The sequence below is a fragment of the Camelus bactrianus genome, chromosome 23 (assembly GCF_048773025.1).
Source record: "Camelus bactrianus isolate YW-2024 breed Bactrian camel chromosome 23, ASM4877302v1, whole genome shotgun sequence".
Lineage (NCBI taxonomy): Eukaryota > Metazoa > Chordata > Mammalia > Artiodactyla > Camelidae > Camelus > Camelus bactrianus.
The window spans coordinates 36,788,570-36,932,748 of NC_133561.1; positions in this window are offsets into that span (position 1 = coordinate 36,788,570).

Genomic DNA, 144,179 nt, shown 5'->3' on the forward strand with positions numbered 1-144,179 from the left:
GTTGCAGGAGAAACTTTTACTCTGGTATTTCAGTCTGTTTCCTAGTGCCGGTTTGAAGTTCCTGCAGTTTTCACTGTAAAATCGAATTGGAGCTAGTACCTCCCCATATATATGTATGGAGTGGAGTTTGCAACTGAAAAGAAACTTTGTGTTCCCAACAAGCTAGGTTAAGGACGGCTTGCACACACAGTTATCTCTCAGAGCTGTGCATGTGGAGAGACGTTCGTTCATCTAGCACCAAGGGAACGGGTTGCAGGAGAAAATTTTACTCTGGATTCTCAGTCTGTTTCCTAGTGCCGTTTTGAAGTACCTGCAGTTTTCAATGTAAAATCGAGTTGGAGCTAGTACCTCCCCATATATATGTATGGAGTGGGGTTTGCAACTGAAAAGAAACTTTGTGTTCCCAACAAGATAGGTGAAGGACGACTTTCACACACAATTATCTCTCAGAACTGAGCATGTGGAGAGACGTTCGTTCATCTAGCACAAAGGGAATGGGTTGCAGGAGAAATTTTTACTCTGGTATTTCAGTCTGTTTCCTAGTGCCGGTTTGAAGTTCCTGCAGTTTTCACTGTAAAACCGAGTTGGAGCTAGTACCTCCCCATATATATGTATGGAGTGGAGTTTGCACCTGAAAAGAATCTTTGTGTTCCCAACAAGCTAGGTGAAGGATGGCTTTCACACACACTTATCTATCAGAACTGAGCATGTGGAGAGACGTTCGTTCATCTAGCACCAAGGGAACGGTTTGCAGGACAATCTTTTGCTCTGGTGTCTCAGTCTGTTTCCTAGTGCCGGTTTGAAGTTCCTGCAGTTTTCACTGTAAAATCGATTTGGAGCTTGAACCTCCCCATATATATGTATGGAGTGGAGTTTGCAACTGAAAAGAAAGTTTGTGTTCCCAAAAAGCTAGGTGAAGGACGGCTTTCACACACACTTATCTCTCAGAACTGAGCATGTGGAGAGACGTTCGTTCATCTAGCACCAAGGGAACGGGTTGCAGGAGAATCTTTTACTCTGGTTTCTCAGTCTGTTTCCTAGTGCCGGTTTGAAGTTCCTGCAGTTTTCACTGTAAAACAGAGTTGGATCTAGTACCTCCCCATATATATGTATGGAGTGGAGTTTGCAACTGAAAAGAATGTATGTGTTCCCAACAAGCTAGGTGAAGGACGGCTTTCACACACAATTATCTCTCAGAACTGAGTATGTGGAGAGACGATCGTTCATCTAGCACCAAGGGAACGGGTTGTAGGTGAAACTTTTACTCTGGTTTCTCAGTCTGTTTCCTAGTGCCGGTTTGAAGTTCCTGCACTTTTCACTGTAAAACCGAGTTGGAGCTAGTACCTCCCCATATATATGTATGTAGTGGAGTTTGCAACTGAAAAGAATCTTTGTGTTCACAACAAGCTAGGTGAAGAATGGCTTTCACACACACTTAACTCTTAGAACTGAGCATGTGGAGAGACGTTCGTTCATCTAGAACCAAGGAAACGGGTTGCAGGAGAAACATTTACTCTGGTTTCTCAGTCTGTTTCCTAGTGCCGGTTTGAAGTTCTTGCAGTTTTCACAGTAAAACCGAGTTGGAGCTAGTAACTCCCCATATATATGTATGGAATGGAGTTTGCAACTGCAAAAAACTTTGTGTTCCCTACAAGCTAGGTGAAGGACGGCTTTCACACACAATTATCTCTCAGAACTGAGCAAGTGGAGAGACGTTCGTTCACCTAGCACCAAGGGAACGGGTTGCAGGAGAATCTTTTACTCTGGTTTCTCAGTCTGTTTCCTAGTGCCGGTTTGAAGTTCCTGCAGTTTTCACTGAAAAACCGAGTTGGAGCTAGTACCTCCCCATGTATATGTATGGAGTGGAGTTTGCAAGTGAAAAGAAACTTTGTGTTCCCAACAAGCTAGGTGAAGGACGGCTTTCACACACACTTATCTCTCAGAACTGAGCATGTGGAGGGACGTTCGTTCATCTATCACCAAGGGAACGGGTTGCAGAAGATACTTTTACTCTGGTTTCTCAGTCTCTTTCCTAGTGCCGGTTTGAAGTTCCTGCAGTTTTCACTGTAAAACCGAGTTGGGGCTAGTACGTCCCCATATATATGTATGGAGTGGAGTTTGCAACTGAAAAAATCTTTGTGTTCCCAACAAGCTAGGTGAAGGACGGCTTTCACACACACTTATCTCTCAGAACTGAGCATGTGGAGAGACTTTCGTTCATCTAGCACAAAGGGAACGGGTTGCAGGAGAAACTTTTACTCTGGTATTTCAGTCTGTTTCCTAGTGCCGGTTTGAAGTTCCTGCAGTTTTCACTGTAAAACCGTTTTAGAGCTAGTACCTCCCCATATATATGTATGGAGTGGTGTTTGCAACTGAAAAGAAACTTTGTGTTCCCAACAAGCTAGGTGAAGAACGGCTTTCACACACACTTATCTCTCAGAACTGAGCAAGTGTAGAGACGTTCGTTCATCTAGCACCAAGGAAACGGATTGCAGGAGAATCCTTTACTGTGGTTTCTCAGTCTGTTTCCTAGTGCCGGTTTGAAGTTCCTGCAGTTTTCACTGTAAAACCGAGTTGGAGCTAGTACCTCCCCATATATATGTATGGAATGGAGTTTGCAACTGAAAAAAACTTTGTGTTCCCAACAAGCTAGTGGAAGGATGGCTTTCACACACACTTAACTGTCAGAACTGAGCATATGGAGAGACGTTCGTTCATCTAGCAACAAGGGAACGGGTTGCAGGAGAAACTTTTAATCTGGATTCTCTGTCTGTTTAATAGTGCCGGTTTGAAGTTACTGCAGTTTTCACTGTAAAACCGAGTTGGAGCTAGTACCTCCCCATATATATGTATGGAGTGGAGTTTGCAACAGAAAAGAAACTTTATGTTCCCAACAAGCTAGGTGAAGGACGGCTTTCACACACACTTATCTCTCAGAACTGAGCATGTGGGGTGACGTTCGTTCATCTAGCAACAAGGGAACGGGTTGCAGGAGAAACTTTTACTCTGGATTCTCTGTCTGTTTAATAGTGCCGGTTTGAAGTTACTGCAGTTTTCACTGTAAAACCGAGTTGGAGCTAGTACCTCCCCATTTATATGTATGGAGTGGAGTTTGCAACTGAAAAGAAACTTTGTGTTCCCAACAAGCTAGGTGAAGGACGGCTTTCACACACACTTATCTCTCAGAACTGAGCATGTGGGGTGACGTTTGTTCATCCAGCACCAAGGGAACTGGTTGCAGGAGAAACTTTTACTCTGTTTTCTCAGTCTGTTTCCTAGTGCCGGTTTGAAGTTCCTGCAGTTTTCACTGTAAAACCGAGTTGGAGCTAGTACCTCCCCATATATATGTATGTAGTGGAGTTTGCAACTGAAAAGAATCTTTGTGTTCACAACAAGCTAGGTGAAGGACGGCTTTCACACACACTTATCTCTTAGAACTGAGCATGTGGAGAGACGTTCGTTCATCTAGAACCAAGGGAACGGGTTGCAGGAGAAACATTTACTCTGGTTTCTCAGTCTGTTTCCTAGTGCCGGTTTGAAGTTCCTGCAGTTTTCACAGTAAAACCGAGTTGGAGCTAGTACCTCCCCATATATATGTATGGAATGGATTTTGCAACTGCAAAAAACTTTGTGTTCCCAACAAGCTAGGTGAAGGACGGCTTTCACACACAATTATCTCTCATAACTGAGCAAGTGGAGAGACGTTCGTTCACATAGCACCAAGGGAACGGGTTGCAGGAGAATCTTTTACTCTGGTTTCTCAGTCTGTTTCCTAGTGCCGGTTTGAAGTTCCTGCAGTTTTCACTGTAAAACCGATTTGGAGCTAGTACCTCCCCATATATATGTATGGAGTGGAGTTTGCAACTGAAAAAAACTTTGCGTTCCCAACAAGCTAGGTGAAGGACGGCTTTCACACACACTTATCTCTCAGAACTGAGCATGTGGAGAGACGTTCGTTCATCTAGCCCAAAATGAACGGGTTGCAGGAGAAACTTTTACTCTGGTATTTCAGTCTGTTTCCTAGTGCCGGTTTGAAGTTCCTGCAGTTTTCACTGTAAAATCGAATTGGAGCTAGTACCTCCCCATATATATGTATGGAGTGGAGTTTGCAACTGAAAAGAAACTTTGTGTTCCCAACAAGCTAGGTTAAGGACGGCTTGCACACACAGTTATCTCTCAGAGCTGTGCATGTGGAGAGACGTTCGTTCATCTAGCACCAAGGGAACGGGTTGCAGGAGAAAATTTTACTCTGGATTCTCAGTCTGTTTCCTAGTGCCGTTTTGAAGTACCTGCAGTTTTCAATGTAAAATCGAGTTGGAGCTAGTACCTCCCCATATATATGTATGGAGTGGGGTTTGCAACTGAAAAGAAACTTTGTGTTCCCAACAAGATAGGTGAAGGACGACTTTCACACACAATTATCTCTCAGAACTGAGCATGTGGAGAGACGTTCGTTCATCTAGCACAAAGGGAATGGGTTGCAGGAGAAATTTTTACTCTGGTATTTCAGTCTGTTTCCTAGTGCCGGTTTGAAGTTCCTGCAGTTTTCACTGTAAAACCGAGTTGGAGCTAGTACCTCCCCATATATATGTATGGAGTGGAGTTTGCACCTGAAAAGAATCTTTGTGTTCCCAACAAGCTAGGTGAAGGATGGCTTTCACACACACTTATCTATCAGAACTGAGCATGTGGAGAGACGTTCGTTCATCTAGCACCAAGGGAACGGTTTGCAGGACAATCTTTTGCTCTGGTGTCTCAGTCTGTTTCCTAGTGCCGGTTTGAAGTTCCTGCAGTTTTCACTGTAAAATCGATTTGGAGCTTGAACCTCCCCATATATATGTATGGAGTGGAGTTTGCAACTGAAAAGAAAGTTTGTGTTCCCAAAAAGCTAGGTGAAGGACGGCTTTCACACACACTTATCTCTCAGAACTGAGCATGTGGAGAGACGTTCGTTCATCTAGCACCAAGGGAACGGGTTGCAGGAGAATCTTTTACTCTGGTTTCTCAGTCTGTTTCCTAGTGCCGGTTTGAAGTTCCTGCAGTTTTCACTGTAAAACAGAGTTGGATCTAGTACCTCCCCATATATATGTATGGAGTGGAGTTTGCAACTGAAAAGAATGTATGTGTTCCCAACAAGCTAGGTGAAGGACGGCTTTCACACACAATTATCTCTCAGAACTGAGTATGTGGAGAGACGATCGTTCATCTAGCACCAAGGGAACGGGTTGTAGGTGAAACTTTTACTCTGGTTTCTCAGTCTGTTTCCTAGTGCCGGTTTGAAGTTCCTGCACTTTTCACTGTAAAACCGAGTTGGAGCTAGTACCTCCCCATATATATGTATGTAGTGGAGTTTGCAACTGAAAAGAATCTTTGTGTTCACAACAAGCTAGGTGAAGAATGGCTTTCACACACACTTAACTCTTAGAACTGAGCATGTGGAGAGACGTTCGTTCATCTAGAACCAAGGAAACGGGTTGCAGGAGAAACATTTACTCTGGTTTCTCAGTCTGTTTCCTAGTGCCGGTTTGAAGTTCCTGCAGTTTTCACAGTAAAACCGAGTTGGAGCTAGTACCTCCCCATATATATGTATGGAATGGATTTTGCAACTGCAAAAAACTTTGTGTTCCCAACAAGCTAGGTGAAGGACGGCTTTCACACACAATTATCTCTCATAACTGAGCAAGTGGAGAGACGTTCGTTCACATAGCACCAAGGGAACGGGTTGCAGGAGAATCTTTTACTCTGGTTTCTCAGTCTGTTTCCTAGTGCCGGTTTGAAGTTCCTGCAGTTTTCACTGTAAAACCGATTTGGAGCTAGTACCTCCCCATATATATGTATGGAGTGGAGTTTGCAACTGAAAAAAACTTTGCGTTCCCAACAAGCTAGGTGAAGGACGGCTTTCACACACACTTATCTCTCAGAACTGAGCATGTGGAGAGACGTTCGTTCATCTAGCCCAAAATGAACGGGTTGCAGGAGAAACTTTTACTCTGGTATTTCAGTCTGTTTCCTAGTGCCGGTTTGAAGTTCCTGCAGTTTTCACTGTAAAATCGAATTGGAGCTAGTACCTCCCCATATATATGTATGGAGTGGAGTTTGCAACTGAAAAGAAACTTTGTGTTCCCAACAAGCTAGGTTAAGGACGGCTTGCACACACAGTTATCTCTCAGAGCTGTGCATGTGGAGAGACGTTCGTTCATCTAGCACCAAGGGAACGGGTTGCAGGAGAAAATTTTACTCTGGATTCTCAGTCTGTTTCCTAGTGCCGTTTTGAAGTACCTGCAGTTTTCAATGTAAAATCGAGTTGGAGCTAGTACCTCCCCATATATATGTATGGAGTGGGGTTTGCAACTGAAAAGAAACTTTGTGTTCCCAACAAGATAGGTGAAGGACGACTTTCACACACAATTATCTCTCAGAACTGAGCATGTGGAGAGACGTTCGTTCATCTAGCACAAAGGGAATGGGTTGCAGGAGAAATTTTTACTCTGGTATTTCAGTCTGTTTCCTAGTGCCGGTTTGAAGTTCCTGCAGTTTTCACTGTAAAACCGAGTTGGAGCTAGTACCTCCCCATATATATGTATGGAGTGGAGTTTGCACCTGAAAAGAATCTTTGTGTTCCCAACAAGCTAGGTGAAGGATGGCTTTCACACACACTTATCTATCAGAACTGAGCATGTGGAGAGACGTTCGTTCATCTAGCACCAAGGGAACGGTTTGCAGGACAATCTTTTGCTCTGGTGTCTCAGTCTGTTTCCTAGTGCCGGTTTGAAGTTCCTGCAGTTTTCACTGTAAAATCGATTTGGAGCTTGAACCTCCCCATATATATGTATGGAGTGGAGTTTGCAACTGAAAAGAAAGTTTGTGTTCCCAAAAAGCTAGGTGAAGGACGGCTTTCACACACACTTATCTCTCAGAACTGAGCATGTGGAGAGACGTTCGTTCATCTAGCACCAAGGGAACGGGTTGCAGGAGAATCTTTTACTCTGGTTTCTCAGTCTGTTTCCTAGTGCCGGTTTGAAGTTCCTGCAGTTTTCACTGTAAAACAGAGTTGGATCTAGTACCTCCCCATATATATGTATGGAGTGGAGTTTGCAACTGAAAAGAATGTATGTGTTCCCAACAAGCTAGGTGAAGGACGGCTTTCACACACAATTATCTCTCAGAACTGAGTATGTGGAGAGACGATCGTTCATCTAGCACCAAGGGAACGGGTTGTAGGTGAAACTTTTACTCTGGTTTCTCAGTCTGTTTCCTAGTGCCGGTTTGAAGTTCCTGCACTTTTCACTGTAAAACCGAGTTGGAGCTAGTACCTCCCCATATATATGTATGTAGTGGAGTTTGCAACTGAAAAGAATCTTTGTGTTCACAACAAGCTAGGTGAAGAATGGCTTTCACACACACTTAACTCTTAGAACTGAGCATGTGGAGAGACGTTCGTTCATCTAGAACCAAGGAAACGGGTTGCAGGAGAAACATTTACTCTGGTTTCTCAGTCTGTTTCCTAGTGCCGGTTTGAAGTTCTTGCAGTTTTCACAGTAAAACCGAGTTGGAGCTAGTAACTCCCCATATATATGTATGGAATGGAGTTTGCAACTGCAAAAAACTTTGTGTTCCCTACAAGCTAGGTGAAGGACGGCTTTCACACACAATTATCTCTCAGAACTGAGCAAGTGGAGAGACGTTCGTTCACCTAGCACCAAGGGAACGGGTTGCAGGAGAATCTTTTACTCTGGTTTCTCAGTCTGTTTCCTAGTGCCGGTTTGAAGTTCCTGCAGTTTTCACTGAAAAACCGAGTTGGAGCTAGTACCTCCCCATGTATATGTATGGAGTGGAGTTTGCAAGTGAAAAGAAACTTTGTGTTCCCAACAAGCTAGGTGAAGGACGGCTTTCACACACACTTATCTCTCAGAACTGAGCATGTGGAGGGACGTTCGTTCATCTATCACCAAGGGAACGGGTTGCAGAAGATACTTTTACTCTGGTTTCTCAGTCTCTTTCCTAGTGCCGGTTTGAAGTTCCTGCAGTTTTCACTGTAAAACCGAGTTGGGGCTAGTACGTCCCCATATATATGTATGGAGTGGAGTTTGCAACTGAAAAAATCTTTGTGTTCCCAACAAGCTAGGTGAAGGACGGCTTTCACACACACTTATCTCTCAGAACTGAGCATGTGGAGAGACTTTCGTTCATCTAGCACAAAGGGAACGGGTTGCAGGAGAAACTTTTACTCTGGTATTTCAGTCTGTTTCCTAGTGCCGGTTTGAAGTTCCTGCAGTTTTCACTGTAAAACCGTTTTAGAGCTAGTACCTCCCCATATATATGTATGGAGTGGTGTTTGCAACTGAAAAGAAACTTTGTGTTCCCAACAAGCTAGGTGAAGAACGGCTTTCACACACACTTATCTCTCAGAACTGAGCAAGTGTAGAGACGTTCGTTCATCTAGCACCAAGGAAACGGATTGCAGGAGAATCCTTTACTGTGGTTTCTCAGTCTGTTTCCTAGTGCCGGTTTGAAGTTCCTGCAGTTTTCACTGTAAAACCGAGTTGGAGCTAGTACCTCCCCATATATATGTATGGAATGGAGTTTGCAACTGAAAAAAACTTTGTGTTCCCAACAAGCTAGTGGAAGGATGGCTTTCACACACACTTAACTGTCAGAACTGAGCATATGGAGAGACGTTCGTTCATCTAGCAACAAGGGAACGGGTTGCAGGAGAAACTTTTAATCTGGATTCTCTGTCTGTTTAATAGTGCCGGTTTGAAGTTACTGCAGTTTTCACTGTAAAACCGAGTTGGAGCTAGTACCTCCCCATATATATGTATGGAGTGGAGTTTGCAACAGAAAAGAAACTTTATGTTCCCAACAAGCTAGGTGAAGGACGGCTTTCACACACACTTATCTCTCAGAACTGAGCATGTGGGGTGACGTTCGTTCATCTAGCAACAAGGGAACGGGTTGCAGGAGAAACTTTTACTCTGGATTCTCTGTCTGTTTAATAGTGCCGGTTTGAAGTTACTGCAGTTTTCACTGTAAAACCGAGTTGGAGCTAGTACCTCCCCATTTATATGTATGGAGTGGAGTTTGCAACTGAAAAGAAACTTTGTGTTCCCAACAAGCTAGGTGAAGGACGGCTTTCACACACACTTATCTCTCAGAACTGAGCATGTGGGGTGACGTTTGTTCATCCAGCACCAAGGGAACTGGTTGCAGGAGAAACTTTTACTCTGTTTTCTCAGTCTGTTTCCTAGTGCCGGTTTGAAGTTCCTGCAGTTTTCACTGTAAAACCGAGTTGGAGCTAGTACCTCCCCATATATATGTATGTAGTGGAGTTTGCAACTGAAAAGAATCTTTGTGTTCACAACAAGCTAGGTGAAGGACGGCTTTCACACACACTTATCTCTTAGAACTGAGCATGTGGAGAGACGTTCGTTCATCTAGAACCAAGGGAACGGGTTGCAGGAGAAACATTTACTCTGGTTTCTCAGTCTGTTTCCTAGTGCCGGTTTGAAGTTCCTGCAGTTTTCACAGTAAAACCGAGTTGGAGCTAGTACCTCCCCATATATATGTATGGAATGGATTTTGCAACTGCAAAAAACTTTGTGTTCCCAACAAGCTAGGTGAAGGACGGCTTTCACACACAATTATCTCTCATAACTGAGCAAGTGGAGAGACGTTCGTTCACATAGCACCAAGGGAACGGGTTGCAGGAGAATCTTTTACTCTGGTTTCTCAGTCTGTTTCCTAGTGCCGGTTTGAAGTTCCTGCAGTTTTCACTGTAAAACCGATTTGGAGCTAGTACCTCCCCATATATATGTATGGAGTGGAGTTTGCAACTGAAAAAAACTTTGCGTTCCCAACAAGCTAGGTGAAGGACGGCTTTCACACACACTTATCTCTCAGAACTGAGCATGTGGAGAGACGTTCGTTCATCTAGCCCAAAATGAACGGGTTGCAGGAGAAACTTTTACTCTGGTATTTCAGTCTGTTTCCTAGTGCCGGTTTGAAGTTCCTGCAGTTTTCACTGTAAAATCGAATTGGAGCTAGTACCTCCCCATATATATGTATGGAGTGGAGTTTGCAACTGAAAAGAAACTTTGTGTTCCCAACAAGCTAGGTTAAGGACGGCTTGCACACACAGTTATCTCTCAGAGCTGTGCATGTGGAGAGACGTTCGTTCATCTAGCACCAAGGGAACGGGTTGCAGGAGAAAATTTTACTCTGGATTCTCAGTCTGTTTCCTAGTGCCGTTTTGAAGTACCTGCAGTTTTCAATGTAAAATCGAGTTGGAGCTAGTACCTCCCCATATATATGTATGGAGTGGGGTTTGCAACTGAAAAGAAACTTTGTGTTCCCAACAAGATAGGTGAAGGACGACTTTCACACACAATTATCTCTCAGAACTGAGCATGTGGAGAGACGTTCGTTCATCTAGCACAAAGGGAATGGGTTGCAGGAGAAATTTTTACTCTGGTATTTCAGTCTGTTTCCTAGTGCCGGTTTGAAGTTCCTGCAGTTTTCACTGTAAAACCGAGTTGGAGCTAGTACCTCCCCATATATATGTATGGAGTGGAGTTTGCACCTGAAAAGAATCTTTGTGTTCCCAACAAGCTAGGTGAAGGATGGCTTTCACACACACTTATCTATCAGAACTGAGCATGTGGAGAGACGTTCGTTCATCTAGCACCAAGGGAACGGTTTGCAGGACAATCTTTTGCTCTGGTGTCTCAGTCTGTTTCCTAGTGCCGGTTTGAAGTTCCTGCAGTTTTCACTGTAAAATCGATTTGGAGCTTGAACCTCCCCATATATATGTATGGAGTGGAGTTTGCAACTGAAAAGAAAGTTTGTGTTCCCAAAAAGCTAGGTGAAGGACGGCTTTCACACACACTTATCTCTCAGAACTGAGCATGTGGAGAGACGTTCGTTCATCTAGCACCAAGGGAACGGGTTGCAGGAGAATCTTTTACTCTGGTTTCTCAGTCTGTTTCCTAGTGCCGGTTTGAAGTTCCTGCAGTTTTCACTGTAAAACAGAGTTGGATCTAGTACCTCCCCATATATATGTATGGAGTGGAGTTTGCAACTGAAAAGAATGTATGTGTTCCCAACAAGCTAGGTGAAGGACGGCTTTCACACACAATTATCTCTCAGAACTGAGTATGTGGAGAGACGATCGTTCATCTAGCACCAAGGGAACGGGTTGTAGGTGAAACTTTTACTCTGGTTTCTCAGTCTGTTTCCTAGTGCCGGTTTGAAGTTCCTGCACTTTTCACTGTAAAACCGAGTTGGAGCTAGTACCTCCCCATATATATGTATGTAGTGGAGTTTGCAACTGAAAAGAATCTTTGTGTTCACAACAAGCTAGGTGAAGAATGGCTTTCACACACACTTAACTCTTAGAACTGAGCATGTGGAGAGACGTTCGTTCATCTAGAACCAAGGAAACGGGTTGCAGGAGAAACATTTACTCTGGTTTCTCAGTCTGTTTCCTAGTGCCGGTTTGAAGTTCTTGCAGTTTTCACAGTAAAACCGAGTTGGAGCTAGTAACTCCCCATATATATGTATGGAATGGAGTTTGCAACTGCAAAAAACTTTGTGTTCCCTACAAGCTAGGTGAAGGACGGCTTTCACACACAATTATCTCTCAGAACTGAGCAAGTGGAGAGACGTTCGTTCACCTAGCACCAAGGGAACGGGTTGCAGGAGAATCTTTTACTCTGGTTTCTCAGTCTGTTTCCTAGTGCCGGTTTGAAGTTCCTGCAGTTTTCACTGAAAAACCGAGTTGGAGCTAGTACCTCCCCATGTATATGTATGGAGTGGAGTTTGCAAGTGAAAAGAAACTTTGTGTTCCCAACAAGCTAGGTGAAGGACGGCTTTCACACACACTTATCTCTCAGAACTGAGCATGTGGAGGGACGTTCGTTCATCTATCACCAAGGGAACGGGTTGCAGAAGATACTTTTACTCTGGTTTCTCAGTCTCTTTCCTAGTGCCGGTTTGAAGTTCCTGCAGTTTTCACTGTAAAACCGAGTTGGGGCTAGTACGTCCCCATATATATGTATGGAGTGGAGTTTGCAACTGAAAAAATCTTTGTGTTCCCAACAAGCTAGGTGAAGGACGGCTTTCACACACACTTATCTCTCAGAACTGAGCATGTGGAGAGACTTTCGTTCATCTAGCACAAAGGGAACGGGTTGCAGGAGAAACTTTTACTCTGGTATTTCAGTCTGTTTCCTAGTGCCGGTTTGAAGTTCCTGCAGTTTTCACTGTAAAACCGTTTTAGAGCTAGTACCTCCCCATATATATGTATGGAGTGGTGTTTGCAACTGAAAAGAAACTTTGTGTTCCCAACAAGCTAGGTGAAGAACGGCTTTCACACACACTTATCTCTCAGAACTGAGCAAGTGTAGAGACGTTCGTTCATCTAGCACCAAGGAAACGGATTGCAGGAGAATCCTTTACTGTGGTTTCTCAGTCTGTTTCCTAGTGCCGGTTTGAAGTTCCTGCAGTTTTCACTGTAAAACCGAGTTGGAGCTAGTACCTCCCCATATATATGTATGGAATGGAGTTTGCAACTGAAAAAAACTTTGTGTTCCCAACAAGCTAGTGGAAGGATGGCTTTCACACACACTTAACTGTCAGAACTGAGCATATGGAGAGACGTTCGTTCATCTAGCAACAAGGGAACGGGTTGCAGGAGAAACTTTTAATCTGGATTCTCTGTCTGTTTAATAGTGCCGGTTTGAAGTTACTGCAGTTTTCACTGTAAAACCGAGTTGGAGCTAGTACCTCCCCATATATATGTATGGAGTGGAGTTTGCAACAGAAAAGAAACTTTATGTTCCCAACAAGCTAGGTGAAGGACGGCTTTCACACACACTTATCTCTCAGAACTGAGCATGTGGGGTGACGTTCGTTCATCTAGCAACAAGGGAACGGGTTGCAGGAGAAACTTTTACTCTGGATTCTCTGTCTGTTTAATAGTGCCGGTTTGAAGTTACTGCAGTTTTCACTGTAAAACCGAGTTGGAGCTAGTACCTCCCCATTTATATGTATGGAGTGGAGTTTGCAACTGAAAAGAAACTTTGTGTTCCCAACAAGCTAGGTGAAGGACGGCTTTCACACACACTTATCTCTCAGAACTGAGCATGTGGGGTGACGTTTGTTCATCCAGCACCAAGGGAACTGGTTGCAGGAGAAACTTTTACTCTGGTTTCGCAGTCTGTTTCCTAGTGCCGGTTTGAAGTTCCTGCAGTTTTCACTGTAAAACCGAGTTGGAGCTAGTACCTCCCCATATATATGTATGGAGTGGAGTTTGCAAGTGAAAAGAAACTTTGTGTTCCCAACAAGCTAGGTGAAGGACGGCTTTCACACACACATATCTCTCAGAACCTAGCATGTGGAGAGACGTTCGTGCATCTAGCACCAAAGGAACGGGTTGCAGGAGAAACTTTTACTCTGGTTTCTCAGTCTGTTTCCTAGTGCCGGTTTGAAGTTCCTGCTGTTTTCAGTGTAAAACCGAGTTGGAGCAGGTACCTCCCCATATATATGTATGGAGTGGAGTTTGCAACTGAAAAGAAACTTTGTGTTCCCAACAAGCTAGGTTAAGGACGGCTTTCACACACAGTTATCTCTCAGAGCTGTGCATGTGGAGAGACGTTCGTTCATCTAGCACCAAGGGAACGGGTTGCAGGAGAAAATTTTGCTCTGGATTCTCAGTCTGTTTCCTAGTGCCGTTTTGAAGTACCTGCAGTTTTCAATGTAAAATCGAGTTGGAGCTAGTACCTCCCCATATATATGTATGGAGCGGGGTTTGCAACTGAAAAGAAACTTTGTGTTCCCAACAAGATAGGTGAAGGACGGCTTTCACACACAATTATCTCTCAGAACTGAGCATGTGGAGAGACGTTCGTTCATCTAGCACAAAGGGAATGGGTTGCAGGAGAAATTTTTACTCTGGTATTTCAGTCTGTTTCCTAGTGCCGGTTTGAAGTTCCTGCAGTTTTCACTCTAAAACCGATTTGGAGCTAGTTCCTCCCCATATATATGTATGGAGTGGAGTTTGCAACTGAAAAGAACTTTGTGTTCCCAACAAGCTAGGTGAAGGACGGCTTTCACACACACTTATCTCTCAGAACTGAGCAAGTGTAGAGACGTTCGTTCATCTAGCAACAAGGGAAAGGATTGCAGGAGAATCTTTTACTGTGGTTTCTCAGTCTGTTTCCTAGTGCCGGTTTGAAGTTCCTGCAGTTTTCACTGTAAAACCGATTTGGAGCTTGTACCTCCCCATATATATGTATGGATTGGAGTTTGCAACTGAAATAAACTTTGTGTTCCCAACAAGCTAGGTGAAGGATGGCTTTCACACACACTTAACTGTCAGAACTGAGCATGTGGGGTGACGTTCGTTCATCTAGCAACAAGGGAACGGGTTGCAGGAGAAACTTTTACTCTGGATTTTCTGTCTGTTTAATAGTGCCGGTTTGAAGTTACTGCAGTTTTCACTGTAAAACCGAGTTGGAGCTAGTACCTCCCCATATATATGTATGGAGTGGGGTTTGCAACTGAAAAGAAACTTTGTGTTCCCAACAAGATAGGTGAAGGACGGCTTTCACACACACTTATCTCTCAGAACTGAGCATGTGGAGAGACGTTCGTTCATCTAGCAGCAAAGGAACGGGTTGCAGGAGAAACTTTTACTCAGGTTTCTCCGTCTGTTTCCTAGTGCCGGTTTGAACTTCCTACTGTTTTCAGTGTAAAACCGAGTTGGAGATAGTACCTCCCCATATATATGTATGGAGTGGAGTTTGCAAGTGAAAAGAAACTTTTTGTTCCCAACAAGCTAGGTGAAGGACGGCTTTCACACACACTTATCTCTCAGAACTGAGCATGTGGAGAGACGTTTGTTCATCTAGCACAAGGGAACGGGCTGCAGGTGTAACTTTTATTCTGGATTCTCAGTCTGTTTCCTAGTGCAGGTTTGAAGTTCCTGCAGTTTTCACTGTAAAACCGAGTTGGAGCTAGTACCTCCCCTTATATATGTATGGAGTGGAGTTTGCAAGTGAAAAGAAACTTTGTGTTCCCAACAATCTAGGTGAAGGACGGCTTTCACACACACTTATCTCTCAGAACTGAGCATGTGGAGAGAAGTTCATTCAGCTAGCACCAAGGGAAGGGGTTGTAGGAGAAACTTTTACTCTGGTTTCTCAGTCTGTTTCCTAGTGCCGGTTTGAAGTTCCTGCAGTTTTCACTGTAAAACCGAGTTGGAGCTAGTACCTCCCCATATATATGTATGGAGTGGAGTTTGCAACTGAAAAAAACTTTGTGTTCCCAACAAGCTAGGTGAAGGACGGCTTTCACACACACTTATCCCTCAGAACTGAGCAAGTGGAGAGACGTTCGTTCATCTAGCACCAAGAGAACGGGTTGCAGGAGGAACTTTTACTCTGGATTCTCAGTCTGTTTCCTAGTGCCGGTTTGAAGTTCCTGCAGTTTTCACTGTAAAACCGAGTTGGAGCTAGTACCTCCCCTTATATATGTATGGAGTGGAGTTTGCAAGTGAAAAGAAACTTTGTGTTCCCAACAAGCTAGGTGAAGGACGGCTTTCACACACACTTATCTCTCAGAACTGAGCATGTGGAGAGAAGTTCGTTCAGCTAGCACCAAGGGAACGGGATGCAGAGGATACTTTTACTCTGGTTTCTCAGTCTGTTTCCTAGTGCCGGTTTGAATTTCCTGCAGTTTTCACTGTAAAACCGATTTGGAGCTAGTACGTCCCCATATATATGTATGGAGTGGGGTTTGCAACTGAAAAAAACTTTGTGTTCCCAACAATCTAGGTGAAGGACGGCTTTCACACACACTTATCTCTCAGAACTGAGCATGTGGAGAGAAGTTCGTTCAGCTAGCACCAAGGGAAGGGGTTGTAGGAGAAACTTTTACTCTGGTTTCTCAGTCTGTTTCCTAGTGCCGGTTTGAAGTTCCTGCAGTTTTCACAGTAAAACCGAGTTGGAGCTAGTACCTCCCCATATATATGTATGGATTGGAGTTTGCAATTGAAAAAAACTTTGTGTTCCCAACAAGCTAGGTGAAGGACGGCTTTCACACACACTTATCCCTCAGAACTGAGCAAGTGGAGAGACGTTCGTTCATCTAGCACCAAGAGAACGAGTTGCAGAAGGAACTTTTACTCTGGTTTCTCAGTCTGTTTCCTAGTGCCGGTTTGAAGTTCCTGCAGTTTTCACTGTAAAACCGAGTTGGAGCTAGTACCTCCCCTTATATATGTATGGAGTGGAGTTTGCAAGTGAAAAGAAACTTTGTGTTCCCAACAAGCTAGGTGAAGGACGGCTTTCACACACACTTATCTCTCAGAACTGAGCATGTGGAGAGAAGTTCGTTCAGCTAGCACCAAGGGAACGGGTTGCAGAGGATACTTTTACTCTGGTTTCTCAGTCTGTTTCCTAGTGCCGGTTTGAATTTCCTGCAGTTTTCACTGTAAAACCGAGTTGGAGCTAGTACGTCCCCATATATATGTATGGAGTGGGGTTTGCAACTGAAAAAAACTTTGTGTTCCCAAAAAGCTAGGTGAAGGACGGCTTTCACACACACTTATCTCTCAGAACTGAGCATGTAGAGAGACGTTCGTTCATCTAGCACAAAGGGAACGGGTTGCAGGAGAAAATTTAACTCTGGTATTTCAGTCTGTTTCCTAGTGCCGGTTTGAAGTTCCTGCAGTTTTCACTGTAAAACCGAGTTGGAGCTAGTACCTCCCCATATATATGTATGGAGTGGAGTTTGCAACTGAAAAGAAACTTTGTGTTCCCAACAAGCTAGGTTAAGGACGGCTTTCACACACAGTTATCTCTCAGAGCTGTGCATGTGGAGAGACGTTCGTTCATCTAGCACAAAGGGAACGGGTTGCAGGAGAAAATTTTACTCTGGATTCTCAGTCTGTTTCCTAGTGCCTTTTTGAAGTACCTGCAGTTTTCAATGTAAAATCGAGTTGGAGCTAGTACCTCCCCATATATATGTATGGAGTGGGGTTTGCAACTGAAAAGAAACTTTGTGTTCCCAACAAGATAGGTGAAGGACGGCTTTCACACACAATTATCTCTCAGAACTGAGCATGTGGAGAGACGTTCGTTCATCTAGCACAAAGGGAACGGGTTGCAGGAGATACTTTTACTCTGGTATTTCAGTCTGTTTCCTAGTGCCGGTTTGAAGTTCCTGCAGTTTTCACTGTAAAACCGAGTTGGAGCTAGTACTTCCCCATATATATGTATGGAGTGGGGTTTGCAACTGAAAAGAAACTTTGTGTTCCCAACAAGCTAGGTTAAGGGCGGCTTTCACACACAGTTATCTCTCAGAGCTGTGCATGTGGAGAGACGTTCGTTCATCTAGCACCAAGGGAACGGGTTGCAGGAGAAAATTTTACTCTGGATTCTCAGTCTGTTTCCTAGTGCCGTTTTGAAGTACCTGCAGTTTTCAATGTAAAATCGAGTTGGAGCTGGTACCTCCCCATATATATGTATGGAGTGGGGTTTGCAACTGAAAAGAAACTTTGTGTTCCCAACAAGATAGGTGAAGGACGGCTTTCACACACAATTATCTCTCAGAACTGAGCATGTGGAGAGACGTTCGTTCATCTAGCACCAAAGGAACGGGTTGCAGGAGAAACTTTTACTCAGGTTTCTCAGTCTGTTTCCTAGTGCCGGTTTGAACTTCCTGCTGTTTTCAGTGTAAAACCGAGTTGGAGCTAGTACCTCCCCATATATATGTATGGAGTGGAGTTTGCAAGTGAAAAGAAACTTTTTGTTCCCAACAAGCTAGGTGAAGGACGGCTTTCACACACACTTATCTCTCAGAACTGAGCATGTGGAGAGACGTTTGTTCATCTAGCACAAGGGAACGGGCTGCAGGTGTAACTTTTATTCTGGATTCTCAGTCTGTTTCCTAGTGCATGTTTGAAGTTCCTGCAGTTTTCACTGTAAAACCGAGTTGGAGCTAGTACCTCCCCTTATATATGTATGGAGTGGAGTTTGCAAGTGAAAAGAAACTTTGTGTTCCCAACAATCTAGTTGAAGGACGGCTTTCACACACACTTATCTCTCAGAACTGAGCATGTGGAGAGAAGTTCATTCAGCTAGCACCAAGGGAAGGGGTTGTAGGAGAAACTTTTACTCTGGTTTTTCAGTCTGTTTCCTAGTGCCGGTTTGAAGTTCCTGCAGTTTTCACAGTAAAACCGAGTTGGAGCTAGTACCTCCCCATATATATGTATGGAATGGAGTTTGCAATTGAAAAAAACTTTGTGTTCCCAACAAGCTAGGTGAAGGACGGCTTTCACACACACATATCCCTCAGAACTGAGCAAGTGGAGAGACGTTCGTTCATCTAGCACCAAGAGAACGGGTTGCAGGAGGAACTTTTACTCTAGATTCTCAGTCTGTTTCCTAGTGCCGGTTTGAAGTTCCTGCAGTTTTCACTGTAAAACCGAGTTGGAGCTAGTACCTCCCCTTATATATGTATGGAGTGGAGTTTGCAAGTGAAAAGAAACTTTGTGTTCCCAACAATCTAGGTGAAGGACGGCTTTCACACACACTTATCTCTCAGAACTGAGCATGTGGAGAGAAGTTCGTTCAGCTAGCACCAAGGGAACGGGTTGCAGAGGATACTTTTACTCTGGTTTCTCAGTCTGTTTCCTAGTGCCGGTTTGAATTTCCTGCAGTTTTCACTGTAAAACCGATTTGGAGCTAGTACGTCCCCATATATATGTATGGAGTGGGGTTTGCAACTGAAAAAAACTTTGTGTTCCCAACAAGCTAGGTTAAGGACGGCTTTCACACACACTTATCTCTCAGAACTGAGCATGTGGAGAGACGTTCGTTCATCTAGCACCAAGGGAACGGGTTGCAGGTGAAACTTTTACTCTGGTATTTCAGTCTGTTTCCTAGTGCCGGTTTGAAGTTCCTGCAGTTTTCACTGTAAAACCGAGTTGGAGCTAGTACCTCCCCATATATATGTATGGAGTGGAGTTTGCAACTGAAAAGAAACTTTGTGTTCCCAACAAGCTAGGTTAAGGACGGCTTTCACACACAGTTATCTCTCAGAGCTGTGCATGTGGAGAGACGTTCGTTTATCTAGCACCAAGGGAACGGGTTGTAGGAGAAAATTTTACTCTGGATTCTCAGTCTGTTTCCTAGTGCCGTTTTGAAGTACCTGCAGTTTTCAATGTAAAATCGAGTTGGAGCTAGTACCTCCCCATATATATGTATGGAGTGGGGTTTGCAACTGAAAAGAATCTTTGTGTTCCCAACATGATAGGTGAAGGACGGCTTTCACACACAATTATCTCTCAGAACTGAGCATGTGGAGAGACGTTCGTTCATCTAGCACAAAGGGAACGGGTTGCAGGAGAAATTTTTACTCTGGTATTTCAGTCTGTTTCCTAGTGCCGGTTTGAAGTTCCTGCAGTTTTCACTGTTAAACCGAGTTGGAGCTAGTATCTCCCCATATATATGTATGGAGTGGAGTTTGCACCTGAAAAGAATCTTTGTGTTCCCAACAAGCTAGGTGAAGGATGGCTTTCAAACACACTTATCCCTCAGAAGTGAGCATGTGGAGAGACGTTCGTTCATCTAGCACCAAGGGAACGGGTTGCAGGGGAAACTTTTACTCTGGTTTCTCAGTCTGTTTCCTAGTGCCGGTTTGAAGTTCCTGCAGTTTTCACTGTAAAACCGATTTGGAGCTAGTTCCTCCCCATATATATGTATGGAGTGGAGTTTGCAACTGAAAAGAACTTTGTGTTCCCAACAAGCTAGGTGAAGGACGGCTTTCACACACACTTATCTCTCAGAACTGAGCAAGTGGAGAGACGTTCGTTCATCTAGTACGAAGGTAACGGGTTGCAGGAGAATCTTTTACTCTGGTTTCTCAGTCTGTTTCCTAGTGCCGGTTTGAAGTTCCTGCAGTTTTCACTGTAAAACCGAGTTGGAGCTAGTACCTACCCATATATATGTATGTAGTGGAGTTTGCAACTGAAAAGAAACTTTGTGTTCCCAACAAGCTAGGGGAAGGACGGCATCCACACACACATATCTCTCAGAACTGAGTAAGTGGAGAGACGTTCTTTCATCTAGCACCAAGAGAACGGGTTTCAGGAGGAACTTTTACTCTGGTTTCTCAGTCTGTTTCTTAGTGCCGGTTTGAAGTTCCTGCAGTTTTCACAGTAAAACCGATTTGGAGCTAGTACCTCCCCATATATATGTATGGAGTGGAGTTTGCAACTGAAAAGAAACTTTGTGTTCCCAACAAGCTAGGTGAAGGACGGCTTTCACACACACTTATCTCTTCGAACTGAGCATGTGGAGAGACGTTCGTTCATCTAGCACCAAGAGAACGGGTTGCAGGAGGAACTTTTACTGTGGTTTCTCAGTCTGTTTCCTTGAGCCGGTTTGAAGTTCCTGCAGTTTTCAATGTAAAACCGAGTTGGAGCTTGTACCTACCCATATATGTATGGAGTGGAGTTTGCAAGTGAAAAGAAACTTTGTGTTCCTAACAAGTTAGATGAAGTACGGCTTTCACACACAGTTATCTCTCAGAAATGAGCATGTGGAGAGACGTTCGTTCATCTAGCACCAAGGGAACATTTTGCAGGAGAAACCTTTACTCTGGATTCTCAGTCTGTTTCCTATTGCCGTTTTGAAGTACCTGCAATTTTCACTGTAAAACCGAGTTGGAGCTAGTACCTCCCCATATATATGTATGGAATGGAGTTTGCAACTGAAAAGAAACTTTGTGTTCCCAACATGCTAGGTGAAGGACGGCTTTCAAACACACTTATCTCTCTGAACTGTGCACGTGGAGAGACGTTCGTTCATCTAGCACCAAGGGAACGGTTTGCAGGGGAAACTTTTGCTCTGGTTTCTCAGTATGTTTCCTAGTGCCGGTTTGAAGTTCCTGCAGTTTTCACTGTAAAACCGAGTTGGAGCTAGTACCTCCCCATATATATGTATGGAGTGTAGTTTGCAACTGAAAGGAAACTTTGTGTTCTCAACAAGCTAGGTGAAGGACGGCTTTCACACACACTTATCTCTCAGAACTGAGCATGTGGAGAGACTTTCGTTCATCTATCACCAAGGTAACGGGTTGCAGGAGAAACTTTTACTCTTGATTCTCAGTCTGTTTCCTAGTGCCGGTTTGAAGTTCCTGCAGTTTTCACTGTAAAACCGAGTTGGAGCTAGTACCACCCCATATATATGTATGGATTGGAGTCAGCAACTGAAAAGAAACTTTGTGTTCCCAACAAGCTAGTTGAAGGACGGCTCTCACACACACTTATCTCTCAGAACTGAGTATGTGGAGAGACGTTCGTTCATCTAGCACCAAGGGAACGGGTTGTAGGAGAAAATTTTACTCTGTTTTCTCAGTCTGTTTCCTAGTGCCGGTTTGAATTTCCTGCAGTTTTCACTGTAAAACCGAGTTGGAGCTAGTACCTCCCCATATATATGTACGGAGTGGAGTTTGCAACTGAATAGAAACTTTGTGTTCCCAACAAGTTAGGTTAAGGACGGCTACCACACACACATATCTCTCAGAACTAAGCAAGTGGAGAGACGTTCGTTCATCTAGCACAAAGGGAACGGTTTGCAGGAGAAACTTTTATTCTGGTTTCTCAGTCTGTTTCCTAGTGCCGTTTTGAAGATCCTGCAGTTTTCACTGTAAAACCGAGTTGGAGCTAGTACCTCCCCATATATATGTATGGAGTGGAGTTTGCAACTGAAAAAAACTTTGTGTTCCCAACAAGCTAGGTGAAGGACGGCTTTCACACACACTTATCTCTCAGAACTGAGCATGTGGAGAGACGTTCGTTCATCTAGCACAAAGGGAACGGGTTGCAAGAGAAACTTTTACTCTGGATTCTCAGTCTGTTTCCTTGTGACTGTTTGAAGTTCCTGCAGCTTTCACTTTAAAACTAATTTGGAGCTAGTACCTCCCCATATATATGTATGGAGTGTAGATAGCAACTGAAAAGAAACTTTGTGTTCCCAACAAGCTAGGTGAAGGACGGCATCCACACACACATATCTCTCAGAACTGAGCAAGTGGAGAGACGTTCGTTCATCTAGCACCAAGGGAACGGGTTGCAGGAGGAACTTTTACTCTGGATTCTCAGTCTGTTTAATAGTGCCGGTTTGAAGTTACTGCAGTTTTCACTGTAAAACCGAGTTGGAGCTAGTACCACCCCATATATATGTATGGAGTGGAGTTTGCAACTGAAAACAAACTTTGTGTTCCCAACAAGCTAGGTGAAGGACGGCTTTCACACACACATATCTCTCAGAACCTAGCATGTGGAGAGACGTTCGTGCATCTAGCACCAAAGGAACGGGTTGCAGGAGAAACTTTTACTCTGGTTTCTCAGTCTGTTTCCTAGTGCCGGTTTGAAGTTCCTGTTGTTTTCAGTGTAAAACCGAGTTGGAGCTAGTACCTCCCCATATATATGTATGGAGTGGAGTTTGCAAGTGAAAAGAAACTTTTTGTTCCCAACAAGCTAGGTGAAGGACGGCTTTCACACACACTTATCTCTCAGAACTGAGCATGTGGAGAGACGTTCGTTCATCTAGCACAAAGGGAACGGGTTGCAGGAGAAACTTTTACTCTGGTATTTCAGTCTGTTTCCTAGTGCCGGTTTGAATTTCCTGCAGTTTTCACTGTAAAACCGAGTTGGAGCTAGTACCTCCCCATATATATGTATGGAGTGGAGTTTGCAACTGAAAAGAAACTTTGTGTTCCCAACAAGATAGGTGAAGGACGGCTTTCACACACAATTATCTCTCAGAACTGAGCATGTGGAGAGACGTTCGTTCATCTAGCACAAAGGGAACGGGTTGCAGGAGAAATTTTTACTCTAGTATTTCAGTCTGTTTCCTAGTGCCGGTTTGAAGTTCCTGCAGTTTTCACTGTTAAACCGAGTTGGAGCTAGTATCTCCCCATATATATGTATGGAGTGGAGTTTGCACCTGAAAAGAATCTTTGTGTTCCCAACAAGCTAGGTGAAGGATGGCTTTCAAACACACTTATCCCTCAGAAGTGAGCATGTGGAGAGACGTTCGTTCATCTAGCACCAAGGGAACGGGTTGCAGGGGAAATTTTTACTCTGGTTTCTCAGTCTGTTTCCTAGTGCCGGTTTGAAGTTCCTGCAGTTTTCACTGTAAAACCGATTTGGAGCTAGTTCCTACCCATATATATGTATGGAGTGGAGTTTGCAACTGAAAAGAACTTTGTGTTCCCAACAAGCTAGGTGAAGGACGGCTTTCACACACACTTATCTCTCAGAACTGAGCAAGTGGAGAGACGTTCGTTCATCTAGCACGAAGGGAACGGGTTGCAGGAGAATCTTTTACTCTGGTTTCTCAGTCTGTTTCCTAGTGCCGGTTTGAAGTTCCTGCAGTTTTCACTGTAAAACCGAGTTGGAGCTAGTACCTCCCCATATATATGTATGGAGTGGAGTTTGCAAGTGAAAAGAAACTTTTTGTTCCCAACAAGCTAGGTGAAGGACGGCTTTCACACACACTTATCTCTCAGAACTGAGCATGTGGAGAGACGTTCGTTCATCTAGCACAAAGGGAACGGGTTGCAGGAGAAACTTTTACTCTGGTATTTCAGTCTGTTTCCTAGTGCCGGTTTGAATTTCCTGCAGTTTTCACTGTAAAACCGAGTTGGAGCTAGTACCTCCCCATATATATGTATGGAGTGGAGTTTGCAACTGAAAAGAAACTTTGTGTTCCCAACAAGCTAGGTTAAGGACGGCTTTCAGACACAGTTATCTCTCAGAGCTGTGCATGTGGAGAGACGTTCGTTCATCTAGCACCAAGGGAACGGGTTGCAGGAGAAAATTTTACTCTGGATTCTCAGTCTGTTTCCTAGTGCCGTTTTGAAGTACCTGCAGTTTTCAATGTAAAATCGAGTTGGAGCTAGTACCTCCCCATATATATGTATGGAGTGGGGTTTGCAACTGAAAAGAAACTTTGTGTTCCCAACAAGATAGGTGAAGGACGGCTTTCACACACAATTATCTCTCAGAACTGAGCATGTGGAGAGACGTTCGTTCATCTAGCACAAAGGGAACGGGTTGCAGGAGAAATTTTTACTCTAGTATTTCAGTCTGTTTCCTAGTGCCGGTTTGAAGTTCCTGCAGTTTTCACTGTTAAACCGAGTTGGAGCTAGTATCTCCCCATATATATGTATGGAGTGGAGTTTGCACCTGAAAAGAATCTTTGTGTTCCCAACAAGCTAGGTGAAGGATGGCTTTCAAACACACTTATCCCTCAGAAGTGAGCATGTGGAGAGACGTTCGTTCATCTAGCACCAAGGGAACGGGTTGCAGGGGAAATTTTTACTCTGGTTTCTCAGTCTGTTTCCTAGTGCCGGTTTGAAGTTCCTGCAGTTTTCACTGTAAAACCGATTTGGAGCTAGTTCCTCCCCATATATATGTATGGAGTGGAGTTTGCAACTGAAAAGAACTTTGTGTTCCCAACAAGCTAGGTGAAGGACGGCTTTCACACACACTTATCTCTCAGAACTGAGCAAGTGGAGAGACGTTCGTTCATCTAGCACGAAGGGAACGGGTTGCAGGAGAATCTTTTACTCTGGTTTCTCAGTCTGTTTCCTAGTGCCGGTTTGAAGTTCCTGCAGTTTTCACTGTAAAACCGAGTTGGAGCTAGTACCTCCCATATATATGTATGGAGTGGAGTTTGCAACTGAAAAGAAACTTTTTGTTCCCAACAAGCTAGGTGAAGGACGGCTTTCACACACACTTAACTGTCAGAACTGAGCATGTGGAGAGACGTTCGTTCATCTAGCACCAAGGGAACGGATTGCAGGAGAAACTTTTACTCTGGTTTCTCAGTCTGTTTCCTAGAGCCGTTTTGAAGTTCCTGCAGTTTTCAATGTAAAACCGAGTTGGAGCTAGTACCTACCCATATATATGTATGTAGTGGAGTTTGCAACTGAAAAGAAACTTTTTGTTCCCAACAAGCTAGGGGAAGGACGGCATCCACACACACATATCTCTCAGAACTGAGTAAGTGGAGAGACGTTCGTTCATCTAGCACCAAGAGAACGGGTTGCAGGAGGAACTTTTACTCTGGTTTCTCAGTCTGTTTCTTAGTGCCGGTTTGAAGTTCCTGCAGTTTTCACAGTAAAACCGAGTTGGAGCTAGTACCTCCCCATATATATGTATGGAGTGGAGTTTGCAACTGAAAAGAAACTTTGTGTTCCCAACAAGCTAGATGAAGGACGGCTTTCACACACACTTATCTCTTCGAACTGAGCATGTGGAGAGACGTTCGTTCATCTAGCACCAAGAGAACGGGTTGCAGGAGGAACTTTTACTGTGGTTTCTCAGTCTGTTTCCTTGAGCCGGTTTGAAGTTCCTGCAGTTTTCAATGTAAAACCGAGTTGGAGCTTGTACCTACCCATATATATGTATGGAGTGGAGTTTGCAAGTGAAAAGAAACTTTGTGTTCCTAACAAGTTAGATGAAGGACGGCTTTCACACACAGTTATCTCTCAGAAATGAGCATGTGGAGAGACGTTCGTTCATCTAGCACCAAGGGAACATGTTGCAGGAGAAACTTTTACTCTGGATTCTCAGTCTGTTTCCTAGTGCCGTTTTGAAGTACCTGCAATTTTCACTGTAAAACCGTGTTGGAGCTAGTACCTCCCGATATATATGTATGGAATGGAGTTTGCAACTGAAAAGAAACTTTGTGTTCCCAACATGCTAGGTGAAGGACGGCTTTCAAACACACTTATCTCTCTGAACTGAGCACGTGGAGAGACGTTCGTTCATCTAGCACCAAGGGAACGGTTTGCAGGAGAATCTTTTGCTCTGGTTTCTCAGTATGTTTCCTAGTGCCGGTTTGAAGTTCCTGCAGTTTTCACTGTAAAACCGAGTTGGAGCTAGTACCTCCCCATATATATGTATGGAGTGTAGTTTGCAAGTGAAAAGAAACTTTGTGTTCTCAACAAGCTAGGTGAAGGATGGCTTTCACACACACTTATCTCTCAGAACTGAGCATGTGGAGAGACGTTCGTTCATCTATCACCAAGGTAACGGTTTGCAGGAGAAACTTTTACTCTTGTTTCTCAGTCTGTTTCCTAGTGCCGGTTTGAAGTTCCTGCAGTTTTCACTGTAAAACCGAGTTGGAGCTAGTACCACCCCATATATATGTATGGATTGGAGTCAGCAACTGAAAAGATTCTTTGTGTTCCCAACAAGCTAGTTGAAGGACGGCCCTCACACACACTTATCTCTCAGAACTGAGTATGTGGAGAGACGTTCGTTCATCTAGCACCAAGGGAACGAGTTGTAGGAGAAACTTTTACTCTGGTTTCTCAGTCTGTTTCCTAGAGCCGGTTTGAATTTCCTGCAGTTTTACTGTAAAACCGAGTTGGAGCTAGTACCTCCCCATATGTATGTACGGAGTGGAGTTTGCAACTGAAAAGAAACTTTGTGTTCCCAACAAGTTAGGTTAAGGACGGCTACCACACACACATATCTCTCAGAACTAAGCAAGTGGAGAGACGTTCGTTCATCTAGCACAAAGGGAACGGTTTGCAGGAGAAACTTTTACTCTGGTTTCTCAGTCTGTTTCCTAGTGCCGTTTTGAAGATCCTGCAGTTTTCACTGTAAAACCGAGTTGGAGCTAGTACCTCCCCATATATATGTATGGAGTGGAGTTTGCAACTGAAAAAAACTTTGTGTTCCCAACAAGCTAGGTGAAGGACGGCTTTCACACACACTTATCTCTCAGAACTGAGCATGTGGAGAGACGTTCGTTCATCTAGCACAAAGGGAACGGGTTGCAGGAGAAACTTTTACTCTGGATTCTCAGTCTGTTTCCTGGTGCCTGTTTGAAGTTCCTGCAGCTTTCACTTTAAAACTAATTTGGAGCTAGTACCTCCCCATATATATGTATGGAGTGTAGATAGCAACTGAAAAGAAACATTGTGTTCCAAACAAGCTAGGTGAAGGACGGCATCCACACACACATATCTCTCAGAACTGAGCAAGTGGAGAGACGTTCGTTCATCTAGCACCAAGGGAACAGGTTGCAGGAGGAACTTTTACTCTGGATTCTCAGTCTGTTTAATAGTGCCGGTTTGAAGTTCCTGCAGTTTTCACTGTAAAACCGAGTTGGAGCTAGTACCTCCCCATATATATGTATGGAGTGGAGTTTGCAACTGAAAAGAAACTTTGTGTTCCCAACAAGCTAGGTGAAGGACGGGATTCACACACACATATCTCTCAGAACCTAGCATGTGGAGAGACGTTCGTGCATCTAGCACCAAAGGAACGGGTTGCAGGAAAAACTTTTACTCTGGTTTCTCAGTCTGTTTCCTAGTGCCGGTTTGAAGTTCCTGTTGTTTTCAGTGTAAAACCGAGTTGGAGCTAGTACCTCCCCATATATATGTATGGAGTGGAGTTTGCAAGTGAAAAGAAACTTTTTGTTCCCAACAAGCTAGGTGAAGGACGGCTTTCACACTCACTTATCTCTCAGAACTGAGCATGTGGAGAGACGTTTGTTCATCTAGCACAAGGGAACGGGCTGCAAGTGTAACTTTTATTCTGGATTCTCAGTCTGTTTCCTAGTGCAAGTTTGAAGTACCCGCAGTTTTCACTGTAAAACCGAGTTGGAGCTAGTACCTCCCCATATATATGTATGGAATGGAGTTTGCAATTGAAAAAAACTTTGTGTTCCCAAAAAGCTAGGTGAAGGACGGCTTTCACACACACTTATCCCTCAGAACTGAGCAAGTGGAGAGACGTTCGTTCATCTAGCACCAAGAGAACGAGTTGCAGGAGGAACTTTTACTCTGGTTTCTCAGTCTGTTTCCTAGTGCCGGTTTGAAGTTCCTGCAGTTTTCACTGTAAAACCGAGTTGGAGCTAGTACCTACCCTTAAAGTTGTATGGAGTGGAGTTTGCAAGTGAAAAGAAACTTTGTGTTCCCAACAAGCTAGGTGAAGGACGGCTTTCACACACACTTATCTCTCAGAACTAAGCATGTGGAGAGAAGTTCGTTCAGCTAGCACCAAGGGAACGGGTTGCAGACGATACTTTTACTCTGGTTTCTCAGTCTGTTTCCTAGTGCCGTTTTGAAGTACCTGCAGTTTTCAATGTAAAATCGAGTTGGAGCTAGTACCTCCCCATATATATGTATGGAGTGGGGTTTGCAACTGAAAAGAAACTTTGTGTTCCCAACAAGATAGGTGAAGGACGGCTTTCACACACAATTATCTCTCAGAACTAAGCATGTGGAGAGACGTTCGTTCATCTAGCACCAAAGGAACGGGTTGCAGGAGAAACTTTTACTCTGGTTTCTCAGTCTGTTTCCTAGTGCCGGTTTGAAGTTCCTGCTGTTTTCAGTGTAAAACCGAGTTGGAGCTAGTACCTCCCCATATATATGTATGGAGTGGAGTTTGCAAGTGAAAAGAAACTTTTTGTTCCCAACAAGCTAGGTGAAGGACGGCTTTCACACACACTTATCTCTCAGAACTGAGCATGTGGAGAGACGTTTGTTCATCTAGCACAAGGGAACGGGCTGCAGGTGTAACTTTTATTCTGGATTCTCAGTCTGTTTCCTAGTGCAGGTTTGAAGTTCCTGCAGTTTTTACTGTAAAACCGAGTTGGAGCTAGTACCTCCCCTTATATATGTATGGAGTGGAGTTTGCAAGTGAAAAGAAACTTTGTGTTCCCAACAATCTAGGTGAAGGACGGCTTTCACACACACTTATCTCTCAGAACTGAGCATGTGGAGAGAAGTTCGTTCAGCTAGCACCAAGGGAAGTGGTTGTAGGAGAAACTTTTACTCTGGTTTCTCAGTCTGTTTCCTAGTGCCGGTTTGAAGTTCCTGCAGTTTTCACAGTAAAACCGAGTTGGAGCTAGTACCTCCCCATATATATGTATGGAATGGAGTTTGCAATTGAAAAAAACTTTGTGTTCCCAACAAGCTAGGTGAAGGACGGCTTTCACACACACTTATCCCTCAGAACTGAGCAAGTGGAGAGACGTTCGTTCATCTAGCACCAAGAGAACGGGTTGCAGGAGGAACTTTTACTCTGGATTCTCAGTCTGTTTCCTAGTGCCGGTTTGAAGTTCCTGCAGTTTTCACTGTAAAACCGAGTTGGAGCTAGTACCTCCCCTTATATATGTATGGAGTGGGGTTTGCAACTGAAAAAAACTTTGTGTTCCCAACAAGCTAGATGAAGGACGGCTTTCACACACACATATCTCTCAGAACTGAGCATGTGGAGAGACGTTCGTTCATCTAGCACAAAGGGAACGGGTTGCAGGAGAAACTTTTACTCTGGTATTTCAGTCTGTTTCCTAGTGCCGGTTTGAAGTTCCTGCAGTTTTCACTGTAAAACCGAGTTGGAGCTAGTACCTACCCATATATATGTATGGAGTGGAGTTTGCAACTGAAAAGAAACTTTGTGTTCCCAACAAGCTAGGTTAAGGACGGCTTTCACACACAGTTATCTCTCAGAGCTGTGCATGTGGAGAGACGTTCGTTCATCTAGCACCAAGGGAACGGGTTGCAGGAGAAAATTTTACTCTGGATTCTCAGTCTGTTTCCTAGTGCCGTTTTGAAGTACCTGCAGTTTTCAATGTAAAATCGAGTTGGAGCTAGTACCTCCCCATATATATGTATGGAGTGGGGTTTGCAACTGAAAAGAAACTTTGTGTTCCCAACAAGATAGGTGAAGGACGGCTTTCACACACAATTATCTCTCAGAACTAAGCATGTGGAGAGACGTTCGTTCATCTAGCACCAAAGGAACGGGTTGCAGGAGAAACTTTTACTCTGGTTTCTCAGTCTGTTTCCTAGTGCCGGTTTGAAGTTCCTGCTGTTTTCAGTGTAAAACCGAGTTGGAGCTAGTACCTCCCCATATATATGTATGGAGTGGAGTTTGCAAGTGAAAAGAAACTTTTTGTTCCCAACAAGCTAGGTGAAGGACGGCTTTCACACACACTTATCTCTCAGAACTGAGCATGTGGAGAGACGTTTGTTCATCTAGCACAAGGGAACGGGCTGCAGGTGTAACTTTTATTCTGGATTCTCAGTCTGTTTCCTAGTGCAGGTTTGAAGTTCCTGCAGTTTTTACTGTAAAACCGAGTTGGAGCTAGTACCTCCCCTTATATATGTATGGAGTGGAGTTTGCAAGTGAAAAGAAACTTTGTGTTCCCAACAATCTAGGTGAAGGACGGCTTTCACACACACTTATCTCTCAGAACTGAGCATGTGGAGAGAAGTTCGTTCAGCTAGCACCAAGGGAAGTGGTTGTAGGAGAAACTTTTACTCTGGTTTCTCAGTCTGTTTCCTAGTGCCGGTTTGAAGTTCCTGCAGTTTTCACAGTAAAACCGAGTTGGAGCTAGTACCTCCCCATATATATGTATGGAATGGAGTTTGCAATTGAAAAAAACTTTGTGTTCCCAACAAGCTAGTTGAAGGACGGCTTTCACACACACTTATCCCTCAGAACTGAGCAAGTGGAGAGACGTTCGTTCATCTAGCACCAAGAGAACGGGTTGCAGGAGGAACTTTTACTCTGGATTCTCAGTCTGTTTCCTAGTGCCGGTTTGAAGTTCCTGCAGTTTTCACTGTAAAACCGAGTTGGAGCTAGTACCTCCCCTTATATATGTATGGAGTGGAGTTTGCAAGTGAAAAGAAACTTTGTGTTCCCAACAAGCTAGGTGAAGGACGGCTTTCACACACACTTATCTCTCAGAACTGAGCATGTGGAGAGAAGTTCGTTCAGCTAGCACCAAGGGAACGGGTTGCAGAGGATACTTTTACTCTGGTTTCTCAGTCTGTTTCCTAATGCCGGTTTGAATTTCCTGCAGTTTTCACTGTAAAACCGAGTTGGAGCTAGTACGTCCCCATATATATGTATGGAGTGGGGTTTGCAACTGAAAAAAACTTTGTGTTCCCAACAAGCTAGGTGAAGGACGGCTTTCACACACACTTATCTCTCAGAACTGAGCATGTGGAGAGACGTTCGTTCATCTAGCACAAAGGGAACGGGTTGCAGGAGAAACTTTTACTCTGGTATTTCAGTCTGTTTCCTAGTGCCGGTTTGAAGTTCCTGCAGTTTTCACTGTAAAACCGAGTTGAAGCTAGTACCTCCCCATATATATGTATGGAGTGGAGTTTGCAACTGAAAAGAAACTTTGTGTTCCCAACAAGCTAGGTTAAGGACGGCTTTCACACACAGTTATCTCTCAGAGCTGTGCATGTGGAGAGACGTTCGTTCATCTAGCACCAAGGGAACGGGTTGCAGGAGAAAATTTTACTCTGGATTCTCAGTCTGTTTCCTAGTGCCGTTTTGAAGTACCTGCAGTTTTCAATGTAAAATCGAGTTGGAGGTAGTACCTCCCCATATATATGTATGGAGTGGGGTTTGCAACTGAAAAGAAACTTTGTGTTCCCAACAAGATAGGTGAAGGACGGCTTTCACACACAATTATCTCTCAGAACTGAGCATGTGGAGAGACGTTCGTTCATCTAGAACAAAGGGAACGGGTTGCAGGTGAAATTTTTACTCTGGTATTTCAGTCTGTTTCCTAGTGCCGGTTTGAAGTTCCTGCAGTTTTCACTGTTAAAACGAGTTGGAGCTAGTATCTCCCCATATATATGTATGGAGTGGAGTTTGCACCTGAAAAGAATCTTTGTGTTCCCAACAAGCTAGGTGAAGGATGGCTTTCACACACACTTATCCCTCAGAAGTGAGCATGTGGAGAGACGTTCGTTCATCTAGCACCAAGGGAACGGTTTGCAGGGGAAACTTTTACTCTGGAATCTCAGTCTGTTTCCTAGTGCCGTTTTGAAGTACCTGCAATTTTCACTGTAAAACCGAGTTGGAGCTAGTACCTCCCCATATATATGTATGGAATGGAGTTTGCAACTGAAAAGAAACTTTGTGTTCCCAACATGCTAGGTGAAGGACGGCTTTCAAACACACTTATCTCTCTGAACTGAGCACGTGGAGAGACGTTCGTTCATCTAGCAACAAGGGAACGGTTTGCAGGAGAATCTTTTGCTCTGGTTTCTCAGTATGTTTCCTAGTGCCGGTTTGAAGTTCCTGCAGTTTTCACTGTAAAACCGAGTTGGAGCTAGTACCTCCCCATATATATGTATGGAGTGCAGTTTGCAACTGAAGAGAAACTTTGTGTTCTCAACAAGCTAGGTGAAGGACGGCTTTCACACACACTTATCTCTCAGAACTGAGCATGTGGAGAGACGTTCGTTCATCTAGCACAAAGGGAACGGGTTGCAGGAGAAATTTTACTCTGGATTCTCAGTCTGTTTCCTGGTGCCTGTTTGAAGTTCCTGCAGCTTTCACTTTAAAACTAATTTGGAGCTAGTACCTCCCCATATATATGTATGGAGTGTAGTTTGCAACTGAAAAAATCTTTGTGTTCCCGACAAGCTAGGTGAAGGACGGCTTTCACATACACTTATCTCTCAGAACTGAGCAAGTGGAGAGACGTTCGTTCATCTAGCACCAAGGGAACGGGTTGCAGGGGAATCTTTTACTCTGGTTTCTCAGTCTGTTTCCTAGTGCCGTTTAGAAGTTCCTGCAGTTTTCACTGTAAAACCGAGTTGGAGCTAGTACCTCCCCATATATATGTATGGAGTGGAGTTTGCAACTGAAAAGAAACTTTGTGTTCCCAACGAGCTAGGTGAAGGACGCCTTTCACACACACTTATCTATCAGAACTGAGCATGTGGAGAGACGTTCGTTCATCTAGCACCAAGGGAACGGGTTGCAGGAGAAACTTTTACTCTTGTTTCTCAGTCTGTTTCCTAGTGCCGGTTTGAAGTTCCTGCAGTTTTCACTGTAAAACCGAGTTGGAGCTAGTACCACCCCATATATATGTATGGAGTGGGGTTTGCAACTGAAAAGAAACTTTGTGTTCCCAACAAGCTAGGTGAAGGATGGCTTTCACACACACTTATCCATCAGAAGTGAGCATGTGGAGAGACGTTCGTTCATCTAGCACAAAGTGAACGGGTTGCAGGTGAAATTTTTACTCTGGTATTTCAGTCTGTTTCCTAGTGCCGGTTTGAAGTTCCTGCAGTTTTCACTGTTAAAACGAGTTGGAGCTAGTATCTCCCCATATATATGTATGGAGTGGAGTTTGCACCTGAAAAGAATCTTTTTGTTCCCAACAAGCTAGGTGAAGGATGGCTTTCACACACACTTATCCCTCAGAAGTGAGCATGTGGAGAGACGTTCGTTCATCTAGCACCAAGGGAACGGGTTGCAGGGGAAACTTTTACTCTGGTTTCTCAGTCTGTTTCCTAGTGCCAGTTTGAAGTTCCTGCAGTTTTCACTGTAAAACCGATTTGGAGCTAGTTCCTCCCCATATATATGTATGGAGTGGAGTTTGCAACTGAAAAGAACTTTGTGTTCCCAACAAGCTAGGTGAAGGACGGCTTTCACACACACTTATCTCTCAGAACTTAGCAAGTGGAGAGACGTTCGTTCATCTAGCACGAAGGGAACGGGTTGCAGGAGAATCTTTTACTCTGGATTCTCAGTCTGTTTCCTTGAGCCAGTTTGAAGTTCCTGCAGTTTTCAATGTAAAACCGAGTTGGAGCTTGTACCTACCCATATATATGTATGGAGTGGAGTTTGCAAGTGAAAAGAAACTTTGTGTTCCTAACAAGTTAGATGAAGGACGGCTTTCACACACAGTTATCTCTCAGAAATGAGCATGTGGAGAGACGTTCGTTCATCTAGCACCAAGGGAACATGTTGCAGGAGAAACTTTTACTCTGGATTCTCAGTCTGTTTCCTAGTGCCGTTTTGAAGTACCTGCAATTTTCACTGTAAAACCGAGTTGGAGCTAGTACCTCCCCATATATATGTGTGGAATGGAGTTTGCAACTGAAAAGAAACTTTGTGTTCCCAACATGCTAGGTGAAGGACGGCTTTCAAACACACTTATCTCTCTGAACTGAGCACGTGGAGAGACGTTCGTTCATCTAGCACCAAGGGAACGGTTTGCAGGAGAATCTTTTGCTCTGGTTTCTCAGTATGTTTCCTAGTGCCGGTTTGAAGTTCCTGCAGTTTTCACTGTAAAACCGAGTTGGAGCTAGTACCTCCCCATATATATGTATGGAGTGTAGTTGGCAAGTGAAAAGAAACTTTGTGTTCTCAACAAGCTAGGTGAAGGACGGCTTTCACACACACTTATCTCTCAGAACTGAGCATGTGGAGAGACTTTCGTTCATCTATCACCAAGGTAACGGGTTGCAGGAGAAACTTTTACTCTTGTTTCTCAGTCTGTTTCCTAGTGCCGGTTTGAAGTTCCTGCAGTTTTCACTGTAAAACCGTGTTGGAGCTAGTACCACCCCATATATATGTATGGATTGGAGTCAGCAACTGAAAAGAAACTTTGTGTTCCCAACAAGCTAGGTGAAGGACGGCTCTCACACACACTTATCTCTCAGAACTGAGTATGAGGAGAGACGTTCGTTCATCTAGCACCAAGGGAACCGGTTGTAGGAGAAACTTTTACTCTGGTTTCTCAGTCTGTTTCCTAGTGCCGGTTTGAATTTCCTGCAGTTTTCACGGTAAAACAGAGTTGGAGATAATACCTCCCCATATATATGTACGTAGTGGAGTTTGCAACTGAAAAGAAACTTTGTGTTCCCAACAAGTTAGGTTAAGGACGGCTACCACACACATATATCTCTCAGAACTAAGCAAGTGGAGAGACGTTCGTTCATCCAGCACAAAGGGAACGGTTTGCAGGAGAAACTTTTACTCTGGTTTCTCAGTCTGTTTCCTAGTGCCGTTTTGAAGATCCTGCAGTTTTCTCTGTAAAACCGAGTTGGAGCTAGTACCTCCCCAAATATATGTATGGAGTGGAGTTTGCAACTGAAAAAAACTTTGTGTTCCCAACAAGCTAGGTGAAGGACGGCTTTAACACACACTTATCTCTCAGAACTGAGCAAGTGCAGAGACGTTCGTTCATCTAGCACCAAGGGAACGGGTTGCAGGAGAATCTTTTACTCTGGTTTCTCAGTCTGTTTCCTAGTGCCGGTTAGAAGTTCCTGCAGTTTTCACTGTAAAACCGAGTTGGAGCTAGTACCTCCCCATATATATGTAAGGAGTGGAGTTTGCAACTGAAAAGAAACTTTGTGTTCCCAACAAGCTAGGTGAAGGACGCCTTTCACACACACTTATCTATCAGAACTGAGCATGTGGAGAGACGTTCGTTCATCTAGCACCAAGGGAACGGGTTGCAGGAGAAACTTTTTCTCTTGTTTCTCAGTCTGTTTCCTAGTGCCGGTTTGAAGTTCCTGCAGTTTTCACTGTAAAACCGAGTTGGATCTAGTACCACCCCATATATATGTATGGATTGGAGTCAGCAACTGAAAAGAAACTTTGTGTTCCCAACAAGCTAGGTGAAGGACGGCTCTCACACACACTTATCTCTCAGAACTGAGTATGTGGAGAGTCGTTCGTTCATCTAGCACCATGGGAACGGGTTGTAGGAGAAACTTTTACTCTGGTTTCTCAGTCTGTTTCCTAGTGCCGGTTTGAAATTCCGGCAGTTTTCACTGTAAACAGAGTTGGAGCTAGTACCTCCCCATATATATGTACGGAGTGGAGTTTGCAACTGAAAAGAAACTTTGTGTTCCAAACAAGTTAGGTTAAGGACGGCTACCACACACACATATCTCTCAGAACTAAGCAAGTGGAGAGACGTTCCTTCATCTAGCACAAAGGGAACGGTTTGCAGGAGAAACTTTTACTCTGGTTTCTCAGTCTGTTTCCTAGTGCCGTTTTGAAGATCCTGCAGTTTTCACTGTAAACCCGAGTTGGAGCTAGTACCTCCCCATATATATGTATGGAGTGGAGTTTGCAACTGAAAAAAACTTTGTGTTCCCAACAAGCTAGGTGAAGGACGGCTTTCACACACACTTATCTCTCAGAACTGAGCATGTGGAGAGACGTTCGTTCATCTAGCACAAAGGGAACGGGTTGCAGGAGAAATTTTACTCTGGATTCTCAGTCTGTTTCCTGGTGCCTGTTTGAAGTTCCTGCAGCTTTCACTTTAAAACTAATTTGGAGCTAGTACCACCCCTTATATATGTATGGAGAGTAGTTAGCAACTGAAAAGAAACTTTGTGTTCCCAACAAGCTAGGTGAAGGACGGCATCCACACACACATATCTCTCAGAACTGAGCAAGTGGAGAGACTTTCGTTCATCTAGCACCAAGGGAACGGGTTGCAGGAGGAACATTTACTCTGGATTCTCAGTCTGTTTAATAGTGCCGGTTTGAAGTTCCTGCAGTTTTCACTGTAAAACCGTGTTGCAGCTAGTACCTCCCCATATATATGTATGGAGTGGAGTTTGCAACTGAAAAGAATCTTTGTGTTCCCAACAAGATAGCTGAAGGACGGCTACCACACACACATATCTCTCAGAACTGAGCAAGTGGAGAGACGTTCGTTCATCTAGCACCAAGGGAACGGTTTGCAGGAGAAAGTTTTACTCCGGTTTCTCAGTCTGTTTCCTAGTGCCGGTTTGAAGTTCCTGCAGTTTTCACTGTAAAACCATGTTGGAGCTAGTACCTACCCATATATATGTATGGAGTGGAGTTTGCAACTGAAAAGAATCTTTGTGTTCCCAACAAGCTAGTTGAAGGGCGGCATCAACACACACATATGTCTCAGAACTGTGCAAGTGGAGAGACGTTCGTTCATCTAGCACCAAGGGAACGGGTTGCAGGAGGAACTTTTACTCTGGTTTCCCAGTCTGTTTCCTAGTGCCGGTTTTAAGTTCCTGCAGTTTTCACTGTAAAACCGAGTTGGAGCTTGTACCTCCCCATATATATGTATGGAATGGAGTTTGCAACTGAAAAAATCTTTGTGTTCCCAACAAGCTAGGTGAAGGACGGCTTTCACACACACTTATCTCTCAGAACTGAGCAAGTGGAGAGACGTTCGTTCATCTAGCCCCAACGGAACGGGTTGCAGGAGAATCTTTTACTCTGGTTTCTCAGTCTGTTTCCTAGTGCCGGTTAGAAGTTCCTGCAGTTTTCACTGTAAAACCGAGTTGGAGCTAGTACCTCCCCATATATATGTATGGAGTGGAGTTTGCAACTGAAAAGAAACTTTGTGTTCCCAACAAGCTGGGTGAAGGATGGCTTTCACACACACTTATCTCTCAGAACTGAGCATGTGGAGAGACGTTCGTTCATCTAGCACCAAGGGAACATGTTGCAGGAGAAACTTTTACTCTGGATTCTCAGTCTGTTTCCTAGAGCCGGTTTGAAGTTCCTGCAGTTTTCACTGTAAAACCGAGTACCTTCCCATATATATGTATGGAGTGGAGTTTGCAACTGAAAAGAAACTTTGTGTTCCCAACAAGTTAGGTGAAGGACGGCTTTCACACACACTTATCTATCAGAACTGAGCATGTGGAGAGACGTTCGTTCATCTAGCACCAAGGGATCGGTTTGCAGGAGAATCTTTTGCTCTGGTTTCTCAGTCTGTTTCCTAGTGCCGGTTTGAAGTTCCTGCAGTTTTCAGTGTAAAATCGAGTTGGAGCTTGTACCTTCCCATATATATGTATGGAGTGGAGTTTACAACTGAAAAGAAACTTTGTGTTCCCAACAAGTTAGGTGAAGGACGGCTTTCACACGCAGTTATCTCTCAGAACTGAGCATGTGGAGAGACGTTCGTTCATCTAGCACCAAGGAAACATGTTGTAGGAGAAAATTTTACTCTGGATTCTCAGTCTGTTTCCTAGTGCCGTTTTGAAGTACCTGCAGTTTTCACTGTAAAACCGAGTTGGAGCTAGTACCTTCCCATATATATGTATGGATTGGAGTTTGCAACTGAAAAGAAACTTTGTGTTCCCAACAAGTTAGTTGAAGGACGGCTTTCACACACACTTATCTGTCAGAACTGAGCATGTGGAGAGACGTTCGTTCATCTAGCACCAAGGGAACGGTTTGCAGGACAATCTTTTGCTCTGGTGTCTCAGTCTTTTCCCTAGTGCCGGTTTGAAGTTCCTGCAGTTTTCACTGTAAAATCGAATTGGAGCTTGTACCTCCCCATATATATGTATGGAGTGGAGTTTGCAAATGAAAAGAAAGTTTGTGTTCCCAACAAGGTAGGTGAAGGACGGCTTTCTCACACACTTATCTCTCAGAACTGAGCATGTGGAGAGACGTTCGTTCATCTAGCACCAAGGGAACGGGTTGCAGGAGAATCTTTTACTCTGGTTTCTCAGTCTGTTTCCTAGTGCCGGTTTAAAGTTCCTGCAGTTTTCACTGTAAAACAGAGTTGGATCTAGTACCTCCCCATATATATGTATGGAGTGGGGTTTGCAACTGAAAAGAAAGTTTGTGTTCCCAACAAGCTAGGTGAAGGACGGCTTTCACACACACTTATCTCTCTGAACTGAGTATGTGGAGAGACGATCGTTCATCTAGCACCAAGGGAACGGGTTGTAGGAGAAACTTTTACTCTGGTTTCTCAGTCTGTTTCCTAGTGCCGGTTTGTAGTTCCTGCATTTTTCACTGTAAAACCGAGTTGGAGCTAGTACCTCCCCATATATATGTATGTAGTGGAGTTTGCAACTGAAAAGAATCTTTGTGTTCACAACAAGCTAGGTGAAGGACGGCTTTCACACACACTTATCTCTTAGAACTGAGCATGTGGAGAGACGTTCGTTCATCTAGAACCAAGGGAACGGGTTGCAGGAGAAACATTTACTCTGGTTTCTCAGTCTGTTTCCTAGTGCCGGTTTGAAGTTCCTGCAGTTTTCACAGTAAAACCGAGTTGGAGCTAGTACCTCCCCATATATATGTATGGAGTGGAGTTTGCAACTGAAAAGAAACTTTGTGTTCCCAACAAGCTAGGTGAAGGACGGCTTTCACACACACTTATCTCTCAGAACTGAGCATGTGGAGGGACGTTCGTTCGTCTATCACCAATGGAACGGGTTGCAGAGGATACTTTTACTCTGGTTTCTCAGTCTGTTTCCTAGTGCCGTTTTGAATTTCCTGCAGTTTTCACTGTAAAACCGAGTTGGAGCTAGTACGTCCCCATATATATGTATGGAGTGGAGTTAGCAACTGAAAAGAAACTTTGTGTTCCCAATAAGCTAGGTGAAGGACGGCTCTCACACACACTTATCTCTCAGAACTGAGTATGAGGAGAGACGTTCGTTCATCTAGCACCAAGGGAACCGGTTGTAGGAGAAACTTTTACTCTGGTTTCTCAGTCTGTTTCCTAGTGCCGGTTTGAATTTCCTGCAGTTTTCACGGTAAAACAGAGTTGGAGATAATACCTCCCCATATATATGTACGTAGTGGAGTTTGCAACTGAAAAGAAACTTTGTGTTCCCAACAAGTTAGGTTAAGGACGGCTACCACACACATATATCTCTCAGAACTAAGCAAGTGGAGAGACGTTCGTTCATCCAGCACAAAGGGAACGGTTTGCAGGAGAAACTTTTACTCTGGTTTCTCAGTCTGTTTCCTAGTGCCGTTTTGAAGATCCTGCAGTTTTCTCTGTAAAACCGAGTTGGAGCTAGTACCTCCCCAAATATATGTATGGAGTGGAGTTTGCAACTGAAAAAAACTTTGTGTTCCCAACAAGCTAGGTGAAGGACGGCTTTAACACACACTTATCTCTCAGAACTGAGCAAGTGCAGAGACGTTCGTTCATCTAGCACCAAGGGAACGGGTTGCAGGAGAATCTTTTACTCTGGTTTCTCAGTCTGTTTCCTAGTGCCGGTTAGAAGTTCCTGCAGTTTTCACTGTAAAACCGAGTTGGAGCTAGTACCTCCCCATATATATGTAAGGAGTGGAGTTTGCAACTGAAAAGAAACTTTGTGTTCCCAACAAGCTAGGTGAAGGACGCCTTTCACACACACTTATCTATCAGAACTGAGCATGTGGAGAGACGTTCGTTCATCTAGCACCAAGGGAACGGGTTGCAGGAGAAACTTTTTCTCTTGTTTCTCAGTCTGTTTCCTAGTGCCGGTTTGAAGTTCCTGCAGTTTTCACTGTAAAACCGAGTTGGATCTAGTACCACCCCATATATATGTATGGATTGGAGTCAGCAACTGAAAAGAAACTTTGTGTTCCCAACAAGCTAGGTGAAGGACGGCTCTCACACACACTTATCTCTCAGAACTGAGTATGTGGAGAGTCGTTCGTTCATCTAGCACCATGGGAACGGGTTGTAGGAGAAACTTTTACTCTGGTTTCTCAGTCTGTTTCCTAGTGCCGGTTTGAAATTCCGGCAGTTTTCACTGTAAACAGAGTTGGAGCTAGTACCTCCCCATATATATGTACGGAGTGGAGTTTGCAACTGAAAAGAAACTTTGTGTTCCAAACAAGTTAGGTTAAGGACGGCTACCACACACACATATCTCTCAGAACTAAGCAAGTGGAGAGACGTTCCTTCATCTAGCACAAAGGGAACGGTTTGCAGGAGAAACTTTTACTCTGGTTTCTCAGTCTGTTTCCTAGTGCCGTTTTGAAGATCCTGCAGTTTTCACTGTAAACCCGAGTTGGAGCTAGTACCTCCCCATATATATGTATGGAGTGGAGTTTGCAACTGAAAAAAACTTTGTGTTCCCAACAAGCTAGGTGAAGGACGGCTTTCACACACACTTATCTCTCAGAACTGAGCATGTGGAGAGACGTTCGTTCATCTAGCACAAAGGGAACGGGTTGCAGGAGAAATTTTACTCTGGATTCTCAGTCTGTTTCCTGGTGCCTGTTTGAAGTTCCTGCAGCTTTCACTTTAAAACTAATTTGGAGCTAGTACCACCCCTTATATATGTATGGAGAGTAGTTAGCAACTGAAAAGAAACTTTGTGTTCCCAACAAGCTAGGTGAAGGACGGCATCCACACACACATATCTCTCAGAACTGAGCAAGTGGAGAGACTTTCGTTCATCTAGCACCAAGGGAACGGGTTGCAGGAGGAACATTTACTCTGGATTCTCAGTCTGTTTAATAGTGCCGGTTTGAAGTTCCTGCAGTTTTCACTGTAAAACCGTGTTGCAGCTAGTACCTCCCCATATATATGTATGGAGTGGAGTTTGCAACTGAAAAGAATCTTTGTGTTCCCAACAAGATAGCTGAAGGACGGCTACCACACACACATATCTCTCAGAACTGAGCAAGTGGAGAGACGTTCGTTCATCTAGCACCAAGGGAACGGTTTGCAGGAGAAAGTTTTACTCCGGTTTCTCAGTCTGTTTCCTAGTGCCGGTTTGAAGTTCCTGCAGTTTTCACTGTAAAACCATGTTGGAGCTAGTACCTACCCATATATATGTATGGAGTGGAGTTTGCAACTGAAAAGAATCTTTGTGTTCCCAACAAGCTAGTTGAAGGGCGGCATCAACACACACATATGTCTCAGAACTGTGCAAGTGGAGAGACGTTCGTTCATCTAGCACCAAGGGAACGGGTTGCAGGAGGAACTTTTACTCTGGTTTCCCAGTCTGTTTCCTAGTGCCGGTTTTAAGTTCCTGCAGTTTTCACTGTAAAACCGAGTTGGAGCTTGTACCTCCCCATATATATGTATGGAATGGAGTTTGCAACTGAAAAAATCTTTGTGTTCCCAACAAGCTAGGTGAAGGACGGCTTTCACACACACTTATCTCTCAGAACTGAGCAAGTGGAGAGACGTTCGTTCATCTAGCCCCAACGGAACGGGTTGCAGGAGAATCTTTTACTCTGGTTTCTCAGTCTGTTTCCTAGTGCCGGTTAGAAGTTCCTGCAGTTTTCACTGTAAAACCGAGTTGGAGCTAGTACCTCCCCATATATATGTATGGAGTGGAGTTTGCAACTGAAAAGAAACTTTGTGTTCCCAACAAGCTGGGTGAAGGATGGCTTTCACACACACTTATCTCTCAGAACTGAGCATGTGGAGAGACGTTCGTTCATCTAGCACCAAGGGAACATGTTGCAGGAGAAACTTTTACTCTGGATTCTCAGTCTGTTTCCTAGAGCCGGTTTGAAGTTCCTGCAGTTTTCACTGTAAAACCGAGTACCTTCCCATATATATGTATGGAGTGGAGTTTGCAACTGAAAAGAAACTTTGTGTTCCCAACAAGTTAGGTGAAGGACGGCTTTCACACACACTTATCTATCAGAACTGAGCATGTGGAGAGACGTTCGTTCATCTAGCACCAAGGGATCGGTTTGCAGGAGAATCTTTTGCTCTGGTTTCTCAGTCTGTTTCCTAGTGCCGGTTTGAAGTTCCTGCAGTTTTCAGTGTAAAATCGAGTTGGAGCTTGTACCTTCCCATATATATGTATGGAGTGGAGTTTACAACTGAAAAGAAACTTTGTGTTCCCAACAAGTTAGGTGAAGGACGGCTTTCACACGCAGTTATCTCTCAGAACTGAGCATGTGGAGAGACGTTCGTTCATCTAGCACCAAGGAAACATGTTGTAGGAGAAAATTTTACTCTGGATTCTCAGTCTGTTTCCTAGTGCCGTTTTGAAGTACCTGCAGTTTTCACTGTAAAACCGAGTTGGAGCTAGTACCTTCCCATATATATGTATGGATTGGAGTTTGCAACTGAAAAGAAACTTTGTGTTCCCAACAAGTTAGTTGAAGGACGGCTTTCACACACACTTATCTGTCAGAACTGAGCATGTGGAGAGACGTTCGTTCATCTAGCACCAAGGGAACGGTTTGCAGGACAATCTTTTGCTCTGGTGTCTCAGTCTTTTCCCTAGTGCCGGTTTGAAGTTCCTGCAGTTTTCACTGTAAAATCGAATTGGAGCTTGTACCTCCCCATATATATGTATGGAGTGGAGTTTGCAAATGAAAAGAAAGTTTGTGTTCCCAACAAGGTAGGTGAAGGACGGCTTTCTCACACACTTATCTCTCAGAACTGAGCATGTGGAGAGACGTTCGTTCATCTAGCACCAAGGGAACGGGTTGCAGGAGAATCTTTTACTCTGGTTTCTCAGTCTGTTTCCTAGTGCCGGTTTAAAGTTCCTGCAGTTTTCACTGTAAAACAGAGTTGGATCTAGTACCTCCCCATATATATGTATGGAGTGGGGTTTGCAACTGAAAAGAAAGTTTGTGTTCCCAACAAGCTAGGTGAAGGACGGCTTTCACACACACTTATCTCTCTGAACTGAGTATGTGGAGAGACGATCGTTCATCTAGCACCAAGGGAACGGGTTGTAGGAGAAACTTTTACTCTGGTTTCTCAGTCTGTTTCCTAGTGCCGGTTTGTAGTTCCTGCATTTTTCACTGTAAAACCGAGTTGGAGCTAGTACCTCCCCATATATATGTATGTAGTGGAGTTTGCAACTGAAAAGAATCTTTGTGTTCACAACAAGCTAGGTGAAGGACGGCTTTCACACACACTTATCTCTTAGAACTGAGCATGTGGAGAGACGTTCGTTCATCTAGAACCAAGGGAACGGGTTGCAGGAGAAACATTTACTCTGGTTTCTCAGTCTGTTTCCTAGTGCCGGTTTGAAGTTCCTGCAGTTTTCACAGTAAAACCGAGTTGGAGCTAGTACCTCCCCATATATATGTATGGAGTGGAGTTTGCAACTGAAAAGAAACTTTGTGTTCCCAACAAGCTAGGTGAAGGACGGCTTTCACACACACTTATCTCTCAGAACTGAGCATGTGGAGGGACGTTCGTTCGTCTATCACCAATGGAACGGGTTGCAGAGGATACTTTTACTCTGGTTTCTCAGTCTGTTTCCTAGTGCCGTTTTGAATTTCCTGCAGTTTTCACTGTAAAACCGAGTTGGAGCTAGTACGTCCCCATATATATGTATGGAGTGGAGTTAGCAACTGAAAAGAAACTTTGTGTTCCCAATAAGCTATGTGAAGGACGGCTTTCACACACACTTATCTCTCAGAACTGAGCATGTGGAGAGACGTTCGTTCATCTAGCACCAAGGGAACATGTTGCAGGAGAAACTTTTACTCTGGATTCTCAGTCTGTTTCCTAGTGCCGGTTTGAAGTTCCTGCAGTTTTCACAGTAAAACCGAGTTGGAGCTAGTACCACCCTATATATATGTATGGAGTGGAGTTTGCAACTGAAAAGAAACTTTGTGTTCCCAACAAGCTAGGTGAAGGACGGCTTTCACACACACTTATCTCTCAGAACTGAGCATGTGGGGAGACGTTCGTTCATCTAGCACCAAGGTAACGGGTTGCAGGAGAATCTTTTACTCTGGTTTCTCAGTCTGTTTCCTAGTGCCGGTTTAAAGTTCCTGCAGTTTTCACTGTAAAACAGAGTTGGATCTAGCACCTCCCCATATATATGTATGGAGTGGAGTTTGCAACTGAAAAGAAAGTTTGTGTTCCCAACAAGCTAGGTGAAGGACGACTTTCACACACACTTATCTCTCAGAACTGAGTATGTGGAGAGACGATCGTTCATCTAGCACCAAGGGAACGGGTTGTAGGAGAAACTTTTACTCTGGTTACTCAGTCTGTTTCCTAGTGCCGGCTTGAAGTTCCTGCAGTTTTCACTGTAAAACCGAGTTGGAGCTAGTACCTCCCCATATATATGTATGTAGTGGAGTTTGCAACTGAAAAGAATCTTTGTGTTCACAACAAGCTAGGTGAAGGACGGCTTTCACACACACTTATCTCTTAGAACTGAGCATGTGGAGAGACGTTCGTTCATCTAGAACCAAGGGAACGGGTTGCAGGAGAAACATTTACTCTGGTTTCTCAGTCTGTTTCCTAGTGCCGGTTTGAAGTTCCTGCAGTTTTCACAGTAAAACCGAGTTGGAGCTAGTACCTCCCCATATATATGTATGGAGTGGAGTTTGCAACTGAAAAAAACTTTTTGTTCCCAACAAGCTAGGTGAAGGACGGCTTTCACACACACTTATCTCTCAGAACTGAGCATGTGGAGAGACGTTCGTTCATCTAGCACAAAGGGAACGGGTTGCAGGAGAAACTTTTACTCTGGTATTTCAGTCTGTTTCCTAGTGCCGGTTTGATGTTCCTGCAGTTTTCACTGTAAAACCGAGTTGGAGCTAGTACCTCCCCATATATATGTATGGAGTGGAGTTTGCACCTGAAAAGAATCTTTGTGTTCCCAACAAGCTAGGTGAAGGATGGCTTTCACACACACTTATCCCTCAGAAGTGAGCATGTGGTGAGACGTTCGTTCATCTAGCACCAAGGGAACGGGTTGCAGGGGAAACTTTTACTCTGGTTTCTCAGTCTGTTTCCTAGTGCCGGTTTGAAGTTCCTGCAGTTTTCACTGTAAAACCGATTTGGAGCTAGTTCCTCCCCATATATATGTATGGAGTGGAGTTTGCAACTGAAAAGAACTTTGTGTTCCCAACAAGCTTTGTGAAGGACGGCTTTCACACACACTTATCTCTCAGAACTGAGCAAGTGTAGAGACGTTCGTTCATCTAGCAACAAGGGAACGGGTTGCAGGAGAAACTTTTACTCTGGATTCTCTGTCTGTTTAATAGTGCCGGTTTGAAATTACTGCAGTTTTCACTGTAAAATCGAGTTGGAGCTAGTACCTCCCCATATATATGTATGGAGTGGAGTTTGCAACTGAAAAGAAACTTTGTGTTCCCAACAAGCTAGGTGAAGGACGGCTTTCACACACACTTATCTCTCAGAACTGAGCATGTGGGGTGACGTTCGTTCATCTAGCACCAACGGAACTGGTTGCAGGAGAAACTTTTACTCTGGTTTCGCAGTCTGTTTCCTAGTGCCGGTTTGAAGTTCCTGCAGTTTTCACTGTAAAATCGATTTGGAGCTAGTACCTCCCCAAATATATGTATGGAGTGGGGTTTGCAACTGAAAAGAAACTTTGTGTTCCCAACAAGCTACGTGAAGGACGGCTTTCAAACAAACATATCTCTCAGAACCTAGCATGTGGAGAGACGTTCGTGCATCTAGCACCAAAGGAACGGTTTGCAGGAGAAACTTTTACTCTGGTTTCTCAGTCTGTTTCCTAGTGCCGGTTTGAAGTTCCTGCTGTTTTCAGTGTAAAACCGAGTTGGAGCTAGTTCCTCCCCATATATATGTATGGAGTGGAGTTTGCAACTGAAAAGAACTTTGTGTTCCCAACAAGCTAGGTGAAGGACGGCTTTCACACACACTTATCTCTCAGAACTGAGCAAGTGTAGAGACGTTCGTTCATCTAGCACCAAGGGAACGGATTGCAGGAGAAACTTTTACTCTGGTTTCTCAGTCTGTTTCCTAGTGCCGGTTTGAAGTTCCTGCAGTTTTCACTGTAAAACCGATTTGGAGCTAGTTCCTCCCCATATATATGTATGGAGTGGAGTTTGCAACTGAAAAGAACTTTGTGTTCCCAACAAGCTAGGTGAAGGACGGCTTTCACACACACTTATCTCTCAGAACTGAGCAAGTGTAGAGACGTTCGTTCATCTAGCAACAAGGGAACGGGTTGCAGGAGAAACTTTTACTCTGGATTCTCTGTCTGTTTAATAGTGCCGGTTTGAAGTTACTGCAGTTTTCACTGTAAAACCGAGTTGGAGCTAGTACCTCCCCATATATATGTATGGAGTGGAGTTTGCAACTGAAAAGAAACTTTGTGTTCCCAACAAGCTAGGTGAAGGACGGCTTTCACACACACTTATCTCTCAGAACTGAGCATGTGGGGTGACGTTCGTTCATCTAGCACCAAGGGAACTGGTTGCAGGAGAAACTTTTACTCTGGTTTCGCAGTCTGTTTCCTAGTGCCGGTTTGAAGTTCCTGCAGTTTTCACTGTAAAACAGAGTTGGAGCTAGTACCTCCCCATATATATGTATGGAGTGGAGTTTGCAACTGAAAAGAAACTTTGTGTTCTCAACAAGCTAGGTGAAGGACGGCTTTCACACACACATATCTCTCAGAACCTAGCATGTGGAGAGACGTTCGTGCATCTAGCACCAAAGGAACGGGTTGCAGGAGAAACTTTTACTCTGGTTTCTCAGTCTGTTTCCTAGTGCCGGTTTGAAGTTCCTGCTGTTTTCAGAGTAAAACCGAGTTGGAGCTAGTACCTCCCCATATATATGTATGGAGTGGAGTTTGCAACTGAAAAGAAACTTTGTGTTCCCAACAAGCTAGGTTAAGGACGGCTTTCACACACAGTTATCTCTCAGAGCTGTGCATGTGGAGAGACGTTCGTTCATCTAGCACCAAGGGAACGGGTTGCAGGAGAAAATTTTACTCTGGATTCTCAGTCTGTTTCCTAGTGCCGTTTTGAAGTACCTGCAGTTTTCAATGTAAAATCGAGTTGGAGCTAGTACCTCCCCATATATATGTATGGAGTGGGGTTTGCAACTGAAAAGAAACTTTGTGTTCCCAACAAGATAGGTGAAGGACGGCTTTCACACACAATTATCTCTCAGAACTGAGCATGTGGAGAGACGTTCGTTCATCTAGCACAAAGGGAACGGGTTGCAGGGGAAATTTTTTCTCTGGTATTTCTGTCTGTTTCCTAGTGCCGGTTTGAAGTTCCTGCAGTTTTCACTGTTAAAACGAGTTGGAGCTAGTATCTCCCCATATATATGTATGGAGTGGAGTTTGCACCTGAAAAGAATCTTTGTGTTCCCAACAAGCTAGGTGAAGGATGGCTTTCACACACACTTATCCCTCAGAATTGAGCATGTGGAGAGACGTTCGTTCATCTAGCACCAAGGGAACGGGTTGCAGGGGAAACTTTTACTCTGGTTTCTCAGTCTGTTTCCTAGTTCCGGTTTGAAGTTCCTGCAGTTTTCACTGTAAAACCGATTTGGAGCTAGTTCCTCCCCATATATATGTATGGAGTGGAGTTTGCAACTGAAAAGAACTTTGTGTTCCCAACAAGCTAGGTGAAGAACGGCTTTCACACACACTTATCTCTCAGAACTGAGCAAGTGGAGAGACGTTCGTTCATCTAGCACGAAGGGAACGGGTTGCAGGAGAAACTTTTACTCTGGTTTCTCAGTCTGTTTCCTAGTGCCGGTTTGAAGTTCCTGCAGTTTTCACTGTAAAACCGAGTTGGAGCTAGTACCTCCCCATATATATGTATGGAGTGGAGTTTGCAACTGAAAAGAAACTTTTTGTTCCCAACAAGCTAGGTGAAGGACGGCTTTCACACACACTTAACTGTCAGAACTGAGCATGTGGAGAGACGTTCGTTCATCTAGCACCAAGGGAACGGGTTGCAGGGGAAACTTTTACTCTGGTTTCTCAGTCTGTTTCCTAGAGCCGTTTTGAAGTTCCTGCAGTTTTCAATGTAAAACCGAGTTGGAGCTAGGACCTACCCATATATATGTATGTAGTGGAGTTTGCAACTGAAAAGAAACTTTGTGTTCCCAACAAGCCAGGGGAAGGACAGCATCCACACACACATATCTCTCAGAACTGAGTAAGTGGAGAGACGTTCGTTCATCTAGCACCAAGAGAACGGGTTGCAGGAGGAACTTTTACTCTGGTTTCTCAGTTTGTTTCTTAGTGCCGGTTTGAAGTTATTGCAGTTTTCACAGTAAAACCGAGTTGGAGCTAGTACCTCCCCATATATATGTATGGAGTGGAGTTTGCAACTGAAAAGAAACTTTGTGTTCCCAACAAGCTAGGTGAAGGACGGCTTTCACACACACTTATCTCTTCGAACTGAGCATGTGGAGAGACGTTCGTTCATCTAGCACCAAGAGAAAGGGTTGCAGGAGGAACTTTTACTGTGGTTTCTCAGTCTGTTTCCTTTAGCCGGTTTGAAGTTCCTGCAGTTTTCAATGTAAAACCGAGTTGGAGCTTGTACCTACCCATATATATGTATGAAGTGGAGTTTGCAAGTGAAAATAAACTTTGTGTTCCTAACAAGTTAGATGAAGGACGGCTTTCACACACAGTTATCTCTCAGAACTGAGCATGTGGAGAGACGTTCGTTCATCTATCACCAAGGAAACGGGTTGCAGGAGAAACTTTTACTCTTGTTTCTCAGTCTGTTTCCTAGTGCCGGTTTGAAGTTCCTGCAGTTTTCACTGTAAAACCGAGTTGGAGCTAGTACCACCCCATATATATGTATGGATTGGAGTCAGCAACTGAAAAGAAACTTTGTGTTCCCAACAAGCTAGGTGAAGGACGGCTCTCACACACACTTATCTCTTAGAACTGAGTATGTGGAGAGACGTTCGTTCACCTAGCACCAGGGGAACGGGATGTAGGAGAAACTTTTACTCTGGTTTCTCAGTCTGTTTCCTAGTGCCGGTTTGAAGTTCCTGCAGTTTTCACTGTAAAACCGAGTTGGAGCTAGTACCTCCCCATATATATGTACGGAGTGGAGTTTGCAACTGAAAAGAAACTTTGTGTTCCCAACAAGTTAGTTTAAGGACGGCTACCACACACACATATCTCTCAGAACTAAGCAAGTGGAGAGACGTTCGTTCATCTAGCACAAAGGGAACGGTTTGCAGGAGAAACTTTTACTCTGGTTTCTCAGTCTGTTTCCTAGTGCCGGTTTGAAGTTCCTGCAGTTTTCACTGTAAAACCGAGTTGGAGCTAGTACCTCCCCATATATATGTATGGAGTGGAGTTTGCAACTGAAAAAAACTTTGTGTTCCCAACAAGCTAGGTGAAGGACGGCTTTCACACACACTTATCTCTCAGAACTGAGCATGTGGAGAGACGTTCGTTCATCTAGCACAAAGGGAACGGGTTGCAGGAGAAACTTTTACTCTGAATTCTCAGTCTGTTTCCTGGTGCCTGTTTGAAGTTCCTGCAGCTTTCACTTTAAAACTGATTTGGAGCTAGTACCTCCCCATATATATGTATGGAGTGTAGATAGCAACTGAAAAGAAACTTTGTGTTCCCAACAAGCTAGGTGAAGGACGGCATCCACACAAACATATCTCTCAGAACTGAGCAAGTGGAGAGACGTTCGTTCATCTAGCACCAATGGAACGGGTTGCAGGAGGAACTTTTACTCTGGATTCTCAGTCTGTTTAATAGTGCCGGTTGGAAGTTCCTGCAGTTTTCACTGTAAAACCGAGTTGGAGCTAGTACCTCCCCATATATATGTATGGAGTGGAGTTTGCAACTGAAAAGAATCTTTGTGTTCCCAACAAGATAGCTGAAGGACGGCTACCACACACACATATCTCTCAGAACTGAGCAAGTGTAGAGACGTTCGTTCATCTAGCACCAAAGAACTGTTTGCAGGAGAAACTTTTACTCCGGTTTCTCAGTCTGTTTCCTAGTGCCGGTTTGAAGTTCCTGCACTTTTCACTGTAAAACCGTGTTGGAGCTAGTACCTACCCATATATATGTATGGAGTGGAGTTTGCAACTGAAAAGAATCTTTGTGTTCCCAACAAGCTAGGTGAAGGGAGGCATCCACACACACATATCTCTCAGAACTAAGCAAGTGGAGAGACGTTCGTTCATCTAGCACCAAGGGAACGGGTTGCAGGAGGAACTTTTACTCTGGTTTCCCAGTCTGTTTCCTAGTGCCGGTTTGAAGTTCCTGCAGTTTTCACTGTAAAACCGAGTTGGAGCTAGTACCTCCCCATATATATGTATGGACTGGAGTTTGCAACTGAAAAAATCTTTGTGTTCCCAACAAGCTAGGTGAAGGACGGCTTTCACACACACTTATCTCTCAGAACTGAGCAAGTGGAGAGACGTTCGTTCATCTAGCACCAAGGGAACGGGTTGCAGGAGAAACTTTAACTCTGGTTTCTCAGTCTGTTTCCTAGTGCCGGTTTGAAGTTCCTGAAGTTTTCACTGTAAAACCGAGTTGGAGCTAGTACCTCCCCATATATATGTATGGAGTGGAGTTTGCAACTGAAAAGAAACTTTGTGTTCCCAACAAGCTGGGTGAAGGATGGCTTTCACACACACTTATGTCTCAGAACTGAGCATGTGGAGAGACGTTCGTTCATCTAGCACCAAGGGAACATGTTGCAGGAGAAACTTTTACTCTGGATTCTCAGTCTGTTTCCTAGTGCCGTTTTGAAGTACCTGCAGTTTTCACTGTAAAACCGAGTTTAAGCTAGTACCTTCCCATATATATGTATGGAGTGGAGTGTGCAACTGAAAAGAAACTTTGTGTTCCCAACAAGTTAGGTGAAGGACGGCTTTCACACACACTTATCTATCAGAACTGAGCATGTGGAGAGACGTTCGTTCATCTAGCACCAAGGGAATGGTTTGCAGGAGAATCTTTTGCTCTGGTTTCTCAGTCTGTTTCCTAGTGCCGGTTTGAAGTTCCTGCAGTTTTCACTGTAAAATCGAGTTGGAGCTTGTACCTTCCCATATATATGTATGGAGTGGAGTTTACACCTGAAAAGAAACTTTGTGTTCCCAACAAGTTAGGTGAAGGACGGCTTTCACACGCAGTTATCTCTCAGAACTGAGCATGTGGAGAGACGTTCGTTCATCTAGCACCAAGGAAACATTTTGTAGGAGAAACATTTACTCTGGATTCTCAGTCTGTTTCCTAGTGCCGTTTTGAAGTACCTGCAGTTTTCACTGTAAAATCTAGTTGGAGCTAGTACCTTCCCATATATATGTATGGATTGGAGTTTGCAACTGAAAAGAAACTTTGTGTTCCCAACAAGTTAGGTGAAGGACGGCTTTCACACACACTTATCTATCAGAACTGTGCATGTGGAGAGACGTTCGTTCATCTAGCACCAAGGGAACGGTTTGCAGGACAATATTTTGCTCTGGTGTCTCAGTCTGTTTCCTAGTGCCGGTTTGAAGTTCCTGCAGTTTTCACTGTAAAATCGAATTGGAGCTTGTACCTCCCCATATATATGTATGGAGTGGAGTTTGCAACTGAAAAGAAAGTTTGTGTTCCCAACAAGCTAGGTGAAGGACGGCTTTCACACACACGTATCTCTCAGAACTGAGCATGTGGAGAGACGTTCGTTCATCTAGCACCAACGGAACGGTTTGCAGGAGAATCTTTTACTCTTGTTTCTCAGTCTGTTTCCTAGTGCCGGTTTAAAGTTCCTGCAGTTTTCACTGTAAAACAGAGTTGGATCTAGTACCTCCCCATATATATGTATGGAGTGGAGTTTGCAACTGAAAAGAAAGTTTGTGTTCCCAACAAGCTAGGTGAAGGACGGCTTTCACACACACTTATCTCTCAGAACTCAGTATGTGGAGAGACGATCGTTCATCTAGCACCAAGGGAACGGGTTGTAGGAGAAACTTTTACTCTGGTTTCTCAGTCTGTTTCCTAGTGCCGGTTTGAAGTTCCTGCAGTTTTCACTGTAAAACCGAGTTGGAGCTAGTACCTCCCCATATATATATATATGTAGTGGAGTTTGCAACTGAAAAGAATCTTTGTGTTCACAACAAGCTAGGTGAAGGACGGCTTTCACACACACTTATCTCTTAGAACTGAGCATGTGGAGAGACGTTCGTTCATCTAGAACCAAGGGAACGGGTTGCAGGAGAAACATTTACTCTGGTTTCTCAGTCTGTTTCCTAGTGCCGGTTTGAAGTTCCTGCAGTTTTCACAGTAAAACCGAGTTGGAGCTAGTACCTCCCCATATATATGTATGGAATGAAGTTTGCAACTGCAAAAAACTTTGTGTTCCCAACAAGCTAGGTGAAGGACGGCTTTCACACACAATTATCTCTCAGAACTGAGCAAGTGGAGAGATGTTCGTTCACCTAGCACCAAGGGAACGGGTTGCACGAGAATCTTTTACTCTGGTTTCTCAGTCTGTTTCCTAGTGCCGGTTTGAAGTTCCTGAAGTTCTCACAGTAAAACCGAGTTGGAGATAGTACCTCCCCATATATATGTATGGAGTGGAGTTTGCAACTGAAAAGAAACTTTGTGTTCCCAACAAGCTAGGTGAAGGACGGCTTTCACACACACTTATCTCTCAGAACTGAGCATGTGGAGAGACGTTCGTTCATCTAGCACAAAGGGAACGGGTTGCAGGAGAAACTTTTACTCTGGTATTTCAGTCTGTTTCCTAGTGCCGGTTTGAAGTTCCTGCAGTTTTCACTGTAAAACCGAGTTGGAGCTAGTACCTCCCCATATATATGTATGGAGTGGAGTTTGCAACTGAAAAGAATCTTTGTGTTCCCAACAAGCTAGGTTAAGGACGGCTTTCACACACAGTTATCTCTCAGAGCTGTGCATGTGTAGAGACGTTCGTTCATCTAGCACCAAGGGAACGGTTTGCAGGAGAAAATTTTACTCTGGATTCTCAGTCTGTTTCCTAGTGCCGTTTTGAAGTACCTGCAGTTTTCAATGTAAAATCGAGTTGGAGCTAGTACCTCCCCATATATATGTATGGAGTGGGGTTTGCAACTGAAAAGAAACTTTGTGTTCCCAACAAGATAGGTGAAGGACGGCTTTCACACAAAATTATCCCTCAGAAGTGAGCATGTGGAGAGACGTTCGTTCATCTAGCACCAAGGGAACAGGTTGCAGGGGAAACTTTTACTCTGGTATCTCAGTCTGTTTCCTAGTGCCTGTTTGAAGTTCCTGCAGTTTTCACTGTAAAACCGATTTGGAGCTAGTTCCTCCCCATATATATGTATGGAGTGGAGTTTGCAACTGAAAAGAACTTTGTGTTCCCAACAAGCTAGGTGAAGGATGGCTTTCACACACACTTAACTGTCAGAACTGAGCATGTGGAGAGACGTTCGTTCATCTAGCAAAAAGGGAACGGGTTGAAGGAGAAACTTTTACTCTGGATTCTCTGTCTGTTTAATAGTGCCGGTTTGAAGTTACTGCAGTTTTCACTGTAAAACCGATTTGGAGCTAGTACCTCCCCATATATATGTATGGAGTGGAGTTTGCAACTGAAAAGAAACTTTGTGTTCCCAACAAGCTAGGTGAAGGACGGCTTTCACACACACTTATCTCTCAGAACTGAGCATGTGGGGTGACGTTCGTTCATCTAGCAACAAGGGAACGGGTTGCAGGAGAAACTTTTACTCTGGATTCTCTGTCTTTTTAATAGTGCCGGTTTGAAGTTACTGCAGTTTTCACTGTAAAACCGAGTTGGAGCTAGTACCTCCCCATATATATGTATGGAGTGGAGTTTGCAACTGAAAAGAAACTTTGTGTTCCCAACAAGCTAGGTGAAGGACGGCTTTCACACACACTTATCTCTCAGAACTGAGCATGTGGGGTGACGTTCGTTCATCTAGCACCAAGGGAACTGGTTGCAGGAGAAACTTTTACTCTGGTTTCTCAGTCTGTTTCCTAGTGCCGGTTTGAAGTTCCTGCAGTTTTCACTGTAAAACCGTGTTGGAGCTAGTACCTACCCATATATATGTATGGAGTGGAGTTTGCAAGTGAAAAGAAACTTTGTGTTCCCAACAAGCTAGGTGAAGGACGGCTTTCACACACACTTATTTCTCAGAACTGAGCATGTGGAGAGAAGTTCGTTCAGCTAGCACCAAGGGAACGGGTTGCAGAGGATACTTTTACTCTGGTTTCTCAGTCTGTTTCCTAGTGCCGGTTTGAATTTCCTGCAGTTTTCACTGTAAAACCGAGTTGGAGCTAGTACGTCCCCATATATATGTATGGAGTGGGGTTTGCAACTGAAAAAAACTTTGTGTTCCCAACAAGCTAGGTGAAGGACGGCTTTCACACACACTTATCTCTCAGAACTGAGCATGTGGAGAGACGTTCGTTCATCTAGCACCAAGGGAACGGGTTGTAGGAGAAACTTTTACTATGGTTTCTCAGTCTGTTTCCTAGTGCCGGTTTGAAGTTCCTGCAGTTTTCACTGTAAAACCGAGTTGGAGCTAGTACCTCCCCATATATATGTACGGAGTGGAGTTTGCAACTGAAAAGAAAATTTGTGTTCCCAACAAGTTAGTTTAAGGACGGCTACCACACACACATATCTCTCAGAACTAAGCAAGTGGAGAGACGTTCGTTCATCTAGCACCAAGGGAACGGTTTGCAGGAGAAACTTTTACTCTGGTTTCTCAGTCTGTTTCCTAGTGCCGGTTTGAAGTTCCTGCAGTTTTCAGTGTAAAACCGAGTTGGAGCTAGTACCTCCCCATATATATGTATGGAGTGGAGTTTGCAACTGAAAAAAACTTTGTGTTCCCAACAAGCTAGGTGAAGGACGGCTTTCACACACACTTATCTCTCAGAACTGAGCACGTGGAGAGACGTTCGTTCATCTAGCACAAAGGGAACGGGTTGCAGGAGAAACTTTTACTCTGGATTCTCAGTCTGTTTCCTGGTGCCTGTTTAAAGTTCCTGCAGCTTTCACTTTAAAACTGATTTGGAGCTAGTACCTCCCCATATATATGTATGGAGTGTAGATAGCAACTGAAAAGAAACTTTGTGTTCCCAACAAGCTTGGTGAAGGACGGCATCCACACACACATATCTCTCAGAACTGAGCAAGTGGAGAGACGTTCGTTCATCTAGCACCAAGGGAACGGGTTGCAGGAGGAACTTTTACTCTGGATTCTCAGTCTGTTTAATAGTGCCGGTTTGAAGTTCCTGCAGTTTTCACTGTAAAACCGAGTTGGAGCTAGTACCTCCCCATATATATGTATGGAGTGGAGTTTGCAACTGAAAAGAATCTTTGTGTTCCCAACAAGATAGCTGAAGGACGGCTAACACACACATATATCTCAGAACTGAGCAAGTGGAGAGACGTTCGTTCATCTAGCACCAAGGGAACGGTTTGCAGGAGAAACTTTTACTCCGGTTTCTCAGTCTGTTTCCTAGTGCCGGTTTGAAGTTCCTGCAGTTTTCACTGTAAAACCGTGTTGGAGCTAGTACTTACCCATATATATGTATGGAGTGGAGTTTGCAACTGAAAAGAATCTTTGTGTTCCCAACAAGCTAGGTGAATTGCGGCATCCACACACACATATCTCTCAGAACTGAGCAAGTGGAGAGACGTTCGTTCATCTAGCACCAAGGGAACGGGTTGCAGGAGAATCTTTTACTCTGGTTTCCCAGTCTGTTTCCTAGTTCCGGTTTGAAGTTCCTGCAGTTTTCACTGTAAAACCGAGTTGGAGCTAGTACTTCCCCATATATATGTATGGAATGGAGTTTGCAACTGAAAAAATCTTGGTGTTCCCAACAAGCTAGTTGAAGGACGGATTTCACACACACTTATCTCTCAGAACTGAGCAAGTGGAGAGACGTTCGTTCATCTAGCACCAAGGGAACGGGTTGCAGGAGAATCTTTTACTCTGGTTTCTCAGTTTGTTTCCTAATGCCGGTTTGAAGTTCCTGCAGTCTTAACTGTAAAATCTAGTTGGAGCTAGTACCTCCCCATATATATGTATGGAATGGAGTTTGCAACTGAAAAAATCTTTGTGTTCCCAACAAGCTAGGTGAAGGACGGCTTTCACACACACTTATCTCTCAGAACTGAGCAAGTGGAGAGACGTTCGTTCATCTAGCACCAAGGGAACGGACTGCAGGTGAAACTTTTACTCTGGTTTCTCAGTCTGTTTCCTAGTGCCGGTTTGAAGTTCCTGAAGTTTTCACTGTAAAACCGAGTTGGAGCTAGTACCTCCCCATATATATGTATGGAGTGGAGTTTGCAACTGAAAAGAAACTTTGTGTTCCCAACAAGCTGTGTGAAGGATGGCTTTCACACACACTTATCTCTCAGAACTGAGCATGTGGAGAGACGTTCGTTCATCTAGCACCAAGGGAACGGTTTGCAGGAGAAAATTTTACTCTGGATTCTCAGTCTGTTTCCTAGTGCCGTTTTGAAGTACCTGCAGTTTTCAATGTAAAATCGAGTTGGAGCTAGTACCTCCCCATATATATGTATGGAGTGGGGTTTGCAACTGAAAAGAAACTTTGTGTTCCCAACAAGATAGGTGAAGGACGGCTTTCACACAAAATTATCCCTCAGAAGTGAGCATGTGGAGAGACGTTCGTTCATCTAGCACCAAGGGAACAGGTTGCAGGGGAAACTTTTACTCTGGTATCTCAGTCTGTTTCCTAGTGCCTGTTTGAAGTTCCTGCAGTTTTCACTGTAAAACCGATTTGGAGCTAGTTCCTCCCCATATATATGTATGGAGTGGAGTTTGCAACTGAAAAGAACTTTGTGTTCCCAACAAGCTAGGTGAAGGATGGCTTTCACACACACTTAACTGTCAGAACTGAGCATGTGGAGAGACGTTCGTTCATCTAGCAAAAAGGGAACGGGTTGAAGGAGAAACTTTTACTCTGGATTCTCTGTCTGTTTAATAGTGCCGGTTTGAAGTTACTGCAGTTTTCACTGTAAAACCGATTTGGAGCTAGTACCTCCCCATATATATGTATGGAGTGGAGTTTGCAACTGAAAAGAAACTTTGTGTTCCCAACAAGCTAGGTGAAGGACGGCTTTCACACACACTTATCTCTCAGAACTGAGCATGTGGGGTGACGTTCGTTCATCTAGCAACAAGGGAACGGGTTGCAGGAGAAACTTTTACTCTGGATTCTCTGTCTTTTTAATAGTGCCGGTTTGAAGTTACTGCAGTTTTCACTGTAAAACCGAGTTGGAGCTAGTACGTCCCCATATATATGTTTGGAGTGGAGTTTGCAAATGAAAAAAACTTTGTGTTCCCAACAAGCTAGGTGAAGGACGGCTTTCACACACACTTATCTCTCAGAACTGAGCATGTGGAGAGACGTTCGTTCATCTAGCACAAAGGGAACGGGTTGCAGGAGAAACTTTTACTCTGGTATTTCAGTCTGTTTCCTAGTGCCGGTTTGAAGTTCCTGCAGTTTTCACTGTAAAACCGAGTTGGAGCTAGTACCTCCCCATATATATGTATGGAGTGGAGTTTGCAACTGAAAAGAATCTTTGTGTTCCCAACAAGCTAGGTTAAGGACGGCTTTCACACACAGTTATCTCTCAGAGCTGTGCATGTGTAGAGACGTTCGTTCATCTAGCACCAAGGGAACGGTTTGCAGGAGAAAATTTTACTCTGGATTCTCAGTCTGTTTCCTAGTGCCGTTTTGAAGTACCTGCAGTTTTCAATGTAAAATCGAGTTGGAGCTAGTACCTCCCCATATATATGTATGGAGTGGGGTTTGCAACTGAAAAGAAACTTTGTGTTCCCAACAAGATAGGTGAAGGACGGCTTTCACACAAAATTATCCCTCAGAAGTGAGCATGTGGAGAGACGTTCGTTCATCTAGCACCAAGGGAACAGGTTGCAGGGGAAACTTTTACTCTGGTATCTCAGTCTGTTTCCTAGTGCCTGTTTGAAGTTCCTGCAGTTTTCACTGTAAAACCGATTTGGAGCTAGTTCCTCCCCATATATATGTATGGAGTGGAGTTTGCAACTGAAAAGAACTTTGTGTTCCCAACAAGCTAGGTGAAGGATGGCTTTCACACACACTTAACTGTCAGAACTGAGCATGTGGAGAGACGTTCGTTCATCTAGCAAAAAGGGAACGGGTTGAAGGAGAAACTTTTACTCTGGATTCTCTGTCTGTTTAATAGTGCCGGTTTGAAGTTACTGCAGTTTTCACTGTAAAACCGATTTGGAGCTAGTACCTCCCCATATATATGTATGGAGTGGAGTTTGCAACTGAAAAGAAACTTTGTGTTCCCAACAAGCTAGGTGAAGGACGGCTTTCACACACACTTATCTCTCAGAACTGAGCATGTGGGGTGACGTTCGTTCATCTAGCAACAAGGGAACGGGTTGCAGGAGAAACTTTTACTCTGGATTCTCTGTCTTTTTAATAGTGCCGGTTTGAAGTTACTGCAGTTTTCACTGTAAAACCGAGTTGGAGCTAGTACCTCCCCATATATATGTATGGAGTGGAGTTTGCAACTGAAAAGAAACTTTGTGTTCCCAACAAGCTAGGTGAAGGACGGCTTTCACACACACTTATCTCTCAGAACTGAGCATGTGGGGTGACGTTCGTTCATCTAGCACCAAGGGAACTGGTTGCAGGAGAAACTTTTACTCTGGTTTCTCAGTCTGTTTCCTAGTGCCGGTTTGAAGTTCCTGCAGTTTTCACTGTAAAACCGTGTTGGAGCTAGTACCTACCCATATATATGTATGGAGTGGAGTTTGCAAGTGAAAAGAAACTTTGTGTTCCCAACAAGCTAGGTGAAGGACGGCTTTCACACACACTTATTTCTCAGAACTGAGCATGTGGAGAGAAGTTCGTTCAGCTAGCACCAAGGGAACGGGTTGCAGAGGATACTTTTACTCTGGTTTCTCAGTCTGTTTCCTAGTGCCGGTTTGAATTTCCTGCAGTTTTCACTGTAAAACCGAGTTGGAGCTAGTACGTCCCCATATATATGTATGGAGTGGGGTTTGCAACTGAAAAAAACTTTGTGTTCCCAACAAGCTAGGTGAAGGACGGCTTTCACACACACTTATCTCTCAGAACTGAGCATGTGGAGAGACGTTCGTTCATCTAGCACCAAGGGAACGGGTTGTAGGAGAAACTTTTACTATGGTTTCTCAGTCTGTTTCCTAGTGCCGGTTTGAAGTTCCTGCAGTTTTCACTGTAAAACCGAGTTGGAGCTAGTACCTCCCCATATATATGTACGGAGTGGAGTTTGCAACTGAAAAGAAAATTTGTGTTCCCAACAAGTTAGTTTAAGGACGGCTACCACACACACTTATCTCTCAGAACTGAGCACGTGGAGAGACGTTCGTTCATCTAGCACAAAGGGAACGGGTTGCAGGAGAAACTTTTACTCTGGATTCTCAGTCTGTTTCCTGGTGCCTGTTTAAAGTTCCTGCAGCTTTCACTTTAAAACTGATTTGGAGCTAGTACCTCCCCATATATATGTATGGAGTGTAGATAGCAACTGAAAAGAAACTTTGTGTTCCCAACAAGCTTGGTGAAGGACGGCATCCACACACACATATCTCTCAGAACTGAGCAAGTGGAGAGACGTTCGTTCATCTAGCACCAAGGGAACGGGTTGCAGGAGGAACTTTTACTCTGGATTCTCAGTCTGTTTAATAGTGCCGGTTTGAAGTTCCTGCAGTTTTCACTGTAAAACCGAGTTGGAGCTAGTACCTCCCCATATATATGTATGGAGTGGAGTTTGCAACTGAAAAGAATCTTTGTGTTCCCAACAAGATAGCTGAAGGACGGCTAACACACACATATATCTCAGAACTGAGCAAGTGGAGAGACGTTCGTTCATCTAGCACCAAGGGAACGGTTTGCAGGAGAAACTTTTACTCCGGTTTCTCAGTCTGTTTCCTAGTGCCGGTTTGAAGTTCCTGCAGTTTTCACTGTAAAACCGTGTTGGAGCTAGTACTTACCCATATATATGTATGGAGTGGAGTTTGCAACTGAAAAGAATCTTTGTGTTCCCAACAAGCTAGGTGAATTGCGGCATCCACACACACATATCTCTCAGAACTGAGCAAGTGGAGAGACGTTCGTTCATCTAGCACCAAGGGAACGGGTTGCAGGAGAATCTTTTACTCTGGTTTCCCAGTCTGTTTCCTAGTTCCGGTTTGAAGTTCCTGCAGTTTTCACTGTAAAACCGAGTTGGAGCTAGTACTTCCCCATATATATGTATGGAATGGAGTTTGCAACTGAAAAAATCTTGGTGTTCCCAACAAGCTAGTTGAAGGACGGATTTCACACACACTTATCTCTCAGAACTGAGCAAGTGGAGAGACGTTCGTTCATCTAGCACCAAGGGAACGGGTTGCAGGAGAATCTTTTACTCTGGTTTCTCAGTTTGTTTCCTAATGCCGGTTTGATGTTCCTGCAGTCTTAACTGTAAAATCTAGTTGGAGCTAGTACCTCCCCATATATATGTATGGAATGGAGTTTGCAACTGAAAAAATCTTTGTGTTCCCAACAAGCTAGGTGAAGGACGGCTTTCACACACACTTATCTCTCAGAACTGAGCAAGTGGAGAGACGTTCGTTCATCTAGCACCAAGGGAACGGACTGCAGGTGAAACTTTTACTCTGGTTTCTCAGTCTGTTTCCTAGTGCCGGTTTGAAGTTCCTGAAGTTTTCACTGTAAAACCGAGTTGGAGCTAGTACCTCCCCATATATATGTATGGAGTGGAGTTTGCAACTGAAAAGAAACTTTGTGTTCCCAACAAGCTGTGTGAAGGATGGCTTTCACACACACTTATCTCTCAGAACTGAGCATGTGGAGAGACGTTCGTTCATCTAGCAACAAGGGAACATGATGCAGGAGAAACTTTTACTCTGGATTCTCAGTCTGTTTCCTAGTGCCATTTTGAAGTACATGCAGTTTTCACTGTAAAACCGAGTTGGAGCTAGTACCTCCCCATATATATGTATGGAGTGGAGTTTGCAACTGAAAAGAAACTTTGTGTTCCCAACAAGCTAGGTGAAGGACGCCTTTCACACACACTTATCTATCAGAACTGAGCATGTGGAGAGACGTTCGTTCATCTAGCACCAAGGGAACGGATTACAGGAGAAACTTTAACTCTGGTTTCTCAGTCTGTTTCCTAGTGCCGGTTTGAAGTTCCTGAAGTTTTCACTGTAAAACCGAGTTGGAGCTAGTACCTCCCCATATATATGTATGGAGTGGAGTTTGCAACTGAAAAGAAAGTTTGTGTTCCCAACAAGCTAGGTGAAGGACGGCTTTCACACACACTTATCTCTCAGAACTGAGTATGTGGAGAGACGATCGTTCATCTAGCACCAAGGGAACGGGTTGTAGGAGAAACTTTTACTCTGGTTTCTCAGTCTGTTTCCTAGTGCCGGTTTGAAGTTCCTGCAGTTTTCACTGTAAAACCGAGTTGGAGCTAGTACCTCCCCATATATATGTATGGAGTGGAGTTTGCAACTGAAAAGAAACTTTGTGTTCCCAACAAGCTGGGTGAAGGATGGCTTTCACACACACTTATCTCTCAGAACTGAGCATGTGGAGAGACGTTCGTTCATCTAGCACCAAGGGAACATGTTGCAGGAGAAACTTTTACTCTGGATTCTCAGTCTGTTTCCTAGTGCCGTTTTGAAGTACCTGCAGTTTTCACTGTAAAACCGAGTTTAAGCTAGTACCTTCCCATATATATGTATGGAGTGGAGTTTGCAACTGAAAAGAAACTTTGTGTTCCCAACAAGCTAGGTGAAGGACGGCTTTCACACACACTTATCTATCAGAACTGAGCATGTGGAGAGACGTTCGTTCATCTAGCACAAAGGGAACGGTTTGCAGGAGAATCTTTTGCTCTGGTTTCTCAGTCTGTTTCCTAGTGCCGGTTTGAAATTCCTGCAGTTTTCACTGTAAAATCGAGTTGGAGCTTGTACCTTCCCATATATATGTATGGAGTGGAGTTTACAACTGAAAAGAAACTTTGTGTTCCCAACAAGTTAAGTGAAGGACGGCTTTCACACGCAGTTATCTCTCAGAACTGAGCATGTGGAGAGACGTTCGTTCATCTAGCACCAAGGAAATATGTTGTAGGAGAAACTTTTACTCTGGATTCTCAGTCTGTTTCCTAGTGCCGTTTTGAAGTACCTGCAGTTTTCACTGTAAAACCGAGTTGGAGCTAGTACCTTCCCATATATATGTATGGATTGGAGTTTGCAACTGAAAAGAAACTTTGTGTTCCCAACAAGTTAGGTGAAGGACGGCTTTCACACACACTTATCTATCAGAACTGAGCAAGTGGAGAGACGTTCGTTCATCTAGCAATAAGGGAACGGTTTGCAGGACAATCTTTTGCTCTGGTGTCTCAGTCTGTTTCCTAGTGCCGGTTTGAAGTTCCTGCAGTTTTCACTGTAAAATCGAATTGGAGCTTGTACCTCCCCATATATATGTATGGAGTGGAGTTTGCAACTGAAAAGAAAGTTTGAGTTCCCAACAAGCTAGGTGAAGGACGGCTTTAACACACACTTATCTCTCAGAACTGAGCATGTGGAGAGACGTTCGTTCATCTAGCACCAAGGGAACGGGTTGCAGGAGAATCTTTTACTCTGGTTTCTCAGTCTGTTTCCTAGTGCCGGTTTAAAGTTCCTGCAGTTTTCAGTGTAAAACAGAGTTGGATCTAGTACCTCCCCATATATATGTATGGAGTGGAGTTTGCAACTGAAAAGAAAGTTTGTGTTCCCAACAAGCTAGGTGAAGGACGGCTTTCACACACACTTATCTCTCAGAACTGAGTATGTGGAGAGACGATCGTTCATCTAGCACCAAGGGAACGGGTTGTAGGAGAAACTTTTACTCTGGTTTCTCAGTCTGTTTCCTAGTGCCGGTTTGAAGTTCCTGAAGTTTTCACTGTAAAACCGAGTTGGAGCTAGTACCTCCCCATATATATGTATGGAGTGGAGTTTGCAACTGAAAAGAAACTTTGTGTTCCCAACAAGCTGGGTGAAGGATGGCTTTCACACACACTTATCTCTCAGAACTGAGCATGTGGAGAGACGTTCGTTCATCTAGCACCAAGGGAACATGTTGCAGGAGAAACTTTTACTCTGGATTCTCAGTCTGTTTCCTAGTGCCGTTTTGAAGTACCTGCAGTTTTCACTGTAAAACCGAGTTTAAGCTAGTACCTTCCCATATATATGTATGGAGTGGAGTTTGCAACTGAAAAGAAACTTTGTGTTCCCAACAAGTTAGGTGAAGGACGGCTTTCACACACACTTATCTATCAGAACTGAGCATGTGGAGAGACGTTCGTTCATCTAGCACAAAGGGAACGGTTTGCAGGAGAATCTTTTGCTCTGGTTTCTCAGTCTGTTTCCTAGTGCCGGTTTGAAATTCCTGCAGTTTTCACTGTAAAATCGAGTTGGAGCTTGTACCTTCCCATATATATGTATGGAGTGGAGTTTACAACTGAAAAGAAACTTTGTGTTCCCAACAAGTTAAGTGAAGGACGGCTTTCACACGCAGTTATCTCTCAGAACTGAGCATGTGGAGAGACGTTCGTTCATCTAGCACCAAGGAAATATGTTGTAGGAGAAACTTTTACTCTGGATTCTCAGTCTGTTTCCTAGTGCCGTTTTGAAGTACCTGCAGTTTTCACTGTAAAACCGAGTTGGAGCTAGTACCTTCCCATATATATGTATGGATTGGAGTTTGCAACTGAAAAGAAAATTTGTGTTCCCAAAAAGTTAGGTGAAGGACGGCTTTCACACACACTTATCTATCAGAACTGAGCAAGTGGAGAGACGTTCGTTCATCTAGCAATAAGGGAACGGTTTGCAGGACAATCTTTTGCTCTGGTGTCTCAGTCTGTTTCCTAGTGCCGGTTTGAAGTTCCTGCAGTTTTCACTGTAAAATCGAATTGGAGCTTGTACCTCCCCATATATATGTATGGAGTGGAGTTTGCAACTGAAAAGAAAGTTTGAGTTCCCAACAAGCTAGGTGAAGGACGGCTTTCACACACACTTATCTCTCAGAACTGAGCATGTGGAGAGACGTTCGTTCATCTAGCACCAAGGGAACGGGTTGCAGGAGAATCTTTTACTCTGGTTTCTCAGTCTGTTTCCTAGTGCCGGTTTAAAGTTCCTGCAGTTTTCACTGTAAAACAGAGTTGGATCTAGTACCTCCCCATATATATGTATGGAGTGGAGTTTGCAACTGAAAAGAAAGTTTGTGTTCCCAACAAGCTAGGTGAAGGACGGCTTTCACACACACTTATCTCTCAGAACTGAGTATGTGGAGAGACGATCGTTCATCTAGCACCAAGGGAACGGGTTGTAGGAGAAACTTTTACTCTGGTTTCTCAGTCTGTTTCCTAGTGCCGGTTTGAAGTTCCTGCAGTTTTCACTGTAAAACCGAGTTGGAGCTAGTACCTCCCCATATATATGTATGGAGTGGAGTTTGCAACTGAAAAGAAACTTTGTGTTCCCAACAAGCTGGGTGAAGGATGGCTTTCACACACACTTATCTCTCAGAACTGAGCATGTGGAGAGACGTTCGTTCATCTAGCACCAAAGGAACATGTTGCAGGAGAAACTTTTACTCTGGATTCTCAGCCTGTTTCCTAGTGCCGTTTTGAAGTACCTGCAGTTTTCACTGTAAAACCGAGTTTAAGCTAGTACCTTCCCATATATATGTATGGAGTGGAGTTTGCAACTGAAAAGAAACTTTGTGTTCCCAACAAGTTAGGTGAAGGACGGCTTTCACACACACTTATCTATCAGAACTGAGCATGTGGAGAGACGTTCGTTCATCTAGCACAAAGGGAACGGTTTGCAGGAGAATCTTTTGCTCTGGTTTCTCAGTCTGTTTCCTAGTGCCGGTTTGAAATTCCTGCAGTTTTCACTGTAAAATCGAGTTGGAGCTTGTACCTTCCCATATATATGTATGGAGTGGAGTTTACAACTGAAAAGAAACTTTGTGTTCCCAACAAGTTAAGTGAAGGACGGCTTTCACACGCAGTTATCTCTCAGAACTGAGCATGTGGAGAGACGTTCGTTCATCTAGCATCAAGGAAATATGTTGTAGGAGAAACTTTTACTCTGGATTCTCAGTCTGTTTCCTAGTGCCGTTTTGAAGTACCTGCAGTTTTCACTGTAAAACCGAGTTGGAGCTAGTACCTTCCCATATATATGTATGGATTGGAGTTTGCAACTGAAAAGAAACTTTGTGTTCCCAACAAGTTAGGTGAAGGACGGCTTTCACACACACTTATCTATCAGAACTGAGCAAGTGGAGAGACGTTCGTTCATCTAGCAATAAGGGAACGGTTTGCAGGACAATCTTTTGCTCTGGTGTCTCAGTCTGTTTCCTAGTGCCGGTTTGAAGTTCCTGCAGTTTTCACTGTAAAATCGAATTGGAGCTTGTACCTCCCCATATATATGTATGGAGTGGAGTTTGCAACTGAAAAGAAAGTTTGAGTTCCCAACAAGCTAGGTGAAGGACGGCTTTCACACACATTATCTCTCAGAACTGAGCATGTGGAGAGACGTTCGTTCATCTAGCACCAAGGGAACGGGTTGCAGGAGAATCTTTTACTCTGGTTTCTCAGTCTGTTTCCTAGTGCCGGTTTAAAGTTCCTGCAGTTTTCACTGTAAAACAGAGTTGGATCTAGTACCTCCCCATATATATGTATGGAGTGGAGTTTGCAACTGAAAAGAAAGTTTGTGTTCCCAACAAGCTAGGTGAAGGACGGCTTTCACACACACTTATCTCTCAGAACTGAGTATGTGGAGAGACGATCGTTCATCTAGCACCAAGGGAACGGGTTGTAGGAGAAACTTTTACTCTGGTTTCTCAGTCTGTTTCCTAGTGCCGGTTTGAAGTTCCTGCAGTTTTCACTGTAAAACCGAGTTGGAGCTAGTACCTCCCCATATATATGTATGTAGTGGAGTTTGCAACTGAAAAGAATCTTTGTGTTCACAACAAGCTAGGTGAAGGACGGCTTTCACACACACTTATCTCTTAGAACTGAGCATGTGGAGAGACGTTCGTTCATCTAGAACCAAGGGAACGGGTTGCAGGAGAAATATTTACTCTGGTTTCTCAGTCTGTTTCCTAGTGCCGGTTTGAAGTTCCTGCAGTTTTCACAGTAAAACCGAGTTGGAGCTAGTACCTCCCCATATATATGTATGGAATGAAGTTTGCAACTGCAAAAAACTTTGTGTTCCCAACAAGCTAGGTGAAGGACGGCTTTCACACACAATTATCTCTCAGAACTGAGCAAGTGGAGAGACGTTCGTTCACCTAGCACCAAGGGAACGGGTTGCAGGAGAAACTTTAACGCTGGTTTCTCAGTCTGTTTCCTAGTGCCGGTTTGAAGTTCCTGAAGTTTTCACTGTAAAACCGAGTTGGAGCTAGTACCTCCCCATATATATGTATGGAGTGGAGTTTGCAACTGAAAAGAAACTTTGTGTTCCCAACAAGCTGGGTGAAGGATGGCTTTCACACACACTTATCTCTCAGAACTGAGCATGTGGAGAGACGTTCGTTCATCTAGCACCAAGGGAACATGTTGCAGGAGAAACTTTTACTCTGGATTCACAGTCTGTTTCCTAGTGCCGTTTTGAAGTACCAGCATTTTTCACTGTAAAACCGAGTTTAAGCTAGTACCTTCCCATATATATGTATGGAGTGGAGTTGGCAACTGAAAAGAAACTTTGTGTTCCCAACAAGTTAGGTGAAGGACGGCTTTCACACACACTTATCTATCAGAACTGAGCATGTGGAGAGACGTTCGTTCATCTAGCACAAAGGGAACGGTTTGCAGGAGAATCTTTTGCTCTGGTTTCTCAGTCTGTTTCCTAGTGCCGGTTTGAAGTTCCTGCAGTTTTCACTGTAAAATCGAGTTGGAGCTTGTACCTTCCCATATATATGTATGGAGTGGAGTTTAAAACTGTAAAGAAACTTTGTGTTCCCAACAAGTTAGGAGAAGGACGGCTTTCACACGCAGTTATCTCTCAGAACTGAGCATGTGGAGAGACGTTCGTTCATCTAGCATCAAGGAAACATGTTGTAGGAGAAACTTTTACTCTGGATTCTCAGTCTGTTTAATAGTGCCGTTTTGAAGTACCTGCAGTTTTCACTGTAAAACCGAGTTGGAGCTAGTACCTTCCCATATATATGTATGGATTGGAGTTTGCAACTGAAAAGAAACTTTGTGTTCCCAACAAGTTAGGTGAAGGACGGCTTTCACACACACTTATTTATCAGAACTGAGCAAGTGGAGAGACGTTCGTTCATCTAGCACCATGGGAACGGTTTGCAGGACAATCTTTTGCTCTGGTTTCTCAGTCTGTTTCCTAGTGCCGGTTTGAAGTTCCTGCAGTTTTCACTGTAAAATCGAATTGGAGCTTGTACCTCCCCATATATATGTATGGAGTGGAGTTTGCAACTGAAAAGAAAGTTTGTGTTCCCAACAAGCTAGGTGAAGGACGGCTTTCACACACACTTATCTCTCAGAACTGAGCATGTGGAGAGACGTTCGTTCATCTAGCACCAAGGGAACGGGTTACAGGAGAATCTTTTACTCTGGTTTCTCAGTCTGTTTCCTAGTGCCGGTTTAAAGTTCCTGCAGTTTTCACTGTAAAACAGAGTTGGATCTAGTACCTCCCCATATATATGTATGGAGTGGAGTTTGCAACTGAAAAGAAAGTTTGTGTTCCCAACAAGCTAGGTGAAGGACGGCTTTCACACACACTTATCTCTCAGAACTGAGTATGTGGAGAGACGATCGTTCATCTAGCACCAAGGGAACGGGTTGTAGGAGAAACTTTTACTCTGGTTTCTCAGTCTGTTTCCTAGTGCCGGTTTGAAGTTCCTGCATTTTTCACTGTAAAACCGAGTTGGAGCTAGTACCTCCCCATATATATGTATGTAGTGGAGTTTGCAACTGAAAAGAATCTTTGTGTTCACAACAAGCTAAGTGAAGGACGGCTTTCACACACACTTATCTCTTAGAACTGAGCATGTGGAGAGACGTTCGTTCATCTAGAACCAAGGGAACGGGTTGCAGGAGAAACATTTACTCTGGTTTCTCAGTCTGTTTCCTAGTGCCGGTTTGAAGTTCCTGCAGTTTTCACAGCAAAACCGAGTTGGAGCTAGTACCTCCCCATATATATGTATGGAATGAAGTTTGCAACTGCAAAAAACTTTGTGTTCCCAACAAGCTAGGTGAAGGACGGCTTTCACACACAATTATCTCTCAGAACTGAGCAAGTGGAGAGACGTTCGTTCACCTAGCACCAAGGGAACGGGTTGCAGGAGAATCTTTTACTCTGGTTTCTCAGTCTGTTTCCTAGTGCCGGTTTGAAGTTCCTGCAGTTTTCACTGTAAAACCGAGTTGGAGCTAGTACCTCCCCATATATATGTATGGAGTGGAGTTTGCAACTGAAAAGAAACTTTGTGTTCCCAACAAGCTAGGTGAAGGACGGCTTTCACACACACTTATCTCTCAGAACTGAGCATGTGGAGGGACGTTCGTTCGTCTATCACCAAGGGAACGGGTTGCAGAGGATACTTTTACTCTGGTTTCTCAGTCTGTTTCCTAGTGCCGGATTGAATTTCCTGCAGTTTTCACTGTAAAACCGAGTTGGAGCTAGTACGTCCCCATATATATGTATGGAGTGGAGTTTGCAACTGAAAATAACTTTGTGTTCCCAACAAGCTAGGTGAAGGACGGCTTTCACACACACTTATCTCTCAGAACTGAGCATGTGGAGAGACGTTCGTTCATCTAGCACCAAGGGAACGGGTTGCAGGAGAAATTTTTACTCTGGTATTTCAGTCTGTTTCCTAGTGCCGGTTTGAAGTTCCTGCAGTTTTCACTGTAAAATCGAGTTGGAGCTAGTACCTCCCCATATATATGTATGGATTGGGGTTTGCAACTGAAAAGAAACTATGTGTTCCCAACAAGATAGGTGAAGGACGGCTTTCACACACAATTATCTCTCAGAACTGAGCATGTGGAGAGACGTTCGTTCATCTAGCACAAAGGGAATGGGTTGCAGGAGAAATTTTTACTCTGGTATTTCAGTCTGTTTCCTAGTGCCGGTTTGATGTTCCTGCAGTTTTCACTGTAAAACCGAGTTGGAAGTAGTACCTCCCCATATATATGCATGGAGTGGAGTTTGCACCTGAAAAGAATCTTTGTGTTCCCAACAAGCTAGGTGAAGGATGGCTTTCACACACACTTATACCTCAGAAGTGAGCATGTGGAGAGACGTTCGTTCATCTAGCACCAAGGGAACGGGTTGCAGGGGAAATTTTTACTCCGGTTTCTCAGTCTGTTTCCTAGTGCCGGTTTGAAGTTCCTGCAGTTTTCACTGTAAAACCGATTTGGAGCTAGTTCCTCCCCATATATATGTATGGAGTGGAGTTTGCAACTGAAAAGAACTTTGTGTTCCCAACAAGCTAGGTGAAGTACGGCTTTCACACACACTTATCTCTCAGAACTGAGCAAGTGTAGAGATGTTCGTTCATCTAGCACCAAGGGAACGGATTGCAGGAGAATCTTTTACTGTGGTTTCTCAGTCTGTTTCCTAGTGCCGGTTTGAAGTTCCTGCAGTTTTCACTGTAAAACCGAGTTGAAGGTAGTACCTCCCCATATATATGTATGGAGTGGAGTTTGCAACTGAAAAGAAACTTTGTGTTCCCAACAAGCTAGGTGAAGGAAGGCTTTCACACACACTTATCTCTCAGAACTGAGGATGTGGGGTGACGTTCGTTCATCTAGCAACAAGGGAACGGGTTGCAGGAGAAACTTTTACTCTGGATTCTCTGTCTGTTTAATAGTGCCGGTTTGAAGTTCCTGCAGTTTTCACTGTAAAACCGAGTTGGAGCTAGTACCTCCCCATATATATGTATGGAGTGGAGTTTGCAACTGAAAAGAAACTTTGTGTTCCCAACAAGCTAGGTGAAGGACGGCTTTCACACACACTTATCTCTCAGAACTGAGCATGCGGAGAGACGTTCGTTCATCTAGCACCAAGGGAACTGGTTGCAGGAGAAACTTTTACTCTGGTTTCTCAGTCTGTTTCCTAGTGCCGGTTTGAAGTTCCTGCAGTTTTCACTGTAAAACCGAGTTGGAGCTAGTACCTCCCCTTATATATGTATGGTGTGGAGTTTGCAAATGAAAAGAAACTTTGTGTTCCCAACAAGCTAGGTGAAGGACGGCTTTCACACACACTTATCTCTCAGAACTGAGCATGTGGAGAGAAGTTCGTTCAGCTAGCACCAAGGGAACGGGTTGCAGAGGATACTTTTACTCTGGTTTCTCAGTCTGTTTCCTAGTGCCGGTTTGAATTTCCTGCAGTTTTCACTGTAAAACCGAGTTGGAGCTAGTACGTCCCCATATATATGTATGGAGTGGGGTTTGCAACTGAAAAAAACTTTGTGTTCCCAACAAGCTAGGTGAAGGACGGCTTTCACACACACTTATCTCTCAGAACTGAGCATGTGGAGAGACGTTCGTTCATCTAGCACAAAGGGAACGGGTTGCAGGAGAAACTTTTACTCTGGTATTTCAGTCTGTTTCCTAGTGCCGGTTTGAAGTTCCTGCAGTTTTCACTGTAAAACAGAGTTGGAGCTAGAACCTCCCCATATATATGTATGGAGTGGAGTTTGCAACTGAAAAGAAACTTTGTGTTCCCAACAAGCTAGGTGAAGGACGGCTTTCACACACACATATCTCTCAGAACCTAGCATGTGGAGAGACGTTCGTGCATCTAGCACCAAAGGAACGGGTTGCAGGAGAAACTTTTACTCTGGTTTCTCAGTCTGTTTCATAGTGCCGGTTTGAAGTTCCTGCTGTTTTCAGTGTAAAACCGATTTGGAGCTAGTGCCTCCCCATATATATGTATGGAGTGGAGCTTGCAACTGAAAAGAAACTTTTTGTTCCCAACAAGGTAGGTGAAGGATGGCTTTCACACACACTTAACTGTCAGAACTGAGCATGTGGAGAGACGTTCGTTCATCTAGCAACAAGGGAACTGGTTGCAGGAGAAACTTTTACTCTGGATTCTCTGTCTGTTTAATAGTGCCGGTTTGAAGTTACTGCAGTTTTCACTGTAAAATCGAGTTGGAGCTAGTACCTCCCCATATATATGTATGGAGTGGAGTTTACAACTGAAAAGAAACTTTGTGTTCCCAAAAGCTAGGTGAAGGACGGCTTTCACACACACTTATCTCTCAGAACTGAGCATGTGGGGTGACGTTCGTTCATCTAGCAACAAGGGAACGGGTTGCAGGAGAAACTTTTACTCTGGATTCTCTGTCTGTTTAATAGTGCCGGTTTGAAGTTACTGCAGTTTTCACTGTAAAACCGAGTTGGAGCTAATACCTCCCCATATATATGTATGGAGTGGAGTTTGCAACTGAAAAGAAACTTTGTGTTCCCAACAAGCTAGGTGAAGGACGGCTTTCACACACACTTATCTCTCAGAACTGAGCATGTGGGGTGACGTTCGTTCATCTAGCACCAAGGGAACTGGTTGCAGGAGAAACTTTTACTCTTGTTTCGCAGTCTGTTTCCTAGTGCCGGTTTGAAGTTCCTGCAGTTTTCACTGTAAAACCGAGTTGCAGCTAGTACCTCCCCATATATATGTATGGAGTGGAGTTTGCAACTGAAAAGAAACTTTGTGTTCCCAACAAGCTAGGTGAAGGACGGCTTTCACACACACATATCTCTCAGAACCTAGCATGTGGAGAGACGTTCGTGCATCTAGCACCAAAGGAACGGGTTGCAGGAGAAACTTTTACTCTGGTTTCTCAGTCTGTTTCCTAGTGCCGGTTTGAAGTTCCTGCAGTTTTCACTGTAAAACCGAGTTGGAGCTTGTACCTCCCCATATATATGTATGGAGTGGAGTTTGCAACTGAAAAGAAACTTTTTGTTCCCAACAAGCTAGGTGAAGGACGGCTTTCACACACACTTATCTCTCAGAACTGAGCATGTGGAGAGACGTTTGTTCATCTAGCACAAGGGAACGGGCTGCTGGTGTAACTTTTATTCTGGATTCTCAGTCTGTTTCCTAGTTCCGGTTTGAAGTTCCTGCAGTTTTCACTGTAAAACCGAGTTGGAGCTAGTACCTCCCCTTATATATGTATGGAGTGGAATTTGCAAGTGAAAAGAAACTTTGTGTTCCAAACAAGCTAGGTGAAGGACGGCTTTCACACACACTTAACTCTCAGAACTGAGCAAGTGGAGAGAATTTCGTTCAGCTAGCACCAATGGAAGGGGTTGTAGGAGAAACTTTAACTCTGGTTTCTCAGTCTGTTTCCTAGTGCCGGTTTGATGTTCCTGCAGTTTTCACAGTAAAACCGAGTTGGAGCTAGTACCTCCCCAAATATATGTATGGAATGGAGTTTTCAATTGAAAAAAACTTTGTGTTCCCAACAAGCTAGTTGAAGGACGGCTTTCACACACACTTATCCCTCAGAACTGAGTAAGTGGAGAGACGTTCGTTCATCTAGCACCAAGAGAACGTGTTGCAGGAGGAACTTTTACTCTGGTTTCTCAGTCTGTTTCCTAGTGCCGGTTTGAAGTTCCTGCAGTTTTCACAGTAAAACCGAGTTGGAGCAAGTACCTCCCCATATATATGTATGGAGTGGAGTTTGCAACTGAAAAGAAACTTTGTGTTCCCAACAAGCAAGTTGAAGGACGGCATTCACACTCACATATCTCTCAGAACCTAGCATGCGGAGAGACGTTCGTTCATCTAGCACCAAGGGAACGGGTTATAAGAGAAACTTTAACTCTGGTTTCTCAGTTTGTTTCCTAGTGCCGGTTTGAATTTCCTGAAGTTTTCACTGTAAAACCGAGTTGGAGCTAGTACCTCCCCATATATGTGTATGGAGTGGATTTTGCAACTGAAAAGAAACTTTGTGTTCCCAAAAAGCTAGGTGAAGGATGGCTTTCACACACACTTATCTTTCAGAACTGAGTATGTGGAGAGACGTTCGTTCATCTAGCACCAAGGGAACGGGTTGCAGGAGAAATTTTTACTCTGGTTTCTCAGTCTGTTTCCTAGTGCCGGTTTGAAGTTCCTGCAGTTTTCACTGTAAAACCGAGTTGGAGCTTGTACCTCCCCATATATATGTATGGAGTGGAGTTTGCCACTGAAAAGAAACTTTGTGTTCCCAACAAGCTAGGTGAAGGACGGCTTTCACACACACTTATCTCTCAGAACTGAGCATGTGTAGAGACGTTCGTTCATTTAGCACCAAGAGAACGGGTTGCAGGAGGAACTTTTACTCTGGTTTCTCAGTCTGTTTAATAGTGCCGGTTTGAAGTTCCTGCAGTTTTCACAGTAAAACCGAGTTGGAGCTAGTACCTCCCCATATATATGTATGGATTGGAGTTTGCAACTGAAAAGAAACTTTGTGTTCCCAACAAGCAAGTTGAAGGACGGCATTCACACTCACATATCTCTCAGAACCTAGCATGCGGAGAGACGTTCGTTCATCTAGCACCAAGGGAACGGGTTATAGGAGAAACATTAACTCTGGTTTCTCAGTCTTTTTCCTAGTGCCGATTTGAAATTCCTGAAATTTTCACTGTAAAACCGAGTTGGAGCTAGTACCTCCCCATATATATGTATGGAGTGGAGTTTGCAACTGAAAAGAAACTTTGTGTTCCCAACAAGCTAGGTGAAGAATGGCTTTCACACACACTTATCTCTCAGAACTGAGCAAGTGGAGAGACTTTCGTTCATCTAGCACCAAGGGAACGGATTGCAGGAGAAACTTTTACTGTGGTTTCTCAGTCTGTTTCCTAGTGCCGGTTTGAAGTTCCTGCAGTTTTCACTGTTAAACCGAGTTGGAGCTAGTACCTCCCCATATATTTGTATGGAATGGAGTTTGCAACTGAAAAAATCTTTGTGTTCCCAACAAGCTAGGTGAAGGACGGCTTTCACACAAACTTATCTCTCAGAACTGAGCAAGTGGAGAGACGTTCGTTCATCTAACACCAAGGGAACGGGTTGCAGGAGAATCTTTTACTCTGGTTTCTCAGTCTGTTTCCTAGTGCCGGTTAGAAGTTCCTGCAGTTTTCACTGTAAAACCGAGTTGGAGCTAGTACCTCCCCATATATATGTATGGAGTGGAGTTTGCAACTGAAAAGAAACTTTGTGTTCCCAACAAGCTAGGTGAAGGACGCCTTTCACACACACTTATCTATCAGAACTGAGCATGTGGAGAGACGTTCGTTCATCTAGCACCAAGGGAACGGATTACAGGAGAAACTTTAACTCTGGTTTCTCAGTCTGTTTCCTAGTGCCGGTTTGAAGTTCCTGAAGTTTTCACTGAAAAACCGAGTTGGAGCTAGTACCTCCCCATATATATGTATGGAGTGGAGTTTGCAACTGAAAAGAAACTTTGTGTTCCCAACAAGCTGGTTGAAGGATGGCTTTCACACACACTTATCTCTCAGAACTGAGCATGTGGAGAGACGTTCGTTCATCTAGCACCAAGGGAACATGTTGCAGGAGAAACTTTTACTCTGGATTCTCAGTCTGTTTCCTAGTGCCGTTTTGAAGTACCTGCAGTTTTCACTGTAAAACAGAGTTTAAGCTAGTACCTTCCCATATATATGTATGGGGTGGAGTTTGCAACTGAAAAGAAACTTTGTGTTCCCAACAAGATAGGTGAAGGACGGCTTTCACACACAATTATCTCTCAGAACTGAGCATGTGGAGAGACGTTCGTTCATCTAGCACAAAGGGAATGGGTTGCAGGAGAAATTTTTACTCTGGTATTTCAGTCTGTTTCCTAGTGCCGGTTTGATGTTCCTGCAGTTTTCACTGTAAAACCGAGTTGGAAGTAGTACCTCCCCATATATATGCATGGAGTGGAGTTTGCACCTGAAAAGAATCTTTGTGTTCCCAACAAGCTAGGTGAAGGATGGCTTTCACACACACTTATACCTCAGAAGTGAGCATGTGGAGAGACGTTCGTTCATCTAGCACCAAGGGAACGGGTTGCAGGGGAAATTTTTACTCTGGTTTCTCAGTCTGTTTCCTAGTGCCGGTTTGAAGTTCCTGCAGTTTTCACTGTAAAACCGATTTGGAGCTAGTTCCTCCCCATATATATGTATGGAGTGGAGTTTGCAACTGAAAAGAACTTTGTGTTCCCAACAAGCTAGGTGAAGTACGGCTTTCACACACACTTATCTCTCAGAACTGAGCAAGTGTAGAGACGTTCGTTCATCTAGCACCAAGGGAACGGATTGCAGGAGAATCTTTTACTGTGGTTTCTCAGTCTGTTTCCTAGTGCCGGTTTGAAGTTCCTGCAGTTTTCACTGTAAAACCGAGTTGAAGGTAGTACCTCCCCATATATATGTATGGAGTGGAGTTTGCAACTGAAAAGAAACTTTGTGTTCCCAACAAGCTAGGTGAAGGAAGGCTTTCACACACACTTATCTCTCAGAACTGAGGATGTGGGGTGACGTTCGTTCATCTAGCAACAAGGGAACGGGTTGCAGGAGAAACTTTTACTCTGGATTCTCTGTCTGTTTAATAGTGCCGGTTTGAATTTCCTGCAGTTTTCACTGTAAAACCGAGTTGGAGCTAGTACCTCCCCATATATATGTATGGAGTGGAGTTTGCAACTGAAAAGAAACTTTGTGTTCCCAACAAGCTAGGTGAAGGACGGCTTTCACACACACTTATCTCTCAGAACTGAGCATGCGGAGAGACGTTCGTTCATCTAGCACCAAGGGAACTGGTTGCAGGAGAAACTTTTACTCTGGTTTCTCAGTCTGTTTCCTAGTGCCGGTTTGAAGTTCCTGCAGTTTTCACTGTAAAACCGAGTTGGAGCTAGTACCTCCCCTTATATATGTATGGAGTGGAGTTTGCAAATGAAAAGAAACTTTGTGTTCCCAACAAGCTAGGTGAAGGACGGCTTTCACACACACTTATCTCTCAGAACTGAGCATGTGGAGAGAAGTTCGTTCAGCTAGCACCAAGGGAACGGGTTGCAGAGGATACTTTTACTCTGGTTTCTCAGTCTGTTTCCTAGTGCCGGTTTGAATTTCCTGCAGTTTTCACTGTAAAACCGAGTTGGAGCTAGTACGTCCCCATATATATGTATGGAGTGGGGTTTGCAACTGAAAAAAACTTTGTGTTCCCAACAAGCTAGGTGAAGGACGGCTTTCACACACACTTATCTCTCAGAACTGAGCATGTGGAGAGACGTTCGTTCATCTAGCACAAAGGGAACGGGTTGCAGGAGAAACTTTTACTCTGGATTCTCTGTCTGTTTAATAGTGCCGGTTTGAAGTTACTGCAGTTTTCACTGTAAAATCGAGTTGTAGCTAGTACCTCCCCATATATATGTATGGAGTGGAGTTTACAACTGAAAAGAAACTTTGTGTTCCCAAAAGCTAGGTGAAGGACGGCTTTCACACACACTTATCTCTCAGAACTGAGCATGTGGGGTGACGTTCGTTCATCTAGTAACAAGGGAACGGGTTGCAGGAGAAACTTTTACTCTGGATTCTCTGTCTGTTTAATAGTGCCGGTTTGAAGTTACTGCAGTTTTCACTGTAAAACCGAGTTGGAGCTAGTACCTCCCCATATATATGTATGGAGTGGAGTTTGCAACTGAAAAGAAACTTTGTGTTCCCAACAAGCTAGGTGAAGGACGGCTTTCACACACACTTATCTCTCAGAACTGAGCATGCGGAGAGACGTTCGTTCATCTAGCACCAAGGGAACTGGTTGCAGGAGAAACTTTTACTCTGGTTTCTCAGTCTGTTTCCTAGTGCCGGTTTGAAGTTCCTGCAGTTTTCACTGTAAAACCGAGTTGGAGCTAGTACCTCCCCTTATATATGTATGGAGTGGAGTTTGCAAATGAAAAGAAACTTTGTGTTCCCAACAAGCTAGGTGAAGGACGGCTTTCACACACACTTATCTCTCAGAACTGAGCATGTGGAGAGAAGTTCGTTCAGCTAGCACCAAGGGAACGGGTTGCAGAGGATACTTTTACTCTGGTTTCTCAGTCTGTTTCCTAGTGCCGGTTTGAATTTCCTGCAGTTTTCACTGTAAAACCGAGTTGGAGCTAGTACGTCCCCATATATATGTATGGAGTGGGGTTTGCAACTGAAAAAAACTTTGTGTTCCCAACAAGCTAGGTGAAGGACGGCTTTCACACACACTTATCTCTCAGAACTGAGCATGTGGAGAGACGTTCGTTCATCTAGCACAAAGGGAACGGGTTGCAGGAGAAACTTTTACTCTGGTATTTCAGTCTGCTTCCTAGTGCCGGTTTGAAGTTCCTGCAGTTTTCACTGTAAAACAGAGTTGGAGCTAGTACCTCCCCATATATATGTATGGATTGGAGTTTGCAACTGAAAAGAAACTTTGTGTTCCCAACAAGCTAGGTGAAGGACGGCTTTCACACACACTTATCTCTCAGAACTGAGCATGGGGGTGACGTTCGTTCATCTAGCACCAAGGGAACTGGTTGCAGGAGAAACTTTTACTCTGGTTTCGCAGTATTTTTCCTAGTGCCGGTTTGAAATTCCTGCAGTTTTCACTGTAAAACCGAGTTGCAGCTAGTACATCCCCATATATATGTATGGAGTGGAGTTTGCAACTGAAAAGAAACTTTGTGTTCCCAACAAGCTAGGTGAAGGACGGCTTTCAAACACACATATCTCTCAGAACCTAGCATGTGGAGAGACGTTCGTGCATCTAGCACCAAAGGAACGGGTTGCAGGAGAAACTTTTACTCTGGTTTCTCAGTCTGTTTCATAGTGCCGGTTTGAAGTTCCTGCTGTTTTCAGTGTAAAACCGAGTTGGAGCTAGTGACTCCCCATATATATGTATGGAGTGGAGTTTGCAACTGAAAAGAAACTTTTTGTTCCCAACAAGCTAGGTGAAGGATGGCTTTCACACACACTTAACTGTCAGAACTGAGCATGTGGAGAGACGTTCGTTCATCTAGCAACAAGGGAACTGGTTGCAGGAGAAACTTTTACTCTGGATTCTCTGTCTGTTTAATAGTGCCGGTTTGAAGTTACTGCAGTTTTCACTGTAAAATCGAGTTGGAGCTAGTACCTCCCCATATATATGTATGGAGTGGAGTTTACAACTGAAAAGAAACTTTGTGTTCCCAAAAGCTAGGTGAAGGACGGCTTTCACACACACTTATCTCTCAGAACTGAGCATGTGGGGTGACGTTCGTTCATCTAGCAACAAGGGAACGGGTTGCAGGAGAAACTTTTACTCTGGATTCTCTGTCTGTTTAATAGTGCCGTTTTGAAGTTACTGCAGTTTTCACTGTAAAACCGAGTTGGAGCTAATACCTCCGCATATATATGTATGGAGTGGAGTTTGCAACTGAAAAGAAACTTTGTGTTCCCAACAAGCTAGGTGAAGGACGGCTTTCACACACACTTATCTCTCAGAACTCAGCATGTGGGGTGACGTTCGTTCATCTAGCACCAAGGGAACTGGTTGCAGGAGAAACTTTTACTCTTGTTTCGCAGTCTGTTTCCTAGTGCCGGTTTGAAGTTCCTGCAGTTTTCACTGTAAAACCGAGTTGCAGCTAGTACCTCCCCATATATATGTATGGAGTGGAGTTTGCAACTGAAAAGAAACTTTGTGTTCCCAACAAGCTAGGTGAAGGACGGCTTTCACACACACATATCTCTCAGAACCTAGCATGTGGAGAGACGTTCGTGCATCTAGCACCAAAGGAACGGGTTGCAGGAGAAACTTTTACTCTGGTTTCTCAGTCTGTTTCCTAGTGCCGGTTTGAAGTTCCTGCAGTTTTCACTGTAAAACCGAGTTGGAGCTATTACCTCCCCATATATATGTATGGAGTGGAGGTTGCAACTGAAAAGAAACTTTTTGTTCCCAACAAGCTAGGTGAAGGACGGCTTTCACACACACTTATCTCTCAGAACTGAGCATGTGGAGAGACGTTTGTTCATCTAGCACAAGGGAACGGGCTGCTGGTGTAACTTTTATTCTGGATTCTCAGTCTGTTTCCTAGTTCCGGTTTGAAGTTCCTGCAGTTTTCACTGTAAAACCGAGTTGGAGCTAGTACCTCCCCTTATATATGTATGGAGTGGAGTTTGCAAGTGAAAAGAAACTTTGTGTTCCAAACAAGCTAGGTGAAGGACGGCTTTCACACACACTTAACTCTCAGAACTGAGCATGTGGAGAGAAGTTCGTTCAGCTAGCACCAATGGAAGGGGTTGTAGGAGAAACTTTAACTCTGGTTTCTCAGTCTGTTTCCTAGTGCCGGTTTGAAGTTCCTGCAGTTTTCACAGTAAAACCGAGTTGGAGCTAGTACCTCCCCAAATATATGTATGGAATGGAGTTTTCAATTGAAAAAAACTTTGTGTTCCCAACAAGCTAGTTGAAGGACGGCTTTCACACACACTTATCCCTCAGAACTGAGTAAGTGGAGAGACGTTCGTACATCTAGCACCAAGAGAACGGGTTGCAGGAGGAACTTTTACTCTGGTTTCTCAGTCTGTTTCCTAGTGCCGGTTTGAAGTTCCTGCAGTTTTCACAGTAAAACCGAGTTGGAGCAAGTACCTCCCCATATATATGTATGGAGTGGAGTTTGCAACTGAAAAGAAACTTTGTGTTCCCAACAAGCAAGTTGAAGGACGGCATTCACACTCACATATCTCTCAGAACCTAGCATGCGGAGAGACGTTCGTTCATCTAGCACCAAGGGAACGGGTTATAAGAGAAACTTTAACTCTGGTTTCTCAGTCTGTTTCCTAGTGCCGGTTTGAATTTCCTGAAGTTTTCACTGTAAAACCGAGTTGGAGCTAGTACCTCCCCATATATGTGTATGGAGTGGATTTTGCAACTGAAAAGAAACTTTGTGTTCCCAAAAAGCTAGGTGAAGGATGGCTTTCACACACACTTATCTTTCAGAACTGAGTATGTGGAGAGACGTTCGTTCATCTAGCACCAAGGGAACGGGTTGCAGGAGAAATTTTTACTCTGGTTTCTCAGTCTGTTTCCTAGTGCCGGTTTGAAGTTCCTGCAGTTTTCACTGTAAAACCGAGTTGGAGCTTGTACCTCCCCATATATATGTATGGAGTGGAGTTTGCAACTGAAAAGAAACTTTGTGTTCCCAACAAGCTAGGTGAAGGACGGCTTTCACACACACTTATCTCTCAGAACTGAGCATGTGTAGAGACGTTCGTTCATCTAGCACCAAGAGAACGGGTTGCAGGAGGAACTTTTACTCTGGTTTCTCAGTCTGTTTAATAGTGCCGGTTTGAAGTTCCTGCAGTTTTCACAGTAAAACCGAGTTGGAGCTAGTTCCTCCCCATATATATGTATGGATTGGAGTTTGCAACTGAAAAGAAACTTTGTGTTCCCAACAAGCAAGTTGAAGGACGGCATTCACACTCACATATCTCTCAGAACCTAGCATGCGGAGAGACGTTCGTTCATCTAGCACCAAGGGAACGGGTTATAGGAGAAACATTAACTCTGGTTTCTCAGTCTTTTTCCTAGTGCCGATTTGAAATTCCTGAAATTTTCACTGTAAAACCGAGTTGGAGCTAGTACCTCCCCATATATATGTATGGAGTGGAGTTTGCAACTGAAAAGAAACTTTGTGTTCCCAACAAGCTAGGTGAAGGATGGCTTTCACACACACTTATCTCTCAGAACTGAGCAAGTGGAGAGACGTTCGTTCATCTAGCACCAAGGGAACGGATTGCAGGAGAAACTTTTACTGTGGTTTCTCAGTCTGTTTCCTAGTGCCGGTTTGAAGTTCCTGCAGTTTTCACTGTAAAACCGAGTTGGAGCTAGTACCTCCGCATATATATGTATGGAATGGAGTTTGCAACTGAAAAAATCTTTGTGTTCCCAACAAGCTAGGTGAAGGACGGCTTTCACACAAACTTATCTCTCAGAACTGAGCAAGTGGAGAGACGTTCGTTCATCTAACACCAAGGGAACGGGTTGCAGGAGAATCTTTTACTCTGGTTTCTCAGTCTGTTTCCTAGTGCCGGTTAGAAGTTCCTGCAGTTTTCACTGTAAAACCGAGTTGGAGCTAGTACCTCCCCATATATATGTATGGAGTGGAGTTTGCAACTGAAAAGAAACTTTGTGTTCCCAACAAGCTAGGTGAAGGACGCCTTTCACACACACTTATCTATCAGAACTGAGCATGTGGAGAGACGTTCGTTCATCTAGCACCAAGGGAACGGATTACAGGAGAAACTTTAACTCTGGTTTCTCAGTCTGTTTCCTAGTGCCGGTTTGAAGTTCCTGAAGTTTTCACTGTAAAACCGAGTTGGAGCTAGTACCTCCCCATATATATGTATGGAGTGGAGTTTGCAACTGAAAAGAAACTTTGTGTTCCCAACAAGCTGGTTGAAGGATGGCTTTCACACACACTTATCTCTCAGAACTGAGCATGTGGAGAGACGTTCGTTCATCTAGCACCAAGGGAACGGTTTGCAGGAGAATCTTTTGCTCTGGTTTCTCAGTCTGTTTCCTAGTGCCGGTTTGAAGTTCCTGCAGTTTTCACTGTAAAATCGAGTTGGAGCTTGTACCTCCCCATATATATGTATGGAGTGGAGTTTACAACTGAAAAGAAACTTTGTGTTCCCAACAAGTTAGGTGAAGGACGGCTTTCACACGCAGTTATCTCTCAGAACTGAGCATGTGGAGAGACGTTCGTTCATCTAGCACCAAGGAAACATGTTGTAGGAGAAACTTTTACTCTGGATTCTCAGTCTGTTTCCTAGTGCCGTTTTGAAGTACCTGCAGTTTTCACTGTAAAACCGAGTTGGAGCTAGTACCTTCCCATATATATGTATGGATTGGAGTTGGCAACTGAAAAGAAACTTTGTGTTCCCAACAAGTTAGGTGAAGGACGGCTTTCACACACACTTATCTATCAGAACTTAGCAAGTGGAGAGACGTTCGTTCATCTAGCACCAAGGGAACGGTTTGCAGGACAATCTTTTGCTCTGGTGTCTCAGTCTGTTTCCTAGTGCCGGTTTGAAGTTCCTGCAGTTTTCACTGTAAAACCGAGTTGGAAGTAGTACCTCCCCATATATATGCATGGAGTGGAGTTTGCACTTGAAAAGAATCTTTGTGTTCCCAACAAGCTAGGTGAAGGATGGCTTTCACACACACTTATATCTCAGAAGTGAGCATGTGGAGAGACGTTCGTTCATCTAGCACCAAGGGAACGGGTTGCAGGGGAAATTTTTACTCTGGTTTCTCAGTCTGTTTCCTAGTGCCGATTTGAAGTTCCTGCAGTTTTCACTGTAAAACCGATTTGGAGCTAGTTCCTCCCCATATATATGTATGGAGTGGAGTTTGCAACTGAAAAGAACTTTGTGTTCCCAACAAGCTAGGTGAAGGACGGCTTTCACACACACTTATCTCTCAGAACTGAGCAAGTGTAGAGACGTTCGTTCATCTAGCACCAAGGGAACGGATTGCAGGAGAATCTTTTACTGTGGTTTCTCAGTCTGTTTCCTAGTGCCGGTTTGAAGTTCCTGCAGTTTTCACTGTAAAACCGAGTTGGAGCTAGTACCTCCCCTTATATATGTATGGAGTGGAGTTTGCAAATGAAAAGAATCTTTGTGTTCCCAACAAGCTAGGTGAAGGACGGCTTTCACACACACTTATCTCTCAGAACTGAGCATGTGGAGAGAAGTTCGTTCAGTTAGCACCAAGGGAACGGGTTGCAGAGGATACTTTTACTCTGGTTTCTCAGTCTGTTTCCTAGTGCCGGTTTGAATTTCCTGCAGTTTTCACTGTAAAACCGAGTTGGAGCTAGTACGTCCCCATATATATGTATGGAGTGGGGTTTGCAACTGAAAAAAACTTTGTGTTCCCAACAAGCTAGGTGAAGGACGGCTTTCACACACACTTATCTCTCAGAACTGAGCATGTGGAGAGACGTTCGTTCATCTAGCACAAAGGGAACGGGTTGCAGGAGAAACTTTTACTCTGGTATTTCAGTCTGTTTCCTAGTGCCGGTTTGAAGTTCCTGCAGTTTTCACTGTAAAACAGAGTTGGAGCTAGTACCTCCCCATATATATGTATGGAGTGGAGTTTGCAACTGAAAAGAAACTTTGTGTTCCCAAAAGCTAGGTGAAGGACGGCTTTCACACACACTTATCTCTCAGAACTGAGCATGTGGGGTGACGTTCGTTCATCTAGCAACAAGGGAACGGGTTGCAGGAGAAACTTTTACTCTGGATTCTCTGTCTGTTTAATAGTGCCGGTTTGAAGTTACTGCAGTTTTCACTGTAAAATCGAGTTGGAGCTAGTACCTCCCCATATATATGTATGGAGTGGAGTTTGCAACTGAAAAGAAACTTTGTGTTCCCAAAAGCTAGGTGAAGGACGGATTTCACACACACTTATCTCTCAGAACTGAGCATGTGGGGTGACGTTCGTTCATCTAGCAACAAGGGAACGGGTTGCAGGAGAAACTTTTACTCTGGATTCTCTGTCTGTTTAATAGTGCCGGTTTGAAGTTACTGCAGTTTTCACTGTAAAACCGAGTTGGAGCTAATACCTCCCCATATATATGTATGGAGTGGAGTTTGCAACTGAAAAGAAACTTTGTGTTCCCAACAAGCTAGGTGAAGGACGGCTTTCACACACACTTATCTCTCAGAACTGAGCATGTGGGGTGACGTTCGTTCATCTAGCACCAAGGGAACTGGTTGCAGGAGAAACTTTTACTCTTGTTTCGCAGTCTGTTTCCTAGTGCCGGTTAGAAGTTCCTGCAGTTTTCACTGTAAAACCGAGTTGCAGCTAGTACCTCCCCATATATATGTATGGAGTGGAGTTTGCAACTGAAAAGAAACTTTGTGTTCCCAACAAGCTAGGTGAAGGACGGCTTTCACACACACTTATCTCTCAGAACTGAGCATGTGGGGTGACGTTCGTTCATCTAGCACCAAGGGAATTGGTTGCAGGAGAAACTTTTACTCTTGTTTCGCAGTCTGTTTCCTAGTGCCGGTTAGAAGTTCCTGCAGTTTTCACTGTAAAACAGATTTGCAGCTAGTACCTCCCCATATATATGTATGGAGTGGAGTTTGCAACTGAAAAGAAACTTTGTGTTCCCAACAAGCTAGGTGAAGGACGGCTTTCACACACACATATCTCTCAGAACCTAGCATGTGGAGAGACGTTCGTGCATCTAGCACCAAGGGAACGGATTGCAGGAGAAACTTTTACTGTGGTTTCTCAGTCTGTTTCCTAGTGCCGGTTTGAAGTTCCTGCAGTTTTCACTGTAAAACCGAGTTGGAGCTAGTACCTCCCCATATATATGTATGGAATGGAGTTTGCAACTGAAAAAATCTTTGTGTTCCCAACAAGCTAGGTGAAGGACGGCTTTCACACAAATTTATCTCTCAGAACTGAGCAAGTGGAGAGACTTTCGTTCATCTAACACCAAGGGAACGGGTTGCAGGAGAATCTTTTACTCTGGTTTCTCAGTCTGTTTCCTAGTGCCGGTTAGAAGTTCCTGCAGTTTTCACTGTAAAACCGAGTTGGAGCTAGTACCTCCCCATATATATGTATGGAGTGGAGTTTGCAACTGAAAAGAAACTTTGTGTTCCCAACAAGCTAGGTGAAGGACGCCTTTCACACACACTTATCTATCAGAACTGAGCATGTGGAGAGACGTTCGTTCATCTAGCACCAAGGGAACGGATTACAGGAGAAACTTTAACTCTGGTTTCTCAGTCTGTTTCCTAGTGCCGGTTTGAAGTTCCTGAAGTTTTCACTGTAAAACCGAGTTGGAGCTAGTACCTCCCCATATATATGTATGGAGTGGAGTTTGCAACTGAAAAGAAACTTTGTGTTCCCAACAAGCTGGTTGAAAGATGGCTTTCACACACACTTATCTCTCAGAACTGAGCATGTGGAGAGACGTTCGTTCATCTAGCACCAAGGGAACATGTTGCAGGAGAAACTTTTACTCTGGATTCTCAGTCTGTTTCCTAGTGCCGTTTTGAAGTACCTGCAGTTTTCACTGTAAAACCGAGTTTAAGCTAGTACCTTCCCATATATATGTATGGAGTGGAGTTTGCAACTGAAAAGAAACTTTGTGTTCCCAACAAGTTAGGTGAAGGACGGCTTTCACACAGACTTATCTATCAGAACTGAGCATGTGGAGAGACGTTCGTTCATCTAGCACCAATGGAACGGTTTGCAGGAGAATCTTTTGCTCTGGTTTCTCAGTCTGTTTCCTAGTGCCGGTTTGAAGTTCCTGCAGTTTTTACTGTAAAATCGAGTTGGAGCTTGTACCTCCCCATATATATGTATGGAGTGGAGTTTACAACTGAAAAGAAACTTTGTGTTCCCAACAAGTTAGGTGAAGGACGGCTTTCACACGCAGTTATCTCTCAGAACTGAGCTTGTGGAGAGACGTTCGTTCATCTAGCACCAAGGAAACATGTTGTAGGAGAAACTTTTACTCTGGATTCTCAGTCTGTTTCCTAGTGCCGTTTTGAAGTACCTGCAGTTTTCACTGTAAAACCGAGTTGGAGCTAGTACCTTCCCATATATATGTATGGATTGGAGTTGGCAACTGAAAAGAAACTTTGTGTTCCCAACAAGTTAGGTGAAGGACGGCTTTCACACACACTTATCTATCAGAACTGAGCAAGTGGAGAGACGTTCGTTCATCTAGCACCAAGGGAACGGTTTGCAGGACAATCTTTTGCTCTGGTGTCTCAGTCTGTTTCCTAGTGCTGGTTTGAAGTTCCTGCAGTTTTCACTGTAAAACCGAGTTGGAAGTAGTACCTCCCCATATATATGCATGGAGTGGAGTTTGCACCTGAAAAGAATCTTTGTGTTCCCAACAAGCTAGGTGAAGGATGGCTTTCACACACACTTATACCTCAGAAGTGAGCATGTGGAGAGACGTTCGTTCATCTAGCACCAAGGGAACGGGTTGCAGGGGAAATTTTTACTCTGGTTTCTCAGTCTGTTTCCTAGTGCCGGTTTGAAGTTCCTGCAGTTTTCACTGTAAAACCGATTTGGAGCTAGTTCCTCCCCATATATATGTATGGAGTGGAGTATGCAACTGAAAAGAACTTTGTGTTCCCAACAAGCTAGGTGAAGGACGGCTTTCACACACACTTATCTCTCAGAACTGACGATTTGGGGTGACGTTCGTTCATCTAGCAACAAGGGAACGGGTTGCAGGAGAAACTTTTACTCTGGATTCTCTGTCTGTTTAATAGTGCCGGTTTGAAGTTACTGCAGGTTTCACTGTAAAACCGAGTTGGAGCTAGTACCTCCCCATATATATGTATGGAGTGGAGTTTGCAACTGAAAAGAAACTTTGTGTTCCCAACAAGCTAGGTGAAGGACGGCTTTCACACACACTTATCTCTCAGAACTGAGCATGTGGGGTGACGTTCGTTCATCTAGCACCAAGGGAACTGGTTGCAGGAGAAACTTTTACTCTGGTTTCTCAGTCTGTTTCCTAGTGCCGGTTTGAAGTTCCTGCAGTTTTCACTCTAAAACCGAGTTGGAGCTAGTACCTGCCCTTATATATGTATGGAGTGGAGTTTGCAAATGAAAAGAAACTTTGTGTTCCCAACAAGCTAGGTGAAGGACGGCTTTCACACACACTTATCTCTCAGAACTGAGCATGTGGAGAGAAGTTCGTTCAGCTAGCACCAAGGGAACGGGTTGCAGAGGATACTTTTACTCTGGATTCTCAGTCTGTTTCCTAGTGCCGGTTTGAAGTTCCTGCAGTTTTCACTTTAAAACCGAGTTGGAGCTAGTACGTCCCCATATATATGTATGGAGTGGGGTTTGCAACTGAAAAAAACTTTGTGTTCCCAACAAGCTAGGTGAAGGACGGCTTTCACACACACTTATCTCTCAGAACTGAGCATGTGGAGAGACGTTCGTTCATCTAGCACAAAGGGAACGGGTTGCAGGAGAAACTTTTACTCTGGTATTTCAGTCTGTTTCCTAGTGCCGGTTTGAAGTTCCTGCAGTTTTCACTGTAAAACCGAGTTGGAGCTAGTACCTCCCCATATATATGTATGGAGTGGAGTTTGCAACTGAAAAGAATCTTTGTGTTCCCAACAAGCTAGGTGAAGGACGGCTTTCACACACACTTATCTCTCAGAACTGAGCATGTGGGGTGACGTTCGTTCATCTAGCACCAAGGGAACTGGTTGCAGGAGAAACTTTTACTCTAGTTTCGCAGTATGTTTCCTAGTGCCGGTTTGAAATTCCTGCAGTTTTCACTGTAAAACCGAGTTGGAGCTAGTACCTCCCCTTATATATGTATGGAGTGGAGTTTGCAAATGAAAAGAAACTTTGTGTTCCCAACAAGCTAGGTGAAGGACGGCTTTCACACACACTTATCTCTCAGAACTGAGCATGTGGAGAGAAGTTCGTTCAGCTAGCACCAAGGGAACGGGTTGCAGAGGATACTTTTACTCTGGTTTCTCAGTCTGTTTCCTAGTGCCGGTTTGAATTTCCTGCAGTTTTCACTTTAAAACCGAGTTGGAGCTAGTACGTCCCCATATATATGTATGGAGTGGGGTTTGCAACTGAAAAAAACTTTGTGTTCCCAACAAGCTAGGTGAAGGACGGCTTTCACACACACTTATCTCTCAGAACTGAGCATGTGGAGAGACGTTCGTTCATCTAGCACCAAGGGAACGGGTTGCAGGAGAAACTTTTACTCTGGTATTTCAGTCTGTTTCCTAGTGCCGGTTTGAAGTTCCTGCAGTTTTCACTGTAAAACCGAGTTGGAGCTAGTACCTCCCCATATATATGTATGGAGTGGAGTTTGCAACTGAAAAGAAACTTTGTGTTCCCAACAAGCTAGGTGAAGGACGGCTTTCACACACACTTATCTCTCAGAACTGAGCATGTGGGGTGACGTTCGTTCATCTAGCACCAAGGTAACTGGTTGCAGGAGAAACTTTTACTCTGGTTTCGCAGTATGTTTCCTAGTGCCGGTTTGAAATTCCTGCAGTTTTCACTGTAAAACCGAGTTGCAGCTAGTACCTCCCCATATATATGTATGGAGTGGAGTTTGCAACTGAAAAGAAACTTTGTGTTCCCAACAAGCTGGTTGAAGGATGGCTTTCACACACACTTATCTCTCAGAACTGAGCATGTGGAGAGACGTTCGTTCATCTAGGACCATGGGAACGGTTTGCAGGAGAATCTTTTGCTCTGGTTTCTCAGTCTGTTTCCTAGTGCCGGTTTGAAGTTCCTGCAGTTTTCACTGTAAAATCGAGTTGGAGCTTGTACCTCCCCATATATATGTATGGAGTGGAGTTTACAACTGAAAAGAAACTTTGTGTTCCCAACAAGTTAGGTGAAGGACGGCTTTCACACGCAGTTATCTCTCAGAACTGAGCTTGTGGAGAGACGTTCGTTCATCTAGCACCAAGGAAACATGTTGTAGGAGAAACTTTTACTCTGGATTCTCAGTCTGTTTCCTAGTGCCGTTTTGAAGTACCTGCAGTTTTCACTGTAAAACCGAGTTGGAGCTAGTACCTTCCCATATATATGTATGGATTGGAGTTGGCAACTGAAAAGAAACTTTGTGTTCCCAACAAGTTAGGTGAAGGACGGCTTTCACACACACTTATCTATCAGAACTTAGCAAGTGGAGAGACGTTCGTTCATCTAGCACCAAGGGAACGGTTTGCAGGACAATCTTTTGCTCTGGTGTCTCAGTCTGTTTCCTAGTGCCGGTTTGAAGTTCCTGCAGTTTTCACTGTAAAACCGAGTTGGAAGTAGTACCTCCCCATATATATGCATGGAGTGGAGTTTGCACCTGAAAAGAATCTTTGTGTTCCCAACAAGCTAGGTGAAGGATGGCTTTCACACACACTTATACCTCAGAAGTGAGCATGTGGAGAGACGTTCGTTCATCTAGCACCAAGGGAACGGGTTGCAGGGGAAATTTTTACTCTGGTTTCTCAGTCTGTTTCCTAGTGCCGATTTGAAGTTCCTGCAGTTTTCACTGTAAAACCGATTTGGAGCTAGTTCCTCCCCATATATATGTATGGAGTGGAGTTTGCAACTGAAAAGAACTTTGTGTTCCCAACAAGCTAGGTGAAGGACGGCTTTCACACACACTTATCTCTCAGAACTGAGCAAGTGTAGAGACGTTCGTTCATCTAGCACCAAGGGAACGGATTGCAGGAGAATCTTTTACTGTGGTTTCTCAGTCTGTTTCCTAGTGCCGGTTTGAAGTTCCTGCAGTTTTCACTGTAAAACCGAGTTGGAGCTAGTACCTCCCCTTATATATGTATGGAGTGGAGTTTGCAAATGAAAAGAATCTTTGTGTTCCCAACAAGCTAGGTGAAGGACGGCTTTCACACACACTTATCTCTCAGAACTGAGCATGTGGAGAGAAGTTCGTTCAGTTAGCACCAAGGGAACGGGTTGCAGAGGATACTTTTACTCTGGTTTCTCAGTCTGTTTCCTAGTGCCGGTTTGAATTTCCTGCAGTTTTCACTTTAAAACCGAGTTGGAGCTAGTACGTCCCCATATATATGTATGGAGTGGGGTTTGCAACTGAAAAAAACTTTGTGTTCCCAACAAGCTAGGTGAAGGACGGCTTTCACACACACTTATCTCTCAGAACTGAGCATGTGGAGAGACGTTCGTTCATCTAGCACAAAGGGAACGGGTTGCAGGAGAAACTTTTACTCTGGTATTTCAGTCTGTTTCCTAGTGCCGGTTTGAAGTTCCTGCAGTTTTCACTGTAAAACAGAGTTGGAGCTAGTACCTCCCCATATATATGTATGGAGTGGAGTTTGCAACTGAAAAGAAACTTTGTGTTCCCAAAAGCTAGGTGAAGGACGGCTTTCACACACACTTATCTCTCAGAACTGAGCATGTGGGGTGACGTTCGTTCATCTAGCAACAAGGGAACGGGTTGCAGGAGAAACTTTTACTCTGGATTCTCTGTCTGTTTAATAGTGCCGGTTTGAAGTTACTGCAGTTTTCACTGTAAAATCGAGTTGGAGCTAGTACCTCCCCATATATATGTATGGAGTGGAGTTTGCAACTGAAAAGAAACTTTGTGTTCCCAAAAGCTAAGTGAAGGACGGATTTCACACACACTTATCTCTCAGAACTGAGCATGTGGGGTGACGTTCGTTCATCTAGCAACAAGGGAACGGGTTGCAGGAGAAACTTTTACTCTGGATTCTCTGTCTGTTTAATAGTGCCGGTTTGAAGTTACTGCAGTTTTCACTGTAAAACCGAGTTGGAGCTAATACCTCCCCATATATATGTATGGAGTGGAGTTTGCAACTGAAAAGAAACTTTGTGTTCCCAACAAGCTAGGTGAAGGACGGCTTTCACACACACTTATCTCTCAGAACTGAGCATGTGGGGTGACGTTCGTTCATCTAGCACCAAGGGAACTGGTTGCAGGAGAAACTTTTACTCTTGTTTCGCAGTCTGTTTCCTAGTGCCGGTTAGAAGTTCCTGCAGTTTTCACTGTAAAACCGAGTTGCAGCTAGTACCTCCCCATATATATGTATGGAGTGGAGTTTGCAACTGAAAAGAAACTTTGTGTTCCCAACAAGCTAGGTGAAGGACGGCTTTCACACACACTTATCTCTCAGAACTGAGCATGTGGGGTGACGTTCGTTCATCTAGCACCAAGGGAATTGGTTGCAGGAGAAACTTTTACTCTTGTTTCGCAGTCTGTTTCCTAGTGCCGGTTAGAAGTTCCTGCAGTTTTCACTGTAAAACAGAGTTGCAGCTAGTACCTCCCCATATATATGTATGGAGTGGAGTTTGCAACTGAAAAGAAACTTTGTGTTCCCAACAAGCTAGGTGAAGGACGGCTTTCACACACACATATCTCTCAGAACCTAGCATGTGGAGAGACGTTCGTGCATCTAGCACCAAGGGAACGGATTGCAGGAGAAACTTTTACTGTGGTTTCTCAGTCTGTTTCCTAGTGCCGGTTTGAAGTTCCTGCAGTTTTCACTGTAAAACCGAGTTGGAGCTAGTACCTCCCCATATATATGTATGGAATGGAGTTTGCAACTGAAAAAATCTTTGTGTTCCCAACAAGCTAGGTGAAGGACGGCTTTCACACAAACTTATCTCTCAGAACTGAGCAAGTGGAGAGACTTTCGTTCATCTAACACCAAGGGAACGGGTTGCAGGAGAATCTTTTACTCTGGTTTCTCAGTCTGTTTCCTAGTGCCGGTTAGAAGTTCCTGCAGTTTTCACTGTAAAACCGAGTTGGAGCTAGTACCTCCCCATATATATGTATGGAGTGGAGTTTGCAACTGAAAAGAAACTTTGTGTTCCCAACAAGCTAGGTGAAGGACGCCTTTCACACACACTTATCTATCAGAACTGAGCATGTGGAGAGACGTTCGTTCATCTAGCACCAAGGGAACGGATTACAGGAGAAACTTTAACTCTGGTTTCTCAGTCTGTTTCCTAGTGCCGGTTTGAAGTTCCTGAAGTTTTCACTGTAAAACCGAGTTGGAGCTAGTACCTCCCCATATATATGTATGGAGTGGAGTTTGCAACTGAAAAGAAACTTTGTGTTCCCAACAAGCTGGTTGAAGGATGGCTTTCACACACACTTATCTCTCAGAACTGAGCATGTGGAGAGACGTTCGTTCATCTAGCACCAAGGGAACATGTTGCAGGAGAAACTTTTACTCTGGATTCTCAGTCTGTTTCCTAGTGCCGTTTTGAAGTACCTGCAGTTTTCACTGTAAAACCGAGTTTAAGCTAGTACCTTCCCATATATATGTATGGAGTGGAGTTTGCAACTGAAAAGAAACTTTGTGTTCCCAACAAGTTAGGTGAAGGACGGCTTTCACACACACTTATCTATCAGAACTGAGCATGTGGAGAGACGTTCGTTCATCTAGCACCAAGGGAACGGTTTGCAGGAGAATCTTTTGCTCTGGTTTCTCAGTCTGTTTCCTAGTGCCGGTTTGAAGTTCCTGCAGTTTTCACTGTAAAATCGAGTTGGAGCTTGTACCTCCCCATATATATGTATGGAGTGGAGTTTACAACTGAAAAGAAACTTTGTGTTCCCAACAAGTTAGGTGAAGGACGGCTTTCACACGCAGTTATCTCTCAGAACTGAGCTTGTGGAGAGACGTTCGTTCATCTAGCACCAAGGAAACATGTTGTAGGAGAAACTTTTACTCTGGATTCTCAGTCTGTTTCCTAGTGCCGTTTTGAAGTACCTGCAGTTTTCACTGTAAAACCGAGTTGGAGCTAGTACCTTCCCATATATATGTATGGATTGGAGTTGGCAACTGAAAAGAAACTTTGTGTTCCCAACAAGTTAGGTGAAGGACGGCTTTCACACACACTTATCTATCAGAACTGAGCAAGTGGAGAGACGTTCGTTCATCTAGCACCAAGGGAACGGTTTGCAGGACAATCTTTTGCTCTGGTGTCTCAGTCTGTTTCCTAGTGCTGGTTTGAAGTTCCTGCAGTTTTCACTGTAAAACCGAGTTGGAAGTAGTACCTCCCCATATATATGCATGGAGTGGAGTTTGCACCTGAAAAGAATCTTTGTGTTCCCAACAAGCTAGGTGAAGGATGGCTTTCACACACACTTATACCTCAGAAGTGAGCATGTGGAGAGACGTTCGTTCATCTAGCACCAAGGGAACGGGTTGCAGGGGAAATTTTTACTCTGGTTTCTCAGTCTGTTTCCTAGTGCCGGTTTGAAGTTCCTGCAGTTTTCACTGTAAAACCGATTTGGAGCTAGTTCCTCCCCATATATATGTATGGAGTGGAGTATGCAACTGAAAAGAACTTTGTGTTCCCAACAAGCTAGGTGAAGGACGGCTTTCACACACACTTATCTCTCAGAACTGAGGATTTGGGGTGACGTTCGTTCATCTAGCAACAAGGGAACGGGTTGCAGGAGAAACTTTTACTCTGGATTCTCTGTCTGTTTAATAGTGCCGGTTTGAAGTTACTGCAGGTTTCACTGTAAAACCGAGTTGGAGCTAGTACCTCCCCATATATATGTATGGAGTGGAGTTTGCAACTGAAAAGAAACTTTGTGTTCCCAACAAGCTAGGTGAAGGACGGCTTTCACACACACTTATCTCTCAGAACTGAGCATGTGGGGTGACGTTCGTTCATCTAGCACCAAGGGAACTGGTTGCAGGAGAAACTTTTACTCTGGTTTCTCAGTCTGTTTCCTAGTGCCGGTTTGAAGTTCCTGCAGTTTTCACTCTAAAACCGAGTTGGAGCTAGTACCTGCCCTTATATATGTATGGAGTGGAGTTTGCAAATGAAAAGAAACTTTGTGTTCCCAACAAGCTAGGTGAAGGACGGCTTTCACACACACTTATCTCTCAGAACTGAGCATGTGGAGAGAAGTTCGTTCAGCTAGCACCAAGGGAACGGGTTGCAGAGGATACTTTTACTCTGGTTTCTCAGTCTGTTTCCTAGTGCCGGTTTGAAGTTCCTGCAGTTTTCACTTTAAAACCGAGTTGGAGCTAGTACGTCCCCATATATATGTATGGAGTGGGGTTTGCAACTGAAAAAAACTTTGTGTTCCCAACAAGCTAGGTGAAGGACGGCTTTCACACACACTTATCTCTCAGAACTGAGCATGTGGAGAGACGTTCGTTCATCTAGCACAAAGGGAACGGGTTGCAGGAGAAACTTTTACTCTGGTATTTCAGTCTGTTTCCTAGTGCCGGTTTGAAGTTCCTGCAGTTTTCACTGTAAAACCGAGTTGGAGCTAGTACCTCCCCATATATATGTATGGAGTGGAGTTTGCAACTGAAAAGAATCTTTGTGTTCCCAACAAGCTAGGTGAAGGACGGCTTTCACACACACTTATCTCTCAGAACTGAGCATGTGGGGTGACGTTCGTTCATCTAGCACCAAGGGAACTGGTTGCAGGAGAAACTTTTACTCTAGTTTCGCAGTATGTTTCCTAGTGCCGGTTTGAAATTCCTGCAGTTTTCACTGTAAAACCGAGTTGGAGCTAGTACCTCCCCTTATATATGTATGGAGTGGAGTTTGCAAATGAAAAGAAACTTTGTGTTCCCAACAAGCTAGGTGAAGGACGGCTTTCACACACACTTATCTCTCAGAACTGAGCATGTGGAGAGAAGTTCGTTCAGCTAGCACCAAGGAACGGGTTGCAGAGGATACTTTTACTCTGGTTTCTCAGTCTGTTTCCTAGTGCCGGTTTGAATTTCCTGCAGTTTTCACTTTAAAACCGAGTTGGAGCTAGTACGTCCCCATATATATGTATGGAGTGGGGTTTGCAACTGAAAAAAACTTTGTGTTCCCAACAAGCTAGGTGAAGGACGGCTTTCACACACACTTATCTCTCAGAACTGAGCATGTGGAGAGACGTTCGTTCATCTAGCACAAAGGGAACGGGTTGCAGGAGAAACTTTTACTCTGGTATTTCAGTCTGTTTCCTAGTGCCGGTTTGAAGTTCCTGCAGTTTTCACTGTAAAACCGAGTTGGAGCTAGTACCTCCCCATATATATGTATGGAGTGGAGTTTGCAACTGAAAAGAAACTTTGTGTTCCCAACAAGCTAGGTGAAGGACGGCTTTCACACACACTTATCTCTCAGAACTGAGCATGTGGGGTGACGTTCGTTCATCTAGCACCAAGGTAACTGGTTGCAGGAGAAACTTTTACTCTGGTTTCGCAGTATGTTTCCTAGTTCCGGTTTGAAATTCCTGCAGTTTTCACTGTAAAACCGAGTTGCAGCTAGTACCTCCCCATATATATGTATGGAGTGGAGTTTGCAACTGAAAAGAAACTTTGTGTTCCCAACAAGCTAGGTGAAGGACGGCTTTCACACACACATATCTCTCAGAACCTAGCATGTGGAGAGACGTTCGTGCATCTAGCACCAAAGGAACGGGTTGCAGGAGAAACTTTTACTCTGGTTTCTCAGTCTGTTTCCTAGTGCCGGTTTGAAGTTCCTGCTGTTTTCAGTGTAAAACCGAGTTGGAGCTAGTGCCTCCCCATATATATGTATGGAGTGGAGTTTGCAACTGAAAAGAAACTTTTTGTTCCCAACAAGCTAGTTGAAGGATGGCTTTCACACACACTTAACTGTCAGAACTCAGCATGTGGAGAGACGTTCGTTCATCTAGCAACAATGGAACGGGTTGCAGGAGAAACTTTTACTCTGGATTCTCTGTCTGTTTAATAGTGCCGGTTTGAAGTTACTGCAGTTTTCACTGTAAAACCGAGTTGGAGCTAGTACCTCCCCATATATATGTATGGAGTGGAGTTTGCAACTGAAAAGAAACTTTGTGTCCCCAAAAGCTAGGTGAAGGACGGCTTTCACACACACTTATCTCTCAGAACTGAGCATGTGGGGTGACGTTCGTTCATCTAGCAACAAGGGAACGGGTTGCAGGAGAAACTTTTACTCTGGATTCTCTGTCTGTTTAATAGTGCCGGTTTGAAGTTACTGCAGTTTTCACTGTAAAACCGAGTTGCAGCTAGTACCTCCCCATATATATGTATGGAGTGGAGTTTGCAACTGAAAAGAAACTTTGTGTTCCCAACAAGCTAGGTGAAGGACGGCTTTCACACACACATATCTCTCAGAACCTAGCATGTGGAGAGACGTTCGTGCATCTAGCACCAAAGGAACGGGTTGCAGGAGAAACTTTTACTCTGGTTTCTCAGTCTGTTTCCTAGTGCCGGTTTGAAGTTCCTGCAGTATTCACTGTAAAACCGAGATGGAGCTTGTACCTCCCCATATATATGTATGGAGTGGAGTTTGCAACTGAAAAGAAACTTTTTGTTCCCAACAAGCTAGGTGAAGGACGGCTTTCACACACACTTATCTCTCAGAACTGAGCATGTGGAGAGACGTTTGTTCATCTAGCACAAGGGAACGGGCTGCAGGTGTAACTTTTATTCTGGATTCTCAGTCTGTTTCCTAGTGCCGGTTTGAAGTTCCTGCATTTTTCACTGTAAAACCGAGTTGGAGCTAGTACCTCCCCATATATATGTATGGAGTGGAGTTTGCAAGTGAAAAGAAACTTTGTGTTCCCAACAAGCTAGGTGAAGGACGGCTTTCACACACACTTAACTCTCAGAACTGAGCATGTGGAGAGAAGTTCGTTCAGCTAGCACCAATGGAAGGGGTTGTAGGAGAAACTTTATCTCTGGTTTCTCAGTCTGTTTCCTAGTGCCGGTTTGAAGTTCCTGCAGTTTTCACAGTAAAACCGAGTTGGAGCTAGTACCTCCCCAAATATATGTATGGAATGGAGTTTTCAATTGAAAAAAACTTTGTGTTCCCAACAAGCTAGGTGAAGGACGGCTTTCACACACACTTATCCCTCAGAACTGAGCAAGTGGAGAGACGTTCGTTCATCTAGCACCAAGAGAACGGGTTGCAGTAGGAACTTTTACTCTGGTTTCTCAGTCTGTTTCCCAGTGCCGGTTTGAAGTTCCTGCAGTTTTCACAGTAAAACCGAGTTGGAGCAAGTACCTCCCCATATATATGTATGGAGTGGAGTTTGCAACTGAAAAGAAACTTTGTGTTCCCAACAAGCAAGTTGAAGGACGGCATTCACACTCACATATCTCTCAGAACCTAGCATGCGGAGAGACGTTCGTTCATCTAGCACCAAGGGAACGGGTTATAGGAGAAACTTTAACTCTGGTTTCTCAGTCTTTTTCCTAGTGCCGGTTTGAAGTTCCTGCAGTTTTCACAGAAAAACCGAGTTGGAGCTAGTACCTCCCCATATATATGTATGGAATGGAGTTTGCAATTGAAAAAACTTTGTGTTCCCAACAAGCTAGGTGAAGGACGGCTTTCACACACACTTATCTCTCAGAACTGAGCATGTGTAGAGACGTTCGTTCATGTAGCACCAAGAGAACTGGTTGCAGGAGGAACTTTTACTCTGGTTTCTCAGTCTGTTTAATAGTGCTGGTTTGAAGTTCCTGCAGTTTTCACAGTAAAACCGAGTTGGAGCTAGTACCGCCCCATATATATGTATGGAGTGGAGTTTGCAACTGAAAAGAAACTTTGTGTTCCCAACAAGCAAGTTGAAGGACGGCATTCACACTCACATATCTCTCAGAACCTAGCATGCGGAGAGACGTTCGTTCATCTAGCACCAAGGGAACGGGTTATAGGAGAAACTTTAACTCTGGTTTCTCAGTATTTTTCCTAGTGCCGATTTGAAATTCCTGAAGTTTTCACTGTAAAACCGAGTTGGAGCTAGTACCTCCCCATATATATGTATGGAGTGGAGTTTGCAACTGAAAAGAAACTTTGTGTTCCCAACAAGCTAGGTGAAGGACGGCTTTCACACACACTTATCTCTCAGAACTGAGCATGTGGGGTGACGTTCGTTCATCTAGCACCAAGGGAACTGGTTGCAGGAGAAACTTTTACTCTGGTTTCTCAGTCTGTTTCCTAGTGCCGGTTTGAAGTTCCTGCAGTTTTCACTGTAAAACCGAGTTGGAGCTAGTACCTCCCCTTATATATGTATGGAGTGGAGTTTGCAAATGAAAAGAAACTTTGTGTTCCCAACAAGCTAGGTGAAGGACGGCTTTCACACACACTTATCTCTCAGAACTGAGCATGTGGAGAGAAGTTCGTTCAGCTAGCACCAAGGGAACGGGTTGCAGAGGATACTTTTACTCTGGTTTCTCAGTCTGTTTCCTAGTGCCGGTTTGAATTTCCTGCAGTTTTCACTTTAAAACCGAGTTGGAGCTAGTACGTCCCCATATATATGTATGGAGTGGGGTTTGCAACTGAAAAAAACTTTGTGTTCCCAACAAGCTAGGTGAAGGACGGCTTTCACACACACTTATCTCTCAGAACTGAGCATGTGGAGAGACGTTCGTTCATCTAGCACAAATGGAACGGGTTGCAGGAGAAACTTTTACTCTGGTATTTCAGTCTGTTTCCTAGTGCCGGTTTGAAGTTCCTGCAGTTTTCACTGTAAAACCGGGTTGGAGCTAGTACCTCCCCATATATATGTATGGAGTGGAGTTTGCAACTGAAAAGAAACTTTGTGTTCCCAACAAGCTAGGTGAAGGACGGCTTTCACACACACTTATCTCTCAGAACTGAGCATGTGGGGTGACGTTCGTTCATCTAGCACCAAGGTAACTGGTTGCAGGAGAAACTTTTACTCTGGTTTCGCAGTATGTTTCCTAGTGCCGGTTTGAAATTCCTGCAGTTTTCACTGTAAAACCGAGTTGCAGCTAGTACCTCCCCATATATATGTATGGAGTGGAGTTTGCAACTGAAAAGAAACTTTGTGTTCCCAACAAGCTAGGTGAAGGACGGCTTTCACACACACATATCTCTCAGAACCTAGCATGTGGAGAGACGTTCGTGCATCTAGCACCAAAGGAACGGGTTGCAGGAGAAACTTTTACTCTGGTTTCTCAGTCTGTTTCCTAGTGCCGGTTTGAAGTTCCTGCTGTTTTCAGTGTAAAACCGAGTTGGAGCTAGTGCCTCCCCATATATATGTATGGAGTGGAGTTTGCAACTGAAAAGAAACTTTTTGTTCCCAACAAGCTAGGTGAAGGATGGCTTTCACACACACTTAACTGTCAGAACTGAGCATGTGGAGAGACGATCGTTCATCTAGCAACAATGGAACGGGTTGCAGGAGAAACTTTTACTCTGGATTCTCTGTCTGTTTAATAGTGCCGGTTTGAAGTTACTGCAGTTTTCACTGTAAAACCGAGTTGGAGCTAGTACCTCCCCATATATATGTATGGAGTGGAGTTTGCAACTGAAAAGAAACTTTGTGTCCCCAAAAGCTAGGTGAAGGACGGCTTTCACACACACTTATCTCTCAGAACTGAGCATATGGGGTGACGTTCGTTCATCTAGCAACAAGGGAACGGGTTGCAGGAGAAACTTTTACTCTGGATTCTCTGTCTGTTTAATAGTGCCGGTTTGAAGTTACTGCAGTTTTCACTGTAAAACCGAGTTGCAGCTAGTATCTCCCCATATATATGTATGGAGTGGAGTTTGCAACTGAAAAGAAACTTTGTGTTCCCAACAAGCTAGGTGAAGGACGGCTTTCACACACACATATCTCTCAGAACCTAGCATGTGGAGAGACGTTCGTGCATCTAGCACCAAAGGAACGGGTTGCAGGTGTAACTTTTATTCTGGATTCTCAGTCTGTTTCCTAGTGCCGGTTTGAAGTTCCTGCAGTTTTCACTGTAAAACCGAGTTGGAGCTAGTACCTCCCCTTATATAAGTATGGAGTGGAGTTTGCAAGTGAAAAGAAACTTTGTGTTCCCAACAAGCTAGGTGAAGGACGGCTTTCACACACACTTAACTCTCAGAACTGAGCATGTGGAGAGAAGTTCGTTCAGGTAGCACCAATGGAAGGGGTTGTAGGAGAAACTTTAACTCTGGTTTCTCAGTCTGTTTCCTAGTGCCGGTTTGAAGTTCCTGCAGTTTTCACAGTAAAACCGAGTTGGAGCTAGTACCTCCCCAAATATATGTATGGAATGGAGTTTTCAATTGAAAAAAACTTTGTGTTCCCAACAAGCTAGGTGAAGGACGGCTTTCACACACACTTATCCCTCAGAACTGAGCAAGTGGAGAGACGTTCGTTCATCTAGCACCAAGGTAACTGGTTGCAGGAGAAACTTTTACTCTGGTTTCGCAGTATGTTTCCTAGTGCCGGTTTGAAATTCCTGCAGTTTTCACTGTAAAACCGAGTTGCAGCTAGTACCTCCCCATATATATGTATGGAGTGGAGTTTGCAACTGAAAAGAAACTTTGTGTTCCCAACAAGCTAGGTGAAGGACGGCTTTCACACACACATATCTCTCAGAACCTAGCATGTGGAGAGACGTTCGTGCATCTAGCACCAAAGGAACGGGTTGCAGGAGAAACTTTTACTCTGGTTTCTCAGTCTGTTTCCTAGTGCCGGTTTGAAGTTCCTGCTGTTTTCAGTGTAAAACCGAGTTGGAGCTAGTGCCTCCCCATATATATGTATGGAGTGGAGTTTGCAACTGAAAAGAAACTGTTTGTTCCCAACAAGCTAGGTGAAGGATGGCTTTCACACACACTTAACTGTCAGAACTGAGCATGTGGAGAGACGTTCGTTCATCTAGCAACAATGGAAAGGGTTGCAGGAGAAACTTTTACTCTGGATTCTCTGTCTGTTTAATAGTGCCGGTTTGAAGTTACTGCAGTTTTCACTGTAAAACCGAGTTGGAGCTAGTACCTCCCCATATATATGTATGGAGTGGAGTTTGCAACTGAAAAGAAACTTTGTGTCCCCAAAAGCTAGGTGAAGGACGGCTTTCACACACACTTATCTCTCAGAACTGAGCATGTGGGGAGACGTTCGTTCATCTAGCAACAAGGGAACGGGTTGCAGGAGAAACTTTTACTCTGGATTCTCTGTCTGTTTAATAGTGCCGGTTTGAAGTTACTGCTGTTTTCACTGTAAAACCGAGTTGCAGCTAGTACCTCCCCATATATATGTATGGAGTGGAGTTTGCAACTGAAAAGAAACTTTGTGTTCCCAACAAGCTAGGTGAAGGACGGCTTTCACACACACATATCTCTCAGAACCTAGCATGTGGAGAGACGTTCGTGCATCTAGCACCAAAGGAACGGGTTGCAGGAGAAACTTTTACTCTGGTTTCTCAGTCTGTTTCCTAGTGCCGGTTTGAAGTTCCTGCAGTTTTCACTGTAAAACCGAGATGGAGCTTGTACCTCCCCATATATATGTATGGAGTGGAGTTTGCAACTGAAAAGAAACTTTTTGTTCCCAACAAGCTAGGTGAAGGACGGCTTTCACACACACTTATCTCTCAGAACTGAGCATGTGGAGAGACGTTTGTTCATCTAGCACAAGGGAACGGGCTGCAGGTGTAACTTTTATTCTGGATTCTCAGTCTGTTTCCTAGTGCCGGTTTGAAGTTCCTGCAGTTTTCACTGTAAAACCAGGTTGGAGCTAGTACCTCCCCTTATATATGTATGGAGTGGAGTTTGCAAGTGAAAAGAAACTTTGTGTTCCCAACAAGCTAGGTGAAGGACGGCTTTCACACACACTTAACTCTCAGAACTGAGCATGTGGAGAGACGTTCGTTCATCTAGCACCAAGGGAAAGGGTTATAGGAGAAACTTTAACTCTGGTTTCTCAGTCTTTTTCCTAGTGCCGGTTTGAAGTTCCTGCAGTTTTCACAGAAAAACCGAGTTGGAGCTAGTACCTCCCCATATATATGTATGGAATGGAGTTTGCAATTGAAAAAAACTTTGTGTTCCCAACAAGCTAGGTGAAGGACGGCTTTCACACACACTTATCTCTCAGAACTGAGCATGTGTAGAGACGTTCGTTCATGTAGCACCAAGAGAACTGGTTGCAGGAGGAACTTTTACTCTGGTTTCTCAGTCTGTTTAATAGTGCCGGTTTGAAGTTCCTGCAGTTTTCACAGTAAAACCGAGTTGGAGCTAGTACCGCCCCATATATATGTATGGAGTGGAGTTTGCAACTGAAAAGAAACTTTGTGTTCCCAACAAGCAAGTTGAAGGACGGCATTCACACTCACATATCTCTCAGAACCTAGCATGCGGAGAGACGTTCGTTCATCTAGCACCAAGGGAACGGGTTATAGGAGAAACTTTAACTCTGGTTTCTCAGTATTTTTCCTAGTGCCGATTTGAAATTCCTGAAGTTTTCACTGTAAAACCGAGTTGGAGCTAGTACCTCCCCATATATATGTATGGAGTGGAGTTTGCAACTGAAAAGAAACTTTGTGTTCCCAACAAGCTAGGTGAAGGATGGCTTTCACACACACTTATCTCTCAGAAATGAGCATGTGGAGAGACGTTCGTTCATCTAGCACCAAGGGAACGGATTGCAGGAGAATCTTTTACTGTGGTTTCTCAGTCTGTTTCCTAGTGCCGGTTTGAAGATCCTGCAGTTTTCACTGTAAAACCGAGTTGGAGCTAGTACCTCCCCATATATATGTATGGAATGGAGTTTGCAACTGAAAAAATCTTTGTGATCCCAACAAGCTAGGTGAAGGACGGCTTTCACACACACTTATCTCTCAGAACTGAGCAAGTGGAGAGACGTTCGTTCATCTAGCACCAAGGGAACGGGATGCAGGAGAATCTTTTACTCTGGTTTCTCAGTCTGTTTCCTAGTGCCGGTTAGAAGTTCCTGCAGTTTTCACTGTAAAACCGATTTGGAGCTAGTACCTCCCCATATATATGTATGGAGTGGAGTTTGCAACTGAAAAGAAACTTTGTGTTCCCAACAAGCTAGGTGAAGGACGCCTTTCACACACACTTATCTATCAGAACTGAGCTTGTGGAGAGACGTTCGTTCATCTAGCACCAAGGAAACATGTTGTAGGAGAAACTTTTACTCTGGATTCTCAGTCTGTTTCCTAGTGCCGTTTTGAAGTACCTGCAGTTTTCACTGTAAAACCGAGTTGGAGCTAGTACCTTCCCATATATATGTATGGATTGGAGTTGGCAACTGAAAAGAAACTTTGTGTTCCCAACAAGTTAGGTGAAGGACGGCTTTCACACACACTTATCTATCAGAACTGAGCAAGTGGAGAGACGTTCGTTCATCTAGCAACAAGGGAACGGTTTGCAGGACAATCTTTTGCTCTGGTGTCTCAGTCTGTTTCCTAGTGCCGGTTTGAAGTTCCTGCAGTTTTCACTGTAAAATCGAATTGGAGCTTGTACCTCCCCATATATATGTATGGAGTGGAGTTTGCAACTGAAAAGAAAGTTTGTGTTCCCAACATGCTAGGTGAAGGACGGCTTTCACACACACTTATCTCTCAGAACTGAGTATGTGGAGAAACGATCGTTCATCTAGCACCAAGGGAACGGGTTGTAGGAGAAACTTTTACTCTGGTTTCTCAGTCTGTTTCCTAGTGCCGGTTTGAAGTTCCTGCAGTTTTCACTGTAAAACCGATTTGGAGCTAGTACCTCCCCATATATATGTATGTAGTGGAGTTTGCAACTGAAACGAATCTTTGTGTTCACAACAAGCTAGGTGAAGGACGGCTTTCACACACACTTATCTCTTAGAACTGAGCATGTGGAGAGACATTCGTTCATCTAGAACCAAGGGAACGGGTTGCAGGAGAAACATTTACTCTGGTTTCTCAGTCTGTTTCCTAGTGCCGGTTTGAAGTTCCTGCAGTTTTCACAGTAAAACCGAGTTGGAGCTAGTACCTCCCCATATATATGTATGGAATGAAGTTTGCAACTGCAAAAAACTTTGTGTTCCCAACAAGCTAGGTGAAGGACGGCTTTCACACACAATTATCTCTCAGAACTGAGCAAGTGGAGAGACGTTCGTTCACCTAGCACCAAGGGAACGGGTTGCAGGAGAATCTTTTACTCTGGTTTCTCAGTCTGTTTCCTAGTGCCGGTTTGAAGTTCCTGCAGTTTTCACTGTAAAACCGAGTTGGAGCTAGTACCTCCCCATATATATGTATGGAGTGGAGTTTGCAACTGAAAAGAAACTTTGTGTTCCCAACAAGCTAGGTGAAGGACGGCTTTCAGACACACTTATCTCTCAGAACTGAGCATGTGGAGGGACGTTCGTTCGTCTATCACCAAGGGAACGGGTTGAAGAGGATACTTTAACTCTGGTTTCTCATTCTGTTTCCTAGTGCCGGTTTGAATTTTCTGCAGTTTTCACTGTAAAACCGAGTTGGAGCTAGTACGTCCCCATATATATGTATGGAGTGGTGTTTGCAACTGAAAAAAACTTTGTGTTCCCAACAAGCTAGGTGAAGGACGGCTTTCACACACACTTATCTCTCAGAACTGAGCATGTGGAGAGACGTTCGTTCATCTAGCACAAAGGGAACGGGTTGCAGGAGAAACTTTTACTCTGGTATTTCAGTCTGTTTCCTAGTGCCGGTTTGAAGTTCCTGCAGTTTTCCCTGTAAAACCGAGTTGGAGCTAGTACCTCCCCTTATATATGTATGGAGTGGAGTTTGCAACTGAAAAGAAACTTTGTGTTCCCAACAAGCTAGGTTAAGGACGGCTTTCACACACAGTTATCTCTCAAGCTGTGCATGTGGAGAGACGTTCGTTCATCTAGCACCAAGGGAACGGGTTGCAGGAGAAAATTTTACTCTGGATTCTCAGTCTGTTTCCTAGTGCCGTTTTGAAGTACCTGCAGTTTTCAATGTAAAATCGAGTTGGAGCTAGTACCTCCCCATATATATGTATGGAGTGGGGTTTGCAACTGAAAAGAATCTTTGTGTTCCCAACAAGATAGGTGAAGGACGGCTTTCACACGCAAATATCTCTCAGAACTGAGCATGTGGAGAGACGTTCGTTCATCTAGCACAAAGGGAATGGGTTGCAGGAGAAATTTTTACTCTGGTATTTCAGTGTGTTTCCTAGTGCCGGTTTGACGTTCCTGCAGTTTTCACTGTAAAACCGAGTTGGAAGTAGTACCTCACCATATATATGCATGGAGTGGAGTTTGCACCTGAAAAGAATTTTTGTGTTCCCAACAAGCTAGGTGAAGGATGGCTTTCACACACACTTATCCCTCAGAAGTGAGCATGTGGAGAGACGATCGTTCATCTAGCACCAAGGGAACGGGTTGCAGGGGAAACTTTTACTCTGGTTTCTCAGTCTGTTTCCTAGTGCCGGTTTGAAGTTCCTGCAGTTTTCACTGTAAAACCGATTTGGAGCTAGTTCCTCCCCATATATATGTATGGAGTGGAGTTTGCAACTGAAAAGAACTTTGTGTTCCCAACAAGCTAGGTGAAGGACGGCTTTCACACACACTTATCTCTCAGAACTGAGCAAGTGTAGAGACGTTCGTTCATCTAGCACCAAGGGAACGGATTGCAGGAGAATCTTTTACTGTGGTTTATCAGTCTGTTTCCTAGTGCCGGTTTGAAGTTCCTGCAGTTTTCACTGTAAAACCGAGTTGGAGCTAGTACCTCCCCATATATATGTATGGATTGGAGTTTGCAACTGAAAAGAAACTTTGTGTTCCCAACAAGGTAGGTGAAGGACGGCTTTCACACACACTTATCTCTCAGAACTGAGGATGTGGGGTGACGTTAGTTCATCTAGCAACAAGGGAACGGGTTGCAGGAGAAACTTTTACTCTGGATTCTCTGTCTGTTTAAAAGTGCCGTTTTGAAGTTACTGCAGTTTTCACTGTAAACCCGAGTTGGAGCTAGTACCTCCCCATATATATGTATGGAGTGGAGTTTGCAACTGAAAAGAAACTTTGTGTTCCCAACAAGCTAGGTGAAGGACGGCTTTCACACACACTTATCTCTCAGAACTGAGCATGTGGGGTGACGTTCGTTCATCTAGCACCAATGGAACTGGTTGCAGGAGAAACTTTTACTCTGGTTTCTCAGTCGGTTTCCTAGTGCCGGTTTGAAGTTCCTGCAGTTTTCACTGTAAAACCGAGTTGGAGCTAGTACCTCCCCTTATATATGTATGGAGTGGAGTTTGCAAGTGAAAAGAAACTTTGTGTTCCCAACAAGCTAGGTGAAGGACGGCTTTCACACACACTTATCTCTCAGAAATGAGCATGTGGAGAGAAGTTCGTTCAGCTAGCACCAATGGAACGGGTTGCAGAGGATACTTTTACTCTGGTTTCTCAGTCTGTTTCCTAGTGCCGGTTTGAATTTCCTGCAGTTTTCACTGTAAAACCGAGTTGGAGCTAGTACGTCCCCATATATACGTATGGAGTGGGGTTTGCAACTGAAAAAAACTTTGTGTTCCCAACAAGCTAGGTGAAGGACGGCTTTCACACACACTTACCTCTCAGAACTGAGCATGTGGAGAGACGTTCGTTCATCTAGCACAAAGGGAACGGGTTGCAGGAGAAACTTTTACTCTGGTATTTCAGTCTGTTTCCTAGTGCCGTTTTGAAGTTCCTGCAGTTTTCACTGTAAAACCGAGTTGGAGCTAGTACCTCCACATATATATGTATGGAGTGGAGTTTGCAACTGAAAAGAAACTTTGTGTTCCCAACAAGCTAGGTTAAGGACGGCTTTCACACACAGTTATCTCTCAGAGCTGTGCATGTGGAGATACGTTCGTTCATCTAGCACCAAGGGAACGGGTTGCAGGAGAAAATTTTACTCTGGATTCTCAGTCTGTTTCCTAGTGCCGTTTTGAAGTACCTGCAGTTTTCAATGTAAAATCGAGTTGGAGCTAGTACCTCCCCATATATATGTATGGAGTGGGGTTTGCAACTGAAAAGAAACTTTGTGTTCCCAACAAGATAGGTGAAGGACGGCTTTCACACACAATTATCTCTCAGAACTGAGCATGTGGAGAGACGTTCGTTCATCTAGCACAAAGGGAACGGGTTGCAGGCGAAATTTTTACTCTGGTATTTCAGTCTGTTTCCTAGTGCCGGTTTGAAGTTCCTGCAGTTTTCACTGTTAAACCGAGTTGGAGCTAGTATCTCCCCATATATATGTATGGAGTGGAGTTTGCACCTGAAAAGAATCTTTGTGTTCCCAACAAGCTAGGTGAAGGATGGCTTTCACACACACTTATCCCTCAGAAGTGAGCATGTGGAGAGACGTTCGTTCATCTAGCACCAAGGGAACGGGTTGCAGGGGAAACTTTTACTCTGGTTTCTCAGTCTGTTTCCTAGTGCCGGTTTGAAGTTCCTGCAGTTTTCACTGTAAAACCGATTTGGAGCTAGTTCCTCCCCTTATATATGTATGGAGTGGAGTTTGCAACTGAAAAGAACTTTGTGTTCCCAACAAGCTAGGTGAAGGACGGCTTTCACACACACTTATCTCTCAGAACTGAGCAAGTGTAGAGACGTTCGTTCATCTAGCACCAAGGGAACGGATTGCAGGAGAATCTTTTACTGTGGTTTCTCAGTCTGTTTCCTAGTGCCGGTTTGAAGATCCTGCAATTTTCACTGTAAAACCGAGTTGGAACTAGTACCTCCCCATATATATGTATGGAATGGAGTTTGCAACTGAAAAAAACTTTGTGTTCCCAACAAGCTAGGTGAAGGATGGCTTTCACACACACTTAACTGTCAGAACTGAGCATGTGGAGAGACGTTCGTTCATCTAGAACCAAGGGAACGGGTTGCAGGAGAAACTTTTACTCTGGATTCTCTGTCTGTTTAATAGTGCCGGTTTGAAGTTACTGCAGTTTTCACTGTAAAACCGAGTTGGAGCTAGTACCTCCCCATATATATGTATGGAGTGGAGTTTGCGACTGAAAAGAAACTTTGTGTACCCGAAAAGCTAGGTGAAGGACGGCTTTCACACACACTTATCTGTCAGAACTGAGCATGTGGAGAGACGATCGTTCATCTAGCACCAAGGGAACGGGTTGTAGGAGTAACTTTTCTCTGGATTCTCAGTCTTTTTCCTAGTGCCGGTTTGAAGATCCTGCAGTTTTCACTGTAAAACCGAGTTGGAGCTAGTACTTCCCCATATTTATATATGGAATGGAGTTTGCAACTGAAAAAAACTTTGTGTTCCCAACAAGATAGGTGAAGGACGGCTTTAACACACACTTATCTCTCAGAACTGAGCATGTGGAGAGACTTTCATTCTTCTAGCACCAAGGGAACTGGTAGCAGGAGAAACTTTTACTCTGGATTCTCAGTCTGTTTCCTAGTGCCGGTTTGTAGTTCCTGAAGTTTTCACTGTAAAACCGAGTTGGAGCTAGTACCTCCCCATATATATGTATGGAGTGGAGTTTGCAACTGAAAAGAAACTTTGTGTTCCCAACAAGCTAGGTGAAGGACGGCTTTCACACACACTAATCTCTCAGAACTGAGCATGTGGAGAGACGTTCGTTCATCTAGCACCAAGGGAAAGGGTTGCAGGAGAAACTTTTACTCTGGTTTCTTAGTCTGTTTCCTAGTGCCGGTTTGAAGTTCCTGCAGTTTTCACTGTAAAACCGAGTTGGAGCTAGTACCTCCCCATATATATGTATGGAGTGGAGTTTGCAACTGAAAAGAAACTTTGTGTTCCCAACAAGCTAGGTGAAGGACTGCTTTCACACACACTTATCTCTCAGAACTGAGCATGTGGAGAGACGTTCGTTCATCTAGCACCAAGGGAACGGGTTGCAGGAGAAACTTTTACTCTGGATTCTCAGTCTGTTTTCTAGTGCCGGTTTGAAGTTCCTGCAGATTTCACTGTAAAACCGAGTTGGAGCTTGTACCTCCCCGTATATATGTATGGAGTGGAGTTTGCAACTGTAAAGAAACTTTGTGTTCCCAACAAGCTAGGTGAAGGACGGCTTTCACACTCACATATCTCTAAGAACCTAGAATGCGGAGAGACTTTCGTTCATCTAGCACCAAGGGAACGGATTGCAGGAGAAACTTTAACTCTGGTTTCTCAGTCTGTTTCCTAGTGCCGGTTTGAAGTTCCTGCACTTTTCACTGTAAAACCGAGTTGGAGCTTGTACCTCCCCATTTATATGTATGGATTGGAGTTTGCAACTGAAAAGAAACTCTGTGTTCCCAACAAGCTAGGTTAAGGACGGCTTTCACACACAGTTATCTCTCAGAACTGAGCATGTGGAGAGACGTTCGTTCATCTAGCACCAAGGGAACGGGTTGCAGGAGAAACTTTTTCTCTGGATTCTCAGTCTGTTTCCTAGTGCCGGTTTGAAGTTCCTGCAGTTTTCACTGTAAAACCGAGTTGGAGCTAGTACCTGCCCATATATATGTATGGAGTGGAGTTTGCAACTGAAAAGAAACTTTGTGTTCCCAACAAGCTAGGTGAAGGATGGCTTTCGCACACACTTATCTCTCAGAACTGAGCATGTGGAGAGACGTTCGTTCATTTAGCACCAAGGGAACGGTTGCAGGAGTAACTTTTACTCTGGATTCTCAGTCTGTTTCCTAGTGCCGGTTTGAAGTTCCTGCAGTTTTCACTGTAAAACCGAGTTGGAGCTAGTACCTCCCCATATATATATATGGAGTGGAATTTGCAACTGAAAAGAAACTTTGTGTTCCCAACAAGTTAGGAGAAGGACGGCTACCACACACACATGTCTCTCAGAACTGAGCATGTGGAGAGACGTTCGTTCATCTAGCTCCAAGGGAAAGGGTTGCAGGAGAAACTTTTTCTCTGGATTTTGAGTCTGTTTCCTAGTGCCGGTTTGAAGTTCCTGCAGTTTTCACTGTAAAACCGCGTTGGAGCTTGTACCTCCCCATATATATGTATGGAGTGGAGTTTGCAACTGAAAAGAAACTTTGTGTTCCCAACAAGCTAGGTGAAGGATGGCTTTCACACACACTTATCTCCCAGAACCGAGCATGTGGAGAGACGTTCGTTCATTTAGCACCAAGAGAACGGGTTGCAGGAGTAACTTTTACTCTGGATTCTCAGTCTGTTTCCCAGTGCCGGTTTGAATTTCCTGCAGATTTCACTGTAAAATCGAGTTGGAGCCAGGACCTCCCCATATATATGTATGGAGTGGAGTTTGCAACTAAAAAGAAACTTTGTGTTCCCAACAAGCTAGGTGAAGGACGGCTTTCACACACACTAATCTCTCAGAACTGAGCATGTGGAGAGACGTTCGTTCATCTAGCACCAAGGGAAAGGGTTGCAGGAGAAACTTTTACTCTGGTTTCTTAGTCTGTTTCCTAGTGCCGGTTTGAAGTTCCTGCAGTTTTCACTGTAAAACCGAGTTGGAGCTAGTACCTCCCCATATATATGTATGGAGTGGAGTTTGCAACTGAAAAGAAACTTTGTGTTCCCAACAAGCTAGGTGAAGGACGGCTTTCACACACACTTATCTCTCAGAACTGAGCATGTGGAGAGACGTTCGTTCATATAGCTCCAAGGGAACGGGTTGCAGGAGAAACTTTTACTCTGGATTCTCAGTCTGTTTCCTAGTGCCTGTTTGAAGTTCCTGCAGTTTTCACTGTAAAACCGAGTTGGAGCTAGTACCTCCCCATATATATGTATGGAGTGGAGTTTGCAACTGAAAAGAAACTTTGTGTTCCCCACAAGCTAGGTGAAGGACGGCTTTCACACACACTTATCTCTCAGAACTGAGCATGTGGAGAGACGTTCGTTCATCTAGCACCAAGGGAACGGGTTGCAGGAGAAACTTTTACTCTGGATTCTCAGTCTGTTTTCTAGTGCCGGTTTGAAGTTCCTGCAGATTTCACTGTAAAATCGAGTTGGAGCTTGTACCTCCCCGTATATATGTATGGAGTGGAGTTTGCAACTGTAAAGAAACTTTGTGTTCCCAACAAGCTAGGTGAAGGACGGCTTTCACACTCACATATCTCTAAGAACCTAGAATGCGGAGAGACTTTCGTTCATCTAGCACCAAGGGAACGGATTGCAGGAGAAACTTTAACTCTGGTTTCTCAGTCTGTTTCCTAGTGCCGGTTTGAAGTTCCTGCACTTTTCACTGTAAAACCGAGTTGGAGCTTGTACCTCCCCATTTATATGTATGGATTGGAGTTTGCAACTGAAAAGAAACTCTGTGTTCCCAACAAGCTAGGTTAAGGACGGCTTTCACACACAGTTATCTCTCAGAACTGAGCATGTGGAGAGACGTTCGTTCATCTAGCACCAAGGGAACGGGTTGCAGGAGAAACTTTTTCTCTGGATTCTCAGTCTGTTTCCTAGTGCCGGTTTGAAGTTCTGCAGTTTTCACTGTAAAACCGAGTTGGAGCTATTACCTGCCCATATATATGTATGGAGTGGAGTTTGCAACTGAAAAGAAACTTTGTGTTCCCAACAAGCTAGGTGAAGGATGGCTTTCGCACACACTTATCTCTCAGAACTGAGCATGTGGAGAGACGTTCGTTCATTTAGCACCAAGGGAACGGTTGCAGGAGTAACTTTTACTCTGGATTCTCAGTCTGTTTCCTAGTGCCGGTTTGAAGTTCCTGCAGTTTTCACTGTAAAACCGAGTTGGAGCTAGTACCTCCCCATATATATATATGGATTGGAGTTTGCAACTGAAAAGAAACTTTGTGTTCCCAACAAGTTAGGAGAAGGACGGCTACCACACACACATGTCTCTCAGAACTGAGCATGTGGAGAGACGTTCGTTCATCTAGCTCCAAGGGAAAGGGTTGCAGGAGAAACTTTTTCTCTGGATTTTGAGTCTGTTTCCTAGTGCCGGTTTGAAGTTCCTGCAGTTTTCACTGTAAAACCGAGTTGGAGCTTGTACCTCCCCATATATATGTATGGAGTGGAGTTTGCAACTGAAAAGAAACTTTGTGTTCCCAACAAGCTAGGTGAAGGATGGCTTTCACACACACTTATCTCCCAGAACCGAGCATGTGGAGAGACGTTCGTTCATTTAGCTCCAAGAGAACGGGTTGCAGGAGTAACTTTTACTCTGGATTCTCAGTCTGTTTCCCAGTGCCGGTTTGAATTTCCTGCAGATTTCACTGTAAAACCGAGTTGGAGCCAGGACCTCCCCATATATATGTATGGAGTGGAGTTTGCAACTAAAAAGAAACTTTGTGTTCCCAACAAGCTAGGTGAAGGACGGCTTTCACACACACTTATCTCTCAGAAATGAGCATGTGGAGAGACGTTCATTCTTCTAGCACCAAGGGAACGGGTTGCAGGGGAAACATTTACTCTGATTTCTCAGTCTGTTTCCTAGTGCCGGTTTGAAGTTCCAGCAGTTTTCACTGTAAAACCGAGTTGGAGCTAGTACCTCCCCATATATATGTATGGAGTGGAGTTTGCAAATTAAAAGAAACTTTGTGTTCCCAACAAGCTAGGTGAAGGACGGCTTTCACACACACTTATCTCTCAGTACTGAGCATGTGGAGAGACGATCGTTCATCTAGCAACAAGGGAACGGGTTGTAGGAGTAACTTTTACTCTGGATTCTCAGTCTGTTTCCTAGTGCCGGTTTGAAGTTCCTGCAGTTTTCACTGTAAAACCGAGTTGGAGCTAGTACCTTCCCATATTTATGTATGGAGTGGAGTTTGCAAATGAAAAGAAACTTTGTGTTCCCAACAAGCTAGGTGAAGGACGGCTTTCACACACACTTATTTCTCAGAACTGAGCCTGTGGAGAGACTTTCGTTCATCTAGCACCAAGGGAACGGGTTGCAGGAGAATCTATTCCTCGACTTCGCAGTGTGTTTCCTAGTGCCGTTTTGAAGTTCCTGCAGTTTTCACTGTAAAACCGAGTTGGAGCTTGTACCTCCCCATATATATGTATGGAGTGGAGTTTGCAACTGAAAAGAAACTTTGTGTTCCCGAAAAGCTAGGTGAAGGACGGCTTTCACACACACTTATCTGTCAGAACTGAGCATGTGGAGAGACGATCGTTCATCTAGCACCAAGGGAACGGGTTGTAGGAGTAACTTTTACTCTGGATTCTCAGTCTTTTTCCTAGTGCCGGTTTGAAGTTCCTGCAGTTTTCACTGTAAAACGGAGTTGGAGCTAGTACCTTCCCATATTTATGAATGGAGTGGAGTTTGCAAATGAAAAGAAACTTTGTGTTCCCAACAAGCTAGGTGAAGGAAGGCTTTCACACAGACTTATCTGTCAGAACTGAGCATGTGGAGAGACGATCGTTCATCTAGCACCAAGGGAACGGGTTGTAGGAGTAACTTTTACTCTGGATTCTCTGTCTTTTTCCTAGAGCCGGTTTGAAGTTCCTGCAGTTTTCACTGTAAAACCGAGTTGGAGCTAGTACTTCCCCATATGTATGTATGGAATGGAGTTTGCAACTGAAAAAAACTTTGTGTTCCCAACAAGATAGGTGAAGGACGGCTTTAACACACACTTATCTCTCAGAACTGAGCATGTGGAGAGACTTTCATTCTTCTAGCACCAAGGGAACTGGTTGCAGGAGAAACTTTTACTCTGGATTCTCAGTCTGTTTCCTAGTGCCGGTTTGTAGTTCCTGCAGTTTTCACTGTAAAACCGAGTTGGAGCTAGTACCTCCCCATATATATGTATGGAGTGGAGTTTGCAACTGAAAAGAAACTTTGTGTTCCCAACAAGCTAGGTGAAGGACGGCTTTCAAACACACTAATCTCTCAGAACTGAGCATGTGGAGAGACGTTCGTTCATCTAGCACCAAGGGAAAGGGTTGCAGGAGAAACTTTTACTCTGGTTTCTTAGTCTGTTTCCCAGTGCCGGTTTGAAGTTCCTGCAGTTTTCACTGTAAAACCGAGTTGGAGCTAGTACCTCCCCATATATATGTATGGAGTGGAGTTTGCAACTGAAAAGAAACTTTGTGTTCCCAACAAGCTAGGTGAAGGACGGCTTTCACACACACTTATCTCTCAGAACTGAGCATGTGGAGAGACGTTCGTTCATATAGCTCCAAGGGAACGGGTTGCAGGAGAAACTTTTACTCTGGATTCTCAGTCTGTTTCCTAGTGCCGGTTTGAAGTTCCTGCAGTTTTCACTGTAAAACCGAGTTGGAGCTAGTACCTCCCCATATATATGTATGGAGTGGAGTTTGCAACTGAAAAGAAACTTTGTGTTCCCCACAAGCTAGGTGAAGGACGGCTTTCACACACACTTATCTCTCAGAACTGAGCATGTGGAGAGACGTTCGTTCATCTAGCACCAAGGGAACGGGTTGCAGGAAAAACTTTTACTCTGGATTCTCAGTCTGTTTTCTAGTGCCGGTTTGAAGTTCCTGCAGATTTCACTGTAAAACCGGGTTGGAGCTTGTACCTCCCCGTATATATGTATGGAGTGGAGTTTGCAACTGTAAAGAAACTTTGTGTTCCCAACAAGCTAGGTGAAGGACAGCTTTCACACTCACATATCTCTAAGAACCTAGAATGCGGAGAGACTTTCGTTCATCTAGCACCAAGGGAACGGATTGCAGGAGAAACTTTAACTCTGGTTTCTCAGTCTGTTTCCTAGTGCCGGTTTGAAGTTCCTGCAGTTTTCACTGTAAAACCGAGTTGGAGCTAGTACCTTCCCATATTTATGTATGGAGTGGAGTTTGCAAATGAAAAGAAACTTTGTGTTCCCAACAAGCTAGGTGAAGGACGGCTTTCACACACACTTATTTCTCAGAACTGAGCCTGTGGAGAGACTTTCGTTCATCTAGCACCAAGGGAACGGGTTGCAGGAGAATCTATTCCTCGGCTTCGCAGTGTGTTTCCTAGTGCCGTTTTGAAGTTCCTGCAGTTTTCACTGTAAAACCGAGTTGGAGCTTGTACCTCCCCATATATATGTATGGAGTGGAGTTTGCAACTGAAAAGAAACTTTGTGTTCCCGAAAAGCTAGGTGAAGGACGGCTTTCACACACACTTATCTGTCAGAACTGAGCATGTGGAGAGACGATCGTTCATCTAGCACCAAGGGAACGGGTTTTAGGAGTAACTTTTACTCTGGATTCTCAGTCTTTTTCCTAGTGCCGGTTTGAAGTTCCTGCAGTTTTCACTGTAAAACGGAGTTGGAGCTAGTACCTTCCCATATTTATGAATGGAGTGGAGTTTGCAAATGAAAAGAAACTTTGTGTTCCCAACAAGCTAGGTGAAGGAAGGCTTTCACACAGACTTATCTGTCAGAACTGAGCATGTGGAGAGACGATCGTTCATCTAGCACCAAGGGAACGGGTTGTAGGAGTAACTTTTACTCTGGATTCTCTGTCTTTTTCCTAGAGCCGGTTTGAAGTTCCTGCAGTTTTCACTGTAAAACCGAGTTGGAGCTAGTACTTCCCCATATGTATGTATGGAATGGAGTTTGCAACTGAAAAAAACTTTGTGTTCCCAACAAGATAGGTGAAGGACGGCTTTAACACACACTTATCTCTCAGAACTGAGCATGTGGAGAGACTTTCATTCTTCTAGCACCAAGGGAACTGGTTGCAGGAGAAACTTTTACTCTGGATTCTCAGTCTGTTTCCTAGTGCCGGTTTGTAGTTCCTGCAGTTTTCACTGTAAAACCGAGTTGGAGCTAGTACCTCCCCATATATATGTATGGAGTGGAGTTTGCAACTGAAAAGAAACTTTGTGTTCCCAACAAGCTAGGTGAAGGACGGCTTTCACACACACTTATCTCTCAGAACTGAGCATGTGGAGAGACGTTCGTTCATATAGCTCCAAGGGAACGGGTTGCAGGAGAAACTTTTACTCTGGATTCTCAGTCTGTTTCCTAGTGCCGGTTTGAAGTTCCTGCAGTTTTCACTGTAAAACCGAGTTGGAGCTAGTACCTCCCCATATATATGTATGGAGTGGAGTTTGCAACTGAAAAGAAACTTTGTGTTCCCCACAAGCTAGGTGAAGGACGGCTTTCACACACACTTATCTCTCAGAACTGAGCATGTGGAGAGACGTTCGTTCATCTAGCACCAAGGGAACGGGTTGCAGGAGAAACTTTTACTCTGGATTCTCAGTCTGTTTTCTAGTGCCGGTTTGAAGTTCCTGCAGATTTCACTGTAAAACCGAGTTGGAGCTTGTACCTCCCCGTATATATGTATGGAGTGGAGTTTGCAACTGTAAAGAAACTTTGTGTTCCCAACAAGCTAGGTGAAGGACAGCTTTCACACTCACATATCTCTAAGAACCTAGAATGCGGAGAGACTTTCGTTCATCTAGCACCAAGGGAACGGATTGCAGGAGAAACTTTAACTCTGGTTTCTCAGTCTGTTTCCTAGTGCCGGTTTGAAGTTCCTGCACTTTTCACTGTAAAACCGATTTGGAGCTTGTACCTCCCCATTTATATGTATGGAGTGGAGTTTGCAACTGAAAAGAAACTTTGTGTTCCCAACAAGCTAGGTGAAGGATGGCTTTCACACACACTTATCTCTCAGAACTGAGCATGTGGAGAGACGTTCGTTCATCTAGCACCAAGGGAACGGGTTGCAGGAGAAACTTTTTCTCTGGATTCTCAGTCTGTTTCCTAGTGCCGGTTTGAAGTTCCTGCAGTTTTCACTGTAAAACCGATTTGGAGCTAGTACCTGCCCATATATATGTATGGAGTGGAGTTTGCAACTGAAAAGAAACTTTGTGTTCCCAACAAGCTAGGTGAAGGATGGCTTTCACACACACTTATCTCTCAGAACTGAGCATGTGGAGAGACGTTCGTTCATTTAGCACCAAGGGAACGGGTTGCAGGAGTAACTTTTACTCTGGATTCTCAGTCTGTTTCCTAGTGCCGGTTTGAAGTTCCTGCAGTTTTCACTGTAAAACCGAGTTGGAGCTAGTACCTCCCCATATATATATATGGATTGGAGTTTGCAACTGAAAAGAAACTTTGTGTTCCCAACAAGTTAGGAGAAGGACGGCTACCACACACACATGTCTCTCAGAACTGAGCATGTGGAGAGACGTTCGTTCATCTAGCTCCAAGGGAAAGGGTTGCAGGAGAAACTTTTTCTCTGGATTTTGAGTCTGTTTCCTAGTGCCGGTTTGAAGTTCCTGCAGTTTTCACTGTAAAACCGAGTTGGAGCTAGTACCTCCCCATATATATGTATGGATTGGAGTTTGCAACTGAAAAGAAACTTTGTGTTCCCAACAAGCTAGGTGAAGGATGGATTTCACACACACTTATCTCCCAGAACCGAGCATGTGGAGAGACGTTCGTTCATTTAGCACCAAGAGAACGGGTTGCAGGAGTAACTTTTACTCTGGATTCTCAGTCTGTTTCCTAGTGCCGGTTTGAAGTTCCAGCAGTTTTCACTGTAAAACCGAGTTGGAGCTAGTACCTCCCCATATATATGTATGGAGTGGAGTTTGCAAATTAAAAGAAACTTTGTGTTCCCAACAAGCTAGGTGAAGATCGGTTTTCACACACACTTATCTCTCAGTACTGAGCATGTGGAGAGACGTTCGTTCATCTAGCACCAATGGAACGGGTTGCAGGGGAAACTTTTTCTCTGATTTCTCAGTCTGTTTCCTAGTGCCGGTTTGAAGTTCCAGCAGTTTTCACTGTAAAACCGAGTTGGAGCTAGTACCTCCCCATATATATGTATGGATTGGAGTTTGCAACTCAAAAGAAACTTTGTGTTCCCAACAAGCTAGGTGAAGGACGGCTTCCACACACACATATCTCTCAGAACTGAGCAAGTGGAGAGTCGTTCGTTCATCTAGCACCAAGAGAACGGATTGCAGGAGAAACTTTTACTCTGGTTTCTCAGTCTGTTTCCTAGTGCCGGTTTGAAGTTCCTGCAGTTTTCACTGTAAAACCGAGTTGGAGCTAGAACCTCCCCATATATATATATGGGTGGATTTTGTAACTGAAAAAAACTTTGTGTTCCCAACAAGCTAGATGAAGGACGGCTTCCACACACACTTATTTCTTAGAAACTAAAATGTGGAGAGACGTTCGTTCATCAAGCACCAAGGGAACGGTTTGCAGGAGTAACTTTTACTCTGGTTTGTCATTCTGTTTCAAAGTGCTTGTTTGAAGTTCCTGCAGTTTTCACTGTAAAACCGAGTTGGAGCTAGTACCTCCCCATATATATGTATGGAGTGGAGTTTGCAACTGAAAAGAAACTTTGTGTTCCCAACAAGTTAGGTGAAGGACGGCTTTCACACACACTTATCTCTCAGAACTGAGCATGTGGAGAGACGTTCGTTCATCTAGCACCAAGGGAACGGGTTGCAGGAGAAACTTTTACTCTGGTTTCTCAATCTGTTTCCTAGTGCCGGTTTGAAGTTCCTGCAGTTTTCACTGTAAAACCGAGTTGGAGCTAGTACCTCCCCATATATATGTATGGAGTGGAGTTTGCAACTGAAAAGAAACTTTGTGTTCCCAACAAGCTAGTTGAAGGACGGCTTTCACACACACTTATCTCTAAGAACTGAGCATGTGGAGAGACGTTCGTTCATCTAGCACCAAGGGAACGGATTGTAGGAGAAACTTTAACTCTGGTTTCTCAGTCTGTTTCCTAGTGCTGATTTGAAGTTCCTGCAGTTTTCACTGTAAAACCGAGTTGGAGCTAGTACCTCCCCATATATATGTATGGAGTGGAGTTTGCAACTGAAAAGAAACTTTGTGTTCCCAACAAGCTAGGTGAAGGACGGCTTTCACACACACATATCTCTCAGAACTGAGCATGTGGAGAGACGTTCGTTCATCTAGCACCAAGGGAACGGGTTGCAGGGGAAACTTTTACTCTGATTTCTCAGTCTGTTTCCTAGTGCCGGTTTGAAGTTCCTGCAGTTTTCACTGTAAAACCGAGTTGGAGCTAGAACCTCCCCATATATATATATGGGTGGATTTTGTAACTGAAAAAAACTTTGTGTTCCCAACAAGCTAGATGAAGGACGGCTTCCACACACACTTATTTCTTAGAAACTAAAATGTGGAGAGACGTTCGTTCATCAAGCACCAAGGGAACGGGTTGCAGGAGTAACTTTTACTCTGGTTTGTCATTCTGTTTCAAAGTGCTTGTTTGAAGTTCCTGCAGTTTTCACTGTAAAACCGAGTTGGAGCTAGTACCTCCCCATATATATGTATGGAGTGGAGTTTGCAACTGAAAAGAAACTTTGTGTTCCCAACAAGTTAGGTGAAGGACGGCTTTCACACACACTTATCTATCAGAACTGAGCATGTGGAGAGACGATCGTTCATCTAGCACCAAGGGAACGGGTTGTAGGAGTAACTTTTACTCTGGATTCTCAGTCTTTTTCCTAGTGCCGGTTTGAAGTTCCTGCAGTTTTCACTGTAAAACGGAGTTGGAGCTAGTACCTTCCCATATTTATGAATGGAGTGGAGTTTGCAAATGAAAAGAAACTTTGTGTTCCCAACAAGCTAGGTGAAGGAAGGCTTTCACACAGACTTATCTGTCAGAACTGAGCATGTGGAGAGACGATCGTTCATCTAGCACCAAGGGAACGGGTTGTAGGAGTAACTTTTACTCTGGATTCTCTGTCTTTTTCCTAGAGCCGGTTTGAAGTTCCTGCAGTTTTCACTGTAAAACCGAGTTGGAGCTAGTACTTCCCCATATGTATGTATGGAATGGAGTTTGCAACTGAAAAAAACTTTGTGTTCCCAACAAGATAGGTGAAGGACGGCTTTAACACACACTTATCTCTCAGAACTGAGCATGTGGAGATACTTTCATTCTTCTAGCACCAAGGGAACTGGTTGCAGGAGAAACTTTTACTCTGGATTCTCAGTCTGTTTCCTAGTGCCGGTTTGTAGTTCCTGCAGTTTTCACTGTAAAACCGAGATGGAGCTAGTACCTCCCCATATATACGTATGGAGTGGAGTTTGCAACTGAAAAGAAACTTTGTGTTCCCAACAAGCTAGGTGAAGGACGGCTTTCAAACACACTAATCTCTCAGAACTGAGCATGTGGAGAGACGTTCGTTCATCTAGCACCAAGGGAAAGGGTTGCAGGAGAAACTTTTACTCTGGTTTCTCAGTCTGTTTCCTAGTGCCGGTTTGAAGTTCCTGCAGTTTTCACTGTAAAACCGAGTTGGAGCTAGTACCTCCCCATATATATGTATGGAGTGGAGTTTGCAACTGAAAAGAAACTTTGTGTTCCCAACAAGCTAGGTGAAGGACGGCTTTCACACACACTTATCTCTCAGAACTGAGCATGTGGAGAGACGTTCGTTCATATAGCTCCAAGGGAACGGGTTGCAGGAGAAACTTTTACTCTGGATTCTCAGTCTGTTTCCTAGTGCCGGTTTGAAGTTCCTGCAGTTTTCACTGTAAAACCGAGTTGGAGCTAGAACCTCCCCATATATATGTATGGAGTGGAGTTTGCAACTGAAAAGAATCTTTGTGTTCCCCACAAGCTAGGTGAAGGACGGCTTTCACACACACTTATCTCTCAGAACTGAGCATGTGGAGAGACGTTCGTTCATCTAGCACCAAGGGAACGGGTTGCAGGAGAAACTTTTACTCTGGATTCTCAGTCTGTTTTCTAGTGCCGGTTTGAAGTTCCTGCAGATTTCACTGTAAAACCGAGTTGGAGCTTGTACCTCCCCGTATATATGTATGGAGTGGAGTTTGCAACTGTAAAGAAACTTTGTGTTCCCAACAAGCTAGGTGAAGGACGGCTTTCACACTCACATATCTCTAAGAACCTAGAATGCGGAGAGACTTTCGTTCATCTAGCACCAAGGGAACGGATTGCAGGAGAAACTTTAACTCTGGTTTCTCAGTCTGTTTCCTAGTGCCGGTTTGAAGTTCCTGCACTTTTCACTGTAAAACCGATTTGGAGCTTGTACCTCCCCATTTATATGTATGGAGTGGAGTTTGCAACTGAAAAGAAACTTTGTGTTCCCCACAAGCTAGGTGAAGGACGGCTTTCACACACACTTATCTCTCAGAACTGAGCATGTGGAGAGACGTTCGTTCATCTAGCACCAAGGGAACGGGTTGGAGGAGAAACTTTTACTCTGGATTCTCAGTCTGTTTTCTAGTGCCGGTTTGAAGTTCCTGCAGATTTCACTGTAAAACCGAGTTGGAGCTTGTACCTCCCCGTATATATGTATGGAGTGGAGTTTGCAACTGTAAAGAAACTTTGTGTTCCCAACAAGCTAGGTGAAGGACGGCTTTCACACTCACATATCTCTAAGAACCTAGAATGCGGAGAGACTTTCGTTCATCTAGCACCAAGGGAACGGATTGCAGGAGAAACTTTAACTCTGGTTTCTCAGTCTGTTTCCTAGTGCCGGTTTGAAGTTCCTGCACTTTTCACTGTAAAACCGATTTGGAGCTTGTACCTCCCCATTTATATGTATGGAGTGGAGTTTGCAACTGAAAAGAAACTTTGTGTTCCCAACAAGCTAGGTGAAGGATGGCTTTCACACACACTTATCTCTCAGAACTGAGCATGTGGAGAGACGTTCGTTCATCTAGCACCAAGGGAACGGGTTGCAGGAGAAACTTTTTCTCTGGATTCTCAGTCTGTTTCCTAGTGCCGGTTTGAAGTTCCTGCAGTTTTCACTGTAAAAACGAGTTGGAGCTAGTACCTGCCCATATATATGTATGGAGTGGAGTTTGCAACTGAAAAGAAACTTTGTGTTCCCAACAAGCTAGGTGAAGGATGGCTTTCACACACACTTATCTCTCAGAACTGAGCATGTGGAGAGACGTTCGTTCATTTAGCACCAAGGGAACGGATGCAGGAGTAACTTTTACTCTGGATTCTCAGTCTGTTTCCTAGTGCCGGTTTGAAGTTCCTGCAGTTTTCACTGTAAAACCGAGTTGGAGCTAGTACCTCCCCATATATATATATGGATTGGAGTTTGCAACTGAAAAGAAACTTTGTGTTCCCAACAAGTTAGGAGAATGACGGCTACCACACACACATGTCTCTCAGAACTGAGCATGTGGAGAGACGTTCGTTCATCTAGCTCCAAGGGAAAGGGTTGCAGGAGAAACTTTTTCTCTGGATTTTGAGTCTGTTTCCTAGTGCCGGTTTGAAGTTCCTGCAGTTTTCACTGTAAAACCGAGTTGGAGCTAGTACCTCCCCATATATATGTATGGATTGGAGTTTGCAACTGAAAAGAAACTTTGTGTTCCCAACAAGCTAGGTGAAGGATGGATTTCACACACACTTATCTCCCAGAACCGAGCATGTGGAGAGACGTTCGTTCATTTAGCACCAAGAGAACGGGTTGCAGGAGTAACTTTTACTCTGGATTCTCAGTCTGTTTCCTAGTGCCGGTTTGAAGTTCCAGCAGTTTTCACTGTAAAACCGAGTTGGAGCTAGTACCTCCCCATATATATGTATGGAGTGGAGTTTGCAAATTAAAAGAAACTTTGTGTTCCCAACAAGCTAGGTGAAGTACGGTTTTCACACACACTTATCTCTCAGTACTGAGCATGTGGAGAGACGTTCGTTCATCTAGCACCAATGGAACGGGTTGCAGGGGAAACTTTTTCTCTGATTTCTCAGTCTGTTTCCTAGTGCCGGTTTGAAGTTCCAGCAGTTTTCACTGTAAAACCGAGTTGGAGCTAGTACCTCCCCATATATATGTATGGATTGGAGTTTGCAACTTAAAAGAAACTTTGTGTTCCCAACAAGCTAGGTGAAGGACGGCTTCCACACACACATATCTCTCAGAACTGAGCAAGTGGAGAGTCGTTCGTTCATCTAGCACCAAGAGAACGGATTGCAGGAGAAACTTTTACTCTGGTTTCTCCGTCTGTTTCCTAGTGCCGGTTTGAAGTTCCTGCAGTTTTCACTGTAAAACCGAGTTGGAGCTAGAACCTCCCCATATATATATATGGGTGGATTTTGTAACTGAAAAAAACTTTGTGTTCCCAACAAGCTAGATGAAGGACGGCTTCCACACACACTTATTTCTTAGAAACTAAAATGTGGAGAGACGTTCGTTCATCAAGCACCAAGGGAACGGGTTGCAGGAGTAACTTTTACTCTGGTTTGTAATTCTGTTTCAAAGTGCTTGTTTGAAGTTCCTGCAGTTTTCACTGTAAAACCGAGTTGGAGCTAGTACCTCCCCATATATATGTATGGAGTGGAGTTTGCAACTGAAAAGAAACTTTGTGTTCCCAACAAGTTAGGTGAAGGACGGCTTTCACACACACTTATCTCTCAGAACTGAGCATGTGGAGAGACGTTCGTTCATCTAGCACCAAGGGAACGGGTTGCAGGAGAAACTTTTACTCTGGTTTCTCAATCTGTTTCCTAGTGCCGGTTTGAAGTTCCTGCAGTTTTCACTGTAAAACCGAGTTGGAGCTAGTACCTCCCCATATATATGTATGGAGTGGAGTTTGCAAATGAAAAGAAACTTTGTGTTCCCAACAAGCTAGGTGAAGGTCGGCTTTCACACACACTTATCTCTAAGAACTGAGCATGTGGAGAGACGTTCGTTCATCTAGCACCAAGGGAACGGATTGTAGGAGAAACTTTAACTCTGGTTTCTCAGTCTGTTTCCTAGTGCTGATTTGAAGTTCCTGCAGTTTTCACTGTAAAACCGAGTTGGAGCTAGTACCTCCCCATATATATGTATGGAGTGGAGTTTGCAACTGAAAAGAAACTTTGTGTTCCCAACAAGCTAGGTGAAGGACGGCTTTCACACACACATATCTCTCAGAACTGAGCATGTGGAGAGACGTTCGTTCATCTAGAACCAAGGGAACGGGTTGCAGGGGAAACTTTTACTCTGATTTCTCAGTCTGTTTCCTAGTGCCGGTTTGAAGTTCCTGCAGTTTTCACTGTAAAACCGAGTTGGAGCTAGAACCTCCCCATATATATATATGGGTGGATTTTGTAACTGAAAAAAACTTTGTGTTCCCAACAAGCTAGATGAAGGACGGCTTCCACACAAACTTATTTCTTAGAAACTAAAATGTGGAGAGACGTTCGTTCATCAAGCACCAAGGGAACGGGTTGCAGGAGTAACTTTTACTCTGGTTTGTCATTCTGTTTCAAAGTGCTTGTTTGAAGTTCCTGCAGTTTTCACTGTAAAACCGAGTTGGAGCTAGTACCTCCCCATATATATGTATGGAGTGGAGTTTGCAACTGAAAAGAAACTTTGTGTTCCCAACAAGTTAGGTGAAGGACGGCTTTCACACACACTTATCTCTCAGAACTGAGCATGTGGAGAGACGTTCGTTCATCTAGCACCAAGGGAACGGGTTGCAGGAGAAACTTTTACTCTGGTTTCTCAATCTGTTTCCTAGTGCCGGTTTGAAGTTCCTGCAGTTTTCACTGTAAAACCGAGTTGGAGCTAGTACCTCCCCATATATATGTATGGAGTGGAGTTTGCAACTGAAAAGAAACTTTGTGTTCCCAACAAGCTAGGTGAAGGACGGCTTTCACACACAATTATCTCTAAGAACTGAGCATGTGGAGAGACGTTCGTTCATCTAGCACCAAGGGAACGGATTGCAGGAGAAACTTTAACTCTGGTTTCTCAGTCTGTTTCCTAGTGCTGATTTGAAGTTCCTGCAGTTTTCACTGTAAAACCGAGTTGGAGCTAGTACCTCCCCATATATATGTATGGAGTGGAGTTTGGAACTGAAAAGAAACTTTGTGTTCCCAACAAGCTAGGTGAAGGACGGCTTTCACACACACTTATCTCTCAGAACTGAGCATGTGGAGAGACGTTCGTTCATCTAGCACCAAGGGAACGGGTTGCAGGGGAAAATTTTACTCTGATTTCTCAGTCTGTTTCCTAGTGCCGGTTTGAATTTCCTGCAGTTTTCACTGTAAAACCGAGTTGGAGCTAGAACCTCCCCATATATATATATGGGTGGATTTTGTAACTGAAAAAAACTTTGTGTTCCCAACAAGCTAGGTGAAAGACGGCTTTCACACACACTTATCTCTAAGAACTGAACATGTGGAGAGACGTTCGTTCATCTAGCACCAAGGGAATGGGTTGCAGGAGAAACTTTTTCTCTGGATTCTCAGTCTGTTTCCTAGTGTCGATTTGAAGTTCCTGCAGTTTTCACTGTAAAACCGAGTTGGAACTAGTACCTCCCCAATTATATGTATGGAATGGAGTTTGCAACTGAAAAAATCTTTGTGTTCCCAACAAGCTAGGTGAAGGAAGGCTTTCACACACACTTATCTCTCAGAACTGAGCATGTGGAGAGACGTTCGTTCATCTAGATCCAAGGGAACGGGTTGCAGGAGAAACTTTTCTCTGGATTCTCAGTCTGTTTCCTAGTGCCGGTTTGAAGTTCCTGCAGTTTTCAGTGTAAAACGGAGTTGGAGCTAGTACCTCCCCATATATATGTATGGAGTGGAGTTTGCAACTGAAAAGAAACTTTGTGTTCCCAACAAGCTAGGTTTAGGATGGCTTTCACACACACTTATCTGTCAGAACTGAGCATGTGGAGAGACGTTCGTTCATTTAGCACCAAAGGAACGGTTGCAAGAGTAACTTTTACTCTGAATTCTCAGTCTGTTTCCTAGTGCCGGTTTGAAGTTCCTGCATTCTTCACTGTAAAACCGAGTTGGAGCTAGTACCTCCCCATATATATGTATGGAGTGGAGTTTGCAACTGAAAAGAAACTTTGTGTTCCCAACAAGCTAGGTGAAGGACGGCTTTCACACTCACATATCTCTAAGAACATAGCATGCGGAGAGACGTTCGTTCATCTAGCACCAAGGGACGGATTGCAGGAGAAACTTTAACTCTGGTTTCTCAGTCTGTTTCCTAGTGCCGGTTTGAAGTTCCTGCAGATTTCACTGAAAAACCGAGTTGGAGCTAGTACCTCCCCTATATATGTATGGAGTGGAGTTTGCAACTGAAAAGAAACTTTGTGTTCCCAACAAGCTAGGTGAAGTACGGCTTTCACACACACTTATCTCTCAGAACTGAGCATGTGGAGAGGCGTTCGTTTATCTAGCACCAAGGGAACGGGTTGCAGGGGAAACTTTTCTCTGATTTCTCAGTCTGTTTCCTAGTGCCGGTTTGAAGTTCCAGCATTTTTCACTGTAAAACCGAGTTGGAGCTAGAACCTCCCCATATATATATATGGATGGAGTTTGCAACTGAAAAAAACTTTGTGTTCCCAACAAGCTAGATGAAGGACGGCTTCCACACACACTTATTTCTTAGAAACTAAAATGTGGAGAGACGTTCGTTCATCAAGCACCAAGGGAACGGGTTGCAGGAGTAACTTTTACTCTGGTTTGTCATTCTGTTTCAAAGTGCTTGTTTGAAGTTCCTGCAGTTTTCACTGTAAAACCGAGTTGGAGCTAGTACCTCCCCATATATATGTATGGAGTGGAGTTTGCAAATGAAAAGAAACTTTGTGTTCCCAACAAGTTAGGTGAAGGACGGCTTTCACACACACTTATCTCTCAGAACTGAGCATGTGGAGAGACCTTCGTTCATCTAGCACCAAGGGAACGGGTTGCAGGAGAAACTTTTACTCTGGTTTCTCAATCTGTTTCCTAGTGCCGGTTTGAAGTTCCTGCAGTTTTCACTGTAAAACCGAGTTGGAGCTAGTACCTCCCCATATATATGTATGGAGTGGAGTTTGCAACTGAAAAGAAACTTTGTGTTCCCAACAAGCTAGGTGAAGGACGGCTTTCACACACACTTATCTCTAAGAACTGAGCATGTGGAGAGACGTTCGTTCATCTAGCACCAAGGGAACGGGTTGCAGGGGAAACTTAACTCTGGTTTCTCAGTCTGTTTCCTAGTGCCGATTTGAAGTTCCTGCAGTTTTCACTGTAAAACCGAGTTGGAGCTAGTACCTCCCCATATATATGTATGGAGTGGAGTTTTCAACTTAAAAGAAACTTTGTGTTCCCAACAAGCTAGGTGAAGGACGGCTTTCACACACACTTATCTTTCAGATCTGAGCATGTGAAGAGACCTTCGTTCATCTAGCTCCAAGGGAACGGGTTGCAGGAGAAACTTTTTCTCTGGATTCTCAGTCTGTTTCCTAGTGCCGATTTGAAGTTCCTGCAGTTTTCACTGTAAAACCGAGTTGGAGCTAGTACCTCCCCATATATATGTATGGAGTGGAGTTTGCAAATGAAAAGGAACATTCTGTTCCCAACAAGCTAGGTGAAGGTCGGCTTTCACACTCACATATATCTAAGAACCTAGCATGCGGAGAGACGTTCGTTCATCTAGCACCAAGGGAACGGATTGCAGGAGAAACTTTTACTCTGGTTTCTCAGTCTGTTTCCTAGTGCCGGTTTGAAGTTCCTGCAGTTTTCACTCTAAAACCGTGTTGGAGCTAGTACCTCCCCATATATAGGTATGGAGTGGAGTTTGCAACTGAAAAGAAACTTTGTGTTCCCAACAAGCTAGGTGAAGGACGGCTTTCACACACATATATCTCTCAGAACCTAGCGTGTGGAGAGACGTTCGTTCATCTAGCACCAAGGGTTCGGGTTACAGGAGAAACTTTTACTCTGGTTTCTCAGTCTGTTTCCTAGTGCCGGTTTGAATTTCCTGCAGTTTTCACTGTAAAACCGAGTTTGAGCTAGTACCTACCCATTTATATGTATGGAATGGAGTTTGCAACTGAAAAAAACTTTGTGTTCCCAACAAGCTAGGTGAAGGAAGGCTTTCACACACACTTATCTCTCAGAACTGAGCATGTGGAGAGACGTTCCTTCATCTAGCTCCTAGGGAACGGGTTGCAGGAGAATCTTTTTCTCTGGATTCTCAGTCTGTTTCCTAGTGCCAGTTTGAAGTTCCTGCAGTTTTCACTGTAAAACCGAGTTGGAGCTAGTACCTCCCCATATATATGTATGGAGTGGAGTTTGCAACTGAAAAGAAACTTTGTTTTCCCAACAAGCTAGGTGAACGATGGCTTTCACACACACTTATCTCCCAGAACTGAGCATGTGGAGAGACGTTCGTTCATTTAGCACCAAGGGAACAGCTGCAGGAATAACTTGTACTCTGGATTCTCAGTCTGTTTCCTACTGCCTTTTTGAAGTTCCTGCATTCTTCCCTGTAAAACCGAGCTGGAGCTAGTACCTCCCCATATATATGTAAGGAGAGGAGTTTGCAACTGAAAAGAAACTTTGTGTTCCCAACAAGCTAGGTGAAGGACGGCTTTCACACACACAAATCTCTCAGAACTGAGCATGTGGAGAGACGTTCGTTCATCTAGCACCAAGGGAACGGGTTGCAGGAGAAACTTTTTCTCTGGATTCTCAGTCTGTTTCCTAGTGCCGGTTTGAAGTTCCTGCATTCTTCACTGTAAAACCGAGTTTGAGCTAGTACCTCCCCATATATATGTATGGAGTGGAGTTGGCTACTTAAAAGAAACTTTGTGTTCCCAACAAGCTAGGTGAAGGACGGCTTTCACACACACATATCTCTCAGAACTGAGCATGTGGAGAGACGTTCGTTCATTTAGCACCAAGAGATCGGGTTGCAGGAGAAACTTTTACTCTGGTTTCTCTGTCTGTTTCCTAGTGCCGGTTTGAGGTTCCTGCAGTTTTCACTGTAAAACCGAGTTGGAGCTAGTACCTCCCCATATATATTTATGGAGTGGAGTTTGCAACTGAAAAGAAACTTTGTGTTCCAAACAAGCTAGGTGAAGGATGGTTTTCACACACACTTATCTCTCAGAACTCAGCACGGCGAGAGACTTTCGTTCATCTAGCACCAAGGGAACTGGTTGCAGGGGAAATTTTTACTCTGGTTTCTCAGTCTGTTTCCTAGTCCCGGTTTGAAGTTCCTGCAGTTTTCACTGTAAAACCGAGTTGGAGCTAGTACCTCCCCATATATATGTATGGAGTGGAGTTTGCAACTGAAAAGAAGCTTTGTGTTCCCAACAAGCTAGGTGAAGGACGGCTTTCACACTCACATATCTCTAAGAACATAGCATGCGGAGAGACGTTCGTTCATCTAGCACCAAGGGAACGGATTGCAGGAGAAATTTTAACTCTGGTTTCTCTGTCTGTTTCCTAGTGCCGGTTTGAAGTTCCTGCAGTTTTCACTGTAAAACGAGTTGGAGATAGTACCTCCCCATATATATGTATGGAGTGGAGTTTGCAACTGAAAAGAAACTTTGTGTTCCCTACAAGCTAGGTTAAGGACGGCTTTCACACACAGTTATCTCTCAGATCTGAGCATGTGGAGAGACGTTCGTTCATCTAGCACAAAGGGAACGGGTTGCAGGAGAAACTTTTACTCTGGATTCTCAGTCTGTTTCCTAGTGCCGGTTTGAAGTTCCTGCACTTTTCACTGGAAAACCGACTTGGAGTTAGTACCTCCCCATATATATATATGGATTGGAGTTTGCAACTGAAAAGAAACTTTGTGTTCCCAACAAGTTAGGTGAAGGACGGCTACCACACACACATGTCTCTCAGATCTGAGCATGTGGAGAGACGTTCGTTCATCTAGCTCCAAGGGAAAGGGTTGCAGGAGAAACTTTTTCTCTGGATTTTGAGTCTGTTTCCTAGTGCCGGTTTGAAGTTCCTGAAGTTTTCACTGTAAAACCGAGTTGGAGCTAGTACCTCCCCATATATATGTATGGAGTGGTGTTTGCAACTGAAAAGAAACTTTGTGTTCCCAACAAGCTAGGTGAAGGATGGCTTTCACACACACTTATCTCCCAGAACTGAGCATGTGGAGAGACGTTCGTTCATTTAGCACCAAGAAAAAGGGTTGCAGGAGTAACTTTTACTCTGGATTCTCAGTCTGTTTCCTAGTGCCGGTTTGAAATTCCTGCATTCTTCACTGTAAAACCGAGCTGGAGCTAGTACCTCCCCATATATATGTAAGGAGTGGAGTTTGCAACTGAAAAGAAACTTTGTGTTCCCAACAAGCTAGGTGAAGGACGGCTTTCACACACACATATCTCTCAGAACTGAGCATGTGGAGAGACGTTCGTTCATCTAGCACCAAGGGAACGGGTTGCAGGAGAAACTTTTTCTCTGGATTCTCAGTCTGTTTCCTACTGCCGGTTTGAAGTTCCTGCAGTCTTCACTGTAAAAGCGAGTTGGAGCTAGTACCTCCCCATATATATGTATGGAGTGGAGTTTGCGACTGAAAAGAAACTTTGTGTTCCCAACAAGCTAGGTGAAGGATGGCTTTCAAACACACTTATCTCTCAGAACTGAGCATGTGGAGAGACGTTCGTTCATCTAGCACCAAGGGAACGGGTTGCAGGAGAAATTTTTACTCTGGTTTCTCAGTTTGTTTCCTAGTGCCGGTTTGAAGTACCTGCAATTTTCACTGTAAAACGGAGTTGGAGCTAGTACCTCCCCATATATATGTATGGAGTGGAGTTTGCAAATGAAAAGGAACATTCTGTTCCCAACAAGCTAGGTGAAGGACGGCTTACACACTCACATATATCTAAGAACCTAGCATGCGGAGAGACGTTCGTTCATCCTGCACCAAGGGAACGGATTGCAGGAGAAACTTTAACTCTGGTTTCTCAGTCTGTTTCCTAGTGCCGGTTTGAAGTTCCTGCAGTTTTCACTGTAAAACCGTGTTGGAGCTAGTACCTCCCCATATATATGTATGGAGTGGAGTTTGCAACTGAAAAGAAACTTTGTGTTCCCAACAAGCTAGGTGAAGGACGGCTTTCACACACACATATCTCTCAGAACTGAGCATGTGGAGAGACGTTCATTCATTTAGCACCAAGGGAACGGCTGCAGGAATAACTTGTACTCTGGATTCTCAGTCTGTTTCCTACTGCCTTTTTGAAGTTCCTGCATTCTTCACTGTAAAACCGAGTTGGAGCTAGTACCTCCCCATATATATGTAAGGAGTGGAGTTTGCAACTGAAAAGAAACTTTGTGTTCCCAACAAGCTAGGTGAAAGACGGCTTTCACACACACATATCTCTCAGAACTGAGCATGTGGAGAGACGTTCGTTCATCTAGCACTAAGGGAAAGGGTTGCAGGAGAAACTTTTACTCTGGTTTCTCAGTCTGTTTCCTAGTGCCGGTTTGAAGTTCCTGCAGTTTTCACTCTTAAACCTAGTTGGAGCTAGTACCTCCCCATATATATGTATGGAGTGGAGTTTGCAACTGAAAAGAAACTTTGTGTTCCCAACAAGCTAGGTGAAGGACGGCTTTCACACACATATATCTCTCAGAACCTAGCGTGTGGAGAGACGTTCGTTCATCTAGCACCAAGGGTACGGGTTGCAGGAGAAACTTTTACTCTGGATTCTCAGTCTGTTTCCTAGTGCCGGTTTGAAGTTCCTGCAGTTTTCACTGTAAAACCGAGTTGGAGCTAGTACCTACCCATTTATATGTATGGAGTGGAGTTTGCAACTGAAAAGAAACTTTGTTTTCCCAACAAGCTAGGTGAACGATGGCTTTCACACACACTTATCTCCCAGAACTGAGCATGTGGAGAGACGTTCGTTCATTTAGCACCAAGGGAACGGCTGCAGGAATAACTTGTACTCTGGATTCTCAGTCTGTTTCCTACTGCCTTTTTGAAGTTCCTGAATTCTTCACTGTAAAAACGAGCTGGAGCTAGTACCTCCCCATATATATGTAAGGAGTGGAGTTTGCAACTGAAAAGAAACTTTGTGTTCCCAACAAGCTAGGTGAAAGACGGCTTTCACACACACATATCTCTCAGAACTGAGCATGTGGAGAGACGTTCGTTCATCTAGCACTAAGGGAAAGGGTTGCAGGAGAAACTTTTACTCTGGTTTCTCAGTCTGTTTCCTAGTGCCGGTTTGAAGTTCCTGCAGTTTTCACTCTAAAACCTAGTTGGAGCTAGTACCTCCCCATATATATGTATGGAGTGGAGTTTGCAACTGAAAAGAAACTTTGTGTTCCCAACAAGCTAGGTGAAGGACGGCTTTCACACTCACATATCTCTAAGAACATAGCATGCGGAGAGACGTTCGTTCATCTAGCACCAAGGGAACGGGTTGCAGGAGAAACTTTTACTCTGGTTTCTCAGTCTGTTTCCTAGTGCCGGTTTGAATTTCCTGCAGTTTTCACTGTAAAACCGAGTTGGAGCTAGTACCTCCCCATATATATGTATGGAGTGGAGTTTGCAACTGAAAAGAAACTTTGTGTTCCCAACAAGTTAGGTGAAGGATGGCTTTCACACACACTTATCTCTCAGAACTGAGCATGTGGAGAGACGTTCGTTCATCTAGCTCCAAGGGAACGGGTTGCAGGAGAAACTTTTTCTCTGGATTCTCAGTCTGTTTCCTAGTGCCGGTTTGAAGTTCCTGCATTCTTCACTGTAAAACCGAGTTTGAGGTAGTACCTCCCCATATATATGTATGGAGTGGAGTTGGCAACTTAAAAGAAACTTTGTGTTCCCAACAAGCTAGGTGAAGGACGGCTTTCACACACAGATATCTCTCAGAACTGAGCATGTGGAGAGACGTTCATTCATTTAGCACCAAGGGAACGGGTTGCAGGAGAAACTTTTACTCTGGTTTCTCAGTCTGTTTCCTAGTGCCGGTTTGAGGTTCCTGCAGTTTTCACTGTAAAACCGAGTTGGAGCTAGTACCTCCCCATATATATGTATGGAGTGGAGTTTGCAACTGAAAAGAATCTTTGTGTTCCAAACAAGCTAGGTGAAGGATGGTTTTCACACACACTTATCTCTCAGAACTGAGCACGGCGAGAGAATTTCGTTCATCTAGCACCAAGGGAACGGGTTGCAGGGGAAATTTTTACTCTGGTTTCTCAGTCTGTTTCCTAGTCCCGGTTTGAAGTTCCTGAAGTTTTCACTGTAAAACCGAGTTGGAGCTAGTACCTCCCCATATATATGTATGGAGTGGAGTTTGCAACTGAAAAGAAACTTTGTGTTCCCAACAAGCTAGGTGAAGGACGGCTTTCACACTCACATATCTCTAAGAACATAGCATGCGGAGAGACGTTCGTTCATCTAGCACCAAGGGAACGGATTGCAGGAGAATTTTTAACTCTGGTTTCTCAGTCTGTTTCCTAGTGCCGGTTTGAAGTTCCTGCAGTTTTCACTGTAAAACGAGTTGGAGATAGTACCTCCCCATATATATGTATGGAGTGGAGTTTGCAACTGAAAAGAAACTTTGTGTTCCTTACAAGCTAGGTTAAGGACGGCTTTCACACACAGTTATCTCTCAGATCTGAGCATGTGGAGAGACGTTCGTTCATCTAGCACAAAGGGAACGGGTTGCATGATAAACTTTTACTCTGGATTCTCAGTCTGTTTCCTAGTGCCGGTTTGAAGTTCTTGCACTTTTCACTGGAAAACCGACTTGGAGCTAGTACCTCCCCATATATATATATATGGATTGGAGTTTGCAACTGAAAAGAAACTTTGTGTTCCCAACAAGTTAGGTGAAGGACGGCTACCACACACACATGTCTCTCAGAACTGAGCATGTGGAGAGACGTTCGTTCATCTAGCTCCAAGGGAAAGGGTTGCAGGAGAAACTTTTTCTCTGGATTTTGAGTCTGTTTCCTAGTGCCGGTTTGAAGTTCCTGAAGTTTTCACTGTAAAACCGAGTTGGAGCTAGTACCTCCCCATATATATGTATGGAGTGGAGTTTGCAACTGAAAAGAAACTTTGTGTTCCCAACAAGCTAGGTGAAGGATGGCTTTCACACACACATATCTCCCAGAACTGAGCACGTGGAGAGACGTTCGTTCATTTAGCACCAAGAAAACGGGTTGCAGGAGTAACTTTTACTCTGGATTCTCAGTCTGTTTCCTAGTTCCTGTTTGAAGTTCCTGCAGTTTTCACTTTAAAACCGAGTTGGAGCTAGTACCTCCCCATATATATTTATGGAGTGGAGTTTGCAACTGAAAAGAAACTTTGTGTTCCCAACAAGCTAGGTGAAGGACGGCTTTCACACACAATTATCTCTCAGAACTGAGCATGTGGAGAGACGTTCGTTCATCTAGCACCAAGGGAACGGGTTGCAGGAGAAACTTTTACTCTGGTTTCTCAGTCTGTTTCCTAGTGCCGGTTTGAAGTTCCTGCAGTCTTCACTGTAAAAGCGAGTTGGAGCTAGTACCTCCCCATATATATGTATGGAGTGGAGTTTGCAACTGAAAAGAAACTTTGTGTTCCCAACAAGCTAGGTGAAGGATGGCTTTCAAACACACTTATCTCTCAGAACTGAGCATGTGGAGAGACGTTCGTTCATCTAGCACCAAGGGAACGGTTTGCAGGGGAAAGTTTTACTCTGGTTTCTCAGTCTGTTTCCTAGTGCCGGTTTGAAGTTCCTGCAGATTTCACTGTAAAAAGAGTTGGAGCTAGTACCTCCCAATATATATGTATGGAGTGGAGTTTGCAACTGAAAAGAAACTTTGTGTTCCCAAGAAGCTAGGTGAAGGACGGCTTACACACACACTTATTTCTTAGAAACTAACATGTGGAGAGACGTTCGTTCATCAAGCAACAAGGGAACGGATTGCAGGAGAAACTTTTACTCTGGTTTCTCTGTCTGTTTCCTAGTGCCGGTTTGAAGTTCCTGCAGTTTTCACTGTAAAACGAGTTGGAGCTAGTACCTCCCCATATATATGTATTGAGTGGAGTTTGCAACTGAAAAGAAACTTTGTGTTCCCTACAAGCTAGGTGAAGGACGGCTTTCACACACAGTTATCTCTCAGATCTGAGCATGTGGAGAGACGTTCGTTCATCTAGAACCAATGGAACGGTTTGCAGGGGAAACTTTTACTCTGGATTCTCAGTCTGTTTCCTAGTGCCGGTTGGTAGATCCTGCAGTTTTCACTGTAAAACTGAGTTGGAGCTAGTACCTCCCCATATATATGTATGGAGTGGAGTTTGCAACTGAAAAGAAACTTTGTGTTCCCAACAAGCTAGGTGAAGGACGGCTTTCACACCCACTTATCTCTCAGAACTGAGCATGTGGAGAGACGTTCGTTCATCTAGCAAAAAGGGAACGGGTTGCAGGAGAAACTTTTTCTCTGGATTTTGAGTCTGTTTCCTAGTGCCGGTTTGAAGTTCCTGAAGTTTTCACTGTAAAACCGAGTTGGAGCTAGTACCTCCCCATATATATGTATGGAGTGGAGTTTGCAACTGAAAAGAAACTATGTGTTCCCAACAAGCTAGGTGAAGGACGGTTTTCACACACACTTATCTCTCAGAACTGAGCATGTGGAGAGACGTTCGTTCATCTAGCACCAAGGGAACGGGTTGCAGGGGAAACTTTTACTCTGATTTCTCAGTCTGTTTCCTAGTGCCGGTTTGAAGTTCCAGCAGTTTTCACTGTAAAACCGAGTTGGAGCTAGTACCTCCCCATATATATGTATGGAGTGGAGTTTGCAACTTTAAAGAATCTTTGTGTTCCCAACAAGCTAGGTGAAGGACGGCTTCCACACACACATATCTCTCAGAACTGAGCAAGTGGAGAGTCGTTCGTTCATCTAGCACCAAGAGAACGGATTGCAGGAGAAACTTTTACTCCGGTTTCTCAGTCTGTTTCCTAGTGCCGGTTTGAAGTTCCTGCAGTTTTCACTTTAAAACCGAGTTGTAACTAGTACCTCCCCATATATATATATGGAATGGTGTTTGCCACTGAAAAAAACTTTGTGTTCCCAACAAGCTAGGTGAAGGACGGCTTTCAAACACACTTATCTCTCAGAACTGAGCATGTGGAGAGACGTTCGTTCATCTAGCACCAAGGGAAAGGGTTGCAGGAGAAACTTTTACTCTGGTTTCTCAGTCTGTTTCCTAGTGCCGGTTTGAGGTTCCTGCAGTTTTCACTGTAAAACCGAGTTGGAGCTAGTACCTCCCCATATATATGTATGGAGTGGAGTTTGCAACTGAAAAGAATCTTTGTGTTCCCAACAAGCTAGGTGAAGGACGGCTTTCACACACAGATATCTCTCAGAACTGAGCATGTGGAGAGACGTTCATTCATTTAGCACCAAGGGAACGGGTTGCAGGAGAAACTTTTACTCTGGTTTCTCAGTCTGTTTCCTAGTGCCGGTTTGAGGTTCCTGCAGTTTTCACTGTAAAACCGAGTTGGAGCTAGTACCTCCCCATATATATGTATGGAGTGGAGTTTGCAACTGAAAAGAATCTTTGTGTTCCAAACAAGCTAGGTGAAGGATGGTTTTCACACACACTTATCTCTCAGAACTGAGCACGGCGAGAGAATTTCGTTCATCTAGCACCAAGGGAACGGGTTGCAGGGGAAATTTTTACTCTGGTTTCTCAGTCTGTTTCCTAGTCCCGGTTTGAAGTTCCTGAAGTTTTCACTGTAAAACCGAGTTGGAGCTAGTACCTCCCCATATATATGTATGGAGTGGAGTTTGCAACTGAAAAGAAACTTTGTGTTCCCAACAAGCTAGGTGAAGGACGGCTTTCACACTCACATATCTCTAAGAACATAGCATGCGGAGAGACGTTCGTTCATCTAGCACCAAGGGAACGGATTGCAGGAGAATTTTTAACTCTGGTTTCTCAGTCTGTTTCCTAGTGCCGGTTTGAAGTTCCTGCAGTTTTCACTGTAAAACGAGTTGGAGATAGTACCTCCCCATATATATGTATGGAGTGGAGTTTGCAACTGAAAAGAAACTTTGTGTTCCTTACAAGCTAGGTTAAGGACGGCTTTCACACACAGTTATCTCTCAGATCTGAGCATGTGGAGAGACGTTCGTTCATCTAGCACAAAGGGAACGGGTTGCATGATAAACTTTTACTCTGGATTCTCAGTCTGTTTCCTAGTGCCGGTTTGAAGTTCTTGCACTTTTCACTGGAAAACCGACTTGGAGCTAGTACCTCCCCATATATATATATGGATTGGAGTTTGCAACTGAAAAGAAACTTTGTGTTCCCAACAAGTTAGGTGAAGGACGGCTACCACACACACATGTCTCTCAGAACTGAGCATGTGGAGAGACGTTCGTTCATCTAGCTCCAAGGGAAAGGGTTGCAGGAGAAACTTTTTCTCTGGATTTTGAGTCTGTTTCCTAGTGCCGGTTTGAAGTTCCTGAAGTTTTCACTGTAAAACCGAGTTGGAGCTAGTACCTCCCCATATATATGTATGGAGTGGAGTTTGCAACTGAAAAGAAACTTTGTGTTCCCAACAAGCTAGGTGAAGGATGGCTTTCACACACACATATCTCCCAGAACTGAGCACGTGGAGAGACGTTCGTTCATTTAGCACCAAGAAAACGGGTTGCAGGAGTAACTTTTACTCTGGATTCTCAGTCTGTTTCCTAGTTCCTGTTTGAAGTTCCTGCAGTTTTCACTTTAAAACCGAGTTGGAGCTAGTACCTCCCCATATATATTTATGGAGTGGAGTTTGCAACTGAAAAGAAACTTTGTGTTCCCAACAAGCTAGGTGAAGGACGGCTTTCACACACAATTATCTCTCAGAACTGAGCATGTGGAGAGACGTTCGTTCATCTAGCACCAAGGGAACGGGTTGCAGGAGAAACTTTTACTCTGGTTTCTCAGTCTGTTTCCTAGTGCCGGTTTGAAGTTCCTGCAGTCTTCACTGTAAAAGCGAGTTGGAGCTAGTACCTCCCCATATATATGTATGGAGTGGAGTTTGCAACTGAAAAGAAACTTTGTGTTCCCAACAAGCTAGGTGAAGGATGGCTTTCAAACACACTTATCTCTCAGAACTGAGCATGTGGAGAGACGTTCGTTCATCTAGCACCAAGGGAACGGTTTGCAGGGGAAAGTTTTACTCTGGTTTCTCAGTCTGTTTCCTAGTGCCGGTTTGAAGTTCCTGCAGATTTCACTGTAAAAAGAGTTGGAGCTAGTACCTCCCAATATATATGTATGGAGTGGAGTTTGCAACTGAAAAGAAACTTTGTGTTCCCAAGAAGCTAGGTGAAGGACGGCTTACACACACAGTTATTTCTTAGAAACTAACATGTGGAGAGACGTTCGTTCATCAAGCAACAAGGGAACGGATTGCAGGAGAAACTTTTACTCTGGTTTCTCTGTCTGTTTCCTAGTGCCGGTTTGAAGTTCCTGCAGTTTTCACTGTAAAACGAGTTGGAGCTAGTACCTCCCCATATATATGTATTGAGTGGAGTTTGCAACTGAAAAGAAACTTTGTGTTCCCTACAAGCTAGGTGAAGGACGGCTTTCACACACAGTTATCTCTCAGATCTGAGCATGTGGAGAGACGTTCGTTCATCTAGAACCAATGGAACGGTTTGCAGGGGAAACTTTTACTCTGGATTCTCAGTCTGTTTCCTAGTGCCGGTTGGTAGATCCTGCAGTTTTCACTGTAAAACTGAGTTGGAGCTAGTACCTCCCCATATATATGTATGGAGTGGAGTTTGCAACTGAAAAGAAACTTTGTGTTCCCAACAAGCTAGGTGAAGGACGGCTTTCACACCCACTTATCTCTCAGAACTGAGCATGTGGAGAGACGTTCGTTCATCTAGCAAAAAGGGAACGGGTTGCAGGAGAAACTTTTTCTCTGGATTTTGAGTCTGTTTCCTAGTGCCGGTTTGAAGTTCCTGAAGTTTTCACTGTAAAACCGAGTTGGAGCTAGTACCTCCCCATATATATGTATGGAGTGGAGTTTGCAACTGAAAAGAAACTTTGTGTTCCCAACAAGCTAGGTGAAGGACGGTTTTCACACACACTTATCTCTCAGAACTGAGCATGTGGAGAGACGTTCGTTCATCTAGCACCAAGGGAACGGGTTGCAGGGGAAACTTTTACTCTGATTTCTCAGTCTGTTTCCTAGTGCCGGTTTGAAGTTCCAGCAGTTTTCACTGTAAAACCGAGTTGGAGCTAGTACCTCCCCATATATATGTATGGAGTGGAGTTTGCAACTTTAAAGAATCTTTGTGTTCCCAACAAGCTAGGTGAAGGACGGCTTCCACACACACATATCTCTCAGAACTGAGCAAGTGGAGAGTCGTTCGTTCATCTAGCACCAAGAGAACGGATTGCAGGAGAAACTTTTACTCCGGTTTCTCAGTCTGTTTCCTAGTGCCGGTTTGAAGTTCCTGCAGTTTTCACTTTAAAACCGAGTTGTAACTAGTACCTCCCCATATATATATATGGAATGGTGTTTGCCACTGAAAAAAACTTTGTGTTCCCAACAAGCTAGGTGAAGGACGGCTTTCACACACACTTATCTCTCAGAACTGAGCATGTGGAGAGACGTTCGTTCATCTAGCACCAAGGGAAAGGGTTGCAGGAGAAACTTTTACTCTGGTTTCTCAGTCTGTTTCCTAGTTCCGGTTTGAAGTTCCTGCAATCTTCACTGTAAAAGCGAGTTGGAGCTAGTACCTCCCCATATATATGTATGGAGTGGAGTTTGCAACTGAAAAGAAACTTTGTGTTCCCAACAAGCTAGGTGAATGATGGCTTTCAAACACACTTATCTCTCAGAACTGAGCATGTGGAGAGACGTTCGTTCATCTAGCACCAAGGGAACGGTTTGTAAGGGAAAGTTTTACTCTGGTTTCTCAGTCTGTTTCCTAGTGCCGGTTTGAAGTTCCTGCAGATTTCACTGTAAAACCGAGGTAGAGCTAGTACCTCCCAATATATATGTATGGAGTGGAGTTTGCAACTGAAAAGAAACTTTGTGTTCCCCACAAGCTAGGTGAAGGACGGCTTTCACACACACTTATCTCTCAGAACTGAGCATGTGGAGAGACGTCCGTTCATCTAGCACCAAGGGAAAGGGTTGCAGGAGAAACTTTTACTCTGGTTTCTCAGTCTGTTTCCTAGTTCCGGTTTGAAGTTCCTGCAGTCTTCACTGTAAAACCGAATTGGAGCTAGTACCTACCCATTTATATGTATGGAGTGGAGTTTGCAACTGAAAAGAAACTTTGTTTTCCCAACAAGCTAGGTGAACGATGGCTTTCACACACACTTATCTCCCAGAACTGAGCATGTGGAGAGACGTTCGTTCATTTAGCACCAAGGGAACGGCTGCAGGAATAACTTGTACTCTGGATTCTCAGTCTGTTTCCTACTGCCTTTTTGAAGTTCCTGCATTCTTCACTGTAAAAACGAGCTGGAGCTAGTACCTCCCCATATATATGTAAGGAGTGGAGTTTGCAACTGAAAAGAAACTTTGTGTTCCCAACAAGCTAGGTGAAAGACGGTTTCACACACACATATCTCTCAGAACTGAGCATGGGGAGAGACTTTCGTTCATCTAGCACCAAGGGAACGGTTTGCAGGGGAAATTTTTACTCTGGTTTCTCAGTCTGTTTCCTAGTCCCGGCTTGAAGTTCCTGCAGTTTTCACTGTAAAATCGAGTTGGAGCTAGTACCTCCCCATATATATGTATGGAGTGGAGTTTGCAACTGAAAAGAAACTTTGTGTTCCCAACAAGCAAGGTGAAGGACGGCTTTCACACTCACATATCTCTAAGAACATAGCATGCGGAGAGACGTTCGTTCATCTAGCACCAAGGGAACGGATTGCAGGAGAAACTTTTACTCTGGTTTCTCAGTCTGTTTCCTAGTGCCGGTTTGAATTTCCTGCAGATTTCACTGTAAAACCGACTTGGAGCTAGTACCTCCCCATATATATGTATGGAGTTGAGTTTGCAACTGAAAAGAAACTTTGTGTTCCCAACAAGTTAGGTGAAGGATGGCTTTCACACACACTTATCTCTCAGAACTGAGCATGTGGAGATACGTTCGTTCATCTAGCTCCAAGGGAACGGGTTGCAGGAGAAACTTTTTCTCTGGATTCTCAGTCTGTTTCCTAGTGCCGGTTTGAAGTTCCTGCAGTTTTCACTGTAAAACCGAGTTTGAGCTAGTACCTCCCCATATATATGTATGGAGTGGAGTTGGCAACTTAAAAGAAACTTTGTGTTCCCAACAAGCTAGGTGAAGGACGGCTTTCACACACACATATCTCTCAGAACTGAGCATGTGGAGAGACGTTCGTTCATTTAGCACCAAGGGAACGGGTTGCAGGAGAAACTTTTACTCTGGTTTCTCAGTCTGTTTCCTAGTGCCGGTTTGAGGTTCCTGCAGTTTTCACTGTAAAACCGAGTTGGTGCTAGTACCTCCCCATATATATGTATGGAGTGGAGTTTGCAACTGAAAAGAAACTTTGTGTTCCAAACAAGCTAGGTGAAGGATGGTTTTCACACACACTTATCTCTCAGAACTGAGCACGGCGAGAGACTTTCGTTCATCTAGCACCAAGGGAACGGGTTGCAGGGGAAATTTTTACTCTGGTTTCTCAGTGTGTTTCCTAGTCCCGGTTTGAAGTTCCTGCAGTTTTCACTGTAAAACCGAGTTGGAGCTAGTACCTCCCCATATATATGTATGGAGTGGAGTTTGCAACTGAAAAGAAACTTTGTGTTCCCAACAAGCTAGGTGAAGGACGGCTTTCACACTCACATATCTCTAAGAACATAGCATGCGGAGAGACGTTCGTTCATCTAGCACCAAGGGAACGGATTGCAGGAGAAATTTTAACTCTGGTTTCTCAGTCTGTTTCCTAGTGCCGGTTTGAAGTTCCTGCAGTTTTCACTGTAAAACGAGTTGGAGATAGTACCTCCCCATATATATGTATGGAGTGGAGTTTGCAACTGAAAAGAAACTTTGTGTTCCTTACAAGCTAGGTTAAGGACGGCTTTCACACACAGTTATCTCTCAGATCTGAGCATGTGGAGAGACGTTCGTTCATCTAGCACAAAGGGAACGGGTTGCATGATAAACTTTTACTCTGGATTCTCAGTCTGTTTCCTAGTGCCGGTTTGAAGTTCCTGCACTTTTCACTGGAAAACCGTCTTGGAGCTAGTACCTCCCCATATATATATATGGATTGGAGTTTGCAACTGAAAAGAAACTTTGTGTTCCCAACAAGTTAGGTGAAGGACGGCTACCACACACACATGTCTCTCAGAACTGAGCATGTGGAGAGACGTTCGTTCATCTAGCTCCAAGGGAAAGGGTTGCAGGAGAAACTTTTTCTCTGGATTTTGAGTCTGTTTCCTAGTGCCGGTTTGAAGTTCCTGAAGTTTTCACTGTAAAACCGAGTTGGAGCTAGTACCTCCCCATATATATGTATGGAGTGGAGTTTGCAACTGAAAAGAAACTTTGTGTTCCCAACAAGCTAGGTGAAGGATGGCTTTCACACACACTTATCTCCCAGAACTGAGCATGTGGAGAGACGTTCGTTCATTTAGCACCAAGAAAACCGGTTGCAGGAGTAACTTTTACTCTGGATTCTCAGTCTGTTTCCTAGTTCCTGTTTGAAGTTCCTGCAGTTTTCACTGTAAAACAGATTTGGAGCTAGTACCTCCCCATATATATTTATGGAGTGGAGTTTGCAACTGAAAAGAAACTTTGTGTTCCCAACAAGCTAGGTGAAGGACGGCTTTCACACACACTTATCTCTCAGAACTGAGCATGTGGAGAGACGTTCGTTCATCTAGCACCAAGGGAACGGGTTGCAGGAGAAACTTTTACTCTGGTTTCTCAGTCTGTTTCCTAGTGCCGGTTTGAAGTTCCTGCAGTCTTCACTGTAAAAGCGAGTTGGAGCTAGTACCTCCCCATATATATGTATGGAGTGGAGTTTGCAACTGAAAAGAAACTTTGTGTTCCCAACAAGCTAGGTGAAGGATGGCTTTGAAACACACTTATCTCTCAGAACTGAGCATGTGGAGAGACGTTCGTTCATCTAGCACCAAGGGAACGGTTTGCAGGGGAAAGTTTTACTCTGGTTTCTCAGTCTGTTTCCTAGTGCCGGTTTGAAGTTCCTGCAGATTTCACTGTAAAACGAGTTGGAGCTAGTACCTCCCCATATATATGTATGGAGTGGAGTTTGCAACTGAAAAGAAACTTTGTGTTCCCAAGAAGCTAGGTGAAGAACGGCTTCCACACACACTTATTTCTTAGAAACTAACATGTGGAAAGACGTTCGTTCATCAAGCAACAAGGGAACGGATTGCAGGAGAAATTTTTACTCTGGTTTCTCTGTCTGTTTCCTAGTGCCGGTTTGAAGTTCCTGCAGTTTTCACTGTAAAACGAGTTGGAGCTAGTACCTCCCCATATATATGTATGGAGTGGAGTTTGCAACTGAAAAGAAACTTTGTGTTCCCTACAAGCTAGGTGAAGGACGGCTTTCACACACAGTTATCTCTCAGATCTGAGCATGTGGAGAGACGTTCGTTCATCTAGCACCAATGGAACGGTTTGCAGGGGAAAATTTACTCTGGATTCTCAGTCTGTTTCCTAGTGCCGGTTGGTAGATCCTGCAGTTTTCACTGTAAAACTGAGTTGGAGCTAGTACCTCCCCATATATATGTATGGAGTGGAGTTTGCAACTGAAAAGAAACTTTGTGTTCCCAACAAGCTAGTTGAAGGACGGCTTTCACACACACTTATCTCTCAGAACTGAGCATGTGGAGAGACGTTCGTTCATCTAGCACAAAGGGAACGGGTTGCAGGAGAAACTTTTTCTCTGGATTTTGAGTCTGTTTCCTAGTGCCGGTTTGAAGTTCCTGAAGTTTTCACTGTAAAACCGAGTTGGAGCTAGTACCTCCCCATATATATGTATGGAGTGGAGTTTGCAACTGAAAAGAAACTTTGTGTTCCCAACAAGCTAGGTGAAGGACGGTTTTCACACACACTTATCTCTCAGAACTGAGCATGTGGAGAGACGTTCGTTCATCTAGCACCAAGGGAACGGGTTGCAGGGGAAACTTTTACTCTGATTTCTCAGTCTGTTTCCTAGTGCCGATTTGAAGTTCCAGCAGTTTTCACTGTAAAACCGAGTTGGAGCTAGTACCTCCCCATATATATGTATGGAGTGGAGTTTGCAACTTTAAAGAATCTTTGTGTTCCCAACAAGCTAGGTGAAGGACGGCTTTCACACACACATATATCTCAGAACTGAGCAAGTGGAGAGTCGTTCGTTCATCTAGCACCAAGAGAACGGATTGCAGGAGAAACTTTTACTCTGGTTTCTCAGTCTGTTTCCTAGTGCCGGTTTGAAGTTCCTGCAGTTTTCACTTTAAAACCGAGTTGGAACTAGTACCTCCCCATATATATATATGGAATGGTGTTTGCAACTGAAAAAAACTTTGTGTTCCCAACAAGCTAGGTGAAGGACGGCTTTCACACACACTTATCTCTCAGAAATGAGCATGTGGAGAGACGTTCGTTCATCTAGCACCAAGGGAACGGTTTGTAAGGGAAAGTTTTACTCTGGTTTCTCAGTCTGTTTCCTAGTGCCGGTTTGAAGTTCCTGCAGATTTCACTGTAAAACCGAGGTAGAGCTAGTACCTCCCAATATATATGTATGGAGTGGAGTTTGAAACTGAAAAGAAACTTTGTGTTCCCCACAAGCTAGGTGAAGGACGGCTTTCACACACACTTATCTCTCAGATCTGAGCATGTGGAGAGACGTTCGTTCATCTAGCACCAAGGGAACGGGTTGCAGGAGAAACTTTTACTCTGGATCCTCAGTCTGTTTCCTAGTGCCGTTTTGAAGTACCTGCAGTTTTCACTGTAAAACCGAATTGGAGCTAGTACCTACCCATATATATGTATGGATTGGAGTTGGCAACTGAAAAGAAACTTTGTGTTCCCAACAAGCTATGTGAACAACGGCTTTCACACACCCTTATCTATCAGAACTGAG